Source organism: Polypterus senegalus, chromosome 12 (assembly GCF_016835505.1).
Source record: "Polypterus senegalus isolate Bchr_013 chromosome 12, ASM1683550v1, whole genome shotgun sequence".
Classification (NCBI taxonomy): domain Eukaryota; kingdom Metazoa; phylum Chordata; class Cladistia; order Polypteriformes; family Polypteridae; genus Polypterus; species Polypterus senegalus.
This window is the reverse complement of record NC_053165.1, coordinates 56675628-56819806: the sequence shown is the minus strand read 5'-3', so window position 1 is coordinate 56819806 and position 144179 is coordinate 56675628. Positions and strand designations below refer to the sequence as shown.

General features: G+C 36.8%; 1 protein-coding gene and 1 long non-coding RNA gene across 4 annotated transcripts; one reads left to right on the top strand and one right to left on the bottom strand.

Moving 5' to 3' along the window:
• The first annotated feature begins 50678 nt into the window (after positions 1-50678).
• Positions 50679-127874, top strand: tbx1 (T-box transcription factor 1). Of its 3 annotated transcripts, XM_039771522.1 has the most exons (9): positions 50679-50922; positions 108921-109046; positions 110702-111047; positions 115909-116010; positions 118072-118243; positions 120550-120705; positions 126225-126292; positions 126407-126507; positions 127268-127874. In XM_039771522.1, exons 2-9 carry the CDS (start codon positions 109013-109015, stop codon positions 127648-127650), a joined length of 1362 nt encoding a protein of 453 aa, XP_039627456.1. In that variant the 5' UTR covers positions 50679-50922; positions 108921-109012; the 3' UTR covers positions 127651-127874. The 3 variants fall into 3 exon arrangements, with proteins under 3 accessions (XP_039627456.1, XP_039627455.1, XP_039627454.1); XM_039771521.1 differs by lacking the exon at positions 50679-50922 and having other exon boundaries at positions 108489-109046; positions 127271-127874; XM_039771520.1 differs by lacking the exon at positions 50679-50922 and having other exon boundaries at positions 108491-109046.
• On the bottom strand, positions 83236-108852 carry LOC120540610. Its single transcript, XR_005635829.1, has 2 exons — positions 108772-108852; positions 83236-83611 (listed from the first exon to the last, which is right to left on the bottom strand). It is a non-coding gene; the product is annotated as an uncharacterized LOC120540610 (long non-coding RNA).
• Positions 127875-144179: the final 16305 nt, after the last annotated feature.

Sequence of the window (144179 nt, the reverse complement as noted above, 5' to 3'; positions counted from 1 at the left end):
TACACTGAAAAGAGTAAAATGGCAGATTGTTACATTTACAAAATGTATTTATATTACATGTACTGTTTATGTTCCAATTTTGAACATATCTCAATCATGTTTAATTTATTGAATCTTGTGGGATATACTATATACTCATTTCAGTCCTTTAGGTAGAAGTCAGAATAGTTCTATATAGTCCTCACCAGAAATGAATATGCACCAAGCGGATTTATTGTTAGTGGAGGTTGGATAACTTGGCGGTAAAGCTATTTGACTTTCAAAGTTACAAAAGGTGGTGGATTTGAATTATTGTCGCCGGTTAAGAGCAAAAGGTTAGTGAAATAAAAGTTAAAACACACACACACACACGAGAAATATTCAGATATTCATTTAAAATACTTAATCTCACAGACTAACATTACTCCGTTTGGCGTTTTTCCTTGTATTCTCTTTTGATGTTTTATCAAAGTATGCTTACTAACTACCATCACAAGTCAGTAAATGTACTATTAAGTTGTCTAGATTTACTCGCTTAGTAAAGGTATGTTTATGTACTTAAAAAAACCAAAAGTTCTGACTTTCATTACGGGTCAACAATTTCAGCATTGCTGTTCATTAGTATTATCATTACATTGCTTAACCAGATAAATACTATTAATACAGACAAATAAATTATATATGAATACAATACAATTCAGTTGCCGAATATGCTTGTTTGAAAATTTTAAAAAATATATTTTGTGAAAGAAGATGCCAAGCAGCAATTTTTGCACTTTATATTTTAAAAATATTTAACATTTATTCTATAATATATACAGTTGCATAAATATAAATAAATGAGTTTCATAATATAACACTCTATCCAAGATGCACTTTGTGTTTATATTTAGTTATACATTGGTCATGGCATTCTGGCACAGCCAAAGAAACAGTATTCTTATCCAAGGGTTGTACATTTCAGCTTTTGAATGGTAATATTTTGTGTTTTTCTTTGTTTTTACTGTTTTTACCAAATAAAACTAGTTTTGGTATAAGCAAACCTGTTTATTTCTTATTAACAACTTTGAACATCCATTCATCCATCCATTATCCAACCCGCTATATCCTAACAACAGGGTCAGGGGGGTCTGCTGTAGCCAATCCCAGCCAACATAGGGCGCATGGCGGGAAACAAACCCTGGGCAGGGCACCAGCCCACCCAGAACTTTGAACATGAACTATAAAATGATACTGGAACAAATATAATTGACAACCTAAAAAGGTTATAGCTAAGTAACTCGGTGAGGTGCATTTTTTAAAAAGTTTATGAAACAACTGTTAAAATATTATACTTTATTGACATGAGTCGTGTTCATTTAACATAACATAATTAATTTAACAGAGAACAAAAAAGGTTCATTCATTTTATATAAAAAATATGTTGTTGCAGGATATATTAATATAGTACATTAAGCATAATTAAATTATTTTTGATAAAAACAATTTTATTATGTGCAACCAATGTACATATATTTTTATTTTAATCTGACATGCCATTTTTTTCAGCATATTTTTTCCCCAATTACGTTTAAATGTTTTGACAGTAGACTGCCAGGTATTGTGGACCTAGTATGCCAACATAAAGTTTTTTAGTCGGCTCAGGCGATAGCTGATACTCTGTAGAAAGGTTTATGACAGGACTGCCATTTGCCCAATCACTTGTCTCACAGTCTTCTGTGGCTAGCACTATATAAAAACCTGCTGAGTAGAACTTAATTAAGCTGAATGCGCTACAATTTACAGTGAATGTATCTGACAGTCTTAGAATATTAAGACTTATCTGGATTCAGTATGGTGCCCAAGAGTGTTTGGTCAGGGTGTGTGGCAACAAAGCAAAGACTTTGTGAAGCTGCTACAAAGTGTCATCTTGCAGTCAAAGTAAACTTGATGTATATCTTTGGCTGCTTTTAAGCATCAGACCTTCTAATGCATCCAGTCTTCCTTTCAGCTGTCCCCTGCAGCAGCAAAGTGATTGATGCCAGGTTTCAATCTCTGCAATTTGTGTTTTACCTGCCAGGGAAATGGCATCTCATACACACCTGATACAATCAGCCTGCACTGTCAATCAGCTTGGTTAGATTTCCGTCAACTTTGACAGACACATGTTTAACAAGTACAGCTGTAGAACTCCCAGTTCTTTTTTATCATGCTAAAAGTGAAACAAATCTCCCTTTTCCTTATGCCAACTTACCTGCTCATAACAGTCAAGCAGTATTCTCACTTTCATCCACATTTATTCCTATTCCTAGTATTCAAGCATATTTTATTGCTACTAGCATTTGGCAGGCAGTTCAATTCCCTTAAATCACAAAAATGAATCAGCAGCTTAGATTTGCCCAACAACTGAGGTAAGGCTGCATCTATATGTGATTCTGGCAATTAAATATTTTCTTTGTTAACATTCAAAAAATTAATTTAGTGAATAGAAGTAGAAAACCTGAGTTTGAATACAGTGTAATTCTAAATATGAGCAAAAAGAAATTGGTAAAGTAGCATGTAGGGCTCCAGAATGTGACACTTCAGCAGGAATAATCCACTTTTATAAATATGGGTGTAAAGGACAGCTATCTATTGTGTAGGTAAGTTAAGTAGAGCTGTGGAAAGCAGAGACCTCCTTGGTGACTTCTACCACCAATAAATTCAACAGTTAGTTACACCAGACTCATGGTGATGTCTTTTATTATAGTCCTTGCATATTTTTGAATTTAGCCATTAAATAGACTTGTAGTTCATCATGTGTATAGTCTCCAAAGTACATGGGAATTACACACTATAAAAAGGGCAAACTGAATACTGTAGAAGTCTGCCTTGTTTCTCCCTTTCAACATTATACTGGTGATATTTAGTTGGTTTCTGTTTTGCCATGTTTGATGTTGCAAACCCCATGCATATTTGGTGCTAAATGCATTGCACATGATTACAACATGGTGTTTTCACAGAATTATAATGAACCATTTCACAACATTCAATGTTCAGCTTTCACCTTGTTAGGGCTGAAATGCTCACTTAAGTGGCTCTATACACTTAGCTTAGAAGTTTACATTTTTAGAGTGTTTCATTTTTAGAGTGTAATTTGCATACAGCAGAAGCTGCCGTGGCGGGTGTATGGGTGTTTAAGAAGTGTGCTAGAGGCTTAGTGGAGCAGTACAGTAAGGCCGAGTTAAGTTACATTTGTTATATCAGAATACAGTACAAGTCTCCAACAAAGGGTACTGCAAATTAACTGCCTGGTCTTCCCTCCTTTTGTGGCTGTACAAATTAGGCCCTCCCGAAACATCTCTGGGTTTTATTGATACCCTGTCACAAATGGAGCAAGCTAAGTTGGCGTCCTAAGTGAGTGAGTTTTCCTCCACCACACATTGCTTGTCTCAAAGTAATGATGATGCCATGTAACAAATGGAGCCTTTGGCTTTAATGTGCATAACTGTGTTGGAGTGCATTACTTTCTTAATGGCCACTATTTTGGAAACAATAAGTAACTAAAGCATACTGTATTTGCCCAATGAGCTGAGTAAAAATATCTGTTTTGATGCCTGTAACATATTTTTTGTAAAATGTCTGTGTATTTCTGAGTACTATAAACATAAAATATTTTTATTAGGTATATGCTGCCTAAACTACACTAATTAAAATGGCTTAAGATGATTTCGGGAAGATAACTATGGATCACCTTTCTAAGATTCAGTATTGGCAAAGAAAAGCTAGTATCCTATGACACGGCTCTGGGTCGAAAAGCACTTAACAGCTGCGTTTGCTGAATCATGTTGCTGTAGGATGTCATATTACATAACAGAGAATTACAGGGGATGACTGATTACACAACTCCCTCACAACAAACTTGGCAGAATTTAAACTTTTCTATTGCACCACACAGTCAGCACATTTTGGCAGCCAGTCAATGTGTACCATATCTTTTCTTTCTCTGCTCTATCATGGTATCACAGTGATGAGACACTGAATAGATAACTGTAGTAGGTCCAAAGACTCACACACGTCTGTTCTGTTAGTGCAGACCGGAAGACCCATCTCCCTTCATCTCGTGAGACCAGATCAAGTCACTTTCATTGAAAAATAATGTCCCACGTTTCTGTTTGTGTAAGCCATCCCACTACATCTCTATCCATTTTGCAAAAACCCATATTCCATTGTAGGTTGGCAAGGAGCTGGAGCATATCTCAGCAACACTGGGAATAAAGCTGGAAACAAGCCTGGTTGAGATGTTAGTTCATCACAAGGAACACTCAAGTCCATCCCATGCTCACACATACTACACTAATTTAAAACACCAATTAACCTAACAGCATGAAATCCAGGTACTTGAATGGAATCCACTTAGACACGGGTAAAAGTAGCAATCCTCCCATTGTGGAATCAAGAGAATGGCCATGTGTGGCAGCAGTTCTAATCATTGTACCACAGCCACATATGAATTAAACACTGATGGAATGTCATTCACTTGATGTCTCTTTGAGATGTGTAATCTATAAGTAAATTCATTCCAATAAAAACCTGAATATTTTGTGCAGCAAGCAACATGAACGTCAGTGGCGCTTGTAGAGTATTCAGTGAATGAATAAATTATAGTAATCAGAGTAGAAAATACTGTTGAAAGTAATGGAGACTATTTGCTAGAATGGATCACAGGCCACTTTTTCAGAAACTGTCCCAACTTCCCCATGTACTTAGAAATGTATAAATTTGCCATTCTTGCCCATCAATCCACACTCACCCCATAATGACAAAGACAGAAATCTTGTTTACAGATTTACATGCTTACAGGTGTACACACAGATTCCACATGGACACTGAGCCAGTCATTTTTTACTAAGTAAAATTCCTAAAAATATGCATAGATTTGAGAAAACGTATTTTATATGCCTGTTTTTACCTCAGGAATCACTCATTTTACACCAGGACAGTAACATCCAGATGCCTGGAGCTACCAATATTTGTTTTTCCTTCCCAAGTTCTTACTTATCTTGGTGAAAAAATCATCATTTTTACTTGACAAATAATGTCCTTAAAACCACTCCTCCATCCATCATCTCTGACAGGTTTGTTGGTGTCAATTTTTAAAAATTTTGCCATGATGCAGAAAAACAGTTCTGCTTTCCCAAGTTATTTCCCTCTATTTACTAAAGAGTCTTTGTTTGCTTTGCTGTTTATTTGCATATCCTTGCCATATTCACGTGGAGACTTCTGCTTCCTCCCACTTCCATAATGCATACTGCCAACACTGAATGGCAGTGCCTCATTTGAGGTGGACAGAAATTCATGTCTTGGGGCCCCCACCTTCAATAGGGAAGATGAGCAGTGTAAGAGGGCATAAAGGTTGTGGAGACAAAGTAACACCTACTTTCAGACTTGTCAGAAATATAAGAGAATGTTCAGAGTGTGCAGGAATGTGCTCTGTGGTGGACTGGAGCCCTTAGGTAGCTCTTGTCTGGCGCTGTATTCTGTCAGAATTGGCACTGGCTGTTTGCGAAAAGAACTGAACATAAGAAAATATCTTTAATTTTACACACAAGTAAAAAATGTTTAAATTGTTTAATTTATTAATCTACCTTTTCCTGGGATGCAACTTTAGTTGAATTTGACACCCAGGAGATAGTTATGTTTTGTGTAAACTCAGAATGCAGAGTATAAAGTCCTTGCCTTTCTACTCATCTTTATCAGGTTGTAGTATTGTAATCAGCACAATGGACTGCACAAACTAAACCTTGGTGTCTGTGCCTCTACTCCATATTTCAAAATTATGAATGGATATTTCCCATCAAACAGTTAAGGCCATGTGTGTTTACTTGCTAAAGACTTTTCCTATATAGACTTTTTCTATACTTTTGCTGAATGACTTTCATTTCAAAAGCAGCCAAACTGCAAAAAAGTCCCTTACATTCTTATTTGACAAAAACAGTCACCCCACAATTTGATTCAGTTAACTGGCTTAAAATCTTTTCACAAGGAATCATGTTACTAAAGTTTATCCTCCAGCTGTGTTGCTCTCATGTTCCATTGGTTAGCAAAGCTTTTTCCTTTCTATGGCACCCATGAATAAATTCCAAGGCACTGATTACCCAGGTCACTTCATCAAACAGGGAAATGTCTTGGCAGCACTTTGAGCCAGTCTTCCACATCTCCACATTATTAGGCATACTTTACATGAGATTATCTGTATTTCTAAATCCTGTCATACATTTTTGAAACAATTTCTTGGAAAAAATGTCATATTTAAACATGCTCCACTTTTTGAGAGTAAATTTAGGATGTTGATTACTACTGAATGAGATGCATCACTAATGTTTAAATTTCACTCTAAAGATAACATGAATATTCTCAGTGAAAAATGGGAAGATGTATCTGTAACATCAGAGCTATTCACCCAGTGACAGACTTACATTTAGGCTATTACAACTGTTAGGATGGAAAACAATTAAAAGTTTAATAATACACACAAGCCTGTGACATCACAGACAAGGGTTCAGAATACAGAGGTGAAAATTATTTAAAAACATAGTTGATTTGTAGCACAACTCTTAAAAAGATGCACCATTTTGAATGTACTCAAATGGTGCAACATGCAAAAAAAATAACTCGTTAATACAAGCAATCAAGATGAAAAAGCTCTGGAAAGCTGTGGCTCTCCTACAATCACAGATCTCTGTCATAAAATTAATATGATGAGAGGATTTGATATGACACAGATAAATATCAATACTTCAGCCAATCCTAAATCTAGACCCTTATACAAATTTCAGTCTCTCGATACAATGTTTGTCTAAAAGCAAAATGAAACCCACACTCCTTAGACACAAATTCCCATTCAATTAAAAAATCTACATTTTTTCGTTACTGCTGTCAATTTGTTGGAAGTAAAATGAAATGAGGCAGACTGCTTTTCCAGCCCAGCTGTGCCTCTTGCATACATGTAAAGGTTTAGATCACATATCATGACATCACCAGACACTTTCCCTGTGATGAGCTCCATGTGCTTAGTCGAGCAAGCGTATAATGTGGATATCAGATCATATATATTTTCTGTCACGCCTCAGAGACAGTAATTTAACCTAATCATAGGGACCAAAGTCCTAGGGAAAATGAGCATCAGCAAATTCAGAGCTACAGAAGTTTGATTACGGGGCTGGTGTTTGCTTTGCATAAATAAACACTTCTGATCTTCATTCTGTAGAAAGAGGCTTTCATCACTCCAGGTGGGGCCACCAAACCGTTTGGGAAGTTCTGAGCAATTGAATCTACTGCCAGTATTTCCCTGTTCAAAGCTAACATTCACCTGTTTCAGCAGGAAAAATTAAATTAAAACATAATTTTTGCTAAACTGCTCTTTTTTCCATACCATCTGATGATGTATGAAGGGGAGCATGGCAGGAGATGTATTCCACTATAATCTGTGTTTGTTCAGTTATTTTTGCTTCCTTATATTTTATACAACAGGAATTCAAGAAGGTTAATTAATATCCTCAGGGACATACAGTGCAATAAGGACAAGGATTAAACATATAGGTTTGTAGTCCAGTTTCTTACTTAGAGATGCATATGTAGCATCATAATACCCATGTCCACTAAAAGTTACCTAGCCATCTTTACAGGATAATACATACAGTATACTGTACCACGGTGCATACAACTGACAGACTTAAGAAACTAGGATGGGTCTGTAGCAAAACCCAGTCCCAGACTTCAAATACGCTTAATCAGTTTACAGAGCAGAGAGATTACATCTCTGTTGACATTCCTTCTGTCCTCTGACTGCCTTCTGTTGGCTTCCAGATCACTGTCACATTATGCTGGGTGTCTCTGCAGCTGGTCATTTGATGTTGCCACAACTTAATGGCAGCATGCTGTGATGGAAACACCTCCCATTACAATTATAATGACTCATCTAAGATCTAATTTTCAGAAAGGACTGAAGGACTATTTTTTTGAGTTTATTACACCACTGAATCCTGACATGATTAGAGTTCTACTGTGAACTACTGTGCCTCAAGTGACCAGGAATACTTTACCCAAAAATGATATATTTTTATATGTTACTTATCTAATGTAGTTTGTGACCTCATATTTTTGTGGTGACATTATATATTAAGGATTTAAAGTCAATGGTATCCTGTGGTGACCATTTCTGGACACCAGCAAACAATGTGAAAAACATCCATGTGGAGAAAAGAAAAAAAAAGTCACATAATTCACATATTCATTACTGATTCACATGTTCAAAATGTACAAAATCTATGCATTTTTGTTAAAATATTACTAACTGTTACTTTTTGAAAACTCTGTGCTGAAGACTAATGATGTCATTCCCACAATACTTAAATTGAAGATCCCCGTCTGTCACTTGTTTTTGCAGAAATTCAATAAACTGAGCAAAAATAATCACAAGGCCAGTAAATCAAAATGAAAATCAAAGTTTGCAAAACAACTTCGATAATGAATTCAATGCACCACTGCTGAGATCCTCTTACCTTGCTCAGTATATAACCACAGGGTGGTCTCAGCAGGCAGTGACAGCAGAGTAGCCCCACCTCCTGGGTTACCATCCACTGAACACAAGGAATGTATATAAATTTAAAGTGATAGCACAGCATTACTACAGCATGGATAAACATAACAGAAATCACAATAAAATAAGAAAAACAAAGTCACAATTGAAAATAATGCTGAAAAATATACATAAGCCAAGGAATAAACTCTGTCTGTAACAAGAAAATATCCACTCTCATCGCTTTCTTATCCCAGTGACACAGTTCTAACCCCCAATGAATAAAGCTACTGATGTTGATGAAGATAGCTCCTGTTATTTTCCCAAACCGGCAGCTTTCTTTTGTTTTTTCAAGAAATTCTCTGTGTGTGCACACGAGGGTGTGCTGTACACAAGTGTATATATATTTGTCAGATATACTTTGGGGCATCATAAATTTACAACTCATTTTAACGAGTAATGGTTTACCTTTTCTGGCAAAGGAAACCGGAAAATTAACACTTTGCCTGAAACACAATGCCCATGGCTTTGGCTTCTTGAGCAAGTACTGCTGGGCCTTCTCCTGCATGTTATGGCAGGACCTTAGGCATGTCTGCTTTGTGATGTATGAATAGGTCTTCCCCATTTCTTTGAAGTGCCACTTTTTTCTGCTGTTGGACGGCAGTTGAAGCAGCAATAAAAGTTTGACTATTTTACTTTTAATGTTAGTTGAAATATGGGTAAACTTTCTTTCCAAATATTTTATACACACCCACACACACATATAAATTTTCAGTATGTGTGTGTGTGCACGCATAACAGTCTACCTTCCTTTTTACCAATTTTTACATTTCATACCCATGAAGTAGTTGCTTGGCACTCTGTAAGCTTTTCATTATGAAAAGGCACAAGAAAGACTTAACTAACAAACATTAACTGAATATTATTAGCCTGATCTTATAAAAAAAGAGATGCTGAGGTCCAGTTACAGAGAATGCAGAGAGAACGAGGTACTGTGTGGGAACAATGCAAGACAAGAGTTACATGTTTATGTAAGGTTGAAAGAACCTTGCACCAGAGTTTTGCACCAGAGAAAAGCTACCTGAAAAAACCACAACCATGGCTTCGATTGTTAGCACATCCTTTAAGTACAGGTCAGGATTCAGGGAGTTCAGAGCTACAGTATCATGAAAAAGTCACTGTGAGCCCCACCAGTGCTCCCTGATAATAAAGACAAATAAATCCTTAGGATTTTAGTTCTTATGTGATAACTCAAGCTGTTCTTTATTTAAAGAAATGTGGTATATGTTCAGCTTTTTAACATGTCCTTCAAATACGCAGATGCCCATTGGCTTACATTTAAATCAAAACAGTCTGAAGGGGAGCAGTTATGTAATCTTTATGTCAGGACTCTTGTTCTTCAACCTCCCGATTGTCAATAAATCCAAAACAATTCCCTTCATTCAGCTTCCTGGCAATCTTATCTTTCGGTCTTCTTTTTTCTTTCCTTTTAACCTGGCGAGATGTTGCAATGCATTAAGGAGGCGCATAATTTGTCTTGATGGCATTGCTTTCATATAGCTCTAACAAAAGAGAGCCATGAGGTAAAACATTAATCCTTTGTCTGACAAGAACCTTGGTTGTGTGCCAAGGGCTGAATTTCTCACAATGTGTGAGCGCTTGCATTCCAGTGGATTGGGCTCACTGGGGATTGATTACTAACTGGCATTTATACGTGCCATTTTCTGCTTTACAAATTGAAAACTATGCGGCACATGTGGCCATACTGCAAGCAGATTGGTGTCCTGTACATCTTTTGTTTTACAGCTTTTGCCTGAAGGATGAAGAAAACCCTTGTATCTTCTAAAACGCCCCCCAATATTTCCCAAACCCAGTTACACCCTTGCAGGATGTTTTTCAATTATTCATGTTTTACAACAAATCCACTTCATGCCTAAAGCTAAAGAGTTGGGTGATGCTCTTCCTTTCTTACAGATTTGGTTGGAACACAGGATTCTTTAAATTTAGGCACCAATAATGCTGGGCAACTATATCTCCAGCTGAATAGTGTAGGTTAGTTGCAAGACCCCTGCATGTTTGCATTCTCAATTCTTTGTCTTTGAGTATTTTGAATGTACTGCATTTTAATTTATAAGGAGGCAGAAGAAAACAAGAGGGCATGGATTAACATAGCAAGTGTAAATGTACTGTATAGTATAGGTTTTTTTGTAGTCTAGTAGTTAAGGAGTTGTGCTAAAACTGTAAAGCTGAAAAGTTCAAACCTATGCCTACCTTTACTGTGTATGTCTGAGCTTTAACTGTATATGTATGAAAACCTATAAAATTAGTTGGAGTTTACAATTGTAAGGCAATATATGATTGAGACCTGGATCCAAAGTGAATATGAAGACCAAGAGTAGCAGATAAAGAACAGTGATTAGCTTATTCATAGCGAGGGCTGGTATAATGGAGTGTGGAGGCAGGATTATTGCCAAAAAATATATACATAAACTGATAAAGTGTTTTTATCCATAGTCTTATGCACTACATATATGTGTACTCCTCTCATCAGTTTAATTTTCTGTTAAGGATCCTTAACTAATGTGCACAAGACTTTTTGTGCACCATTAATACAGAAATGTTGATTCTTTGTTTAATTATAAATGCTAAAAGATAAAGAGAACAAGCAACATTCCACCATACTGTACAATGTAGAAAAAACTTTTTTATAAAGGTAATTTTGGGAGATGCAACTGTCCAGTTACACAGAACTATACTGAAATCTATTATGGACATTTAACTGTCTTACATTTTCCACTGTTGTAAAATATTTCCTTTAAAGTCTAAAAATTGTGAGAAAGCAAAATCATTTTCTCTTCCTTATGATCATGACTTAACCAATTTTATCTAATGAATATGATGCAATTGCAATAATCTCATGTTAGCAACTGCCCACTGTTCCACCACACCTTCAGAAATGTGTTTCTTCTTAATACAACCTTGCAACATCAGTTTCTATAGCATGTTAACCAAGTCCAGGGGGATGCAGAGAGCAAAGCCATGGCCTTTTAAGCATGGTAGCCATTATCAGTCATTGTAAGGATACAGAGTTGGACAAGCAGGAGGGAGATGAGCCATTAAAAGAAGATAAGGCAAAAAAAATGTGTATTTGAAGTCGGCAATCTAAAAGAGTCATCTAAAACAATCAATAGATCTAAACACAATACAGCCACAGAAACTGGTAAAAGCATTCAAACATTCTAGAGAAAGTCCAAAAAGATACTAAGAATTACTTTCAAGGGTAAATCTGACAATAAAGGTTTTTGCAAATACAACCATGTCCAGTGCTAGAGGAAAGAGACTTAGCCAGACCTGATCTCTTTCCCCTCTCCTATTCTGTCAATGTACAACAATTATTCTTGCTAAGTAACAGGTAAAGCATGGCGGAATCAGGGACCTCCAGATTTACACATTAAAATATTGTGCTATAAGACAGGAGGACATTGGGAGTTTTAATGCCAGATATAACTCTTATAGGTGCATACAAGTAATTACCCAGGGCTCCAATGTAAATAAAATTATAATTATTCTTAAAATTCATAATGGAGATTCGACACCAGAACTAGCAAAACTTTTCAAATTATTGTGGGCATTCCTGTGAAAAATGTTGCCAAAAAGCATGATTTGGACAAAAGTAAACGCTGTAATAAAATAATAAAATAAACTAAATATGATTTTTAAAAATCTTTATAATTTACATAAAATTACACAAACATTTTAAAACTAAAAAACATGTCAGCAAAGTAGTGAAACACAATTGTATAGTGGGTTGGTGCTGCTATTTAATGATTCAATGTCTTGCGTTTCAATCTCCTGTCAATTCTCTTGTCTGTGTGGAGTATGAACATTTTACCTATTCCTTTCAGTGTTTTCTTCTGGGTAGTCTAATTTTCATTCTACAAATCAAAGATTTACATTTTGAGTAACTGGGCATGAGTGTGAACATTGGTATGTGCGTGAGTACTTAACATAGCACACAGTGCTACTAAGATAGGCTCTGACTCAACAAATCTTAAAAAAGAATGTTACAGAATGCTATGTCATGTCTGCATTGTAAAAAAATTTAAATCACCATAATCAGAAAAATCATAACACATAGGATCTTTATAATATGCCCTTAACATTTAAAGGATAATGTATTTGTAATCCATGATGTCAGATGGAAACATTTGATGAATGTCTAACTATGTAGTAGATGCACATGCACGAAATTCTGTGCAGACCCAAAGACAAAGGTAAAAAAGTGTTGGGGTCCCAGGTGGGAAATCCCAACTCATTGATCTGTAAAAGTGGATAAAAGTAAACATACTGCTAGCAGCAAATATTGTACTTTAACAATGGTAGTGAGAAATAAATGTTGCTTCTCTCTCCATTTACTGACAACAGGACTGTAGGAATCTACAACCATTATAAAAGTGAGCAGAGTGAGGTTAGGGTTACAGGTCTTCCCCCATGTCCCCCACATTCCACGCTGTGGAGGTATATACAAATAAATGACACTTCTTATGTGTTCTTTAATGCTGTTACTGTAGGTAGAACACTCATATTAATAACTAGGGGGCTTTGCCCCCTGCTCGCTTCGCTTACCCACCCCTGGGTTTGGTTTACTGGATATACAATTTAAAGAGATTGTTATTTTCATGGGAATTGTTACATATGCATTATTTTTACTTTTACTTTAAAACTTTTGTAAAAACAATACTTGTCCTTTTTTTCCAGCCCCGGGAGTGTTTAAATCTCTTTCTCGCAGGATGTATAACGCTGCTCACATTATTAGGTGTTTTTGCAGAGCAAAGTGTGAAACTTAAAATATTATTTGAAGGGTAAAGTAAAGGGAAGTTACAAAATAAATCCACACCACTAAAAAATATTAATATTTAAATTATCATAATCCCTCAACCACATTAACTTTTTAAAAGAGACCGGCATCACACTTTACAAAACTAAGGCATTCGCTGTGTCTCTTTTTTATAGTCTACATCTTTACTGTTTGTCCTTACACTTGAGTCCTTTAGGGCATAACTCATATTTCAGAGGAAATGATTCTGTTGGCTGGACAGAAATCCATTTTAAGTCAAATAAGTGCACCCTCTACAATCCGCTTACTTCACACAACTCTCAGAAATATTTAGTTGTTAAACCTACTCCACTACACATCCATTTGGACATTCAGACCGTTTTTAGGACCAGAAGAAGATCAGAGAAAGGCAAACAGCTCTTTTTAATTCTGCTGAACCTATAGGCTTGTTTTTTGAGTTTTGAGTCAACACCTTCATGTGGTTATCTGTACACTCATATTAAACCTGAAAAGAAAGGCAACAAAAGGCTGTAGGGAAGAACAGGGAGGAACATGCACTTTAGGTTCAAAGAGGACCAGTGTTTCTCTTGAGGTTGGCTTGCTCACTATTCTGGCTGGGGGCCTTTTACACAGAACATCAGCCATTAGCATCGCAAATGCAATACATTTAAAAATGTGACCACACTTCTATAGGTCCCACCCCTTACTCTTCCATTCTGTAGAGGTAATGCCCTAGACAAAAATCATGTCCAATGCTTGAGTTATTCGTCTAAGTGCCTGTCAAAAACAGAAGGGTGAGTTGAGTTGACATAAAAAAATAAAAAGTGAAGCATGTGGGAATGAATGAATTTGGTTCTGTATTGTTTGCTTTTCATCCTAAAGATTTCAAATAAGTTCTTGTTCATCTTGTTCATCACATGGAGGGATAGTTCAGAGAGATGAAAGGTTTATTAACTTCCCTGTGAATTGTCCACATGTCTGCAGGCCAAAGGATCCTTCAGCAGCCTTCATTAATGGAATGGTCAGATGGTTCTTAGGTTCCAATAGGATGAGAATTGAGAAGATGTTGCCAGTTCATGGAATGAAGAGTCCTAAGAGAGAAGCTGAACTGCTTTTCTCTAAAATTGGTAATAATCAGTGAAAAACTAAATAGGTCAATGGATCTTTGTAAAGCCTTTCAGTCATACAGAGATAGAGTGAAGACAAAATTGTCTGGTTTGGAATAAATGCAAAAGCAGTCGATTTTTTATTTAAAACTGAAAGTGGAGGCAAAAGGTATACCAACAACAAACACAGACACATAAGTAAAAGAGTACCTTTAGTTGAATGAATAAAGATCTTAAATGCAGCAGCAAAGCACCTGGAAAGAGAAAAAAAACATTAAGTCTATCAGTGGATCTCAGGTGTCATGGTAGCCTGTTTATAGGTAAGCAGGGATGACAAGTAGCATGGGGTATTTAAAATTCAGAGATTTATAATAGCTCCTTGAAGATTTCACTTGCATATAGTCTAGTTAGTATGTGTATTATGTAGGGATAGCAGTTAGCATTGGTCAGGTTCCTTGCATAATCATTTTTTATCAGATGAAGTCACATGATGTGTTTACAATAAAGACCATTGAAAGAGTCAGTCCTGCAGTTGAGTCAAATGGGTGTGTGGTTCAAATGCAGAACCCACTGTTATGATTATGGTAGTTTGGTTCAGCTGTGGAACCCATTGTTATGATTATGTTAAGGACTGCCAAACTTATTGAGAGGTTAAAAAATCTAGGAGATTAGACAAAAGGCTAGGAACATGGCCGAAGACATGTCAAGGTTAAAACCAAAAGAGTAAAATAATGAAAATGTCAAAGCCAAAGGGGAAGGTCAAAGTCAAAAAACAAAACCAGTGTTGAGGGAAAGAGGTTGAAGAACCCAATGCTAGATCTACTTGAAACAGAAACTAACTAATGCAAGAAGATTTTTTTTTATTATCCACCAATGGATACCAACGAAATCACTCACCACCATACTTATACTGGAAGACCAAATGATGTTACAGATAGATGGAGCTATAAGAAGTGTTAAGAAATGATGAACATAATGGAGTATCATCAGAAAATAAACATTAACAAAAGAAAATGACACAAAATAAACAAGGAAAAAATGTTAAAATAAATTGTACACATGCACAAACTCCAAAAAGTAACATTAAAAGCATTCAAAAGACCTTACTAAGTAAAACAAAATAAAATAAGAAACTATACAATCACTACACTACTGAAATAAACTCTGAACACCACATTATCCTGAGCCAAGTGGCTCACTGTCAAACAATTTAAAATTACTTGGATTCTGATTCCGGTGAAAGTTCACTAATTTGCTATTTGACTTTCTTGAGCCTGTCACATGAGGTAAAGCAGCCCAGTGGGCAAAGATTTTGAAAGTATTAAATTTGCAGGGCCACTTGCAAAGGAAAGTCAGAGAGAAAAAAAAGAAAAGGAAGCACAACAGCTGTCAATGATAATGCGTGGCAGATTTCTATGCTCCGAATAGATGGCTGTGTGATTTAACTAAGTGCAAGTAATACGATCCTGCAATTAGCTGTAATCGATTTTGAAGTAAGACCAAAGTTTGAAGGTTCCTAGAACAATATTAAGGGAAAATCAGTTTATGTTCAGCAACTCACATCAAAATGATCACTTCATAGTATGAGTTTCATATGTACATATGGCAATATATTATACTGGTAGTAAATTGACAAAAAAAGGCTTTATCTAACAGTTGTTCCAATTGGATTAATTTAGTAACTTAAAAGACTTAATTAAATTTCAGGGTTACATGTAGTGGCACTAGGCATAAAAGCAGAAACTAAGCAAAGACTGGATGCTAACAGCTTATGCAGTTCATTTTTTCACTTTAAAATCCTCTTCTCCAAAGGTTAAATTGTTGCAGTATTTAATATATGGTATTGTGCTAAATTATGGTATTTTCATTTATTTAGGTCAAGCTTTTTTGTAAGCAATTCTCACAAAAATCACAGAAGTTAAAATGAAAAATTGTACAGATCCTTTCTAGAAAAAATACAGAAAAAGTTACTGAGGATTAGGATATTTCTCCACCACCTTTGTATTATGATAAGGCAATTTGTTTTATATTTTTGTTTTATAAATTGTCCTTTATAATCCTTATTCAGAACTTGTTTTAGAGTTTTTAGAGGACAAGGAATGGTCAACTGGAAGTGTGCAGCACATAACATTTCTGGGTTAAGAATATAAAGATCACATTGTGCACTTCCCGGGTGTCCCCGAGTTGGATTCAACTAAAAAGACCTTTTGTGTTCATTCTTTGTTTGCTTGGAATTAAATATATTTGACCTGATTTTTGAATATGATTTTATGATTTACAAATTTCTTCCTATTAAGTGTTCCTTTCATTTTTGATGACCAAACTTTCCTCACCATTCTCTGACTACAATTCTAGAAACACATCCTAAGCAGCATTTGCTGAACTATTGTTCTGACACTTGGCTTGACATCTTTGACTTGGAACATCTCTTGATGATTCCAGCTCCTCTCAAAGCTGCTGCCACCTTGTGCAGTTAGCACACTTGCTCATCTGGACAACACTGTTTTTGCCAGTTTGTCTTTACAGAATTGCTGAAGCTTTTTAAAGTCAGATGGTTGTCTCTCTGCTCAGTTTTGTGAAGCATTCAATTATTTGTTGTTTTATTCTTAGTTTCTCACACCTAAGTCAAAGAAGATTATAATTCCTCTAAACTGTCAAGGTCAAATTCAGTGACAAGTATTCTACTTACCTACATGCTTCATTTTGAAGGAGGCCCTATAGTACATAGATTTACACTTGTTCTGCATTCGCTGTATTTTTTAATGAAGGATTTGCATGCCAGGCCCATATACCTGTACAAGCCCAAACCTAGCCAATACAGAGACTCAACCAAATTAACAAACACAGTTTTGGGGACATTAAAGGAGAGCCAAAACTTCCGGGTAAAACCTCACATAGATGGAGAAAATATACAAACCTCACACAGACAATGACTGCCCTGGAATGCAAAACCAAGTCCTTTAGAGATGTGTCACAATAGACAGCAGTGCTGATGATTGTGACACTATGCTGCCCTAGACAAATGCACAAATGTATTAATTTCATATTAAAACTTTAATTAACTATCACTAGTATGAGTGACAAAGTTTCACAGTGGTTAATGCTGCCGTTTCATAGCTCCAATAAATACATTTCAAATTCCAGCACTGTGTGAAGATTGTGGGAAGATTGCACATTCTGTTCATATCTGTTTATGTTTTTTTCTAGCTACACTGAACTGCAGACAGGTGCATTTTGGCAATTCTAAACAGGCCTAATATCCTGTCAAGGGTTGGTCTGTGCCTTTCAAGTGATACTAATACAATAGTCTCTAGTTCTCCAGGACTGTAGAAAATAAAAACCAGAATCAAAAGGGGTGGATGTTCCTTCTGATTATTTGTTGCTTGCTTCTTAATATCTTAAAAACAGTATGCTGTTGTAACACATCTGTTACATTAAATTTTAATCCAGGAACTAGCAGAGAAAATAATAAATTTGTTACTAACATTATAACACATCTCATTAATATGACTGTTTCAGGGATTAAAATATGAAAACACAAGGTAGTAGCTAGTGATTAATATAGGATGGTAGGGGAGTGAATTTGGGCCAGTTTTTATATTTAGTAAATTCATTGGAAAATGTGACAGCACATTAGTTAATGTTTCTATAAAAGAACAGAGATGTTGTGTCTTCTTGCAGTGTACCAGGGGGCTATAAAAAAAGAAAATATTCCAGAATGGGCTATAGGACTACTCCCAGTCACTGAAATTAACTGAACCATTTCTGGACATCTCCTTGTTGATTAATGAACTGTTTTAATTATAAAATCCTGGCAGAAATATTAGGAAGTAGCAGAACCATTTTGTAAATGAACTAGAAATGATCTACTGCATGCTATAAATCAATGAGGTGGTATTTGAGCAGAGCTGCAAACGTTCCATTGATCTTAGGTTAATTACCAGCATAGCTGACAGAAAGGCAGTACTGCTCTGTTCTGACTTTTGCACAAGACTGAGAAAACGTGGGCTCATAAATCACACCACATACCATGAAGGATATTGTACACATTATTACAAAAACTTCCAACAATCCCAGTATGTTCAGAAAAACAGATCAGGAAACGTTTCAGCTCACTCACCTCCCAAGCCATATCATTGCAGAAAAGGTGCGGAAAATGACCAGTAAAATGATGGCTTTCTCTGACTTCTTGGTGTTTTTTTGTTTGATCCAATTAAGATCAGTGGCACAGATCTGCTTGGGGCACAGGCTCAGTGTGTTGAATTTGATTTATTTTCATATATTTGAATTCTAAAAATGTAGTTTAAAGCGGTATTTAAAAAAGTAATCAAAAAAGGTCAACAATATACAATAAAAAGAACCAATGTAAAATTAATCATCCAGTGCTTTTTTTTAGTAGAAACAAATAGTCCCAGAAATAGATGGATGGTGATGACTGGATCCAAAATAATCTATGTACCAATACTTGGTAACTCCTTGAAGATGGCCAAAGAAATACCATTTAGAAGAAATTTTAACATGCACTGCAGCTGGTGTAAAACATGGCAACAGTATCAAGGCATCAGAGGCAATTTTATTTGACACAGCCAACTATCAATACTCTTAAATAATTTTTAAATAATGTAGATCAGAGTACTTTCTTGATTTCACAAACAACCTGTTCTTTATCTGATAATATTACAGGCCAGTCTGGATGAGGAAGAAGCATGATCTGCAAAGAATTTCACCAGCAACACTGAAGTAATTTGTAGTAATTGAAGTAATTTGATAATTACACCTAAGGGCACCACAGATAACCAACAAACTCATGATGTATTTTTTTTCTTTCAATTACTAATTAAACAAAAAACAAAATTAAGTCAATATTGACATGGGTGCAGATGCAAGATGTCAACAAGACAGACAAGATATACACCAGACAAAGTGTCTCCATCTTCACAATTTTTACACCTCTGTTAAGAGTTGCTGCCTAGTACATGAAAATCATCTACAAATCTTACACATTTCTTTACTAGATATTCCACTTGGTACAAAAAAACTTCATACTCAGATACTGAGCAATTAAAATGAATGTTCAGGCAATTTAATGCATGGGCTCGTTATGAAAATTATTGTAGAATGTTTAGTATATGTTCCTTGAATTGCAACTAAGGTGTATTCTTCCTCCAGATCCCTCATTTATGAAGAAATCTGAGCAATTGACCATTTTTTAAATTTCTTTTGCCGCCTTTTCATACGGAAAGATTGCTTGTTGAAGCAATTAATTTTACTATTGTCACTGCCAGATAATTCACTCAGACATAAGGGCATTCATTAATATCTTGTTCCTTCCTAAATACTGTATATGCAGTACAACATTTGTACTACTGAAATACAGAGGAGCAGCTTCAGCGACAGACTGCTGTCACCGTCCTGCTCCACTGACAGACTGACGAGATTGTTCCTCCCCTACACTATGCGACTCTTCAATTCCACCTTTACGAGTAAACGCTAACATTATTCAAAACTTATTGTCTGTTTTTACCTGCATTTATTACTCTTTAATTTAATATTGTTTTTGTATCAGTATGATGCTGCAGGATTATGTGAATTTCCCCTTGGGATTAATAAAGTATCTATCTATCTATCTATCTATCTATCTATCTATCTATCTATCTATCTATCTATCTATCTATCTATCTATCTATCTATCAATTTGTGGCAACCCCTGATAGTTACAAGGTCTGTGGTAGTAAGGGGAAGGAGAACCATCCTCTTTAATAAAACCCCTGTGTGCGTCCAGGTGTCCGTGTGTGTGTCTTCTGGTGAAATGCGCTTGCACGAGGCCACACGGCACGTGTTCAGTCTCTTCCTGTGCATTCCCTATGCAGAGAGAGAGACACACACAGGTGCATGTGTGCGTGAGACAGACACACACACATACAAAGGCGCACGCGAGACAGACACACACACATACAAAGGCACGCGCGAGACAGACACACACACACACAGGCGCGCGCAAGACAGACACACACACACAGGTGCGAGAGAGAGACAGACACACACACACATGCAAGAGAGACACACAAACACAGAGACGCGCTTAAGAGAGAAACACACAGATGAGAGACAGACACACACATGCAGGCCCATGAGAGAGACACACACACAGGCGCGGTCCAGGTCCCTTGCTATTTAATATAGACTGTTCTTACTAATGTTTATGTACTACTGTTCTAGCGCCCGTTATTGTAATGGGCTTAATGTCTAGTTTGTTTATAAAGTACTGTACATAAGATGTATTTTGATAGCCAACATATTTCTCTAGAATGTGTAAAGATAATATAATTTAAATAAAAAGTTTTTGCATGAACAACAGATTTAACAGAGAAATAGATTTAAAAAAATTTAGTTTTAATACCAGTATGTGTTAATGATTCCCTGTAATGGAACTTAATTTTCTTTTTCAGCAAATTGTTATTTAAATGAACACCATTAGGGAACTCATTTGGCGTTTTGTGTTCCACTCTTGTCACATAAAAAGAGAAGTATAGCTGTAGTTAAGACTGTGCAGAAAGCAGCAATGGTATGTCCTACTCCTGGCAGAATCATTTTGTGTCTGGCACAGGCAGTAAATTTTATTTTGCCATTACAACTGTGCAGTCAGAGGGATTATGATCTTTTATGATAATCCAGAAAGCACAATCACATGCTTCACATTTTAAGAAGTGTTGAAATTGGACCTTTTGCTAAGGACTCACAAGTTTTTTCTTAGTGTGGAATCACCCTTTCATGGAAACGGATGAGGGCTAATAGCTGCTTTCTACTTTATGGAAGGTTAAACAATATTGTTACACTTGATACAAAACACTTACACTCGGCTGGAGAAGGTAAAGCTTTTGCCATGTTGATAATAAATCCAGACTCAGAGAAGCTTTGCAGTGGCCTGTTGTAACATTAAAATAATGTGCTGAAATTTTCACAGAGCTATCCAGCCCCAACTGTGGTTATGTATTTTTAGTCCAAATACACTTTCTTTGAGGTTGAGGTTGGAGGTGGCTACTGTGTGAGTTATACCAAGTTATGTGTTCCCTGTCGCTTCATTTTCTTCTTTTTTTCCATAATATTATGCCCAATGGTTCCTCTGAAAACATTCATTCATGGTGCTGATAAATGAGCACTGATGACCAGATACTATATGTAAACAAGAGATTCACCTTAACAAGCATGCGTAAGGAGTAAATCAGAAGAACCACAAAAACACAAAGACAGTGAACGGATTAAGAATCTAACTCACTCTCTCTCTCTCTCTCTCTCAGAAATTTAGAGTTACCAGTAAATATAATATTCTTAGCTTAGGTAATAAATCTGAGTACATATGGAAAACTAACATGCACTACACAAAGAGAATTTCTAAACTACACAGTAACAGTAGCTATATTAGTTTGTTTACATTTAACAACTTAGTAATCATAAAAGTATAAATATAAACTCAAGGAAATCATACAAGTTACAAGAACTGCTATGTTATTCTTTAAATAACATTGTGTAGAGTACAAGTAGTTTTTCTAGCTGTACAATTTATAAAACAGAGAATAAGTTTATCTTTGGGAAGCAAAAGAAAAAAAAGCCTCTAGCATGGCTAAAATAGTAATAATTTTTCTAAGTACAGTATGGTGTACTGGCTGGCTGAGCTTTTCCAAAAGTAATATTATATTAATAATATATTATAATGAAAATATCATGAAAATGATTTATAATGAAAATCTGTGGAAGATGCAGTGAATTTAGGTCCAAACTTTATTTACCAACACCTTGATAACCCTGGGGCATATGTGAGGATCTTGCTGTGGACTTTAGCTCTGCTTCAAATACAATCATCTGCCATTGGATCACAGTCTTTCTTATGGATAGGGAATAGTATGAGTGGTTGGGCACACACATGTCTGACCCATTAGCCCTTGGTACTGGTGCACCGTAGGAATGTGTCATTTCCCCACTACTATTCTAACTAAATACAATTGACTGAACCTTTGGGAATTTGTCTGTCAAACTTCTTAAATTTGCAGATGACATAACACTAATAGGCCTCATTTCAAACAATAGTAATAATTTGGTCCTTAGCATTCTCAAAAAAAAAAAACTCAAGTTCAAGAAAAAGTCACCTGCTCACCTATCACTTGCTATAAATGGCTCAGCAATTGAGATGACAGAATCATTTAAGTTTCTGGACACTACGCTGTCACAAAACCAAGACTGGGATGATAACATCACATGCATTATTAAGAAAGCCCACCAGAGAATGAATTTCCTCAACTGATACAAAAAGAACAATCTCCCTCAAGTCCATTCTGACGCCATGTATAACTTTCTGGTTTGGTTCTGGCCCTGTTCAAGCTAAGGCCAATATGCAATGCATCATAAGAGCCTGTGAAAAGATCATAGGCTGTAGCTTGCTGTACACTGAAGTCCTCTGAGTCCAGGGTAAGAAAGAGGGCCACAAAGATCACTGCTGATCCGACTCACCCAGCACATCACCTGTTCTAAAGGCTTTCATCCAGCATACTGTATGTCTTTCTTTGTTCAGTGAAAGCTAAACAACACATCACATAAACAGTTTTTTTTTTTTTCATAAGCAGTTATTCTTACTAATCAGTCCTAAGCTTCTACTCAGTATTTATGTATGTCTGCACACTACACTGTCTAGATGTTTTAACCCTATGATCTCTTCATTTTTTTGTATTGCATCACATTTTATCATTTTATATTTTATCTTCTTATATTTACCTTTTGTATTCTGTGTTGTCCTTGTATGCTGCACTAATACTAGCAAGGCAAATTCCTAGTACAAATTAGTGAACCTACCCAATAAAGTGAATTCTAATTCAGAATATATTATATCATATTATAATGAAAAAGCCCACACAGAGCTAAAAAAATTCATCTTTGCATAAAACCTGCTGAAAAGCTATGCATACAAAGCACAGGTGTGGAGAAAAAAAAAAGTGCTAGATAACAGAAGGCGCCCACAGGTACACTAGTGGAACCTACGTGTGCGCAGTTACGCATTTGCGCCTCCATTGAAAGAGCAGCCTTTGCTGTCCGTAACCTTGCAGCCACCTGCGCTCGTGCTCTTGTGTGAACAGCTGGCTTTTTGCCACACCTGTGCTTTGTTCCTCCCACATTGCCCCTGCTGCTCTGAAAACAGCAGCTCATTGATTCTAGTCCAGGGTGCCTTTCAATAAGGTCTCCATTGTCAAAATATTCCTGGCAGTGCGGGAGCCCTGAAGCACTCCATTCATTTCACGAGCACCCTGCTCTTCCTGTGCTTCAAAAATGCAGCGCAAAGAGGTTGGATTTATTAAATATGCTCATCAATCATCACTGCATTTCTTCTGCTAATAACTACCTGGCACTTTAGTAAATATCAGGAGGTGATGCGCAGGGGCTGTTCACTTACTGCCCTTTGAAGGACCAGCGACCCTTGAACCCAAACAAAATACATTGTCAGAAAATGAAGCAACAAAGATAAATCCAAAACATTATCTTTGTATCTATGGAATTACCTCATACTTGCAAAGAGTGGGCAGGCCCATCAAGTATAGTGACAGCCCTCTTTCATGACCAAGACATTTCTGCTTTCATGCTACAGGAAATTAGTTTGTCTTTGGTGGTTGGCTAAGTGTACTTAATTTATATAAGAATATTATAGTTAATATATTTTTAAGAATACCTTGTGTTAATACTGATCTTCAATGTGCTAGCCTGTCACATTGCATTAATTCACAGTCCTTGCACATAACTCTCCATGTTAAAGAAAGTTTCTCTCGAGTTTAGCTGGTCAGGATGAGTTAACATCCATGAGGTCTGTCACTGCCTCTATGGGGTTTAAATGTTCTTCTCATGTTTATATGGAATTTTCACAGGCCTTCCAATTAATTTCCCAAATATTGCAGGTTAGATTAAGTGATAACCTAATGCAGGAAACACAAATTAAAATAAATTCAAAAGTACACATTCACAACTTGTGCACAAATACATAAATATCCCTTTTAATAAAAATGCATACATTATGCATGTAAGCAATGTTTTTGCACATTTTTTTTGATTTTGATTGAAACTGGAACTTTATCTTCAAATAGTAAATTCATCAATACAGAAGATGAAAATAACACATGCTGTCAGTTGTAAGTGTTAATATCCTCTCTTAGACAGTCTTTTTTATTAACCTTTGACTGTTTTTATTCACTTGTCCCTAGTAATTTTTATTCCAGTTCTTTTCTGTGCTTTACCCTCAAACCTTAAAACCTTTGAGATTTAAAGTACATGTCTCGCCTCCCATTTTTCATGGTAATGGCTGCAGTGGCAGTAATCTAAGTAACTCTTTTTAGGGAATTCCCACGCATTCCCAACATGTCTTGGGTCTGCCACAGGGTCTCTGCTTAGTGGGATTTACCTCGAACAGCTCTATGGGCAGCCACCTTGGGGGCATCCTTACAACATACCCAAACCACATCAACTGGCTCCTCTAGATTTGCAGGTGCAGGTGTGTTGTTCATTGAGTAATGTGTCTTTTTTGGGGTGGATGGAGTGCAGCCTTTCCTTTTCTTTATCTCTTTTTTAAACAAGGCAAATGGTGAAAGAAGAAATACCTACTAACTTACTTATGCCTTCTACTCCCCTCCTTGGGCTTCAGCCACCAACAAATGTACTCCAGGCATCTATGTCCTGCACCTTTGTTTCCAGTTGGCTCCAAATGAGGCCCATCCTCACAATGTCTGCCTCCAGGTCCCAGAGCCATGTTTTTCTTGGGCTTCTACACATTTTGCCTTGGTGATTCCAGGTCAGAGATTTTTTGGAAGGCTTTCTGAGGGCTTGTCCAATCCATCCACATTTCTTATTTAAAATCTCAGATTCTGCATTATTGTCTGCAAAAGGTCATTGTGGCTGATGGTGTTAGGCCAATGCATCTAGAGGCTTCTTCATAGAAATGTGTTGATGCAGGTTTGAACTGGTTACATCTGTGATACTTGAGGTCTTAGCCCCAATTAAAAAATAACCTGACCTTGGTTTGAACAATAAGCTCCTTGAGGCTCCATATATATTTTAGCTGCAGAAACGCTGCCCTAGGCTTGTCAATTCTGTCCTTAACATTGACAGCTGTGCCTCCCTGCTTGTCGACGACATTTCACAGGAAGGTATAGGCTTCCACTTCTTTTAGTGGAGAGCCGCTTAGCTGAATAGATTCAGTATTAGATGACTTCCTTTATTAATGTAAAGGCCAATTTGGGAAGAGGTTGCTACCAAGTTATTGGTCTTATTTTACACCTTCCAGGTCATCACCAATGTTAAGGTCATCAAGTTATTTCCAAGGACTCCACTGGATATCAATCTGAGGTTGTGCTTTTGATGACTTCATAATAAAGTTGATCACGAGCAGACATAGAAGCACTGAGAGTAGACAGCAATGCTTTTACTATATCATAACATTCTCTCTAGGTTAGGCCTTCATATTTATCATAGCACTGCAAAGTAGTGATGTGTTGATGTGTAAATAAAAGTTTCACTCTTTTTACACCTTTATTACTATTATGTGTACTTTTATTCAAAGATTTTACTAATAAAGGACACAATCCTTGCATGTTATGCAACTATTTTGCTCATAAAAGTTTCTTTTGTGCAATGTCATGCAATACCTCAAGAGAGCTGAACTACGGGTCTAAACCCCTACAGGAATTCTGCTGGGACCAGAGAAATAAAAACCCATTCCATGCAAAATCATGACATATGCAATAGTTAAGAACTGTCATTCAGGGAACAGGCAATAGAAAACAGCATTGACATACTGTACATGTTTCATTTAATTCATGATCCCAGAGTGCTATAGGCAGTCTTGTCTACATCAGGCACAGTTTTGGGATGGGGCACTAGCCCATCACAAAACAAAGCTGACAAAACAGTAATTATTAAAAACAACCAATCAAAACATCAAACATGTGCATATCACATCTGCTCCACAAATTAGCATTTAATTTGGAATGGAGACACTTTCATAATGTGTACCAGTGAGTGAGAGTGTTCTCAGATACAGTAGCAGATTAAAGTGGCTAATCAGCAGGCTGATGTCCCATCTAAAGATCATCTCAGAGTTAACAAGTTTTTCTTAGTGGTAAACAAAAAGACACAAGATCTAAAGGTGGAGTTAAAAGCATCAAAAGGTTAGGTCTAACTACAGAAGAAAAATGCTTTTTTTCAGGTTAAACACTGTTACAGTGTTATACTGTGGGATTGCTCACTGAAACGATTGTTTAGGCTATGGAACAATTAATGTGTGTTTTATGCATCAATTATTAAGTCTTTGCTTTAAAAGACTTATGTAGTAACTTACACACATCTTATATATAAATGTCTAAGCGTGGAAGTGTGTCTGTCTGTCTGTCCAGCGCAGAAGTGCAAGGCTACAGCGTTAAGCTCAAAGAAAGCAACTCTGTCCCCAAAGTGAAACCGCTGAGAAAAGAAACTTGCTTAACCGCTAATACACAAGTGAGGCAAGCCAATTGGCAAAACAAAACCTCTAAGAATAGAGAAACTCGCTTAGCTGCTAATGCACAACCAATGCAATTGATTGACTGAAGTGACAGAATCCATGGTTTCTAGGAGCCCGGGCTTTTTATAGCACAGGCTTACACACAGCTAGTTTCAATATAATTGTAACTGTTATATAATAAACAGTATATAATATTGATTTTATTCATGAATGTGTTTATTTAACTGTTTTAATTGCAATGCACTTGATAACATTTGTACTGGTAAAATTAATTAGCTTGCAAATTAACATTGATTAATTTTATTTTCATATGGTTCTTAGCTTTTTCAAGTATAAAGTGCTGTAAATATTTACAAATTTAATACAGTTAAAACAGCCATACTATATTTATAGTAAAATATAAAAAGAAATTGGCCATTAATTTTTCAACTTATCTTAGGTTATTGACATTTTTTTCAGGATGAAAGGTGCCTGTTCAAAATTGCTTGATCCCTTCTAACTTATTTTCAATTATACATTTTTCTTTAGTGACACGTTGCTTTGAAGGTGCAATAAGAGAGTTTAGTTCTCTTAATAAGATGATGCCACTTGGCACCTAATGCATTTAACTACTGTATGTTAGGGCAAATTAACTGGGATTACAACACAAAGATGCTCTTAAACAATCTGAAATCTTCACAAAAAAGTATACAAGTTGATGAAGAAATTATTATTCTGTGTGGACACTGTCATGTTGATAAAGGTCAAAATGTTTACGGAAACGAGTGCATATTCAGCTTACACCACAAGCACACAATCTCTTTGTAAAAGACAACTCAAGATGAAATATTACAACTAGTGTGGCAACACGATGGGAGAGAGGTTAGCACCGCTGCCTCCCAAATTGACAATATCCTGGTTTCAAAACTTAGCACAATCCCTGATTGTGTTGACTTTCTTAACTCATCCCAGACATACAGTACATGTTACAGTATTTGCTCTAATATGGACTGGTGTAAGAGTGTTCTGTGGTAAACTGGTGGCCTGTCCAGGTATGATTTATGCCTGATGATTCATAATTCTGTGTTGGAATAAGTGGTTTCACAAAAACAAATTTATTATTACAGGGATACCTGTATGTAAGCAAAACGTGTTGTTTGAGACAGTGAGTTTTTTTTTGGCACCATTGGCTGCTTACATATGATATACAAATTGACCTCTCAGATTTCTCTGACGAACTGGACACACAGACCTTAGTGTTTTATTATATAGTAGATAAAATGCAATATGACTTATTACATTAAAATAAATTCCCCCATTATAAAGAATGCCCTTATTGTGAGATACTTTACAAAGAAAGTCACTGTATGATATTAATGTAGATGTGTGTAGTATCAAACATTATATATAATTTAAAACAATATTGATAATATTGGGCTCAATTATCATTTAAATGAGCAGAAACATAGCTGAGTTATTTTTTAATTTAAATCAACATTTTTAGAGTGAATGGTGCTTCACTAGGGTTAGTTCCCTACTTGCACCCTGAACTACATAAGTGGATTCAAAAATGGATGGACTATTAAAGTAATGTGATTGATTTGTACCCCACTTGTGGCTGATTTGTTCCCTGTGCCTGATGTTGCAGGGTATAAGATCCAACCCCCCACCAAATCCTGAAACTAATTAAACTGGCATTTTAATGAAAGTATTATTATCCATCCATTATACAACCCGCTATATCCAGCTACAGGGTCACGGAGGTCTGCTGGAGCCAGTCCCAGACAACACAGGGTGCAAGGCAGGAAACAAACCCCAGGCAGGGTGCCAGCCCACCGCAGAAGTATTATTATAATATTTATAATATTAGCGACTTTTCCAAGTGAGGATTCCAACCTAGCAATTCTTTTAAGATTACATGAAACAGATAATACAGGTGTAGAAAATGCACATGTTTTCAGAACGTTTAAGCAATGCATTATTTTATTCATTTGAACCCAGCCACAGGGGATGCACAAACCAGTGTGTTTCTTCGTGCCGGTCCCAAGCCTGGATAAATGGGGAGGGTTACGTCAGGAAGGGCATCCAGTGTAAAATTTTTCCAAATCAATATGCCGACAACAATTCTGGATGATCTGTTGTGGCAACCTCTAACGGGAGCAGCCGAAAGAAGAAGAAGAAGACTTTTCTTTGAATAAATCCCCAAATTATTTACAGGGACAACACAATCATTTTCAAACATAGTTCATGGCTGCAATGTGAGGTAGTGCTAGTGATTTAAACTGTGATTTTGCGGTTTACAATCATAACCTTAGCCATTATGGTGTCATCCTACCTCCATTTGTCCTGCTTTTTACCACTTCTGAGCCAGTCCTAGTGGCATCACAGTCCCTACATGGTTAAAATAGGAATATCATTAATTAAAAGGGACTTTTTTAAATTAAATGAGTATTAATTTCATTCTTGTAATTTTAGCCTCTTTTAAATAATTCATTATTTTTTTTTTACTTAGTCATTTTGCCTTAGCTGGAGTCATTTGGGAGATGAACTCTTTCTTGGCACAATGCAAGAAGAAATTAAGTGCAAAATTCATTTTAAAATGAACATTAGGTAGGATTTGACTTTTGATAAAAAGGTTTTCTATTAAATAAATGAATGCCATCGACAAGTTAAGAGCACTTTATTTCAATTCCTTCTTCTCCAATTCAGGATCAGAAGCTATCAATATCTCTATCCTAACAGCACAGAATGAAAAGCAGGAATTAACTCTGAATGGGACACAGATATATATCACTGATCAAATGTAGAATGTTTTTAAAGCAAAAATTAAACTTCATTTATAAAATTTCCAATTCTGTTTTGTCAACTCTAGATGCCACTCAAGGTTTATAACCATTTATTTAACAGTTCTGTTGCAAACAATCCACACCTGTTTCCTATTAAGGATGCTTAACAAAAAAGCAGCAAAGCCCAATGGTAGGGTGATGGCAACAATGTTAACTGCCAGAAAATATTCATTACAAAACTGTTTTTGCTGTCCCACTGCCAGAAATTGCTGCTCAGAGGGAGTGTGAAGTTTCCAAGCTACTCCATTTATATAATGAAAAAGACCATAAGAGTACAAACATATGCAATAGAGTTAAGCAAAAGCACAGTTTGCAGGAAATGTGTGCAAAAAATTAGAAAGAAATATTCACATTGTGCCAGAGATTTTCTTTTTTCTTTTTTCCATTAATCTGTACCCATTTAAACCTGATTAGAAGGCTTTTCTTTTTAATTTCAGATTGTGTGCACAAAATAAAGTTAAAGATTCTGTGTACCAGCTTGTACCAAGTTTATTTTCCTTTTAGAAATGTTAAGCCATGTAAGTGAATTGTCTGCTTATCCTAGGCAGATTCTCTGTGTGAAGTTGTGGAAAAATGCATCCTCAGTCTCACTCTTTCTCCATAGACCCTGTCAAGATCAGGCTCATGTTAGTGGCTGGAAGCCCCTTTTATTTATGGACATATGGGCGAAGCCAGGGCAGAGTTTAGTGCTTGGAGCCATATGCAGATTGGAGTTAGGTGCTAGAGAAAGAACACAGGAAGATACAGTGTCTTTGTGAGAGCCTTTAAAATGACACCCCTTAAGAATGGCATATTGATCATACTCCTGACTGCAGTATGACAATGCTTGAGGACTGAGGTCATGCCAATCATTTGGGAAAGCAAGTTTTATTTTATATTGCACCTTTCTAGAGTAAATACCATTAAAACTGCTTTGCCGCCACAGCACAAAACCGTTTTAATATTTCTGCAAAGGAAATAATTACAGTCAGTGGTCAAGACTGAACTTGTCCTCTGATTTACTCTGCAATACCTCAGTGAGCAGGGGACGGCAGTGTCTGCCACCAACAGATTATATTTCATAGCAATAATTACAGTTATAATTAATAACAGTATAAAGGTTATTGTTTTGGCTGTTATGTACATATACAAAATCATTCATATACCACAGTTAGCAGTACAAATACATTGTAGTTGACTGTTTTGTTTTACTTACTACTACAAGAACTTTAAAATTAAACTTACAGTGTGCAATTTTGTACAAAACAGTCCAATTTCTTTCACCCCTAACGTACTCTCAGATGGATTTATTCATGTATACTTTTTTGAAATCTTACTTGCTAAAAGCAGTTTCATAGAAAGATTGCTAAATATTAAAAAAAGAACTTAATTTACAATTGGGTAAAGTGCATAAATGGATATTTGTATTATATTAGGACTGTCAGGTTTAAGGTTCACTTTCTCAGTCATCTGTAAGTGCAGGAATCTTCTGCTTATAGAAATATTCCATTTATCTGGATGGCCCTTTCATGCCAGAGGAAAGGACTGTCAGGTCTTAAATTCTTAACTTTTTTTCTGCAGAGCTGGACCTTCTTTGATCAAATTGCTGATGTTCAGAAACTGAAAGAACCAATGTGAGAAAAGTAACGTTTCTAAACTATATACTTATCAGGGTCATGACACTAATATCATTTCCACCAGTCAACCTGCCTTTTCCACATTCAACCTCCTAAAGAACCTCCTGTCCTACAGACAAGTCGTCAGTTCTGACGAGGAGCTCAGAGAATACGGGTATCAGTGAGAATAAGCAGCCACTTATACATCACATGTGGTGGGAGAACTTCAACTCTTTTTTTTTTTTTACCCCAAAGTTTATTCAATCTGGAAATTAAACAAGAATAACTATCTGGTACCCCAGTTCTGTTTTCATTTTTAAGTAATTCATTTACGTTCTTTGTAATGGTCATTTTGTTTTTTTTTATTGTTTTAAAGCTAAACTTGTTCATTGTTTCAATTTTTTAAAGAATGCATCCTACTGCTAAGTCTGTACAGCAATACATATTGCATGAGAACTAACCACATCATAATGCCTTTTAAATATATCTATATATATGGGGGTGGATAGGGTGATAATGGGCAGCAAATCTGTAGCTTGCCTTAGGCAACATTATGTAACACGCCAGTCTTGCAAAAGACAACAACAACATTTATTTATATAGCACATTGTCATACAAACAGTAGCTCAAAGTGCTTTACATAATGAAGAATAGAAAAATAAAAGACATAATAAGAAAATAAAATTAGTCAGCATTAATTAACAATGGCCAGGGTGGACAGAAAAAACAAAAAAACTCCAGATGGCTGGAGAAAAAAAATAAAATCTGTAGGGATTCCAGACCATTAGACTGCCCACTCCCCTCTGGGCAAAGACTATACAGGTTGGCACTATTAGGCTTTTTTCATGTAGTGCATGACTATTAAATAAGTAGCACAACCTTACTGGTCAGTTTTGACATACTCACATTAAACATTTAGCCCAAACAATAGCATACAACTGTGAAGTGTTGTAATGTGAAGTTTTAAGCTTCATTGTTAAATGAGTATCATAATCTCAGTGGCCAGTTTTGGAATGCTGTGTTTTGAACTTTAATACAATACATAAATCTGAAGGGCAGAACATTGTTAAAAATGGGCTTTTAGGTTAGGATTAAAGAATATTTGCTTTAAGTTCATATAAATTGCAAAAAAAAAATCTGGATTGAGTTGTTGTAGAAAAGTAGAAAGTCAAAAATATAAACTAGGCTGCAAATGGTCTTGCTTTCAAGTCTGAAATTGTGTGCTGACTGAGATACAATAGTTTCTTACTGCAACCCCTCGGATAAATAAATACATAAACAAAGAGAAACTGTTTTGCCCTTCTGCACTCAACACTTTAACAGTGCACAACATTTTGGAGATCTTGATATATTTAAAGGATAAAAGATTATTTTTGAATGAAACAGTCAAATGCAATACCCAATGGAAATACTGGAAAAACTACCTAATGTGAACAAACATTTGGAAAACTAGGCTGAACTAGCATGTTCAAACACATTATTTATGGCTGGCAGTAATGAAGGAGGACTTGGGCAACTGGACTACAGTGAAATTTCTTTAGATATAAAGTCAATTAAGAATTCAATTTACAAGACAAGCAAGCTAAACTCCGCCAAGACATTTGCCTGGACATCTTTACAAGACCTTATAGTGAAAATAATTCTCCCATCTTTCAATACAGAACATCCTGTAGTGTTGTCCCTTTTCAAGTTCTCACAAATCACACTTTGTCAGCTTGGCTGTCTGTTACGCTGCTTGACAGAAAACTGAGTTATTCTATGGCTATCCTTGGAGAAATCCATTTTCTAGTCAATGCAAGTATTTTTTTCCTCAAGTGAACAGTTTATTTTTCTGCAGTTTGTTTTCTTTTACAAGCTAAGCTGTTTTCACTTTGACAAAGGCAGCCCTGGTGCAAAGGCTGCGGGTCAGTGCAAATGTACAGTGACTCAGTCAGCAGCCCCTCCTGGGATGCTCAGGGGAAGGCAAATTGAAAGTTTGCCGCCCCATACTGCAGTGTCACTGGCCACACTTTATGCTGGTATGTAGAAAGACAGAGGCATTCAGTCAGCACTCAGCTGCACGGTGTTCAGCTTGTGCTTGCTTCATGAAGCCTGTAACTTTCATGGCTCCCATTTCTGGGATCCTGTTGCCCTGGGAGGGCATTTAAGGGAGGCTATATTGAGGCCTCCTACTTTCCAGTTCTTTGCAAAACGAACATATGAAGACATACATATACTGACTTTAATGATATCTGATATGCTCGTGTCTGTGGCCCTATGTGACTTACTAAACATCAAGAACACCACACTGTGAAATGTTCTTTAAAAGAGGCACTGATTTCTTCTGCCAAAGAAGATTACATGAAATCCCTGGATGAATCAATATAATCTCTCATTTTTTTAAATAGCCTCAGAATAGGCGTGTTTTTTTTTAAAACCTCAGAACCTAAGTTAAGAAAAGGATTACAGTACCCCCACCCCTGTCCTGGGGGCCTTGTGTACCTATATGTCTACTTAGATGATTGGACTTCAAACAAATGTTTGATTTTTTGTTTGTGACCACAAACTTTTTTGACTTTATTAAAATCTTCATAAAAGTTATCTCACCAGACAAACAGTTTGCAAATGAGCAGATAATAGCTATAGTATTTCTAGATCACATGTATTCTTTAACATGAATAAAAGTCAGAGATAGGAGCCTGCAGGTATATTTTACCCAATATTTTGTTTAAGGAAAGTGATGAGATCCCCACAGTGTTTGATACATTAGTTTTAGAAAGATGCAATAATTATTTAGTAAGACCCACTAGAGACGTGCTAGAAACAAAATTTAAGAGGAGCTCAAGTCTGGAATGCCTAGGATTTCTAGGTGCCTGTCTCTTTGAGAAATGTATAAGAAAGACTTCTTTGGCCCATTAAAGATGCACCAGGACAAAGCTTAAACTGAAGACAGTTACTTCAGATAATAACGTGCTTAGGGTATAAGACATAAGAAATACAAGCAAAACTTGTTACAGATCACGAAGATGTTAGTGCAAAAAACAGATGAAAGTGTTTTACCAGATATTTTTGACCATTAGTTTTATTAAGGGGCGACATGGTGGTGCAGTGGTAGCGCTGCTGCCTCGCAGTTAGGAGACCCGGGTTCACTTCCCGGGTCCTCCCTGCGTGGAGTTTGCATGTTCTCCCCATGTCTGCGTGGGTTTCCTCCGGGCGCTCCGGTTTCCTCCCACAATCCAAAGACATGCAGGTTAGGTGGATTGGCGATTCTACATTGGCCCTAGTGTGTGCTTGGTGTGTGTTTGTGTGTGTCCTGCGGTTGGTTGGCACCCTGCCCAGGATTGGTTCCTGCCTTGTGCCCTGTGTTGGCTGGGATTGGCTCCAGCAGACCCCCGTGACCCTATTCGGATTCAGTGGGTTAGGAAATGGATGGATGGATGGATGGATAGTTTTATTAAGTAAAATGGATTCAAACTTCTATCATTCCGGAATGATTAGGATTTGAGGATCCCCACAGGCATGAAAATTTCCGGAAAGAAAGATCTATTCCAAAACTGTACCATGAACTTCTTACAAATCCTTCAGAAAGTTCCAACAGGCAAAAGCAAGGCTTGTACTTACCATTTTAAGGTGTTGTGTTTAGACATTTATCACTGCATCAGCAATAATGTTTAAAACCCTTTGAGGAATTTAAATGAGAATTGATGATGTCAGAAGTGGACCTAAATCTCATCAAATATCCACATAGACAGCAATAAGCTTGACTGTGAACTTTTTAAAACTTAAAATAAGAACACTATCACATTTCTTCAAAGAAGTTAGTTAAACACATAAAAACACATTATGTTTTACCAAGGTTTTGGTGTATAATTTTTTTCTGAATTTTAGTAGGGCAAAAACAAACATAAGTATAAACTGCCATATGGGAAAAAAGAAAATTGAACAACCTATATTTTTCACCTGATTATGATGTTGCACTGGGGTGTTTTGTTAGCTTACGTCAACACATACACCTTTATTAATATTTTCAACTTCCTTAGGAACAGCAATTATGAAACTGATTGCTCATTTTTGCTAAATGATTTAAGATCCAGGGGCCTCACGTATAATGCCGTGCATAGAATTCACACTAAAACATGGCGTACAGGCAAAAATAGAACTGTGTGTGCTCAAAAAAAAATTCAGATCAATAAAACTGATTTTAAGCAAAGTTCCATGAACACACAACCATCATGAATTTTAATACACATGCACATGCCTACTGCCCCACCCTGACTCCTCCCAGAATTTTGCATATTTGAACATGCAAATCAATATAAATACTCAGTGTTTAGTTAAAAGACAATGATGAAAGCACGTATAAAAAAGAACTGGTTAGATGTCAAAGTTGATGTGAAAAGGTTAGTGTCTGAGTTCCATTCAGATGCGTATTAGTGCAACAGAGAAGAGAAAAAAATGGACACAGTGAAGGAAATAAAGGTCTAAGTCCAGATTAAAATCAAAATGTTGACTTTAATCCTTTAGTGTATTTTGTCACTAAAGTAGAACGTTGTAAACTTCATCTTAAAATTGATGTTTAATTTACTAGAGTTTCTCAAATCCCATCGTAATTAAAGTAGCATGGCTAATGTTTCATATTCTAAGTGCTCCCCGACCCAGTCGTTAATCGCTCTGTGCTTCTTAAATGGGCATTCTCTTATGTCGACAGGAGCGTGCAGGCAGTGATTGCCACATAGAAAACATTACATTCATAACATTAAAGCTCTCTGAACATGGTAGAATACTAAGATGTATACATGATATCATTTTCATGATGAAATACATTAAAGCATGCATTAAACATGTAGGGGCATGGTGGTGCAGCCGTAGTGATGAGCTGGCGCCCCATCCAGTGATTGTCCTTGCCTCCCACAAGATACTTGTTGTGACGCGTGGGACCCTGGATGGAATCATTTATTGCAGTATTACTGTGCCTGTCAAGCATACCAATCCCAGTTCCTGTCCTTCCTGTTCCTTTCTCCATGTAACCAATCATCACACTATAAGCGTCTGTAATAAATATGTAAAATCAGCTGTAAGCTTAAAACACTAATTCTTCAAAAAATTTAAGGAAAATTGAAGAATCTACATTATATACATTTAATTATTCCATCCATCCATCCAAAGTTGCAACAGTCCCAGCAAGCATAGGCACGCAAGGCAGGATCAATCCTTGGACAGAGCGCCAGCTCATCGCTACCGCTGTGCCACTGTACCCCGACATATTTAATTATGAACAGTATACATTATTTAAATTAAGTTAACAATTTATCTATAGAATGTAATATACAAACTTGAATGTATTTCATCAGAAAAATTATATCAAGTATACACCCTAGTACTCTAACAGCACACAGCTCTAACAGGATAGCTCTTGGAAATCTAAATTAACTTAGAAGCCAGTCATCATCATCTATAAATACACACTCTCTTCTATTGAATTGAATTGAATTCCTTTATTGTCATTGTATGGTACAAGGATATTCAATATGCAACTTTTTCTCTAAAATTAAAAAAAAATAATAATCAGTTGTATCCACTTTTAAATATATGCTGTATCAAAAATATGTTACATTAATCAACAAGCTCAACAAACTATCATTTTAATAAATGAAATAAGCAGCCCTTGTGTAATCATACTGACTTTCATAATATTTTGGGCTGGAAAACAGGATTGTTGAGGAAGAAATTCATCCACTCATTCAAAACTACATAATACAATTTATCTTTGTAAAAATAACCAGTATATGAGGAAAAAAACTAAGAAATCCAAACCAGCCAAATCACAGAGAAAAGAATTATATATGTGTAAGAGGGTGTGTGTGTCTGTGTGTGTGTGTGTTTTGTTGTATAGTAGAAAAGTTTCTTTTGAAATTTTACATATTTGTCCAGCAGAAAACTGGATAAGGAAAAGAACTCAAAACCAGGAGGCTGATGGTTCAATTCCTGCTCTACAGCAGCTATGTGGCCTTGAGCAAAGAATTAACCTTCATGATTTCCAACTGAGGGCGGCACGGTGGCGTGGTGGTAGCGCTGCTGCCTCGCAGTTAGGAGACCCGGGTTCGCTTCCCGGGTCCTCCCTGCGTGGAGCTTGTATGTTCTCCCCGTGTCTGCGTGGGTTTCCTCTGGGCGCTCCGGTTAGGTTAGGTGGATTGACGATTCTAAATTGGCCCTAGTGTGTGTTTGTGTGTGTCCTGCGGTGGGTTGGCACCTTGCCCAGGATTGGTTCCTGCCTTGTGCCCTGTGTTGGCTGGGATTGGCTCCAGCAGACCCCCATGGATGGATGGATGGATGGATGGATGGATTTCCAACTGTAACAAATCTAAGTAAATATTGTCACTTTGGTGACAAAGACATGCAGGTTAGGTGGCCCTAGTGTGGGTATGTTTGTGTGTGTCCTGCGGTGGGTTGGCACCCTGCCCTGGATTGGTTCCTGTGTTGGCTCGGATTGGCTCCAGCAGACCCCCGTGACCCTGTATTTGGATTCAGCGGGTTAGAAAATGGATGGATGGATGGATGGATGCAATTATACTTGCAAAATGGGATGGTAGTTACTACAGAAATTTGCTATAATGTATAAAATAAAAGTTAGTTGTTTTGCTGCCTTATAGTCTCAAGGAGCTACGTTTACCTCCCAGCCCCAACACTGTCTGTGTGGATCTGGTATGTTCTCCTTAAGTCTGAACATTTAATTTTCCAAATTTATACTTTAAATACTGAGACTGTATATTTTAGGTCTGATATATGCCCAATCTTGCTTAGGTAGGCTTCTGCTCCCCACAACCCTGCAAAGAAAAATGCATTCAGCAAATGAATGGCTGAATGGATGGAAGGAGCAAACCATATGTCTCTACATGACTTGTAAACTTTAGGTTTCATGTCTTGTCTGTCTTTGAAAGATTGCTAATGGAAATACAGTATGCAATCAATTTGTGTTTTTTTCCCTATTTATGAGAGTGTTAGCCTTTTAAGACAGACCTGTAATAAACTTCAACCATCAGAAATAAATAAGTTTCAAAGCATGCATATATTACTAAAGCCTATAGATGGCAGCAGCAGGTAGGCAAAGAGCTTTTGCATCATGCTGGTAGAAACATATTTGGAAGGAAAAAGAGCCACGGAGTAGGTAGAAATTTAAAGAAGCAAGTCAACATCAACCATTTCTGGGCACAACAAGCTGCCTGTGCAGACAGTCATCACTACACACAGTCTTCGGTATGTGGAAAGAAAGTCATCACATTCTCATCTTAGTAGCAATCTTATAAATGGAACCTTGCCTGTTCACCAAATTTCAAAGCAATTATTATTCTTCTGTAAAGCATAAAATCTGTGGTTAAAACAGAAGCAAAAATTTATGAGTGTCACATTCAACAACAGCGGGCACCTCTCAATTAGCACTCTTCAAAACTGTTAGAGCTGAAACTAACTCACCACACTTATTATCTACAACCCATATTTGCCTATGTACTGTATGTGCATAAAATGTTGTATGCAAAAAGCAGTATTTTACAGGGTTTTGCAACCTGAATGAAAGTATGTGATACATTTTTAAAAAGTATTCATCCATTTACTATTGAACTCACATAACTCAGTTCAGGCTCAATGAAGATGGTGTCTATATTCCAAAAACTCCATTCAAATATTATCAAACATATTTAATCCATGTCAATGCTGTATGGGCCTGGCAACATCACAGTCAAGGCATTAATCCAACCTGAATGAGACACAAATACATCACAGTCTACACACATCCACACAACCACTCTCACTTACATGGAAACCAATTTATGATCTTCCATCAGTATAAAGTAGGGAAACCTGAATACTCAGGGGTAAATACAGTAAATGTAGACATAGGAAGAATGTGCAGACTACCCAAACAGTGTCCAGTCTGGGGTTTGAGCCCATACCCCTGAGACTGTTAAGCAGCTCACTTACCACTGTGCCACCTGGTGACTTAATTACAAAAGAGAAGGAATGTAAAAACCAGGTCTGATAATCAGAAAGCTCAATGGCTAATTTAAAAGTCCTTACCCTATTTTAGCAATTATTAAGCTATTCAGAAAGTGATCCAGACATCCTGAAACCAATTGAATTACTAGAAAATGATCAGGTTCCAATGACCTCCACTCAAGATTCCTCAAAAGATATAATTTATTTCAGACTATCATAAAGTGGCTAGAATAAAAAAAAGGTTTAGAATATCAAATATAAAAGCTAAAAACTTCATAAACACAAACAAATTGCAGTACAGTTCAAATTGTTCAATAAACAGTTGATGTAAGATACACTGTATTTGCTTCCAGTACAGAAATTCAGAAAGCTATAGCACATGGATAAAGGTTTAATGGCAAACTTATATTGTTGGTTTTTTTGGACAACCATCACACTCTCCAAACACTCAAATCCTGTTCCAAACTATCGAAAGTTTACTAAGTGTTTTCCCGTTTGTTTAGTGCCAGGTGGTACTTTGCTTTTTTGTATCACCTTACAAATATGCAGGTTAGATTGGCTGTCCCAATGTAAGTAAATGAGAAATACTTTACAATCAACTTAAAATTTGGACTGAAGTCTTGAAAAACTGATTGTCATTATGGATCAGGGTAATCAGAATTAGTCAAATGTGTGCTTTGGGCTCATGGAAAGGAAACAACATTGTTGATTATTGAATTTAGTTGGATGTTTATCGAGCCTACCAATTTAGTAAAAAATCACAAAATCTCCAATAAAGAATAGTCTAGTTTTTTACACAACTACATTTCTCTGCTTAATTTAAGCACACATAAATAGTGCAACAAAATTTACTTCTGAATAAAAAAAAAAGCAAAACCCATTTTTGCTGCCCTGCTGGGCTTCTTTTGTTTGTTTTGTTTGTTTAGGTTGGGTTTGTCTGTTTAATTGTTGACATCCCCTCTTGACCATCTGAAATCCGCATTGGACCAACTACTAAGTATGTTTGCCATTCACCTTCTATCTCTCTACTTCTCTACCTCTCTACCTCTTTCTCATTCACTGGTTTCTTAAGCTAATTGTAAATTTAATGAGTTTTTGGGAGGGAAAATACATGGATTACTTCTAGAGAAATGCTACAGTCCGTTCCAGAGCATATGACATCTCCAAAAATTATTGAGGCTGTTCCACATGAGTTGCTTTGGGCAACCCCGAGTCACATGGTTAGGAAGACACAATCTTCGCTAGTCTGGGAGGCCCCATTCAGAGAACTTTTAAGTCAACTAAAGTACAGATATTCACCTCTTAGATGTAATATAGCTCAGTGCATAATGGAGTAGGCAGGAGTACATAAAAGAAGTCATTTTTTAATATACGTTCATCATTCCATATTATAAACCTATCTCTTTCAATAAAGGGTGGTGAGATTGCACAGTGTCTGGCAGTGTTAGACACATAGCAAGAGCTAACCTGTGGATGGAATGCCAGGTTTTGCAATGCATGTGAAATTTAATTATTAACATATACCTTATAGGTAACTAACTAATTAATAAAATTGTAAACTAATAGACTTTTAGGAGATAATGTCAGTATGAAGCACCTATTACAGTAAGCACTTTGTTGCAAACTTTCGGCTCTCATGTTCAAAACAAAACAAACCTTGGAGACACAGAAAACAGATAAAAAAACAAAACAGGCAAAAACTTGTGTGCCATATTTAGCTTTGGCTATATAACCATCTTAGACTATGCAAAATATATTGACACTCAAGATTAAGAAGGGCAATGTTCCATACTTTCAAAGAACTACCATCTTGAGTTACTTTGTGAAAGTAAAATGTAGATATAATCTCAAGCACTAGGGTAATCCAGAGTTGTAGAGGGTGGCAGCAAGGTGACTTCACCGAGACAGGCAACTGTCATCTGTAACTAGGTTGCTACAGCAACAAAGTGAACTCATAAAAAAGTACAGTGCAGAAAAAATAGCTCTGGGCTTCACCCCCACCACCTCTGACTTCACCCCACTCCCATTACTTAAACAACATGGACTATAATTACACCCTTTTTTGTCTGAAGTAGACATGGGATCCATTTTCAGTGCTTGGTGACCTTAGAAGATAGTAAGATAAAAAAACAACATATTGCTCTACTTTTTGGCAATTCTGTCTGCACCTCAGTCACTATCTAAGCTCATCTGCCTATGCTTCACACCTTAGGTGCCAGCAACAAGTGGTGCAAAGTGATGCAAAGCCTAAAGAACCAGCTTACTGTTAACATGTGCCTGGCCAGAAATAATGCCCCCACTGTCAGAAGGGACTAAAATGAGGACACCCAGGTGTTACTTGGTCCAGAAACCAGCCATGAGACTACAAGAAACAAGATTTTGACATAAAGTTAATGTGCTGTGCAAAACAATGATCAAGAACTAATTTATCATGTTCCACTGTGCAAACATAAAATGACATACTCCTTCCAGTTCCGCATCTTTCAATTTGATATCTTGCTTTCATTTAGAAGCCAAATTGCATTATGCCTAACTTTATCAGGTCCCTAGTGGTTAAGCAATGTTCCCTAGGCTTTATTCCAAAGTACAGCAGAAACATTACAAATTAGTGTGAAACTATTTTCTCTTGATTATTGACTGACAGCTGAACTCAGCAGTGTTTCCTATTTCCCCCTTGAGGCTTGAGATCATCCCAAATACCAGCATGAACTTTGGTGTCGGTATTGTCACAGAAAGGGATCTATTTACATTTTTCTGAAGAGCACATTGAGGGCCTGATGTTATCAAGGCAGGCCGAACAAGGCAAAACTTAGTGTCAGCCTTACTGTTGTTGAAGGAGGTGTGTGTGCGCACACACTAGAGGTGTTTTTGGAAATCAAAATTTCAGGTGAGACTTGTTTGAACAGTCTGGGAGGCATGTACAGCTTTATGCTTGTTTTTATTCAGCAAGCCCTTTGTGTGCAGGCATGAGACAATGTTAGACTACCATTTATGTAGCATCATCTTGAAGTAAAAAACAATCTTCAGAATGAAAAACAAATATTCCAAAGATTCGTTTGCCCAAATGTTGACCAATTAAACCAGGGCTAGATCCAGGTCGTTTTCTGTATGAAAAGTGGATAGCTCCATGAGATATGCAATTGAGAGCACTACATACATTTTTTTTTGTGTGTGTATTTCACATAAGATGACACATGGAGGCACTGCTTAAGTATTCTTTGTACAACCAATTACATGAAGAGAAAAGATAAGTGAGGGAAGAAGCAAGTTGAAATGAGACAAGGTAACTAATATTACACATGAGAGTGAACAGTTCATGCAATTAAGTTTATTTTTATGTTTAAGCTTATTAAGCTATATTTCACCCAGATAGTTTTAAGAAGTGGACGGGTTTTTCTATGTAAAATTCATGACTCTGGAGTTTGTTCCAGATTGTACTTTAGCTTTGAACCCACCATGCATCTTTAAGCACATAATTCACTGCTTAACAGAAACAATTCTGTTTGGTAAGGATGCTGTTGAGGATTTTGAAAAGATAATTAGGTTTGTATGTATTCTTTTCTGTTTGAGACTGAAAATGCAATTTCTCTTAGTGAATATGGTATTTAAATCAGTGGTGTTTTTAGCTGGTAACATTTGCAGAGATTTTAGTTCTGCAAAGTCCGTGTTCATTGTCAAATGACCAATTACACATACAGTATAGTCTGCCTGCCAAATTACAAAGTTAACCCTGCTCAGACTACTCAGCCTCCAACCTGATATTAATTCACAATGAAACTGCAATGATTGCTACTAGAATCAACAGCTGTGATTGAATAATTCATTTTCTTATCTTACAGTATTGGCTACCAGTTAAGTTTGGGGCAAATTTCAAAGTTCCCCTTTGAGAAATATGAAATATGATTAAAAGGTTTTGAGTCTGAACCTTACAGGTATGTTCTATGGCTTTGCTTACTTAAGTGTGCAAAGATTAGCTGCCATATACTAAAAGAGGTGAATTACAAGCGTTAAGAGTTCATTGTTTCTATTCAGAACCAAGTGAATATGGATGCACAGCAACACACTTTCAAATACATTAAATTGGCAGTATATTTTTACAGTAAAAAAAAAAAGTACCACAATCATTGGTTATAAAAAGTTAAAAAACTACATATTTGTATTTATGTAATTTCTTAGCTGCTTATTATTCTTTGTGCAAGAATGTTTGCGTAGAATTGTTATATTGCCATAGACTCAAAATGATGCTGTATTATAACATCTGTATAAATACTGTATGCAGAATGAAAATATTTTAGCATTCATGTTTTCTCTAAAAATTTGTATATTAATTTTCACTTTTGAAGATGTCAGTTTCATGTATAAAGATGGAAAATTACTATTTGATTTCATATGAATCATCTTTAAGCCTAACATTCATTTTGAAGAGATAAGTTATGAAGGGCCACCAAATAACTTTATTAGGATCTGCAGCCTCATTTATAAAACTTTAAGTTAAATATGTGAACACTAAAAAAAAAAACAGTGAAATGTGTACACAAAAAAAAAATCACATTTATAAAACCTGCAGTACGCACATTTCTATGCAATCTACCCTTTGTAAATGACAGTCACTTTGTAAATATGCGTACATGAACATGTTTCAAATGCCACCCTGAAACATCCATAAATGGGGCATGCCAATCAACCTCAAACATTTGTAAAGACAATGCAGCAGAACTTCATTGACTGATAGAGTCGTCTTTTAGCTGGATTAGCTGCATTTCCCTGCTTGATCAAGTGTGTTGTCATTTCCAAGTTTCCCTGAAAAAGGTCAAATCTGCCATAAATAATACATGATTCTCCGTAAAGTTTTCTTTTATAAATTCATATGTTTGTGTGGGAAGTTGCGTACACACTTTCCAAGCCTATTTTCATGTGTACACAAGCTCTCCAAATGAGGTCCCTGGTGTGGGAGTTTTTTCTTTTTTCTTTTTTTGGATTACTAATTACAGTATTAAGAAAGGGGTCAAGGTGTTTTAACTGTAATTCAAAAAAATAACACTGTGGTGTTTTATTCTACCATGTGCAACAAGGGTAGAATTGCATACAACTCATATATTACCTTAAATCTAATGCTACCAGAGTGACAAACTGTAATGCCATATTAACTTAGAAGATGCATGTGAACACACTGATTCTGCACACCAAAGTTTTCTGGTTTCACGTAATTGCAGGCCTTAAATAATTTGTTGGATCCCCTATTTAAATGTCACATCACAAAAATTAATTTCCAAATTTTGTGGTTCATCCTCTTCAGATCATATACCAAATCAGAGAGAACATTTTAACCATTTGAACCTTGCAATATACGCTGTTCATTAGTCAATATCATGATAATATTGGGGTAGCGCAATCTTTAAGGACAGCCTATCTGAGCAATTTGATTTCAAAGAAGACACTTTTCTCATACACAAAGCACTTTCTTCAATCTAGACTGCAGTATGAAAAGTGCAAGCAAGCTTCTGTCTAAATTTGTGACCACAGATATTCCCAAAGTCAGGATATAATCTTAAAATGACCAACAATCTGAGTCTGTGACGTATATTTTCTCTTACAGACTCAGTTTAATGTCCTACCTGCTGTCTTAACTCTGTGACCACAATGCTCTGTACAAGCCAAATCTAAATGAGCACAGCTCATCTGGCTGTCTGAATCCATTACCACAGAACGACCCACAAGTTCACAGAAAGTGCAACACCAGATAGTATAGACCACAAGCATCTATTACTATGCCACTGCCTGCAATATGTGTGGCTCTGGTGCAGCTGACAGCATACTGTACCTCCAGTCTCATAATCACCAATAAGGATTTTTTGTACCTTCTACAATCAAAGAAGGATAGGAAATGATAATATCCAGCTGCATTTTGCTCTATGCAGTTTAGGTGAGAACAGTGCATGAAGCACCTGGTTGCTAGAAGGTCTTGTATTTTTTAAGTGCTCACACATTTTACAGGGTCCCTTTCCTGACATCCTTGGGTCAAGCTTGTGACATTTACTGACATTCACCAGGGAAAGGGCTGGGATTGAACAACTTCAAGCATACTGAGAGAAGAGCCCTATAACTGGAAGAACATTGGCTCTAGCCAAGTGGGATATGCAAAGTAAAACTAAACTAAGGAAACGACAAATACATTGTTGTGCCATCAGCAAGTGGGAACTGTTCTGCTTATGATTCTCATGAGTTAATTATATTTATTTTTTCTGAAAGTCACCAAAGGAAGGAAGCAAGGTAACCATAAAACAAAGTGCTGATGATTTAATAACAAGGTGAATGAATTGAGAGATTACCCTGGATCCTTCACAAGCAAATTTGATTGTTACATTGCTTATAATAAAACAACAGGCAACAATAATTGTGTACACGTTTGAATCTGTGTTATGACCATGTTATTGTACCAGGTTTGGCTTCAGAGCAACGCGGGTGTCTGCAGATCCTGCCTCTCTCTGCTCCATAATTTGCATCAGTAAATAGTACAGCTGTGTTTTTCAAAGGCTTGTCACAAAAAGGCGTAACAAAGGAATGTGACTCTCCATAGGTGTGTCAACACCACTCTTAAGAAATATATATGATCTGCCAACTGCCACCCAGGTTGACAGTATATTATAGTCCTTTGCACTCAAATGGTGACTGGCTAGTAGAAAACTTCACCTGTTATGCAGTGTTGCACCGACTCCCCACATTCCCTCGTCTTTGCTAATGATCCCATAATGGTAAGATACTTGATACTGCTTCAGAATGCAGCTTTCTTGAATGTCACATCCAAGATGGGATAAACAGAACACTAAAGCAAAGAGTTCTGAGCCAAAAGCTGAAAGTGTGCCGCTGTGTGAGTGCACATTGGAATATGCTATGTAAGCAGAACGGCCAATTAAGTAGGGACTGTGGCTCCCATTAAACATAAACAGAGCCTCATCAGCCCCTTAGGGGAAATTACAGATATAGCCTCTTCAGTCAACCCTGTGACATTGTACAGTCTGCTACATTAACTAGTATATGAGTTTTCTTTTATAGCTAAAAATAGTTATAAAAAACATGAATCTGCAAAACTAAAATGTTTGAAACAATTAAAAATTACAGGAACATTGAAGTGCATCATGGTTGAGCAATAGTTAACACTGTTGCCTCAAAGGTGTAGGTGTTCACATTAATGACAGGTTGGACTGGAACTATGTAAGAAAGGGCAGAATGGGCTCCTTTGTCCTGGGAGATTGTGTTCCTTTAATAAGGGAAGTGGCATCCTTCACATCTTCTATAACTCTGTGATACCCAGTGTGATTTTCTGTGCTGAGGTGTGTTGGTAACATCACTTCAAAAGAGGCACACCGAATCAACAGGCAAATTAAAAGGGCAGCCTCAGTTATAGGATGCACTCTGGACCATAGACATAGAATTACTAGATGCCGCATAAAAAGCAGCATCGCACATCAATGTCGCTGCCATATTGCAAGTGGCACTGCTATGGAGTGAAGTAATGTGAATTTCCCCTTGGGATTAATAAAGTATCTATCTATCTATCTATCTATCTATCTATCTATCTATCTATCTATCTATCTATCTATCTATCTATCTATCTATCTAATCGATAAAGATGCCTCATGCATGTGCTTCTTGGGATTGTACAAACTGTTGTTTGCTCCCGGGGATTACATTTCATAGGTAAGGCTGAACAGTTGTTTTGGTTATATTTGGCCATTTTATAATCTTAACTTTAGCGACGCCAGGCTAAGATAGCAAAGCTATGCATTTATGTGCTCAAGTGAGCCTCCAAACAACGTTTTGGCTAAACGTATTTAGTCACTATGTACTTTGTTCTTAGCTGTTAACATTTCTCAAACTTTGAAGGTTTTCCAAAGAAATCCACCTCAGGAAGCAGTGGGAGGTAGCCCTTAGATGGGATTTTGAGAAAGCTGTCCTGTGATGTGTGCTGTGCTAGTTTGGTAACAGATGCTCTACCGGCATCATATGATCAAAGTTACCACTTGCTCACATTATCAAACAAAGGAGGTTTGATGATTCCTTCTGAGGGTCCAATCAAGGTGGTCAAAGTAGCTGAGCATGTTATTTGACAGTCGACATTAGGGAAAACTGTCAGTGTATCTTTGAAAAATCAGTTTGTTCGGGCTAAGATTGGTTCAGATGATATGTTTTTTTCTCAAGGAGCACATTGAGGAAACACAGTTTGAAATTGACAACCATCATTTTATGCTCATGTCTTTAGTTGTGTCTGTCTTCCAAAAACTAAGGCTGCACCATATTGCCAAACTGAATACTCTCAAATTACAGAGTGGCAACACATGGAAAAGCTATGTAAGACAGTTCTGTTTCAAGGATTTTACATCCTATCCTGTACATATTTAAGTAACACATTGTGTGTGTGTGTGCGTGTGTGTGTGAGAGGGAGTGATTGAGAGAGGAATGAGTGAAATGTTTTCAGAAATTATTAAGCCAATTTGTATACAATAAAATTGTTTATTTTTGTCATTGATTGAATAATTTCACTGTTAGAAGAAAGACCAGACTGCCAGTTGCAGTCTTACTATTTTGACTTTCAGACATTGGTCAAGTTTTCGTCTCAATAATAATAATAATAATAATAATAATAATAATAATAATAATAATAATAATAATAATAATAATAATATATGTTATTTAATAGGTGTCTTTCTTAGCACTTAATGTCACCTTACAATAAAATTAAACAACATTAGTAAAATTAAAACAAGAGAATGGTAAATCAAAAAGCAATAATTAGCAAACAAACAAAGATAACTGGCTGTAACAGTGCAAAATTCACAATTGGTATGCCAGTTTGAAGAGATAAGTTTTGAAGTCAGTTTTAAAATGTGTTATTGAATTGAGCTGACATAGAGTATATGAGAGGGAAGAGAGTTCCAGAGTTGAGGAGCACTATGAGAGACGCTCGAGCTCCCATAGCACTGAGTCTGATGTGCGGTACAGAAAGTAGAGCTACATATGAGGATCTGAGTGAGTGAGCGGGAGTGTAAGTCTGTAGGAGATCAGTGAGGTTGTGGAGAGCTTTAAATGTTAAGAGCAGTATTTTCTATTGTATTCGGTAATGAACAGGGAGCCAGTGAAGTTGAGAGAGAGTAGGTGTAATATGTTCAGTAGATTTAGAACAGCAGGTTATTATCCTGGAAGCAGAATTTTGAAGAAGTTGTAAGCGATGGATACGTTTTTGTGGGATGCCAGATAGAATAGCGTTAAAGTAATCTATACGTGAAGTGATTAGGGCATTAACCAATACTTCAGTACTGTGATGTGTAAGAACAGGACGAAGTCTAGAAATGTTTCAGGGATGGAAGAAGGCAGGCTGAGAAATATTATTTATATGGGAGGAATTATTTAATAATAATTATTATTATTTAATAATTGCCATTATTAGTGTATAAATGGATATAAATAATTGCATTTAATCAATTCAAAAAAATCTGTTGTATGTAAACGATACTGTTTTAAACGTTATTGTTTTTTCATCAGAAAACCTGGTTTCCACGTCTACCTGTATTAGTTTAAATGGCACTTTTGCCACTCGCAATATGGCGGATGCGCTGACATATCATTCCGACTGGGCAACACAGTGAATGCGGCGTCTACCTATATATGTCTATGCTCTGGACCTCCTGGATGTAGTAGAGAAGGATAGAACTAAAACAAAATTAAGTGCCTTTATTAACAATGCTGCACATTTTCTCTCTGACACACTAACACTGAGGACTTTCAGACAATGAAGTATTCGGTAGTGGTGTGTCAAGAAACGCTACTGGGCCTCGTTTATACCAACAGCAATATGTCTGCATAATAACTCACTGGGGCTGGGGCAGCCAAGTCAGAACTCTTTTTTCTTGCTTTATAGTAACTGCAGTGTGTGTTCAGACCAAAGTGTGTGTGTGTATATTTATTTATTTACTTATTTATCTACCTATTGATATATTTATGTATTTAAAGAACTTCTGTAAAAGCCAAATTTCCCCCCCGAGGACAAATAAAGTTCAATCTATCTACTGTATCTATCTATGGAGGGCTGAGCTTAAATTATGACTCAGTCACAGTCTGTTTGCAATGTGCTTTTTCTTTCTGATCCTGTCCAAGTTTTTACAAATTTCTTTTCCCATCTGAAAGGCATGTTAGTTAAATTGGCAAGTCTATATTGTCCCAACGCAATGCATAATGTACCTTGTAATGAACTGGTGTCCCTTATGGAAGAGGACTTAACATACAAATAATACTGGGATTTATCCAGGTCTACACTGCTGAGAGCCTATTTCAGGCACAACAAGGTCACCTAGCTGGGAGACCAGCACTTTAAAGCATTAGAAAGATCATAATGGTACTTTTTTAAGGACAGTTTGCAGACCCAAAAAAGTTTTTTAGACCTGCTGGGGAGGACTTAAATTCCTCCAAGAGCAACCTATAGGGTGCACATGGAAACTCCATGTATAAGTCAGACAATGCAACAAATTGATGACCCTCTTATGTGTGCTAACACACATTTAAAACTACTGATTTGTGTGCAATGTTTAATTTATCCATCAATTTTTGAACCCTAAATTAATTCTCTGGGTCACAATCACAGTTGCATTGGGTGTTATAATGTTACTTTTGCATAAATATCTCGATATATATATATATATATATATATATATATATATATATATATATATATATATATAGAGGCTATAAAATGCAATGTAACATTTTTAAATTAAATCCGAAACAGGTATGGTTGTATGTTATTGAAAGTTCATATACATTGGATGATTTTTCCTCCAGCCTCTTCCGGACTGAAGCAAAGTTTCGTCCATTTTGCCTTCGCGAACCTCCTGACTTTTCACACTATCAAGGTATCCACACGACACGAGGACAGCATAAGCTTCATTCTGTTCTTTGACGTTACTCTTTCACTGATACAAAAAACACTAATTTTGACCTGATAGGACCACCTGGTTGCAGTGTCCTTCACGTGCAGTCGAGAATAGCATGCTACTGTTTTCAACAACGGCTCTTGTTTTTCTTAACGCTTCACAGATTTAAGTTTTGGGAAGCACCTCCGCAATTGTTATGTCAAGAAAGATCTGACGCTAGGCACACGGTGGCTTCCTCCTTCAACTAAAAACCATGCCAACTTGACAACGTCCCAGCCCGCTCGAATGACGTTGCAACCGCTGATTGGTTACAGCCGGAGGACACGCTTAAGGTCCGGCGCTTCGTTTTCTACGCGCCATTTTTAAACACCTGTCGTAGGTGGTTGGGTTTCTGAGAGCGCGTCGTGAATTAACAAGTGGGCAAGAGCGTGGACTATGTGTGGACATTCACTTTTTGGGCGTAACGTAACTTTGAAACACTTGAGCAGAATGTTCGGTCGAGTGTCAAAGAAACTGGAAGAAGTGTTTTGCGCAGCGTTAAGCGCTGGAGAGGAAACTGAAAAATGAAGAGGAGTATACAAGGTAGCAAAACGATAAGCAGCACACCCATATCTAACAGGTGGGTAAGTACAGGAATATTTACTGTACTGCTACTTGAAATAAGAAGGCATTTGGTTAGTTTGGTATGTTCACACTCTGCGTTTTGGAGGATATTCAAAATTGTATTTTGCTCTGCTAATACTTTGCATTACCGCAGCTACTACTGTACATATGTGCATGCTTTTGTTTTTTTCGCAGTTTGTATATAATGGATGTAAACTTGACTTTAGGAATATTTCAAATGCACCAGAGGTCTAATTTCTGCCATGCATTCTCTTTTAAACTGCCTTATCTAGAATTGAATGTCTTTGTTAAATCTTATTGTTTCCCGTTATATTGATGTGAATTTGGGTCGGGGATGGGGGGGAGTTGGAGAGGGAGAATGTGTGGACGGTAAAGGCAGGTGCAGTTACAGCAGTGGCTCTGGTATTTCTGCTAAAGCCAATCGTATGACCCTTTCTGAAACAAGAGTTTCATTAATGTAGGATTATTGTCCTTCAAAATAGTATTACCTTCATATATACTGTAAGTTTTGAAGAAATCTGGTATTTTAAGTGAATTCTTAACTTATTTGTATATTGACATTCATCATTTAAGATGGATTATAGGTATATAATTTCTGTTTATCTATGTATTTATGTATGGGCTTCCGTAAAGAGCCACATTTCCCCTTGACAGACAGACAGACGGTCAATGATTTCCACAATTCTTGGTAAACAATGCCAAAGAAAGACGGCAGATTACCAGTTTAAAAAATTAATAATGATGATGACAATAAGTTTAATTAAAGGGCTTTACAATTACAAAAATGCAAATCATTGAAAGAGAAAACTGCCTTATCTTTACAAGCTTAGAAACTTTTTTTATGCCAAATGTGTATATATGTGTGTATAAATATGTAAATAAGATGTACAAGTATATTTACAGTACAGTGTATATCTATTATAAAATGCCATGGTCTATGCATGCATGCATGCATGCGTGTGTGTATGTGTCCGTGCCCAGTCCCTTTGAGCAGTCTGATTGATCGTTTTGGCTTTGGTCTGATTGGTCAGTTTCACTTCTTTGCTTAGTCAAATGCAATCAAGACAGGAAGTACTGGGCAACTGAGACTGAGGCAAAAAAAGGATATTGAGGACAGGGCATTTGAGGAGCACTAAAACTGGTCTTCAAATATGAGAAGTAATCGCAAGAATATGAATGATGTTTTTGGAATGTGTAATGGGGCCCATCTGTCTTTGGTGATAGTCAAAAAATGGACAGGAGTGAGTAAGGCACCTTGAGATAGCAGAGTCTTAAGAATGCGGCTTTAGGGGAACGCGATCAATAGACTACGCACCGGCCAAAACAGATTGAGACACACAGGGATACTGAAGCAATTCACAGGAGGAATGCCGATGGTACACAAAAAGCAAGAAATAGCAAGTATTTTTCATTTATTCTATTTTCTGTCTTTGACAGGTATGTAGCTAATACTGTATGCATAAAAACCACAGAAATGGGTGCTACATTGTATGAAATAGTTTTTCTATATTTTTCACTAATTTTACAACATATTCACATTAACAGTAATATAAATATAGCAATATCAACAGGTATCCAATTCAAGAAATGCCAAGGTTGTAAAGTGTGTGCTGACTAGTTTAGTGCTTATTAGGTTCATAACAGGGATATAAACAATCCGTCTAAAATCACTCATCATCTGTGATTCATAACATGAACATTCTGCTTCTAAACTCCTTTGTAATCTGTTCTTGCCAAATAAAGGAGGAAACTGAAAAATAAATCTATGCATTCAAATTCGCATTAACCCAATGTTGAAATCAGGATGGAAAACAAAATAAAGAACACACTTAAAGAAAGGGAAATGGAATGTAAATAAAAGTAAAATTATGAGCTATAGCACCTGAAGACAATAAACAAAGATTTTTAGAGCAAAGAGAGCCTGAATACTGTGGATCTTATCTGTTTGTGGTGTTACACAACAAGAAAAAACATCAATACTACGTGAAAACAACATAAAACAACCTATTACATTAAATGGTTAATTTTCATTCTAACTGAGTCCTCAATCAGATGTTATTTTCTGTATTATGCATTATGTCTATCATTAAACTGGACATTATTTTGTGTGTAAATGTATTTTTTTTCCTGCCATGGTAATCTCTTAGTATGGAATTTTCAACATTTTCTGTGCAACATGCAAACTGATTTTCCTCCCAGTTCCTAAAGATGTGTGTCTTAGAAAAATTGTTAACTTTAAAATGAGTCAGTAGTCCTATGCCGGAGTCGTGTCCAGGGCTAGGTTTTGCCTTATTCCAAATGATACCACAACAGGATTTAATCCTCTACTACCATGTGGTGGATAAACTGGAATTACAAAATGCATGATAGGCACATTTGCTGTACATAGTCAGAAATTTGTAATGGTGTTTCTCAAATGTTATTGATGTCACATGAAGGCACAGGTGCTAGAGCTGTTGCATTTTGCTTCCAGTGTTTGGATTTATTGGCAAATCTAAGATGAAGTAAATCTGTGTGTGTGTTTGTCTTTGTGAAAAATATGCAATGGAGTGATAATCTGTGCAGAATTGACACCTAAATTGCATTTAGCTTTGCCTAGCCTCCTGCATGTCTCAGGTGGATGTAGTGGGTTTGAGAAACTATAATATTGAAGTCACTGCTATCACAACTTTTAATGCCCAGGAATTCACGTTTTCCGATTTTAATTTTATTTCATGTCAGTTGTGGGTTATTTTTGAAGTGAAAATTGAAATAATTGAGCCAATCCTGAGCAGTTTATTCTTCTAATTCTGATTATTCTCAAAATTACTCAGTAGGAAATAGAGGAGCAACATCTTTACAGTCAGGTGCAGATGAATAAATCCACTCTTGTGTTTTTAATATGCACATTGTGAAATTTCTATCATCATAAACATTTTTGAATTAGAAAACCAAAAAGAAGTCATGGATCAAAAAATATAATTATTTAAGGATTTTTAAAATGGCAGAACTGATGTCTAATTAAGAAAGAAGAAAATGGATGTACTAAAAAATCAGTAGACTTGTAAAAAAAAAAAAAAACAAAAAAAACTGAAACAACAATTTGAAACCCTAGATACCCAAAATAAGTATATGTAATGTGGTTTAGAAACCTGAAAATTATGAATGAGATGTTGTAAATTACCCTTGGTTCTCCAGTAATGTTTTTACCTGATTGTACTGTGAAAATGTTGAGGAGAGAGAAGTTATGCAAGGACAGTGTTGGTTTATTAATTTCCAAACTAAAATTTTGTGAAAAATACCACAGTATTTTTTGTAGGAATACTACAGAGAAGGGGTGTCAAGCTCCAGTCATGGATAGCTCCAGGAGCAACAGGATTATATTCCAGCCTCTTTATTAATTAGTAAACAATTAAAGCTGCTAATGGAACCTACTTTTACCTTAATTATAATTGACTCGTTTCATAAGATTAATAACACTTGACGAAAAAAAAAAAAATTAATTAGCCGCCAAAACATAATGAGAGGCAAGCAGGCCAATAGATGATCAGTTCCTGCAAGACTACCATTTTAATTCAAAGCTAATACTTGGTGGTTAATAAAGAATGTTTTTATTCAATGACTTGTGTGGCAAAAGGAAGAATTAATTATACATTTACAAAAATTGTCTTGTTTTTTTATAATTGTATCATCCAAAAGTTGCGTGGATTAGAGCAATTCAACTTTTCTAAAACCTTCAGTTTTTTAATCATAAAATTTTATTGAAACAGGTTTTGTTAGCAAACTTTGTGTCTTATTGTTTGGCTGCTGGTCAGTAGTTCTAGGTTTTCAAAAGCAAGTAACTTAAAATTAAGATAAAGAAATATGTTCTATGATTAGTAACAATAATACTTTACTAATTAAGGTCATTATTGAAGACCTATGTTTGACACACTGTCTTACAGGGTGAAACATTTAAGCACTTAAGGCCTGCTATATAGCAGCTATGTTAAATACGGTATACATTTTTCCTCGCACATAGAAAACATTGAGCAAGTTATGGACCTCCATTTTCACGATTTGAGGCAATGATTCAGCAGTGCTGAATCTTCAGTCCCAAAAGTACAATTTTGTAAAGCCTGGGAATGCAAATCCAAGCAGCATAGTAACACAATGTGTGTAACATTTGATGTATCAGCTGAAGCAGCCTTACCACAACAAGAATGGGTGCAAGATGGGTGTGGAGGGCATGCCCATCCATTGCAGGACATACTCACAAACTCAAAACACTTTCTCATGTTAGGTGATTTTTCATTAACCAGATAATTCAAACAATACTTTTTTGGGATGTGTTTGAAAGAAATTTTGTTAAACCTCAATTTCAAATAAAGGACATTGTTATTTTATATGTTAAATACCAGTAGTAGAAACACAAGAATCTTTAGAAAATAAAGTAAAGCAAAATGTTGGGGGCGGCAGAGATGGATGTGCATAAGGGAAAATGTGGATTTTGCTGCGGCACCGCTTTTAAGTACGTCAGGGTTCAGGGGGCTATCGGACCACGGGAGAAAGTTTGGAGCATCACCACTAGAACAAAAACAGGGGCCTGTTAGATTACAATGCAGTTTTTTGTCATAAGGTGGACATATTATATATGGAACCATTATACAGGTACTTGCATTTTCTGAACTTGCTTATTTATATTCAGTGTAGTTGGAACTGAACACCTTTCTGGTATCATCAGTAGCATGACAACAAATAATACAAGATCAACAGGCCCCTGGACTCTACGATGTCCTGTTTAAATTATGCATCAAGGTAGTAGCATTCATGAAACCACTGCCTGTATGAAACAAATCCTATAATACACACGTGTGGGTGCGTTTGGTATTTAATAAATGGTTCCATTTTCATTTTTAAATTTTTTATTAATTGTTTGGGCATAATTCAGCGTTGATAACTCAGGTGTGGATTCTGCAGAGGGAGACAAGTGGGTTTACAGGCGCAAGGAAATTACTTCTTAATGTCATCCCACTGAGTGGTACTATAGCCTGTCATTTTGCTTTCTTTTATTATTTCATTAAATTTTGTTATCATCTTAAATTTGGCTTATTCAATCAGTGGTTCATTTCCCTTGCAGCCATTTGGACATTTTCAGCATTAGTTTAATAGGATAGGGACAAAGGTAAAATTCAGGTTACGATATTCCTGCAAATAAGAAGTTCATTCCTGTCTGAAACTCTCTAAGAAACGACTCCTGGTTACATAGAAAGCAGAGTGGAACTGGATCAAGTGATTCTGTAAGATACTCCTGTAGTTTGGATCAGAGATTGAATTTGGGTTTGGTCAGAATCTGTATCGAGTTTGCATGGTTTATATCTGCAGGGATTGATCTCCTGGTACTTGGCTTTTGCTCCAACATCATGAGAAATTTCGGTTAAGATACACATATTGGATTAATGGTTTCAGTGAATATGCCTGGGGCACCAGCAACAGCAGTATTTGTTCAGACATATTCAGCTTGTTCTGTAACTCTACAATAAAACATTTGGAAACATACTACTGCAGAGCTCTGCGTGTTAAGCACATATACATACATACATACATACATACACACACACTTTTTGTCTTAGACACTGAGACTCATAAGGACAGAACGGTAATGCTACAGACTGGAATAGACGAGATAGGTGAGCTTGACTGACAGTTACCCAGCCCTTAGACTTGCCTACAACCCCTCACTCTACAGGAATGTATATTTGGAAGTCATGCACAAGACATCTGTACAACAACTGCAAGCAAAAACATTGGTTTTTATGGTGTTACAATTCATAGATGTGGAAGATTTAAACCATTGAGCTGTTTACGATAAAGTTTAATACTAGCAACCTATTCAGGTATTCTTAAACCAAACATTGCGTCAATCAAAATTGTCAAACATGGCTGTTTACGTGCATCCTTTTTTAGACAGGACACTTTGAAATAGGGTTTTCAGAATGGCATAAAACATTAATTAATCAGGTAGCTGTAAAGCTAGACTGGTGCTGCTTAATGCATTTTTAGTTTATTTGAACAGTTTGCGATTTACTGCTGATGATAATTTCATAAACGAATAGGCTGTTGTTAGGCATAATATTGTAAAGCATTACTCTGACAAGTTATAACATAGGCTTTAAAATATAGTGGGCGGTATAACCAATATATTGAAATCGGCATGTTTAAGGGGCTACCATTATGCCAAATATGTGAACATTTTGCATATTTTTAATGATTAAACTACTTTGTATTCTTTCTTGAAATATAATGGTGATGAGTAAATGTAAATAAAAATAGTACAGTATTCATCATTTGGTCAACTCTAATGGGTTTAATAGTGTTTTTCTAGCAATAATGACAACTTTTTTCTTTTTTTTTTTTTAATATTTTCTTGCTTACTTTCACATTATTTGAATTGCAGTGTATGGGGAAGAGAGAACCTTGCTTTTTGCAAACAAATAGTTTTGAAGGCAGATGTGTAATCAGATAGAGCCTGAATATCTTAACGTTTCTTTTCCTAAACACCAGTCTTAAACTTAAGCATAAAGCTAACATGTCAAGATCTGTAAGAATATAACTGAAAAATGCAAATGTGAGAATGTTTTTTGTAAACACTACAGTTTTATAGTGATTAATTTACATGCGTTTGTAAAATGATAACCATTTCTATATACTGTAGATCAAGAAAATGATCAAAACTTTGATTTTTCATTTTTATTTCTGTTTTTTAATAATTCTTTTACTGTGTCTAGCTTGTTTACTGTGATTTACTTAATTTATGTACAAATTAATAATTTCAAAATATCAGTATCATTAAAAAATATTATTGTCAAAAGAAAAATATTCTGTCAAAAATTATGATGCATAAAATATTTGTATTATAATTGATTTTAAAAATAGTATTACTGCCTGTCCCTAACATCCTAGGTAGAGTCTGAGCCTTTGGTTCATGGTTGCAGCAAAGCTTCTTGCTCGTGTCACTGATGTTTAACCTTGTCTGATAAAGTAAACATAATTATTAATAAGTATAATGCAAAAATTTGAAGGTAATTTGCTTTCCATAGTTAATCACTCATGAATTTTTTTTTAAGATTTTATTAAAATCACACAACATTCCATACAGAAAATACATTTTTACAAACATACGAGTAAAACTTACAGTTAGTAAAAATAAGTAAGTAGATGAATTAATAAGTGAATAATGATAAATGGAGAAAAAAAGGGGGAAAGGGAAGAGAATCTGCTTCCTCAGTACTTTAAAAGCTTATTCTAAAATGTTATTGATTAGATCCTGCCAGGTTTTGAAAAAGTTCTGTACAGATCCTTTAAGTGAGAATTTTATTTTTTCCAGTTTCAAATAGTTTATAACATCAGTTACCCACTGACTTAGAATAGGTGAGTTAGGATTCTTCCACTTATGCAAGATGAGTCTACGTGCCAATAGTGTTGTAAAGGCAATTACAGTTTTTGTCTTTCTCCTCTTTAAGCCCATCTGGTAGTACACCAAACACAGCTGTTAATGGGTTAGGAGGGATTGTGACACCATGGCTGTCTGATAGGCATTTAAAGATTTTTGGTCCAGAATGATGTTAATTTGGTGCAGGTCCAGAACATGTGGCCCAGTGAGGCTGGAACTTGATTGCAACGTTCACAGGTTGGATTTTGCATTGGAAACATTTTGGACAATTTTAAGTGAGACAGATATGCTCGATATAAATTTGAGTTGAATAATTGTATGCTTTGTGCATATGGAGCTCGAGTGGATTCTCTGCATTGCTACTTTCCACTCTTTTTCTGAAATATTGAATGAGAGATCCTTTTTCCACTATCATCTTGGATCTTTGAAACGGAGGGTTTTATATATTACAGAAATGCTGTCTGAGTCCTCAAGACAGATCAATATTTTTTCTGGCATACAGGTAGGTGGGAGGTGAGGAAAATTGGGCAGGTTCTGTTTAACAATGTTTCTGATTTGAAGGTAGTAAAGTAAGTTTTCCAGACATTAAAAACTGCATGTGTCTGAGAGGGTGGAAAAAGGTGGTTCTTGTGCAGAGGTGCCACAGATAAAAGCTTCTTTATCTTAAAATGTTTTCTACATTGGTTCCATATTCTGGGTGAGTGAAGCACAATTGGGTTGTTAGTATATTGGAGATAACTTGCATTTATTGGGGTACAAAGCAAAGAATATAAAGATGTACTGCAGGATTTTATTTCTATTGCCGACCAAGCCTGTGCATGTTCATCTATTTGTGTCCATGTCCAGGTTTTTATAGCTTGTATATTTGCTGCCCAGTAATAAAATTGAAAGTTAGGTAGTGCCATGCCACCTTCTGCCTTTAGGACTTTGTAGGGTCACTCTTTCGATACGTGTATGTTTTGAATTCCAAATAAATGAGGTTATGGTTGAATCTAATTTCTTAAAAAAATATTTATTGGTGTATATTGGAATGTTTTGAAATAAAAAGAGAAGCTTAGGAATGATATTCATCTTAACAATGTTAATTGTTCCAGCTAAAGTGAGATGAAGGGTTGACCATCAATGCAAGTCTTGCTTAATTTTTTCCATACAGCCAGCGAAAATTTGTTGATAGAGACCTTTGTCTACTTGTAATATTTACCCCATGGTATTTAAACAGCTCTGCGATAATAAAAGGGAAGATGTCCAATCTAACATCGTGTGTTTGAGATTTCAATGGAAAGTGCACACTTTTAGTCAAATGAATTCTGAGACCAGAAATCTTTTGAAATTCTTTAAGTGCTGTTAGGACTGCAGGGACAGTATCATCTGTGTATAGAGAAATTTTCTGTTCAGGTCCTTCTCTGATAATCCCCTTTATCTCTTAAGCATTCCAACAGTGAACTGCTAGTGGCTCAATGGCAATTGTAAAAAGCAGTGGTGACAAGGGGCATCCTTGTCTGATACCATGTTCTAGTTTAAAGCAGTCTGAATTAATGTTGTTAATACAAACTGAAGCTTCTGAAGTGGTATATAGTAGTTTGATCCAGGCACAAATGTTCGGGCCAAATCCAAATTTCTCCAATGTAGTGAAAAGGTAGTTCCATTCAATTATATCAAATGCATCCAACGATAATATCTTTGGGGTGTTTGACTTTGCGGGTGAATATATTATATTAAACAGGCGCCACAGAATAGAAGCCAAGTGTCGGCCTTTAATAAATTCTGTTTGATCTTGAGATATTATTGAAGGCAGCACTTTCTCCATCCTTCTAGCTAGGACTTTGGAGAGTATCTTAACATCATTATTCAGAAATGAAATTGGTATGTATGATGCACATTGCAATAAGTTCTTATTTTATTTAGGAAAGACCGTGATTAATGTTTGGCGAAAAGTTTGAGGTAGAATTTTATTGTCTCTAGCTTCTGTAAATGTTGCTAATAAGATGGGAGCCAGCTGAGTGGATAATTTCTTATAAAATTCAGCAGGGTAGCCATCAGGGCCTGCTGCTTTCCTACTCTGAAGTGACTTTATAGCATCTAGTAGTTCTGATAGCGCCAGTGGTTTATCCAGTACCTCTGCACTGAGAGTATCTATTTGTGGTATCTGTAATGCATCCAGAAGTGCATTACATTGTGTCTTGTCTTCTTTAAACTCGGTAGAATATAAGGATTTATAGTAGTTTCTAAATGTGTGCATTATATTTTTATGGTTAATGATTTTGTCTCAGTTTGTGTTGGTGATTGCTGGGACTGCAGTGTGTACTTCTTTCTTGTGGATTTGTTGAGCAAAGATCTTATTAGCTTTATCTCCATGTTCATAGTAATGATGTCTTGATTTAAAAATGAGTTGCTCCGTTTCTTTAGTTGTCAAGAAGTTGAGTTCTGAATGTAGAGCCTGCCTTTTGCTATGAAGAGCCTCACTTGGACACATGGAATGTTATTGGTCTATTCTAGTAATTTCGTTGATTAGCTCTTATACCTTCTTGGTTTCCAATTTATTTCTGTGCGAAGCTCCCTAGTATATCTATATATCTATATCAATGAGGAGACCTTCAGGGTTTCCCTGAGTATTCCTGCAGATACCTCTGAGGATGTATTTGTCTCTAGAAAAAAGCTGATTTGTTTGGATATAAATTCTGTACAGTTTTCGTCTGCTAATAAACGTGGGTTAAGATTCATCACTCATGAATACAGGAACTCCAGGGCTATCTTCCTGTAGTGACAGCTCAATTCCTGTAAATTTCAAACTGTGGAGAAAACTGAACTGAAAACAAACCTGCAATGGGAAATTTGTGAAGAATGAATGTAAACATGTCAAAATATGATGGTTCAAAGTGACATGTAAGTTATACTATGAATAATATACATTACATTACTAAAAATTGAGAAAGATTGTTATATAATATGTATTTGAAAAAAGCAGAATTTCTCAACTTCAAATATCAGAAAGAATATATATAATTAAAACATTTATCCTGTGCAAAATTTTGAGCATACTGTCCGTTGCATAATAACGTACACAGGTTACGCATGAGCACGCACACGTGTTATTTTTTGTGCTCGATATGCCGGAACATTACTTTCTGGAGTCTGCACATTGCTGCATTTAATCAGTTATTTGTTAGCTTTGTTTGTGTTTGCTTTGATAAACCATACACACACCTGCAAATAAATATTTAGCATTTTAGTCTATTGCAATGTATCCTTCTTTGAAAATGTTTGGCAGTTAATTGAGTCATTCTACTCTGGTCTGCTTCATCTGCCTTACTTGGGATTAGGATTTGATGCCACATACACACTGTTTAACACATCCATCTGTCCATGATTCCACTTAATCCAAAGGAAAAGAAAGAAAGCTGTAAGCAATTAAGTTATGCACTGTAAATGCTTTAATTGGTTTTAAGATGGACTGCATTATCACTCATGTAAAACACTACATAAAATGTGTTAAAGTTCAGATTATCCAATGACATTTAAATTACATTTGCTCTTTCAGTTTAAATGCCATTTGATTAAAAATACATGACCTTGGAAATGTATTTTTTTTTATTGCAATGTTTTCTTTTTATGGGTCTTTTTGATGGCACTGTAACCATAGAAAGGTAGAAGAAATAAGTTTGCAATGTGGTCTAAGTGGCTCTGAAATTTTATTATCTGTTCAGTTCTCCTTTTCGCACTCAGTGTGACCCTGAGGAAAATCATTTCATTTGACTGTTTTCTGGTTTACTGTTTTTAACACACATTGTGTGGCACATTGTGTAACATTGTATATTATTTTATAAGTCACAGTGTATAACTAAATATGCTTATAATCAAAATACCTTTAAATTACAATGGAATTACCAAAAAATAAAAATCTGAAAATTCCAAGCAGGTGCAAGAAGTTAAAGCTGAAATTCTTCATAGTAATGTTTAGCATATTTTGTTAAATATTCTGTAGAATGATTTATGTATTTATAGTTGGTGAGCAAAGCGAGCAGGGGGCGAACCCCCTTGTGTATATATGTATATGTCTCTATTATTAAAAAAAAAAAAATCCTGGAAAGCAAAAGCAAGGTGACGATACGTGATCTTCTCGGAAGTTCTGTCACAGGGACGTCTTGCGGGGACATGGAACATGAGATTCTTGCAAGACGCCCTACTTACAAAAGATATCATATAAAAGCACAGCCTTCAAAAAACACTCAGTCGTGTAAGAGCACGTAGCACACACACATCCTGTGGTATCAGCACATATAAAGCGTATAAGGACAATACGGAGAATAGAGACCCAAAAGCATTGGAGAGGAAAAAAGGCAAATAACCGTTTATGAAAGCAGTGGAATTCAAAAGGCTCAAACAAACGATGGAGCGATACGCATGCAGAGAAAGGTACAGAATATGAAAGCAGTATTGTAGCATCCCAGCCAGGTTGAGACCTTTTTGGTTTTAAGTGACTGTTCAGTCCGATTGAGGGAGGGTGGAGTACAGCAGGGAAGACTGATAGCGGGGTATTGATTGATGCGGTAAGGGGAGACAAGACCCTGGGGAAGAGGGGTTGGAGAGGGAGCTAGAAAGTTGTGTTTCGGGTTAGGAAGTTGGTGATTGTTCAAGTAAAACTTTTGTGACACTTTATCATGTTCGTCGCTACAGTATCAAAGAAAAGATAGAAAAGATCGCATTACCACAAACAAAAGGTGATTAATCATCAGAACCAGGTGTAATTGAAATAATAGCAGGATAATAGAGGTCAGAAATAAGACAGAGTAGACAACAAAGTCTTCTCGCATTCGCATCATTCAATGCACAAAACGTGGATTTACATAATAATGGACCATACGCTGTGGTCCCGGAACAGTTAAAGCAACGACAACTTGAATTTCAAAGAATACACAATTCGATCAGGTGTATATTGATGATCATGGAGAAACGATGCAAATTTTAACTGGCAAAAAGAAAGGTCATGTTTATATTCCGAGAATAACATTACACACCAAAGGAGATTGTGATATGTCATTCGTATTAAAATGTTTACAGTTTACCGTGAGAATAGCTTTTGCTATGACAATTAATAAATCACAGGGACACACATTTGAAAAAGTCGGATTATTTATTAGAGAAACAGAAACAATAGTCACTCACGGGCAATTGTATCTTGCGTTTTCGCAATGCGTCTCCAAAAAATACTGTTTTTAATGAAACTTTAAAGTAAAAATGCAAATAATGATATTGAAACAATTCCAAAGAAAAAAAAAAAATTTAAATTGTATATCCGATTAACCAAACACCGGGGTTGGCGAGCGAAGCGAGCAGGGGGAAAAGCCCCCTAGTATATCCATATCTGTATTGATGAGGGACCTTCAAAGTTTTCTCACTTTTTTAAACTCTATTAAGAAATTCAAAAATAAATTGCATCACTTTTTTACATAGTCACCTTCATTTGCGATGCAGCTTAGCCACCCAAGTAATGCACAGTGTCAGTTTTTAAGCAAGGCAGCTGCTATGGAAAAAGAGCAGTGCTTTCCAATCTTTTTCCTGTGGTTGCAAAAGTTTTTTAGCTCAAAAAATCCCAAGGCACACCACAATTCTACCAACTACAAAAAAAATTAAATGTCATACACGCGCTAAAGTGTCCTGAGTGTCGGGACTACCAGAGATGCAGTCAAAGAATTAGCTTGGAAATTGGCATTTGCAGACACAGCACTTTTGGTTGCATTTCCCAGCTGCTTTGTCCCTTTACGCACTCATACAGACTGTCTTCTCTCTGCCTCACTCCACTGACCTGGGGTCGGAGGAAACTCGAATGCCCACTGTCTCTCAGCTCTGCAGGAGTCCCTGGCAAACACACACCCAGGCAGATGGACCCCCGACACATCCCCTGGTTGTTAAAGTACTCTCTAAGTGCTGTGTATGCTTTTATGCCGGCTTCTCCAGTAGTCCCATCCTCTTCGGACAGGTTTCAATCACATTGTTTTGATAATTTCGTTTTACTTTGACACATCTGTGTTTTATGAACTATGCCATTTTTAGTTTTTTTTTTTTTATATATTTTTGTACTTTCTTGTAATATATTGGCCTCATTTTCTTATTGCCGCCTTTTCATCTTGCTTTTTTAGGAAGGCATTCAAGTTCCATCTTGTGATTTGTCATTTTTAGTAGCCATTGAGAACTGATTAGCAAGTTCTGGCTCGTCATTCCGTGAATATCTGCAAAGTAAATTTTAGGCTGTTACCTTTGAATAAGTGATAGTGCATAGCAATATCCAGGAATTGAGTATGTCCTATTATAATCTGTATTTTAAAATGCAGTGCATAAATAAATTAAGTCATTTTTATGGGATTTAGCTTGTATTAAAAAAAAAAATGCCTTTTTCACATATAATCAGAACCAGTGTTGATCACTCATCCATCCAATCCACTGGCTTTATTATGCAGCGGCATTAGTTTTAGTGTATTGTAACGTATAATATATCTATTTTTTGACATTAATATTGTACATTACATTGCATTTTTCCTAACAAGTGAAGTTGATATTTTCAAAAAACAACAAACTACTTAATTGATTCAGAGATTAAGAGTCACTGATTTGAAAGTTCTTATTTTGTCTTGTAAACCTTTCAGCTTTGAAAAATATGTTGCAGTGTTCATTTTGTTTTTAAAGTTGGGTTGATGCTTTCCAAAATGTCAATTACATCTTATGTTATTAAAAGGACAATTTGATTTACTAAATTAAGTGTGTTACTTGTTACTGACCTGTAATTGGCAATTATATAAATATGATTACGTTGCTGATGTTAGTTGGAGCTTTTCCTTGTCTAACTCATAAAATTCTTGATTTTTGAGGAAATTTTATATCTGTCTTCTACTTGCAGGCGCATGTTAGGTGACAAATTGCAGTGTCTGTGAGCCAAATCTGAGACAGCATCATGGAATTAATAAGATTTTTTTATTTAATATTTCTTTCTCTGCTTTACTTTCCTAACATTAAACAAATATTTAATAACTGAGCCACCCAGGAGCAGCAGGTGGCATCAGTGCTTATTTGAGTTTTACGTTTCATTTTTGCAGCTTCATTGCTGTTCAGGCTGAAAATGAAATTGCAAATGCTGCTATTTCATTTTATTTAAATTTTTTACAGCATTCTTCTGTGTAGACATTGAAAATGAAATTGCAAAAGAGAGATTGCATTTTTATTTTATAATTTTAATTTTCATTTCATTTTTTGCATAAAATACATCCAATACTTTCACTGGTGCTTTTGCGTAATGACTGCTGGACTACACAACCTTGCCAGCTGGCTTTGAATTTCAATTGTAGTTCTGCTCTTGACACAAATAAAGCATATCGCACAATGCACATCTCTGTTTTGATCACATTTTGGGATGTTCTGCCATCTTCGTTGTAATATACCAATAAGTAATTTATACTCCCTTTTGATGACCCAAAACATGGGTTCTCAACGTTTTTCAAGCTAAGGCCCCCAAAATGTTGTACCATCTGGTCAGGGCACCCCACATATAATAATAGTAAATCTATTAATCAACCTAAATACTTAACTACAGTAGACTATTGATGCATGTCATCAAATTTTATGTGATATTTCTAGGAATGGGTTGCACAACCCTTTTTTTCCTTGAAGTACTCTCTACAGAAACTAAATATTTTTGAATCAACACAATTGTTTTTGGTCTTAAATTGTTATGTACTGAATTCTTGCTTGGCACAACTTACTTCCCCCTACTCCTCACCTACCTAGTACATTTAGAGATTTTAACAAAGAATTGCATTTTTTTTTGTTCTTTTCTGTCATGTCTTTTAATTCTTTCATATGCCAAATGCTTTTAATACATTATTTTATTATTTCAAATGTAAAACTGGTGTAGCCTGATAGGAATTTTAAAAATAGAAAGCCTAAATGTCCATACTTTACAAAATGATTCAATTACACAGAAATTCAAATCAGAGATGTAGAAAAATGACTCACAAGTTACTTAAGGTCAAAAAAAAGAGGGAAATAACTCAAAGTGAAAGCTGACTTTGCTTCGTGACAGTTCAGTTCTTGCTTGTATATTCACCCTGTTCCAGTATTTGCTTTAAGGAATGATGAAGATTACTATTGTTAATGAACACTAAAATTAACATTAATCAATAACAAAATAAACATATCTTTAACTGTATCAATTGCAGCTGTGAAGTCGAGGAGGATGGCTCCTGGTAGCTCTGCTCGATATACAGATAGAGAATTAGTTTTATGCAAAAATTGAAGAAGAACAATTTGAGTTATGTTCATTTAATAAATGAGCCAATTTAAGCACTGTTTACAATTGGAGTTACTGTTTTTAAGGATGTCCACCTCACCATGACTGTAGCAGCCCCCAATTTTATAAACCATTGGCCTAAAACATATCGCCAGATAATGTTTTAAAAGTATGCCTATTCCTATAAATTACAGAAACCCAGTGTTTAAAGTTGGTGGACTTGTAAACTTAAATTTTGAAATATCTAAAAAGTAGTTAAAAGTCTTCCTTCAAAGCTCCAGGAAATTAAGTTTGAATTCTGACTCTACTGCAAGCTCTCCCTTTGTCTGCATAGATTTGCTTGCCACATCCCATAATTGTGTTTATTAGATTAAATGGTGACTCTGATCTAGTATGAGTGTTCTCTGCGATGGACAAAAAGTTCCAGGCCTGGATTAATTTACACATAAAAAATACATGTTTTGTCTGGGTTTGAACATTGACTCGCTGTTTGTTTCTCTTGGTATTCTGGTTTATTTCTAAAATCTTAGATACTTTATATGTGTTAGGTTTACTGATGAGTCTTAATTTACATGGAATGAATGGGTGTAGGCATGTGGCTAATTGTACTTTGCAAAGGAAGCTCCTCAGAATGGGATTTTACCCTTTGCCATTTTGATTTGGATTATGTGGGTTTAAAAACAAGTCAAGCAAAATGACACCTTTTAGTTGTAAATATACATTGCAGCACAATAAAATATTTTTAGTCCCCCTGGTATAGAAACAAACATTTTCATATTATCATAAGACAGATATTTCATTACTGAGCTAGAAAGTGCACAGATTTTCATTGTTGTATTTACTAGACAGTTTGGTGTGACCTGAACTGACCTGTGCAGACTGTGTTAACCTGTCAGTTATTGGCTTTTTTTTTCTCATCTGCAAGTAGCAACGCAGACTTTTTATGCATGTTATAGCAACGATTGCTCAGTGGGCATAGAAACCATGAAAGGATTCATGACGCACTTTTCCATTGACGTGACCCACTCTTTTGCTCCACTACCCCTTGACTGCTTCACCTTGTGGACAACCAGGGCCTTTCAAGTGACAGCCAATATGAAATACGATCAGTGACCTAAATCAAAGCATAAGAAAGTGCAATCGACAGATCTGCTTGCTAAAAGATAAAGATCTGGTCATGCTTCTTGGTAGAGTGTCTACAGGTTTGTTCATAGAACCTTTTAAACGTAAGGAATCTTTGACAAACCCACCAACTCCTGTTTTGCTCTGTAGCATGTCCATCAACATCTGGACCTTGGCCAAATTCACAAGGGAAAATAAAATTCTTCTGCTTTGCATTGGTCCCATTCTCTGCATTGTTTTAAACCCACATGACTTCCTGATCGACAAGTAGATGGCAGGCGGGAGTGGGGGTTGGGGTTGGGGGTGTGGTGTGTGTGTGGAATATTTTCCTTCCTTTTATAATTTCTTGACTCGCAAAAGAAAAATCGATCCTTATTAATATTAAATGCCCTGCCTTTTAATAGTGGCTATTACAACATGAGAAGAAAGTACTTTGAATTGCATATTGACCTTCTCATGACATTACCATCGGACCAACATTTTCAAAAAAATTGATTAATAATAATTAGTGCAAATTATCAGTTTTTTGCTATGTGAAGCAGGGCTCATCAACCATCTGGTGTCCCAAATCAAATTTTCCGAGGCTTCTGTGTGTTCTGTTTTTCATTTGGATTTACTAGTGGCATCCATTACACATCACCTAACAGTTGTTACCCTCTGGATCTGGAAAGTTATTTCTTTTATACGCGGGTATTCATTTTTTTTATGTTTATAGTTCCTGGCTTATGTAAAGCACATTTGTGATTGGTCCTCCCTTAGCTGGATAAGTTGGTTATAACATTGATGAGTAGATGCACATAAATTTTCAGGTTTTTTCACACTATGGATGACTTTCAGTAACTGCATTACTGAAGTCTGAAGCACTGTGTAATCCATAATTTGAAATCACTGGAATGTAGCTAAATTCAGCCATTGTTTATATCGTCTTTCATGGTGAGGACAATTACAAGTTTTTGAGTAAGCAGTATTAAGCAAGATTTATGGAAAACAATTGAAAACCTCATCATCAACCAACTATTGTTTACTACTGTAAACGGCTTATTCTCTATCTCAAAGTATAATTATTTTTTGATATTTTTGTTTTATTTTTATTTTATTGTTTTGCTATTTTATATGGTGGTTTTTGAAGTGTCCCCACAAATTACTTCAGGGGACATCTATTCCAGAATGTGCTTAATCAAATTTAGTGTTCTTGGGCCCAAGGTTTAACCTGGCAGCATTGGGTGTAAGGTTGCATTTAACACTTTTCAGTCACATCATTGTATATATAATGGTCTCAGCCCCCTCCCCCCCCCCAATTCAGGGCACCATAATATTTGAGACAAGTGGCGGCACAGGTGTTGATGATTACCCAGGTGTGTTTCATTGCATCATTTGTGCAGGTACACGATACATAGGCTTGCTTCTACGCAAAAAATAACTTTGGAGTCTGTAGTTGCCATTGTTCAACACGAGGAAAAAGCTGTGCCAATTGAAAGTCAAAGAATCCATTATTAGGCTGAAAAACAAGAATAAAATTATTACAGGCATCGGTAAAACCTTAGGATTACCTAAATCAACTGTCTGGGATATCATTAAGAAGAAAGAAAACACGGGTGACTCAGTAATTGCTAAAGGACTGGTAGGCCAAGGTAGATCTCCACTGCTAATGACAGAGGTATCCTTCGTATGGTAAAGAAAGTCCTAAATGCCTGTCCAATAGATTAGAAACTGTGTACAGGATGCAGATGTGGATATGTTACAGACTTTTATCTACAGACAACTTCATGCACAGTAATACAGAGGCCATACTGCAAGATGCAAACCACAAGTTGGCCACAGAAACAGGATGACTGGTTTTCAATTTATGAAAATGTACTTAAAAGAGCCTGCAGAATTTTGGAAAAAGATTAACCTGTATCAGAGTCATGGCAACTGCCCAAGATCCAAGGCATAACACCTCATTTGGTAAAAATGGTGGTGTGGATGCTGGGGGTTGGACATGGATGGCTGCCACTGGTACTGGAATACTTATTTTCATTGATGATGCAACTGCTAACAGCAGTGACACACAATGGATTCTGAGGTCTATAAAAACATCATAACTGCTCAAGCGCCAGTAAATACCTCCAAACTCATTGGACAGTGTGTCATCCTATAGCAAGATGACTCCAAAAGACTGCTAACACAGGAGTTTTTCAAAGTCAAAAAATGGAAAATTCTTAAATGGCCTATACAGTCACCCAATGAAAATGCAATTGAGCATGCTTTCCATATGCTAAAGACAAAACTTAAGGGGACAAGTCCCAGAACAAGCAGGAGCTGAAGATGGCTGCATTTGAGGCTTGGCAGAGCGTCCCCAGAGAAGATATTCAGCACCTGGTGTTGTCTAAGAATCACCGACTTCAAGCAATCCTTGCATAAAAGTAATTTGCAACAAAGTATGATTGTTTTAATATACCTTCCATTGCTATGTCCCCGCAAGGGGCCCTGAAATGGGTGGGGGACCATGTATTAACATTGTGAGACAGAAATGTATGCAAATACCTTTGAATTAAAGTCTGCAATGTCCATGTATGCATTGTTTGATTTGTAACTTTAAGCTGTGGAGCAGATGGATAAATTAAAAATGTGCCTTTGCTCCAAATATTAGATCTTTTTAATATCACAAAAAACTTTGTAATGTAGTATATTTACAATGGGTTTTGGGATAAAGTCAGTCTTTATTTAAAATACTGCCACTCAAGCTCTATCAAAATTGCTTTATAAAATAGAATTTCTTACAAAGAGAGAGGTTGGGCGCATGTGCTGAAACAACATATTGCCTCACCCACCACATGATTAACCACCCAGATTGGGACCCGAGTGCAGCTGTGCAACGGGTGACGCTTCAGGACCACACTGGAACAGTGTGAGGTTTTTTACGATGGCTGGAGTGCTAATCCTGCCACCAAGCCCCAAATCTGCCAGATGCAGATTAATGTCATACCCATGAAGAAGGAATTGCAGGTTAAGGGCCTTGCTCAAGGACCCAATGGAGCAGAGTCACTTCTGGAGTTTTTACATGATTCAAAACGGCAACCTTTTGATTGCTGGTACAGATTCCCAGCCTCAGAGCCGCCACTTATTATAACACCTACCTTCGAGCAATTTAAAAGCCAACTTGTAGATTGTTTTCCTACATTCATTATGATAAAACAGTGTTTATATCAAATGTCAGATGTGTCATGTTTCAGCCAGCATTTTTCCCCCTGGCTGGAATTCAAATTTATATTTTGGGTCTATTTTGCCTAAATTTATGTCAGTTATTTGTATTTGTTTATTTTATTTATTATGTACTATTTTCTTATTGTATGTTGGAAAAGGGGAAGGGCTTTAGTTATGTCCCTTGTGATTTGTGGGTGGTCCCACAAGGGGCAGGGCCACCCGCCCATCATCTCCAGGAATGGTCCTCCACCCTATTTAAGGGAGGGCCCCCATAGTTCCTGGCGGTTCATTGAATGTGCTAGGCTTGAAGAGTTTTGTTATGTACTATTGCTTTGCTTTGTGTTGTCATGAAATTCGACCCTGTGCTTTGCTTTGGACTATGCCACTTTTTGTTTTTGATCCTGTTCTTTTTGATATTTTTGAACCTCTACACTGTTCAACATGATTTTTTGGATTCTGTATTGGGACTTTGTTTACTGTGTATCAATCTTTCCGTTTTCAGGCATCTCCTTGTGCTCTTTGGAGCTTTTTGGTAAAAAAACTTTTATTTTAATCAAGATTCGTCTTAGCCCATTGGCTTTCTAGTCAAGGTATTTTCATGGTGTTTTCCCCCTCTAGTGGGCAACTTTAGAATTGTTTTTGGAGCTGTGTACTTTTATAAACTTTGGCCAATTAAAGACAGTATGACAAGTTGGACTGGTCTCAAAATAAACCGGAACTATATAAGAAAGGGAAAATCAGGCTCTTTTTCCTTAGGAGACTGCATCCCTTTAACATGGGAAGTGACATCTGTCTCATCTTGGATAACTCTGTGATGATCCGCATGATTTGTTTTCTATGCTGTGGTGTGGTGAGCTGGTAACAATTTCAAAAGAGGACCCCCGAATGAACAGGCTGATTAAAAGGGCAATATCAGTTATAAGATGCACTCTGGACCCACTGGAGGTAGTAGTGAAGGAGAAAATGAAAACAAAAATTTTTCTTCCTTTATAGTAATTTCAGTGTGTATTCAGACCAAAGTATGTGTGTATTTATTTATTTGTTTTTTTAAAGAGCATCTGTACAAAGACAAATTTCCCCCTGGGGACAAATAAAGATCTATAAATCTAAAGCAAACACAAATATATAAGATAAAGTTTTGGAGTACCACAAGGGAAATATCCCCTTTTTAACTGTCGTACTTAAGTATACTGTAAATTCAACATTTTAAGAGCATTGTCCACACTCACTATGGCATATTAGCATAATAACTGATATGATTTTGTCCGCCTTTGCCAATATCAGTATCAATATGTGGGAGATAAAATACTTCTCTTAATATCCTTCCTTTATATTGCTTGGATCTTTCCTGAATTTACCATCTATGGGTTACTTTTGGGGTCAGAGATATTCTTTGAACATTCTTGTACAGTCCTATCGTATCTGGATGTCTCTGTTTTGAGGTAACGATGCCTTTTCCCCTAGGACACAGCAGAGTTTTCCTGTTCCAAGCGTGAGCTCTTTGTTGCCAGTCATTGATTTTGAGGTACATTCCTAGCCTTCTGCCCATCTCCCTTAATATTTCTCTTGTGTAAATGCTCAAACAGTAATTATTTACAGGGAACTGTTAAACAGTACTTTACACACATTCTTATTTGGTGGGAATTTCCAATTGCTGTTGTAGCCCCTCTTTTAAAGTACAGATTCTGTTGAAGACATTGTTACATTAAAAAAGCACCAAAAGTAATTATTTTGGGCACTCAGAAGTACAACAGTGGCAATCGAGGTTCAGTATATCAATCCATCCATTCATTTACCTTTTACATTTACTAGTTTCCTATGAATTATGAATATATATATGTGTGTGTGTGTATATGTAATATATATATATAGTACAGGCCAAAAGTTTGGACACACCTCATTCAATGTGTTTTCTTTATTTTCATGACCATTTACATTGGTAGATTCTCACTGAAGGCATCAAAACTATGAATGAACACATGTGGAGTTATGTACTTAAAAAAAGGTGAAATAACTGAAAACATGTTTTATATTCTAGTTTCTTCAAAATAGCCACCCTTTGCTCTGATTACTGCTTTGCACACTCTTGGCATTCTCTCGATGAGCTTCAACAGGTAGTCACCTGAAATAAAACCAGTCTTTTGTCTAGTTATGTCTTTTAGGATTATGCACCTATCCCTGCTTTTAAGAACATTTCAGAATTAGCCCTATGCTTAGATTGTGTTTGCTTTTGTTTGTTGTGTTTATTCTGTTTTGTGTTCTTACAATAATTCCACACCTTTTGACTGTTTAATTTAAATTGCCTTAACCTTTGTAAAGGAGTTGCTCTTTATCTGTGCCTCAGTTCCTGATGTTTCCTGACCAAGTCTAAGAGTTGTTTATCTCCCATATCAAATACATCTTACTTTGGCCCTAACTTAACATTAACCTTTCATCACATGCTGCTACATATGTACCAGTGATCATCCAATGCGCAAGACTTGACTAGTGTTATTTGTGGAATATTCTGTTAAAAAAGTGCACACCTAGAAACAGATTTCAGAATTCCAGATTCTTGGTAACACAAACAAATGGTAATTTCATACTTTGTATGCTAAACAGAGATAAGGTCCTTAAATGGAAAACTATATGCATAATCTGTACACCGTCTGGAAGATGATTACAAGAAGACTGCATGTTTAATCATGCTGTTAATAATTATTTATAATTTAATGGAAATTTTATACATGCCATTATGCACTAAATCATGCTACTACTGCAGTCAAGCACAGACTCTGCAAGTAGTGTATATGGCTGCTTAGGAACAATTACATGGTTTACGATGATCGAATTGATTCTTTAAAACATTTTTAAAACATGCAGCTCACACAAATGTTACAAATCTAAAACCCTTATGCCCCAACACAGAAAGCCATTCTAATTGCTAAAGAAGAAAAAGCAAAGCTCTGATGCAAAAAAAAAAATCCATTTTACTTTTAGGCTGGATATACACAATTGGGACCTTTTGAAATTTCACCTTAGGAGAAACACTAATATTACACAAAAAAGAAATCTTAAGAATCCTTAATGGCCATACACAATGTTGATAATGATAATGTTATAAAATGTTTTCTAGTTGCACTATTCACTATTATAAATGAAGGTGCCAAAGTAGTCCTTTGGAACAATGCAATAGGGGAACCATTCACATGAAGGTTCCAGAAGGATCCTTTACTTAAATATGCAACAAGTTCCATAAATAACCATAAAGAGATGATCTGAAATACCAATGTGTTCATGATTTAAAAAGGACTCTTGCTGCGTAGTGGAGGCTCTGAGACTAGGGATCTGCACCAGCAATCAGATGGTTGCTGGTTCGAATCCCATAAATGAAGAAGTGACTCTGTTCCATTTGGCCTTTGAGCAAGGTCCTTAACCTGCAATTGGGTTTTCCTGGGTATGATGTTAATCTGCAAGCATGTCATCCAACTTACAGTATGCAGTTTTGTATGCAAATTGTCCTCCCCAAAGAGAAATGGTTCTTTGTTAAACAATAGTTTTATGAGGAACCACACAAATTAGTAAAATGCCATTAAAGAAAGGTTTTTTTTTTTTAGTGTAGAAAGTGGCTATAATGCGTTGAATTTACATTCCCAGTTTGCCAAGAAAGACTTTAGTCTCCAGAAATAAACAAGTACTTTACTTTAAATAAAATTTGCAATTCTTTCTTTCTCTTTTTCCATGTCAGTGCTCCTTTCTGCTGTACATACGAATTATCAGAATGTTAACAACCACCCTAAGTAAATGCATATTCCTATTACAATTTTGTTATTTAATTCGGAACATTCTGTGAAAATTCGTTTTTTAGGAAATCACAAAAAATGCATAACGGTTTATAACTTACTTTACAGAAAAATCATTAACAAAATGGCAGAAAAGTAATATTACTGTACTTTTATCACAAAACACAACAACTTTAAATGGAAACACTCTTATTTACAGTATGTATACCTTAAGCTAAAACATTCTACAGTTTTTTATATTGATTCATTATGTTATTTAATGTCATCTTCATTTGAAATAGGCATTAATGTTTGCATTGAAATTCTAAACTTACAGACAAGTATGAGATACGTGTTGGCTCTACTGATGAAACGCTCAGAGTATCAGTTTCCCCACCCAGCGGCTACACTCATGTAACCAACGTTTAGGATGTTGAGAATTACAAGCAGCTGGGTCTGTAGATCTAGCTGCTTACTTGTGAATGGGCTTATTGCGCTTGCCTCCTGTTACTTTCGGTGACACAGTACGTGCCCGTAAGCACAAAATGATTGAAAATGGTGACACAGTATGTAGTACTGTGCATTGCCATTGGTGATAGTTACTACATATCTTTCCACATCAAACCTAGATTTTTCACATGTAAAGCAGATGAAAATGAACTGAAATTCAATTGATAAGAAAAAATGTAGGAGTTTTATGTAGTCATTCCTACTTGTGGAATTTCCATAATCTATTTTAAGTTTTTTATTTATTCAAAAGTATTTTAAAATCGAATATGTTTTTAAAGATAATGGAATGAAAATGTATAAAATAAAAGAATACTATAAATGGAAGTAAATCCGATCAATATTTGGTAACCACTCCTAGCATTTAAAACTGCATCAGTATTCTTTTCACTGTCATTCAGTTTTGTAATAAAATCGACTGGTAGTTTTTTTTCTGAGGGAGTACAGTTCTTCTGCCGACATTTACAGAAATGCAGCCCCCAGATCTGCAAGAAGTCTCCATTATGTTTCACTTTTGGCTGTAGACACTTATCTGTGTAGGTAAATCTTGCTCTTATATGGACAAACTGTCTTCTGCTACAGCAACACATTTCCAACATGCTGCCATTCTTCAGTAACCCAGTCTTTGCTTCTTGTGGATTGATGAATCTCTTTCTATTATTTATACTTTTGAGGAATGGGTTTGAGACACATTTCTTCTATGAAGAATGCTTCTGATAAGACTTCTCTGGACTGTAAAGGGATGTACTTGGGTTCCAGTGATTTTTTTTTATGTGCTTATAGCTGATCTCAGTAGCATCTAATTTCAAAGAGACATTAGTTTGGTACTGTATCTACATCTCTTGCCTGTTGTACTCAGCTTCTGTAGTTGAATAGAGCATTTCTGCTTCTTGTGCATTTCCTTGTGTCTCTTCAGAAGAGTTTGTATACCACATCTTGAAAATTCCCATGTACTGCAGAATGTCTGCTTGGGAGAGACCTTGCTGATACAGGGTGGCCACCTTGTACTATGTTGCTATGTTCACTCTTGCCGTGGTGTAAGAATGGATGATTTGAAGGTAAATTGTGACATCTGATACACTTCACCTTTTGTTGTCCCCACCTCAGTTTGATTCCTTTTACACCCATTTCACTTAATCAACTCATAATGTTATTGGTTATTAGCACCTGCTATGTTTCGCTGGGATATATACCTACAAAGTAATAGTTTTATTTAGAAGGTGGTTTATTATTTAATGTTATTTGCTAACAAGATATCAATATTTTTCTGGAACGTAATTTTTTTTTAAACGAATGCTTGCAAATCTGAAAATTGTTCTTTGACACAAATGCATAAATACATAACAAAACATATGACAAAATATAAAAAACAACTAGGGTACCTAATACTTCTGCAGAGAACTATACAGTAATAAACTGTAAAATTAATTAGACTCAGCAGGCCTCTATTAACAAGTGTTGGAGTGCATCCTGAACTGGAAGCTAATCTTAACCTGTTACAGAAAGGATGCCAGATGGAGATACAGACAAGAGAGTTATTTGAATCATTTAAGAGACGCAAGTGTAACTGAAGGACAGTGGGGAATGTACAATAAAAGATTACACATTCTCCATAACTATAAATGCTGACAGCAAGAGGCAGGCAGTGAGGCTTTTGCAGTGTTTTCTGGCCATTTGTTTAAAAATGTAAATAAGTGGTGCAGGAAACACTTATAGTATGGACCAGTATATTCTGGTATGGGCACCTAGGTAACAACCAATAAACTTAAAATATTGGATTCTTGAGTTCATAAATAAAAAATAGAATTGTAACCTTTGCATCCTTGTTTCTGATTTAATTTATTTTACATTCACACACATTTATATTTGAAGTTCATTGGGTATGGGAGAGGTGTTGGTAGCTTTCCCATCACATTCAGTTCAAGTTCATTTAGCCTTTCCGGGTTAAATGTCACAAAGTGCTCATCTACAGAGACCCGTAGGACTAGTAGGGTGCTGGAAGTTAATAGACAACAGTAGCCGAATAAGCAGGAAAGGTGATCCTCCTTTCTCTATGGACTGCCTGTCTAGGTGGCTGAAAGCCAGAAATAACATGCAGTCTTACATTTTTTTTTTCTTTTCTTGAAAATAAATAGTGGAATGTTACACATGAAGGGGTGATGATGAATAAAAGCAGCAGTGAAAGATTTATGCAAGAGCGAGAAAGGAACTAAAGCCTTCCCACAACGACGCACTGAAAACAAAGGGGATTTGGGCCTTATTCACCTGAATGTGTTAAAAAAATGCTCCATACGCAAATCTTCAGCTCTTTGTGGATAAGCTATACTCATTTAGGCTGGAGCCACAGGATAACTGGCGTATGCATTGAGAAGGAAAAAAATAAAGGCTTCATTGCAACATTTGTTTTTCTTGCCAAGAAAACGGAACATTCATTAAGAGAAAAGACCATTTATGGTTTTGATTTAGGATGACAGTGGCACTTTTGAAGCCATTGTTGTCTTTTACTCAAGCAGGTGGGAGAGCTACTGTATGTTTCATTTGCTTAGCAATCATTATCCTATTTTCCCTTCTTTTGGTTCACCAACCCATGGAGGGCACAACTACCTTTTTTAAGTGTTCCTAGGATGAGCTATGGGTCCTCAAAACCCTGTGTTGGAGTAAGCTAGCTTAGAAAAATAAACGATAAACGGAACATACCTGTAAAGAACTATTAGATGGTGTCAAAAGAAGAAACAAGTTGTAGACAATATATAGTAGGTGGCTGTTGGCCTGATGGCTAAGCCATCACTAATGTTGTAAATTGCCAGACTCCCTGAGTAACTCCTAGTGAATCGCATGATTTTCTAGTGTTTCAAAGCATAAAAATGGGATAAATTATGCTGCATTTTAAGGACATTGAAATTGTGCTTAATTTAAGAATGAACATTAGTGAATAAACAAGATTGTGAAGCTTTAAGATAAGTCGGTTAAAACCAATCTTCAGCCCAGCATGGTGCCCCAGATGTTTAGACTGATCTGCCTTACTCTGTTGGCCAAGTAATGCGGAGCTCTCACCATGCATTTTCTCTCACGTTATGTGATGCCTGCACTCTTTTTAAAACAAATAAATAAATAAAGACTGCCTGAAATATGGAGGGGATTTTAGAAAACTATTTGGATTCATCCCAGAAGCAATGGAGTTTCTAACCACGTAACTATTTTCAGTGCTGTCTGGAATTTGTAGCTAGCAAGCTGGCACTTGTAAACATCATGAGCAATAGAAAATGGGTGGAGGGGGAGCACTAAAAGACATTTTGTGTTTTTTTTTTTTAAAGAAAAAAAACTTTATTGGATAATGTATTCTTGTTGTTAAAGGCACTGTTTTCATCAGTAAACACCAAAATATAGAATGCTATTTAACGAATGTCTGTGCTGATTCTGCAGATTTTTTCTATTTTTGTAATTTTGCTTGTTTTTTTTTTTTTTTTTAATTTTTCCCTATCGCACATATACATGAGTAAGTTAGGAAGAACAAATATACGTACATACTGTATATATTTTCGTATAAGTTTGTAAAATAAGGTGGTACAGTGAAAAGAGCTGCCACTTTATGGATTTTAAATCCTGCTTCCAGTTGTCATTTGGAGATTGCATATGTTCTCTGTAAGGGTTATTCTCCCTATAATCTTGTGCTTATCTGACATTTCCAAAGATATGCAGGTTAGTTTAACTGGCAATTACAAACTGCCCCTGTGTATTTGTACTGTAGATATGCTTTGTGATGTACTGGCAACTTATCCCGGGGTGTTTCCCATCTTGCACCCATTACTGTCAGGATAGGTCTGTGGACTCCCGCAAGACTGAAATAGATTAATTATTTGTGAGAATGTAATTTATATGATAAATATGGTTTGACTTATATTTGCTGTATATAATAAATAAAATGCAAATATGAATTGTGTTAAATTAGCAGAGGATTTTAGCAATGCACTGACAGACACTTTCTGGATTTATTGGATGCATGGTATGGAAATCTTTGCTGTCAATGATGTTTGTTTGTCCTCCTGTGAGTTGTGAATGATTGCAAAACTATGATGAGGAGGTGGAGTAGAGTGGTATCTTTTTCCTAAATAATACCATGCAAATAAACCTTGGCTGCATGGACACAGCAAGGGTCTTCCTCCAGAGAACAGATAGGATATGCGCCTGCTGAGAGTAAATCACCTCTGTGGATGTCAATCAATGAGGTATTTTAGACAGAAAAAAATATGCAGAGGAACAGAAAAGAGCAAAAGAGAGCAAAGGCTAATATCATACACAAGAGGCCACAGAGTGAATAAGTAGCTAAATGATTTTCCAAGAAGGTTAAATTCTAGTCGAACTAAAGAACACTTCCTGATCTGTGTTTCACTTACAAGAGGTCTCAAACTCTGGCTCTGACTGAATTTCCAATTCCCTTTTCACATGACCTAGTGGAACCTGACTCCCACAATTATGGCCTTTTGCATGGTCTTCCCTCACCTCTGCAGGTCATAAGTTTAGTCAACCCAGACCCCAAAATCAAGTCCTGCTTAAATGTCAACTGACAAATCTTCTAATCCTCTTTCTTTACTTGCAGTTTTCAGTAGACCAAGAATTCATATGACCTCAAGTAATGTGATTTACTTAGATTTATATTCAATCTGAAATCATTTCTTGGATCTGAGAGAAGGACATGACCAAAACCTAGTCCTTATTGCCCACCTTGTCTGATAGTTTTTGTTAGTCATCACATTTAAGTCATCAAAAGAGTGGGTAATTTGAAATGTAATATACTGTAGCCATTTTATTACATACAATACAGTACAATACAATACAATACAATTTATTTTTGTATAGCCCAAAATCACACAAGGAGTGCCGCAAAGGGCTTTAACAGGCCCAGCCTCTTGACAGCCCCCCAGCCCAGAAAAAAAATCCCAAAAAAACCCCAGAAGGGAAAAAATGGAAGAAATCTTGGGAAAGGCAGTTCAAAGAAAGACGCCTTTCCAGGTAAGTTGGGCATGCAGTGGGTGTCAAAAAGAAGGGGGTCAATACAATACAATACAATACACAGGACAAATCTTCAATACAGTATACAAATAAAAAATTTAGAAGTATGCAGCAGAATTTAACAGTAGATGATATCAGATAATATGATTTTACATGCAATTAAACATAGGTGCAAGAACCTACACAAGATTGCTGCTGGTCATCTATGCGTTTTTCTTGGGTTTTATTCAAAAATCAAATTGAAATAGAAACAACTGTATCCATATTTGCATAAATATTTACTTCCTCTGGTGATAGCTTTTTTTTTTTCTCCACAGCATTGGGATAGAAATTGTGCAGGACCTTTAGCAATCTAATACTCTATTTAAATTATTCTGCAAATGAAAGTAAACCACTTTGATATACTACAAAGAATGCAGGGCCAGTACTTCAAACATTATATTAAACATAATATAATTTTTTTTTTTTTTTTAAATAATAAGGCAATTGACTGTGTAACACCTTAGAAGTTGGTGTACATCCAATTGGATACACCTAATTCACAAATATGTTGATTTATTTTGGTTTAACATTTCTTTTGCAAATTAATAAGAACTCCACCATAATGAAGCAAGATATTGATCAATGTTACCATCATAAAATACTGTGAAAAGTACAAATAAAGACAATTGTTTGTTAAAGCGTGATTTATTAGTGGGATTTTGTCCATATGAAGTTTGCACATTCAGTGTCCAGTGTGAATATGTGTCATTATGTCATACAGTGTCATTATGACCTGTAATGGATTGGTGACATGGATTGAATCATGTCTTGCGCTGATGCTGCTGAGATAAGGACATTGTAACCTTGAAATATTGTTTAAAAACAAGTTTAGAAAATAGATGCATGAATAAGTGCTAAATCCCCCTAATGTGAACTGCACGCATCACGGAATTAAATGACTATCCAGAAGGTTAATAGTAAGAAACTGAAAGAGACTGTCCGTGATCATGACTTTTAGTGCCCCTGTAACCAGTGGACATTTGTCAGACCTATGAGAACTACATTCCAGGTTAGGTTTTCATGGAACTGGCAGTTTTCAAATGCCCAGAAACACAAGCAGGAAGGCTTTTGGTCTTATATTTTAGTCAAAATGTTTAAAAAATATATTTTTTTCAGAATGAGCGAGTGCTGTAGAATCTGCTGTCCCTGAGGAAGGCTTGGTAGGGCAGTATAATATAAGGGTCAATGAATACACTGTAAACCCATTCAGTTAAAACATTAGACAGCAAGACGATATTACTGAAACACTGAAATTCACATTTTGCACCTTTCCAAAAAATATGTTCTGTATCTACCTAGAATTTCTTTTCATTCAAACAGGCTTTGTAAGTCTGGATGTTTTAGCATACTACACTGCCAGCAGACAAACACATACAGTATTTTAGTCTGCCCAAGGCTTTTTGTGTAGCTGCTTGCATTGAAGCATGCCTCCTTTTCACAGGTTAAGGAAATGTGGTATTTCATTTTAATAAGCCACTTTAGAGAGGGCAGATATTATTTTTTTTTTCTGGTTTTGTTTTTTTAAATGGACTAGCAGTAAGAGGTATAAGAACTTCAACAGCTTCCTGCCAAACGTCGCCTTTTCTTTTGAGGAAATTTTGTATTTTACATATAGCCTTCACATGTACTGTATAAACGTACAATTAATAATGAAACAAATTGCTATTATCTATAATAAAGGTCAATAAAACTGACAGTAAAACTACATTTGCCCTTTTAACAGTTGCATTTTAAGCATGTGTGCATATATATGTGTATATGTGTGTAAATGTATATGTCTGCCCTTATCATTTTTAGGTGTGTTCGCATCTCTGTGAGGCATCTACTGCAATAGCCTCTGTCTGTCTATCTCTCTGTCCTCATGAAATAACTCTTCCCCCAGTAGATCAATTTTGTTGAAATGTGGCTCGCTTATTTTTCATGGAAAGTTGTTGAAATAGTTTAATTTTTCTTGTTATAAATCTCCCTTTGAAAAGCATTGGCAATTCTGCAAACTTGTCTGTCATGAAATAGAGAAATGTTTTAGGTGAGCTTAATTAAAATTAATTTAGTTTTTCAATTTTACTTTGACAGCGGTCACATCAATTAATATTTTGCATGTTTTCCTTTTTTCCACTTCTGATAGCTGCTACTGACTGAAAATACAGTAAATCCCGAATACTGTACAAGTTAATGAAATACTAGCAGACTGCTTGCACAGGTGGAAAGGTACTCGCTTTCACAAGCAGTTTTTGATGGAGACCGGGATGGAGGGCACTCTGCTGTCTGCAGTTTGTTCCTGCTTTATGAAATCTTTATAGTTATCAGCTGTGTAAGCACACATGAAAGACAATTGGTACATCAGTATCTCACTCCTCCATATGCTTAAAGTCATAACAGGTAAATTTATATGATTTTCCTAATCTTAGGAGAAAGTATAAAATGCAAGCAAGGAAAACAAAAGGTTATCTAGATATGAATGAAGTACCCTGCGGCATGTAAGCTTTTATGCACAAAGTAAATGAATGCTTGCTAAGTATTTAGACACTAAACCAACTTCACAGCTGCATTATCTTCACATTATAATGATTCACTATTTGATTGACACCAATTTACTAGGGTAACCAGATGTCCCAATGCCAAGGACAGTCTCGATTTCAGGCTATAAATCTAGATATATAACTGAAGAATATCAAAATGTCATGGTTTTACCAGGCTGCCTTTTTAATAAAGTTTTTCAGTGCCACAAACTTTGCTTCACAATGAAACAAATATCACAGTATGTTTACAATAACTTGCATAAAACTCCAAGGGGGAACCTCACTTTATTAACAACTTATGTTGTATTTCAACAGCATCACAAGGACAAAAAGATGCATGGAAATACAGACAGCACCAGCTTTTGTTTATTTCTTCTTCAACCACTGTGTTTAATCCTTTGTTTCTATTTGTGATTTTTTTTTCTTGTGCCCTGATTCCTCTGATGATGATGATAATGAATTAACACAAGCATTAAACAAATAACAATAGACTTTATTTATGGGCATACATGCTACACATGTGTCCTGGTTTGGGACTTAGACAGTAAATTATAAGGTGACTAGATTTTCAGAGTGCTATATTCACCTGATCTCCATAATAGTAAGTTTCCCTTTAACTTATTTTATTCTCTAACATTTGACATAACTGAATACCTTTGAAAAAACCATTTGATGTAAATTACTCCAGGTAGACATCTTCAATCAAATAATGAATTAATTGCCCTTTTTATTTGGTTATGTTTATTGGCAATTGTCGTGTGTGAGTAACTTTGATGTACCAGAGTCTTTCCCATGCCTGTTTTCAGCTTTTTGCACAATCCAGTGGATAGCTTCTGGCCCCAACAAACCTGAAATGGTTAGAGAAGGTTTTAGAACCTACCTACTAAACTTTGTTCCTTGAGGGCCACAGTGCCTGCACTGCCCTCAAACACACCTGAATTGTATGCCATGCATGCATTTTCTAACTTGCTTGCTTTGAGTTACCCACTCTGCATTAAGTAATATCCTTTACAGTGATTTAGCAAAACCCACTTTATTATAGAGAAAGAGAATGTGCCACACTCTTAGAAATAATGGTTCATAAATGAATCTTTACTGACTTGAGTGGTTCTTCATAGAATTTTTGCTTGACAAAGGACCATTTCATTCTGTGAAGGGTTCTTTGCATATAAAATTTGTTCTTTGGGATTAGAAAATGTTTTTAATATTAAACAACAACAATGTAGTTTTGCAGAACAGCAAACAGAAGCTTAATAGATAAATATAGGATATATTACTGATTACTGAGAGTGTAGGTACAATATGGACAGTGTATAATATGAATAGCAGTCATAGTACAGTCAAATATAAAACAATTTAAACTATAGAAACAGTAACAAGCAGACAGTTGTAAAGTCACAGTTACAACAGAAGCCTGATGGTCCCTAGATAGTAATAGTTCAATATTAAAGTACAAACATGATAGACCTGAGGTGGGAAAGGTGGTGATGCTGGCCTAACTCTTGAATAGTGAGTTTAGCAGGGTAACAGCTACAGGGTAGAAGCTTTTTCTTAGCCTGCTGATGCTGGCACATAAAATCCTGTACCACCTCCTAAAAGGTAAAAGGATAAGCAAACCATGAATGGGATGAAAGGGGTCCCAGATGATGTGAAGTGTCCTTTGCATGCACTGTTAACACTGAAGATCCTCAGTACTAGGTAGTGATGCACCAATGATGTGCTATGTAGTTTCCACCATCCGCTGCAAAGACGTTTGATCTGAGAGCATGCAGTTACCATACCATACAATTGGTTAGAATGCTGTTGATGGTGCAATAGTAGAAGTTCACTAAAATCTGGCGAGACAGTTGTATTTTCTTAAGCCTTCCCAGAAAGTAAAGCCACTTCTGTGCCTTTTTAATGGTACTAAGAGACCATGAAACATCCTTGTAAATGTAAACTTCTAGAAACTTAAAACTAGAAAAACAACAACTCCATCTCTGTCCCATTGATGAAGATGGTGGTATGACAACAGGCTTTGGACTTCACATATTCCACAATGAGCTTCTTGACTTACAATATACAAGGTCAGGTTATTGTTGGTGAACTTTGTCATTAGGTGCTGGACCTCTTCTATGTAGGCTGACTTATCATTGTTACTGATGAGGCCTAAAGTCATGGTGTCATCAGCAAACTTAATGATTGTGTTTTATCCATGTATAGGGACACAGTCATAACAACATTTATTTATATAGTACATATACAGCAATGTAGCTAAAAGTCTTTTGCAAAATAATAAAGAGAAAGTTACAGGAAAGGATAAATTAAGAATATGCAATAATATTAAAGAATAAGTAACAACAAAACAAGGTAAGGTCACATGGCCTTACCTTTAAAGAATAAAAACAAAAAAAAAATTGCAAAAAAAAAAAAATGTAAGTGAATAGGAAGTAAAGTAGGAGACTCAGCACAGAGTTCTGTGGAACAGCAGAGTTTAGGGTTAAGGTGGAGGAAGTGTGCTTGTCTAATGGAAACATTGCCATGTTCTGTGTTTTTTTTTTTTTTTCCATTTTCCTTTTATTTCACCTTTTTCTCTACAGTTTTCTCCTTTAATGTTTTCCTAATAATGACATTCGTGGAGTGGAGTATACACTTGGGCAAATGATTCAAGGTGATGAATGACTGAATACCAGAATTTTCAACACTGGGTTTCCAAAATTATTTTGGGATTACATATGGTAAATGTAGTGTTTTTTTTATCCTGGTTTTTAAATTGTCATCATTATTACAACACTTGTCCTGCTTTTCCCAAGTGTTTTTTTTAATGATTCAAGCTTGTATTTCCTAATGAGCAAGGCTCTAATAATGACATAACTGAAGCCTATCAGCATTCAGACTTCTTTGACCCTATGTTGTTCTTTGCTAATTGTCAGTAACAGATTACTCAGGAAAAAAATGAATATGAAAGTGACAAAATAGAATTAAAATTTTAACCTAATACAAATATACACAATATATCTTGTGTGTGTGTGTATGTATGTACAGTTTGTATAACAATTTAAATTTGCTGTCCCCTCAAAATAACTCAACACACAGCCATTAATGTCTAAACTGCTGGCAACAAAAGTGAGTACACCCCTAAGTGTTTTCCAGCACTGCCTTAACTCTCTTTGGCATGGAGTTCACTAGAGCGTCACAGGTTGCTGTACACTGACTACTTTACATTTTATCAGCTGCGTGAAGTGTACTCTTTGCATTATTTGACAGTAAACAATGTCACATGCTATGATCTGCTTCTGGAAAAAGTAAGTGAACCCTAAGCTATTGACTTTTTAAAAAGCTTGTTGCAGTCAGAATTTAGCACACCTGGAGTCCATTTAATGAAATGAGTTCAGAGGTGTGGCCTAGAATTACTTTGATTGATAAAAAAACACTCTATAAAGTTTGAGCTTTTGACAAGCATATTCAGATGGGAATCATGCCTTGCACAAAAGAGCTGTCTGAAGAGCTACGATTTGAGAATTGTTAATCCACAAGAGGCTGGAAGGGGTTACAAAGTCATCTAAAAGATTTTAGATATTCATCAGTCTACTGTTAGGCAATTTGTCTATAAATGGAGACAATTTGGTATTGTGGCTAATCTGCGTAAAAGTGGACGCCCTGCCAAGATGAGAAGCTCAGAAGAGGCTGGGTGATGCAACAAGACAATGACTCCAAATATCACAGCAAATCCACAGCACAATGGCTTCAGAAAAACAAACTGCGCCCTTTGGAGTGGCCCAGTCAGAGCCCAGATCTCAGTCCTATTGAGATGCTGTGGATTGACCTGAAGAGAGCCATACACAGAAGACAGCCAAAGAATATGGAAGAGTTAAGGCAGTTCTGCAGGGAAGAATGGACTAAAATTCCCCCCACATGATGTGCAAGTCTGATCTGCAGTTACAGGAAGCGCCTGGTTGAGGTCATTGCTGCCAAAGCAGGGTCAACCAGTTATTAAATCCCAAGGTTAACTTACTTTTTCCACTACCACTGTGAACGTTGAATGCGTTTGTAAAATAAAGACATGAAAAAGTGGAATTTTTTTTTTTTTTGCTTAAGCTCATTGTGTATATCAGTACCTGTGACTTAGATGAAGATCAGATCACTTTTTATGACCAATTCATGCAGTAAACCAGATAATTCCAATTCCATATATATAATGTATGTATGTATGTATGTACATACACATATAAATATATATGGCAGGAATAAAAACTTTATGATACGTGATTCATTTTCTTCCTTTGTGGGTCTCCAGCTGCAAACCGTATCACAGACCTTCTCTTTCATTCATGTGTGTATGTGTATGTGTGTGTGTGTATATGTATGTATGTATGTATGTGTGTATATATATATATATATAGAGAGAGAGAGAGAGAGAGAGAGAGAGAGAGAGAGAGAGAGAGAGAGAGAGAGAGAGAGAGAGAGAGAGAGAGAGAGAGAGAGAGAGAGAGAGAGAGAGAGAGAGAGAGAGAGAGAGAGAGAGAGAGAGAGAGAGAGAGAGATCAAAAAAATTAAAGGAACACTTTGAAAACACATCAGATCTCAATGGGAAAAGAAATCCTCCTGGATATCTATACTGATATAGACTGGGTAATGTGTTAGGAACGAAAGGATGCCACATCGTTTGATGGAAATGAAAATGATCAACCTACAGAGCCCTGAATTCAAAGACGCCCCAAGAATCGGAGTGAAAAAATTATGTGGCAGGCTAGTCCATTTTGCCAAAATTTAATTGCAGCAACTCAAAATTATACGCAGCACTTTGTATGGCCCTGTGTTCTTGTATACATGTCTGACAACATCGGTGCATGCTTCTAATGAGATGACAGATGGTGTTGTGGGGGATCTCCTCCCAGATCTGGAAAAGGGCATCACTGAGCTCCTGGACAGTCTGAGGTGCAACCTGGTGGCATTGGATGGACCAAAACATAATGTCCCAGAGGTGTTCTATTGGATTTAGGTCAGGAAAGTGTGGTGGCCAGTCAATGGTATCAATTCCTTCATCCTCCAGGAACTGCCTGCATACTCTCACCACATGAGGCCAGGAATTGTCGTGTACCAGGAGCCACTGTACCAGACAATGGGTCCAAGGATTTCATCCTGATACCTAATGGCAGCCAAGGTGCCTTCGTCAAGCCTGTAGCGGTCTGTGTGACCCTCCATGGATATGCCTCCCCAGACAATCATTAACCCACCACCAAACTGCTCATGCTGAATGATGTTACAGGGAGCATAATGTTCTCCATGGCTTCTCCAGACCCTTTCACTTCTGTCACGTGCTCAGGGTGAACCTGCTCTCATCTGTAAAAAGCACAGGGCACCCTCATGAAGTCTTTCTGGTTGTTTGGTCAGAGACATTCACACCAGTGGCCTGCTGGAGCTCATTTTGTAGGGCTCTGGCAGTGCTCATTCTGTTCCTCCTTGCCCAAAGGAGCAGATACTGGTCCTGCTGATGGGTTATGGACCTTCTATGGCCCTCTCCAGCTCTCCTAGAGTAACTGCTTGTCTCCTAGAATCTCCTCCATGCCCTTGAGACTGTGCAGGGAGACACAGCAAACCTTCTGGCAATGACACGTATTGCTGTGCCATCCTGGAGAAGTTGAACTACCTGTGCAACCTCTGTAGGGTCCAGGTATCGCCTCATGCTACCAGTAGTGACACTGACTGTAGCCAAATGCAAAACTAGTAAAGAAACAGTCAGAAAAGATGAGGAGGGAAAAATGTCAGTGGCCTCTTCCTGTTAAACCATTCCTGTTTTGGGGGTCATCTCATTGTTGCCCCTCTAGTGCATCTGTTGTTAATTTCATTAACACCACAGTAGCTGAAACTGATTAACAACCCCCTCTGCTACTTAACTGACCAGATTAATATCCCATAAGTTTCATTGACCTTATGCTATACTCTGATTAAAAAGTGTTCCTTTAATTCTTTTGAGCAGTATATATATACAAAGTATTTGTGTGTAAATATATGTGTGTGTGTGTATGTATATGTATGTATATGTGTGTGTGTGTGTGTGTGTGTGTGTATGTGTGTGTATGTGTGTATATATATATATATATATATATATATATATATATATATATATATATATATATAAATAATATGTAAAGTTAGATAAATTCTTTGTTCCTATCTTTCAGCTATTTCTCTGTCTTCCAAATAAGACCTTCATGCACTTCATACTTTTTTGCTAATTTTTTTATGATTCTATATTTGTTTATCACTTTCTTTCAAAATCCAGGTTTGCAACACTCGCCATTCATGTAAAAAAGTTTTTCTTCCTTTGCTGCTTTTCCTCGTTGATCAAATGCACAAGTAACATCTCCAAGCTTGCAAACTGTGTTTGTAATGAATAAACCAGCCACGTCTAATACGTTTCAGCTAGTTTTAATCCAACCTTGAATATTTCTTTCTCAACCAAAGCATTATCCTTTATATACGCCTTACGGATGACAATAATGATTACATAAATCTGAAGCCCGCGCGTGTATTTACAAACAGTGTAGAATACAGCGATGCAGTACACATCATAAAGAAATGATCTCAGTGCATATGTGATAAGCACACATCACATTTGGACAACCAAGAATTTTAATCTTTATCTTACTACGGTTCTCTCGCTCACAGCAGGCCAAGCTGAATTCATTTAACCAACGTACATGCTGCCAAAGCGCACACTTAGAAGGAGGAGGATCAGTTGACCATTAAGAAACCGGCTTAAAGGTCGTTGACATAACGCCTAAATAAACTTTTTCTAAAGATTTAATGAAAAGATTTATTTATTCAAAATTTTAAACATTTATTCAGGTGATGCGAAATAATCTCCTCTTAAGTGACTCCTGTGACATGACACCTGCTTGACGTATACTGTGAATCTTTACTAAACAGGCTGTTTGAGTTACAGTCTTGCCGGAAGCAGGAGTTGACTTCCACAGCAAAGTGCATTTGAAGTTAATTCTTTGCCATTGACAGCCATTAAAACATCGTTTTTCAGATCTATTTATATTCACGTGGCCTTTGAAAATTTATCTGTAGATCAATCAAAATACAAAATGTTTCTACCTAGTGTAATGTTAGTAAATCATGCACGTAAAATGCTTTGCCTCGAGGTTGTGTATTAATATTATGCTGCTCTAATTTAGTTGGAGTGACGATACATTGTTTCAGGGAGGGTGGTATTCTAGTGTCCATCTGTATTTTCCCTAAATCAATTGGGCGCCAGTTTTGTGTGCTCATTAGGATTTTTACTAATTGAAGGAATACTAAATGGTGATTGTTTGTCTTCCTCTGGTAAATCGTCTCTTGTTTTATTTAGACAGCACTTAATGTAAACCAACTAAGTAAAACAGGATATTTTTGTAGCGAAAGGCATCAGTTCCGCTCAAAAGGTCAGGTTGTGCTGCCATTCAAGTAGCAGTAATTATTACGATTTCCGAAATTCAACTAGTCATTAAGAGCATTTCGCATTTGACTTTGCCAAAGATACTTTAATCCTAAGCTTTGCCTGGAAATGGAAAAATAATTACCGCTGTAAACTAAAACCTGGACATACAATAACTAGAGGACAGTTGTGTAATGTGAGCGTTGAAAAATAAGCGGATCAGCTGAACGTTGGAGACTGCGAGCCAAAATTTTTTATGTCAAGGATTTCTAAGCATCACTGTAACTAAGATTGTAGAACTGAAACCCTCAAGAATTGCTACGTAATTACATCTTTATCTGCAACATCAGAAAAATAAAATTATTTCGCACAGTTTCAGACTAGTAAGACACATTTCCCATGATGATGTATATATTTAAATATCGATAATTAATGAAGATCAACTAAAAATTCTCCTAATAAGATCCTTAATACAAGATAACGAAATGTGTAAGGAAATCAGTATTGGTAGCTGTCCTTTCACGTGATGATAGGGAAGCAGTAAATGAAGGGCAATACTTGAATACCCTTCCACCTTTTGTTACGTATAGTAAACACTATTTTGTTGTATTGCTGATGAAAATATGTCAGTTCCTGTTATCATTTTTGTTTGGGGTTTAGCTCCGTCAGTTACACTAATTGGAAACGCCGTATGGAAATTGTTCATTTATGGATTATTCTCCCAAAGACCGAAGTGTATATTTCTGCACAACAGCTGCATGCTGTGTTGAATTACAAAATTGAAATTGGCGTAGAGCCGCCTTATTCACGTTATGTTTAATCGCTAATGGGGTAAGATCATATCTTAAACTCGAATCGTTATCCTCAAAATATAAACATCACATCTGTGAAATACTTAATGCTAATAGCGTGACTGTACAATTTTACATTGTATTGTATATAATTTACATAATTTACATAATATTGTATATGTTAAAGGACTTTTTAGGCTAATGATGAAATGCAAAACAAAAGACAAAAACGTTTGTTTGCTATTTTGAGGTGTTTGCAGGTAACACGTTTCACGGAGATGTATGTTTAAAACCGAAAATAATTTGAAATCATCTGCTCGACAACTTGGTTAACCATTTTAATTATTTTAGATACGTTCTGATTCTTTCGAATTTCGCTATTTAGATTTTGAGTGCTATGGATAAAAGGTATGTTTTATAAATAAACGCAAATTAAAAACCTTATGAATACTGTATTTTAATTAAGATGTTAATATTGCAAAATGTCCGGATACGTTTTCCCAAGATTTTAATCATTTACTGTCTTTTAAGATTCGTGTAAATAATTACAGTACTAGAAGCAAAATCGACTGAGCGATATTAAATCAGGTTTTGATTAATAAGATTGGTATCAATTAGATTGGTTATATCGCTTATAATCCTGAAAATTTATTCATAGAAAGAAACCAATGAAAAGGGTGTATCACAGTCTTGAATAGGTTAACTTCTTCCTATATACATTTTCTTTTTTTGCCAAGGGCTGCTCAGCTATACTAATCAATAAAAAAAATAATTGGGGGGGAAATCAACTGCCTGTGCTCATTTTGTGTATGCGGGAATACAGCGTTAATACAGTATTTATAATCGGTTGTCTATCCGAACGTTCTTATTCTATTTTAAACAGTATAATCTAAACTTAGCTGAAATTCTGCACAATTTATATTTTCATAGTTACCTTTATTATGTGAAGAATCGAGTTTGTGAGTGTAGCACAACCTATTTGTGTTTTGGTTATACATTAGATTGTGAAATTTAATGTACATCCTGTATTGACAACACCTGTAACCCTCCCACTTGTTTTTGTTACTTATTGATGTACCCACTTTTATCATTTTAAGTGGTTAAAATATCCATTTTTCATTGATAGTTCGTAATTTTGAAGGCCAAAATCGGTTCAGTTTTGTCAATAATGCTTGGGTGTGGCATTTCCATTATAGAGAACTGTTCTAAATTTATAATCCTGACTCTGTTTTAAAGCTGGCAAGATGGAGATTGGTTGTCTCTGTGAAGGAGGAATGTTGTACAGAACTGAAGTGTATTGTGGTTAAAGTAACATTTGTAATCCAGATATCTAATTATTGTCTGTAGAAATGTGTTCTCTTTATCTGCCAAGGGAGACAATCATTCAAATTAATGTTAATATTTCTGTCTCTGCAAATGGGGATTCAACAGCAGAAATTATGCACTCTGTTCCCAACACTCTAATGATGAATTTATGCAGTTCTAATATGTGGTGACTTAAACCATGCGACTTTGAAAGGAAAAATGACAAATTTCCAATAAGTATGTGTCACGTTCTACTTATGCGCACAAGGTGGACCTGCTCTATTTAAGTGTTAAAGATACATATTTATTGCTCTGTTATCATTAGCCAAGTTTTTGTTTGTGTTTTGGGGAGTAGGATGTTGTTAATGGTTATTATATTATATTTTTCTTGAATATCTGTAAAGTCTTAATTTACCATTGGAAATAAATACTCATCTGTTTGTCTGCCTGCTGTGTCTATCAAGTTTTCAGTAAGCATTCAGAATCCTTCACTTTTTGCATATTGTTACATTGTATAAATTCATTTTTTTTTTCATCATTAAGCAACACTCCCTACACCCAAAATGACAATTTACAGGATTAAAAAAAAAAGTTGCAAATTTTTTAAACATAAAAAACTGAAATATCACACTGATGTAAGTATTCAGACCTTTTATTCAGGACTTGCAGGTTGAAGCACCTTTGGCAGCACAGGCAGGAGTCTTCTTGGGTTTGGCATAACAAGCTTTGCATACCTGGATTTGGAGGTTTTCTGTGTGCTATTCTTCTGTGCAGATCCTCAAGCTCTGTTAGATTGGCTGGAGACCATCAGTTGATAACTATTTTCAGGTGTCTCAGTGTTTTGTTGTTTTCAAGTCTGGATACTGGCTAGACCACTTAAGAACATTCAAACAGTTGATTTTAACCCACTCCTTTATTTTATTTGCCTTCCTACTTAGATTCATTGTACTGTTAAAAAGTGAATCTTGAGCCCATTGAGGTTCAGGTGCACTCTGGTGTAGGCTCTCATTAATGGACTTTCTATACCTTTGCTCAATTCAGCTCTCGCTCAACCCTAAGTCTCTCGGTCCCTGCTCTTAAAAATGACACACAACATAATGCTACCACCACCATGTTTCACTGTTGGAATGGTATTTCACAAATGATGAACAGTGCCTGGTTTCCACCAGGTGTTAAACTTAGAATCAAGACCATTTATTTCAATCTTGGTTTCATCAGTCCAGAGAATGTTGTTTCTCATATTTTTAGAGTGCTTTAATGGCCTTTTTGCAAAGTCCATATGGGCTTTCTTGTGTCATCTGACTAATCTGACACAGATTGGTGGAGTGCTGCCTTGATGGTTGCTTTTCAGGAAGTTTTTCAAACTCAGAGTGACGATCAGATATTTCTTCAGATGATAAAAAAAATAACTGTTGATGTATCATGTATTATTTTATTTTGTTTTCTTATTGTGTCTTTTATTTTTCTATTCTTTACTATGTAAAGCACTTTGAGCTACTGTTTGTATGAAAAGGTGCTATATAAATAAATGTTGTTGTTGTTATCAAAAACAAAGTACAATTTGTTGCAGAGTTTATTGGTGACCTTACCAACCTTTAAAATGTGCACAAATCCTACAATGCACTCTATTCAAAAGCACTTATGTCAGTCACCCATGACACACCTCAGATTAAATTAGAAAGACTACTTTTTTAATTTAGTATAGATACAGCAGCTCCAGATATATCCTATATAACACAAGTGATCCCTACGAACACATCCATCGATTGCTACCTTGTACTGGATTCAGGCAATGCAGGTTTCGATGCCCAGCGACCATGAACAGGATCAGAATACAGTTTGGACTGATTGACAGTCAACAATGTGTACCATGTAGCACACGTGTAATAATAAACGTTCTAGATTGGTTCTTCAAAGCTATGTCATAAAGGAACCATTTTTGTTTACCCCAAAAAATCCATATGAAGATTCCAGAAAGATTTTTTTAAATGTAAATCTGTAAAAGGACTCTTTCTACATACAATAACGCAGACTAAGTCCAGGTTTTCTTATGTCCTATTATGCTAGGTGACCGACTGTACATTGAAGATTTATTTGTGGCCACAGGTTAGGAACACTTTAAAAGCCCAAATAATAAATTATAAATGCAAAGAACCCTTCCCAGAATTAAACGTTTCTTTGTCAAACAAAGGTTCTATAAGGAATCGCACAATTAAAGTGCAATTACGGAACCAGATAGAGCTGTTAGCGCTGTTTTCTCAGAGCTGTAAACGGGGTTTTAACTTATGCACAGGTATCCCAAATGCTTGCGTGTTAGTTTAATGGCTGGCTGTAATTTTAATGAGTGGATGTGTACGTTAGTGTGCAATGTGATGGATGGCTCACGGCGCCAAGCGCTGCCAGAGGCACTGACAGTGAATACGTATTCTACATTATTCACGGCATTTTCTTAAGTATTAAACAAAAATTTGTATTCTTGGAAAAGCAAATAATACTAATGTTGTTGGTAGATTTATTAACTAGAAAGAGGCAAACATTAAATATTACGGTAAAAATGTACAGATTTCATTTACTCTTCTTTGCTAACTGAAATTATATTTAGCATTTTAACTATCCTGTTAAATTGTTAAGAAACAATGAGCAATGTATTCCAAGAAACAAGAATGTAAATAAAAAGTAAATACTACTCGATTGTCTTAGGAACAAATTCCCTTTTGGTTTCCCTGCTGTTCTTTTGGTAACGCCTGTCCTGGAACCGCTCAGGTTACCTTTAGACTCATTACTCCCGAATTTAGACAAATATTTATGTAGCCCAGGGTTTAAGGAGTGGAATAGGTAGCAGGTCTACCAGCACGGTTTAAGTCACGCGATAGGAAATGCTAATTATTGTTTTATGGTCCTCCTACGCTTTTTGATTTATTGTGTGCTAAGTGATTTCGAATGTAATATGTGATACTTTTTTTTTTTTTTAAATCTATAGCTTAAGAAACATTTTATGTGTATAACAAAACCGCATTACCAAATGAATTCTGAGACACTTTTGATCATGTTCAAAACAGTTTGACAGTCAATTCGTTTATAGAAAAATCAGTAAACCAGTTAGAGCACCGTCTAAGCCCCAATGCATATTACAGCGTCAAATGTGTATCTACATCGTCAGATATAATTATGCTGTTGAAATTTTTTTTTGTTTATCTTAAATCGTAAATGACAGACGATTACTTTTTTAGGACCACACACTACAAGGTGCTAGCTGATAAAGCGCTGAGTTTTAGAAGTAATTTGGAAACGGATTATTTGTAGGAAGGTGTTTACTCAGTCTTACACAGACAACTCAAATGTCGACTGCTGTGGCTGTAGACAGTTGATAATAGGTATTCAGATTTTTGTGAGGCAAGGTATAGGATTTTACCATTTTTGTCAAAAACAGATCGACCACCCTGCAATGAACTACAAAGGAAAGATAACCCGTCTTTGTATCTTTAAATACAAATATTTGGTTTTAAGCCCCATTATCTATTTCTAAATTGATAATATAGTTCAGAAAAAATACTATGAAAATTACTATTAGTCAGTGTAGTATTTTGATATATCACATAACATTTACAATTTTGCAAAATATTTTATTATCGTGGAAGCAGAATTTCATAACCTTACATACGTGTAACCGCGTATGTAAAATAATTTTAAAAACATACTGTTAAATGCATACCCAATGTATGTTTTGAGCTGTAACTGTAGTTGGTCTATACCAGTTCATTAATTTACTGAACTCGCCTAATTTTTAAAGTTAGCAATCAGTGAGGAGCAGAACTCTAGTGCTACGATTTTGTGTAGAAGGCAAGAAAGACATGCACAAACCTTAAAAAAGACAATTTTCACTTTAGAATAACCAGAGTTGAGTGTATAATTCTTTACATTTGCTAAATTTTATTTTTTATGTAACGAGTACTTAGAAAGAATACGTGTAACTATTTTATTATAATTTTCTTTAAAAATAAATAATACAATTTCGTCATATTGTGCACATATTTCATATACTGTAATCTTTAATTTTAGATTCTGATCAATTTTATGCTCTATTTTTAGAATAAAATTAGCAGTTTTATTCTTGGTGTATAATAACGCAGAACCACAGCGTGCTATTACACCTTTTAAACTGTAACAAGAAAGACATGACCAAATGAGTAATGAACAAGTATACTGTAAGCCAGTAACTTTGAATTCATCTAAAAATATATCAAAATGAACGGACTGAAGCTGCAGTATACATTTTGTACACTACTATAAGTTTGTTGCATAGTATTTGCTCGTTCTTATTAATCTGCCTAGCATCAGTATATTCATATGGCTTTTAAATGGTGGTTAAATGATTAAATTTCTTATAATGCACTCGTCTGTCATCGACGTTTGAAAACAAGGGAAAATCATCAGTGGAAAATATACTATCATAAACAAAAATCATAAATGATTTAAGCGAATTTGGGGGATTAGCATAAAATAACAGTGCTATTCAAAACGGCTTTCATCAAAAACTTTTACTGTCTTTCCCGTAGCTTATGACTAATCGTCATTTGTCCAAAGGGAATTTTAATGTTAAAATTATCCATTTGCGTGCAGCCATTTTATATAGGTGTGTTAGAATTATTTCATAATAGAAGTTATTTAAAATGTCCTTTCTAAATATGCAGTTTCACTACTGCGTGCTGCAGTTATTGGCAGTATATCTGCATACACTTATACCAACTTCCAAGACCAAAATAAGAATAAGAAAAAGACCTAGCATAGGTTTGCAACGCTGATTGATGCATGTTTCTGTCCTGCCTCGGGCTCATCACCATGACTGTAAAAGGGAATGTGTTGTCACTGGGGAATACGTATATATTTAGCAGAGAAAATTCACAAGGACTGCCTGGAAGGGATAACTAGAGATCGTTTTTATTGGATATCTCAGAGACGTGCAATAAAGATAACAGACCAGACAGAAGTATCAGTGTCTGACAGGCAGGAAATTGACAAATTTTAATATGGTTATACATATATATATATATAGGTGGTATGTTTTATTTATTGTTCTAATTGACTGTGAAACATATTCTTCACAATTTTACTACATCAACCAATGAATATGTTATATTTCCTCCCCTTCTGCAAATGTACACAATTACATTAATGTGTAGCTTTTCCAGACCACTTACATATTTTTATTCTTAAAAAGGTCTCCCAGAAAAGAAATAATTAACATTTTAGAACTGACCTGAATATCTAACCGAAGTTAAATATCTCCTATCGTACGGAAATCACTTTTAATACTGGCATCACTTAACAGGTGAATAATTATAGTTCATTGTATTAAAAAAAAAAAAAATAGCTCTGGGTTTTCTCCACATCTACAGTATATCGAGGGCACATTACTATTATGAACAATTATCAAGACTTCTTTACACTGATTGGATCAACTAAAGTAATAACAAGAATTGCTTTCAAACTCCACATATAAGGTACATCAAGTACTTTTCACCTATTAGTTCTGAGCTGAATCTGTAATTCTGTAGTTCTAAACTAGCGCATTAATGCAGGTAAAAATCAGGCAGACGGAATTAGAATGAACAATTGCGTGGATTTGCTATCATTCACAAAGCAAGACCATGATTTGTAGTATATGTTTGCCAATACAAAATAAATACAGGGATCATCTAAAAAACAAAACAAACAAAAAAAAAACTCGCAAATTAAATTGTGAAATGAGAATGATTTCGACTTTAATACCAGCTACCGGCAAACGCAAATTAAAGTTTTAGATACAGTATTTGCAACTCAAATTGTTTTTATGATCATTAAAAAGTATTTCAGCGCTTCCTTCAAATGCTGGCGTACTTCTGAAGCCCGAAATGCATACAAATAAAGTACTCCGAAAACAAATTAGTGTTGCAAACTAACAATGGGAGTGACATTTAAAGTGATGTAACTGTACAGTGTTTTTTTAATTTATTTGTTTATTTATTTATATATATATATATATATATATATATATATATATATATATATATATATATATATATATATATATATATATATATATATATATATGGCTTTCCCATAATTTGAGAAAACTCATTTATTTTCAGCTGATTTCAAATACATGTAAATAAACTCTGGACTACATATTTTAGGTTTAGGAGAAATTGGAATATACTTTAATTTCAGTTTTAACTCGTAAAACCTATAAAACCCCGAAAGTAATCAATTTTACACTCTTAAAATCAATGGTTCTTTAATGGCGCTTTACCGGGCAGTGTGGTTACTCATAGAAGCATTACTTGACAGTAAAGCATTTAATTCTGGGAAAGGATCTTTATACATGAAATTGTTTATATGGGCTTTAGAAAGGTTCCTAATATGTGGACACGACAGAAAACTTTAATAGTTGGCTATTTAGAAAAATACTGACAGATCAATAAAACCTGCGTTATCGCAACAAGTCTTTTTTTTTTTTTTTAAATAAGGAGCCCATTGGTATTTTACAAATTTGTTATCATGTATTCATGGCCATTTATGAAACCTGATACGGGTCCAAGTAAAGGTCCTTTATTGGTTAGTTCTTTTGGGAACTAAAAATGATTCCCCTATGGCATCGCTCTGAAGACGCACTTGGGCACCTTTTAGAGTGATTTGTCATTATTAGGGGACCGTCTAGTTAAATCACTGTTACTAGTTACTTAAAATAAACCAGTGCTACTATCTTGCGGTTCAACAAAAAGAAAAACTTACGTAATATGTTATCTGGCCCGCTAGAGAAATCTGTCTTTAAAGTGAGCATCTTTTCTAACCAGCTTTGTTCAATTTAAGTGCAATAAATCCAATATTAAATTATAAAATAATTACTTCCAGGTGTAAACATAAGTTTAAATGAAACTTTACAATTCAAATAGTAACTCGCATGCATGTAACGTACAATATACTGTGTTGAAATAAGATATTAGGCAAGGAGGGGGTGTTGTGGAATAAACAGTTTCCTGAAAGCCCACCGAGTACCTATTTTAGTCTAAGATGCTGAAAGATGGATAGAATTGTCACAGGCGGTCCTCCGACTATTCAGAATGATACCCCTTTCTAAATGTTCCACTCAGCTTTTGTTTTTAAATAAACCCTCAGTTCAACTTCGGAACAGAGGTGTGGGCGATAACGGGTGAGGAAAGATTTACTTTTGAAAATCCGGTCACTATTTTTCTTGACTGTTGACTCATTAGTTAACGGCCTTATTGTAGCGGTCTCGTTCATCCTCTTTAATTTCCAAAGGGAACTGAAATAAAGTATTTTAGTGCATTTTTTTAACTGACAGGATGCGCTAAAAGCTGAATTCTTGTGACACAGAATAAATACTTTGCCCTTTGTTTTTGAAGAGTGTTAAAAATACTTTTTTTTGGGACAACACTTAGTATTGTGAAAGAATAAAATCAACAGCACAAATAAAGGAAACCTATAACCTATCATATGCTTAAAATATAACTTGAGTTCCAAAAGGTGACATTACAGGAGTATATTATTTCGATTTTTCCCTAACACTGACATGTTTTAAACATTACGTTTTGAATAAATCTTCAAGTATACACCAGTAACAAGTTTAGGAAAATATCACTGGAACTAAAAATGTTTTCTGAATTAATTAAATACTTGAGGAATCTTATTCACCGTTTACCTCAACTTAGTCAACGTTCATGTTTACGACATAAATGAATACAATAACAAAGCAAGGGGTTTTGGTTCATATAAAACGCCTAAAATATTTACGTTAATGTATCAGATAATTGAATTCATTGTATTACATTTTTGACTACAGGGAAAGACACTCCTCAGAACAAGTGATAACCTCTGTGCTGTTCCTTGTTTACTTGTGATTTATAGGGTACATACAAGTCGGGCAGCGGATTATTAGTTGATACTGGTACTTACGTGTGAAGTATAGCAACAGTTTGACTAAGATAATACATCTAAAAAACACTCTTTTACACTTTTTTCTAGAGCATCTGACTAAAATAAAAACAGTTTAATAAAACAATCCCCGAAACATCGGCGGTATTTTGGGTTTGGTGCAAATTAAAAAAAAAAAAACGCAATAATGCAAGGTGTACCTATAGATTCAGCTTTTGAAAAGTTTTTAAAAACATAAAGAGAATCGAGTATACAATATTTTTAAATCGTTTATGCAGTCCTATTGCGGGAGTTCACATTGATAAAAAAAAGTAAATGTGTGGTGAACCTGCTAATTCATTATTAATTCCTTTGCGTATCATTCGGTCATTTACTCAGAATCGATAGAATTACAAACGCTGTAAATGCAAGTTACGTCTGACTTTAGAAAGGGGGCAACCGTTAATTTACTAAGGTTTAAAAAGAAAACAATGCTACAACGACACGAGTAATCATTTTCAAATGTTTTTGTATTTCAAACCATAACGCACAAGATTAGGTTGACAGGTTTATATGTTAAATTATGCTCAATAAATCCAGTTTTAGTAATACAAATGCTTGTAAATTGAATAAAAACGGGATTAATTAGCATAACAATCAACGTTAAATATAACAAAGCTCCGAATGTAGTAGCAGAAGTGGCACTGTCATGTGTACAGAGCACAATGTGATTCTTTCTTGAATGTCTAAACCATCATACAAAGTTGCCTTAAACTTCAAGGCCGCAGGCTCAGTCCCGCCTGTGACCCAGTGCAGTAAGGTCATACTTAGTTTGGCGTCACCTTTTTCTAAATGTAAATAATTGCACTGTACACTTGTGTGTGACAATCGCTTTGGACTAAATCAAAGATGCATATTTTCATTTTCCGCAGAAATTATCTATACTCGAATAGGGAGAATTAATAAAAGACGTCTTATAATGTCTTTGTCGTAAGTTCAGTAGTCTTTATTGGTACTTGTATGTTTTGTTTTGTCTATTTCTCCTCCTTTTTGGATTTGTTTCATCATGTACCATGAATTGCAAACCAAAACACGGCCACCTTAATATTATATGATAAAATTGATTCCAATTATATTAATTTATGTTAATATCTTATTTTACAACGTTTTATTATGAGAATTATAAGTTGCGACCCATGCGTCATTGGATCACTAAAGATTTTTTACGTCTTTTTTTATTTCCTGAATTCGGTCCAGTTTGGTTTCTCAATTTGGTTGTTCTCTGAATGAACCTTAATGTCAAAACGAATTTGTGGTAATGCTTATTATTTCAATAATGGGTCTTCCTCTCAGCGACAGTGCTAAATTAACATTGACTGTTTATACACGAATAGGTGGTTAGTGAAGTTTTGTACTTCGAGCATCTTCATTTTCAATATTCAGATTCCTATACTTTAAGAGTATAACTTTAAGCCAAAAAAGGGCGCTTCTTATTGAATGCTCAAATAAAATTAGCATTTGAGAATATATACCCTGGGGAATGCTAAATAATACCAGCAGCACCACTCCCTATACTTTTTTTGTCGACAAATGCATATAGGTAAATTGGAGAAGATCACTACCACAGGCAGGCGGGTATGTTTAGGCATCCAACTTCAATGTTTTTTATTTTTCAAACTGGGGAAATCAATTACGGATGACAAGCCGGACTGACTTTATCAAGGACAAATCTGTGAACACGCAGGAAACACACGGTTTCATAAATCATAGTATGACGTGGAAACTGAGTTGACCTAAATTGGTCTGATCCATTAAAAAATCCCTAGAACCATAAAAGGATGTTGGAATTTTTTTATTTTTTTTTTTAGTCTAACATTGGAAATCGCGTGCGTCCTCCACACCTGTTGCACAGGAAGTGGTGCTGTCAGCATAAAGACAAAGGGGTGTCACTTAATGATCTCTTTGTCTTTCTTTTTTATGGTTCCCAGCATATATATCCTTATGTAGTTTAATGTTCAGCAGCATTACAATACACGTACATAATTTAGACGCATAGCTGTATATGCAGCTCCACCGGTTCACACCTTTCAGGCCAGTCTGTTGGCTAGTCACATGGTGGTTGTTTTTTTGTAGACCGACGGAATCTACAGTTGTACAGGGGTTGATTAAGGGTTTTTTTTCCCCAACCCCGTTCATCTGAGAGATAATGTTTTCCTGGCAAGTTTTGTTGAGTTTATACAGCGGTAGTAGTTATCGACTGTCTGCAGTTAAGTCACATATCCGTATGCCACATTATTAATAAAAGCAAAGGTATAAAATGTAACCGCTGTTATTCATAAAATTAATACATCTCGAATGGACCCAAACATTTTTAATATACGACAGTGTTCCTTGTATATTTTTTTTAAAAAAAAAAAAAAGGTAACTGTGTGTGTGTGCATGGCGAAGGGGCTTTATATTGATCTTTATCAAACAACTTCACATTCAAATAGAGCATTTAAATGATTGCGAAACCGTTAATTCAGAGACCTAAAATATCGCATTTTATAATATATGGGGCCAATTCTAATCGGAGATCGTGTTTGCTATTACCGATGTCGGGGCCAGTTACTCTCACATCCGAAAGTGTTAATTCAGACATCGAGCTACTCACAAATGCATGTGCAGATGTAAATTGTATTTATCAGGGGAATGTAATCGTGTAACTGTCGGCAAACGTCTTGTCCGTCTTGTTTGTGGAGGTTATCACAATGCTCATTTATGCCGCACGGGTTAGTGCTGCTGCCTCACAGTATGAGTCGCCTATAGGTTCTATTTCTTGTTCACAAACTGTATGATGTTTCCGTGTCCTTGGTGTGTATCAATAGGTTTCTTGAGTCCCGTACCTAAAAAGTCGGGCATATTTAAATATTGAATAATAAAAATGTACATGTTATTTAAGGTAATTATTTATATTAATGTAAAAAGTAGAACTCTCCCCTAGATAAATCTTTTTATTTAATTTAAGAGATATGACATGGGATATGTACATCCTATACATTATTCAATTTTCTGTTTATAAAACACGACGGTAATACCCTCACAAAATGTATTCAATAGTGATTTTCTAAAAAAAAAAAAAAACACTTTTTCAAAAGATTTTTTTCCCCAAAACAAGTTTATTCACATTATACATAATGGTTTGTTTTCGAAACCACTGAATCTCACCCTTTTTTTCTTCGTTAACAGCAAAACCCGTTTAATTTATTTTAACTGTCTGTTATCTGTCTATGTACAATTGGAGGTTCAAATAGTATCTTTTCAGAAAGATCCGTGTGTATAGTGTGATAGATAGGAGAAACATGTTGAAAGGTAGTTATCAGGAAAGCAAGAGAACAATAAATATAAAATGCAGACAAACAATACCCGCAACCACAGAGCGTGTGGCCTTTGTAACCTCGGCTGACACATATGAGTTCAAAAGTAAAATAAAAAGTCTTGTCCCAACACACCCCTTACCATCGAATGAACGTTAACTGTTGTATTCCCATCGGGTGTCCTATTGCATATTAAGACGTACTTATATATATGTCCCATATCACATACAGTATTAAGGCAGACCTTGCATGTACGTTGTAAAATGCTCCATAACGATTTCTTCACTATGGAGTTTGGAATTCGAAATAAACAAATACATACAGACAGACATACATACTTACATACTCTAAGCTACAAAAAGAAACACATACGTGATGCAAAGTAATTTTCTGTGAAACATAAATTGTTCTTGAACAGTTACACATTTGTAAGTTTATCACAGATATTGTGTCAAATATTTAACTGCAAGGATATGAAGGTGGTAAGGAAATTGACACGTAACGCGCAATTCACTTTTTGAATTGTAACAGGCAAAGCAAAGATAAATGTATGTGAAATTGTTTTTTACTCACAGTGGTATGCAGGAAATATATATGCACAGGCAAGTAATGTAAATAACTGTTCAGTTAGTCACAAAATGAGGATGAACAAGGATTATATTTTGTGCATGAGTATTTGTTAGACAAACGTTTCTACTTGCAGTGCCGTTTGGGTTCGGTGTTGAAAGCTTGAACACTTGCAAAGCACGCAAACCAAGTGTATTTTAAGAAAAATCAAATATGCGCATGTTTATAAAAAAAAAAAAAAAAATCTAAAGACTTTTACGGATTTATGGTAATTAAGCTTAGTAGCCTTGTAACATAATAGCATTTTTAGGAAGCTTCCATTTTCTTGTTTCCGTGGCTCCAAAACTTTAGAAGCGTACAATAAAGAAAATAATGTAAAGGCTTAATAGCAATGTAAAGTATACAAAACTGAATAATTAAACACAGGAAGGTCAAACAATTAAGTTAAACTGTAAGTTTTTAATAATACTTAAACTGTGATTATATGAAGATTTGGTTGGCTGAAATGTAAATACATAAAGGCTAACGCCCTATTTGTCTTTTTCTTGTACTATTTAAGTTAAAAAAATATAAAAGTAAAGTGCAAAAGCTTAACACCTTTTGTGATCAGTACAAAACGGGTTTAATTGCATCTTAAAGAGGATAAAACGAAAACGAATGTATTCACATTCAGTGCATCATTACTTTAAATGTGTTCGATTCAAATGCCTGATTACAATCCTTAAATGTATCATAATCGTTAGACTTCTTGTATATGTTTATTTTTTTTTTAATATCTTGAAATTGTCTAATAATTGTGGGGAGAGTAACTGAAATGCATGCAACTATTGCGAAAACGTTTGCAAGAGCGTCCCTCTAAATGCTAATCGTTAGACCACTTTGTAAAATGCATTATTTGTTAGTAATAAAGACCAAAAACGCATATGTTCCTGCTATTTATTTATAAATTTCCATGATAGTCGCATACACATCTAAGCCAATTATTATTGCAAGATTCTGCTTACATCTTTATATTGAAAGTGTTCCAGTCCCTTCTCAGGCCCCTTTTCTCCCCAAATCAGACAGACACACACACACACACACACACCCTCTGTCTTTCAATAGAGTAAAACACACACACACGCCTCCTTTCTCTCACACGTGTGCCCCTTTACACTTCACTTCCGGGTTTGTTTTCAAAGTTACCTGTGTGAGGTGTTTTTATTTTCAGTACAAGGCCTAGTAAATGATTAGCACACTGAGGAATAATAACGTAATAACGTTGTACGACGACTTCCAAGTATTTCAAGATGCATATTCTTTCAGTAAACGCGTTTTTTCCTCCTCAAAGAAAATGTACTTTTCTCAGAGAGACACTTTCTCCAAGTGCAATTGGAATATGTTGAACCTTGTGGGTTTTCGGTCGTCTTCTAATATTCTCCAGTTACATTCTAGTATTTATGTCCGTTTACAATCTCCCAGATTTATGTTATTAACACGCACTTTCGGTATTACTTTGAAGTAAAATGGGTTACCCATTCAAGCCAATACTAATACTAGTAAATTTAAATGTAAAATATTAAAAATGCTTTACACTGTATTCGTGTAAACTTTTGTGTTGACATAGAGAATGTTTGAAGTTTATTTTCTAACTTTTTATTTTTTGTAATAATAATAAAAAAAAAAAACTTTTTTGGCGGAAAAAGATCTTTCGTCATCTAGTCCAGGTGCCCCTCAAGTTTACTCTTCTGCTGGCTAGCTCTCGAAAATTAAACTATCATCATCAGAGATGCGGAAGTAGGATTGTATTTAATGTTTCCTTGGTTTATACGCAGCAAACAGATAATTAGTTACGGTCAACAAATAGATGATCCAATTAACAAAGGCTCTCTGATAGCGCTGAAGAAAAGTGTCTTTGTGTTTAAGTGTAGCATCCAATAGAGTAAAACGCACAGAAAGGTGCGCTTTTTTTAAACCGAGGGGTAAGATACTAGATACTGGATTAGTGTTATTTCAAGGAAACGGTTTCAAGAGCTTATGTCAAGTCTTAAATAAGAGAAAAAAGTGTAAAATTCAGCGTCAACAGATTTCTTTTCTTTTTGCATTTCGATTAAAATGTTTAAATATTTTCAAAAATATAGTCGTTTGTATTTTCATTGCTAATGGTACACGAATACGTTCTGTAATTTGAATTTAATATATTATGTAATAAGGACATTACAATCGTTATCTCTTTAAGAAAGCATATTATAGGTCAGGTAACAATACTTTTATTATTAGCTATGACTGGTTTTAATGACTGATTAATATTTCTCACAAAATATGACCTCGTTATCCGCATAGGTTTGGTATATAAGGGACAGATCATAAAGGCGAAGACTGCTAGAGGCCTCTTAAAGCTTGAGATGGGTAGATAGCCATCCATTTGTTTAGGTAACCATAAATATCTATAAGAAGAGCGAGGCAAACCGCATCAAACTAAACAAATGGTCATAACAATCCGATTCTTTTTCTAAACAAGTAAACTTTGTAAAAAAAATAAGCAGTAGGTAGTTACACCAGCGGCCAAGGACTGTGTGGTTAGCAGCCGGCCGTTTGTGTTGTTCTAGCCAAAGTGCAAATTAGATTATAACCAGATGACATTCCAGACGATCTACCACCGAAAACGTTTGTTACTGTTAATTAATTAATTATGAATCTTGATAAGTGGGCCATGTTTAAACAAAGAAAATTTAGATAAGGGTCAAAATATTAGTAACACTTATTTTAGTGGAGAACTCCTACTGTTACCGGGGAGCGTTAAAAAGTCTTCAAGGACCAAGGAAGACTGCATCTTTAGTGCTGTAAATGAAGAATATCATAATACAGACCATCTGATTTATTAAAATTTTTAATGTGAATAAAGACAATTTACTTATGGAGGTCTTTACAATATGTACTGTAAATAATGGTACATCGCTTAAATTATTTGGAGCCAAATAAATTCATACTCTTTTCTTTTTGATTTGTGTTTGACTATTTCTTCCATAGCTATTTTCATTTTTATATGAGGTTTGTTTTTTAATACTAAACTTCTTTTGGAGAAATCTAGTACAAAAAAAGGCAGACCCATATAAAAATAGGATTAGCAATGGAAGAAGTACAGTATAGTCAAACACAAATCAAAAAGAAAAGAGGCCTGATATACAAAAGTAATATTTGGAACGTCGAACTCCTTCCGAGAATTAATATGGTGACTATTTAACACAACCATTCAATTGTCCAAATCCTTTTGTCGAAATGTTAATAACTTTATACATCGATTGATAAATACATTGCTTTATACCCATTAACGTATACAAGCATCTGCAAATAGGGAAGAATATGCGTTGTGTAGATTAATGTATCTGATTTGTTTCGGACAAGCTCGGCATTCAGAATAATTTTCATTTAATGACAAGTTCAAAAACTGATCCAAAACATTACTGCCTTTTTCAAAAATATGGAAGCAAACTAGCCAAGTACTGTACAACCATTTTCTTGTTATCTATAGCAATAGTTCATAGGAAGAACATTTCATTTTACGAGGAGCATACAGGAGGGAAGAGCAACTACTTTATTCTACATTAAAACCTTTTCTCTAAAAATACATTTTGTGAAATTTTAACAAGTGCTTTATTATTAAGACGTTTTGTTGGCAATTTTATTACTCGTTCTTTTCCACTATTATGTATATTCTGATAATAGATGGATAGACGCCCATGTAGTATGAATACAATAAATATACGAAGAACAGTTAACATTAGTGGGTTACTAATGTAACAAATATAATTTTACATTAGAAGGCAGCTGTGATCCTTTTTTTTTCTTTTCATTTTTACCGTTTATGTTGTTACATTTTGGGAACTTTAGAAAATACGTTACATCAAATTATTGTCTTCTGAATGTGGGCCAAGATTACTATATCTCAAAAATATTCTTTAAAAAGAAAACACTTTAAAACTTGGTGATACATAGTAAATGAAGTCAGTTTCTTGCTTTAATAAAAACAAAATAAATATTTTATTAAATATTTAGGTTAACCTTCTAGGGAAAAACCCGTTTAAATATTTTTTCTGTTTGCCATTCACGTTGTATAAATACATTGACTAATACTTACCAGTATACAAATAATTCCTAAATTTAAGTTCTTAATTACTGAATATTAATAAAATTGCTCTTTATAAGCCGGACATCCGCGATGGATTTTTTTAATGTGGATCTTTGACTGACAAGTCCTATTCAAATAAAACATCCCGGGAAAGCTTGCACGCTCTTTTTTTGTAACATTGCGCAGGAGGCGTGGACCTCTCCACTTTTGACATTTTCTCCGCAGTAGCTTCATTCCTTAAGGCAGACTTGCAAACTTCTATGACATCACCCAGCCACTGGATGGGGGAGTTCGCATTTAAAGGAACAACTTTCCTGTGGAAAAACATTATTAAAATACAGGAAGAAGCTGTAAAAAGTCAATATTTTCTTTGGGAATGCCGCTTTGTTCTCACAGCTGCATCATAATGTGCTAATAGATCAAGCCTTTTTGTATCTTGTCACTGGGAATTGTGTGTAGTTTCGAAATTATTGGAGTATCGTCAGAATCTAAAAAGACTACCCTTTCCGAGCAGAAAGAGTTCTAAACATTTTATAGTGTGATTGCTTCTGTGCTTCTTACATACCTGCTTGTTGCTGTTTATCGGAGTCCAAAGCCTTCATGGCACCTTAGTATAAGGGAAGGCTTTCAGAGGGCTGGTTTTCTTCTCTATGGGCGACAACAGTCCTCTGTCTCCTAAGGCAAACGCTTTCAGTGTCGCCTCTCTGATTTCAGCGGCAGAACAAGCAGGAAACGTAACATTGGACGAGCAAAGCACCGGCCTGAACAAGCATTGCCAACACGAGCGCGCTCTCGGGGATCCTAAAATGCATTACAGTAGTGTCACCAGGGAAATGGAAGGTATGCTTCATGGTTTTCTTTATAATCTACATTTTGATTTTTTTTTGTACTAAGTTTTACTAATTTTAATGTACTCATAAGATGATGAGTTTGATTCTTACTGTAGTCTTTTTAACATTAAGCTCCCTAAAGTGGATACATACTGGTAATGGCACCATATAAAATAATGAATGATTGACGTTTTTCTTAAATGCACGTAAACTTACGTGCTTGTATAAATGGGTTCAAGATGTCTGTGCTTTTTGGTACTGCCCGTGCTCTTTTTATGGTAGTCAGTCTGAGTAATTGAGTCTTACTGTAGAGAAAAGTGTTACTCAAGGTGGTTAAGATATGGGTGCCGTAGTGGGTTCGTTGTCAATGAATCTGCTAGTTTTTATAAAGCTTTTTTAATTGCCATACATTTTGCAACGGTGCACAGAATATTGTTATGCACGTGCACTTGCTACCGTTACATGCACTGAGATTAGTATTTCTAAAGGTAGTGTCTGTCAAATAAATACTCTGGACCTGTAAACCTAAGAGAAAGATTTTGCACATGCCGTAATTTCCTGAAGTACAGTTCTAAATGTTGTTCTGACCCATAATAAAATGAAAATACTGAAATATTTGTAATTATGTGGAATTATCCTAAACAAGACTGCTCCATAATTAAAATGCATGATTTATACACTGAACGGTTAACATTGGTCAGGAAAAGGTGACGCAAAGCTAGTTACTAGCATGTGCCACAGTACACGGTTATTAAAAAATCTGAAAGCAATGACTTGACAGTTCTACTAAAGAACTATAATCGATATCCTACTTGACACTACGCGAAATCCCACTAAGCACTCGCGCCTGCGCATGTCAACGTGTGTGCGTGTACGCGCTCGCTCTTGTGCGCGTGCACATGTGTGTACATAAGTGTTTTTTTTTGTTGTTTAGCTGTTTACCTCAAATGCCAGGCTGCATTCTCACTGTTGTTGACGCTTCCCCTTTTCCAAAGTAAACGGATCTCGGAAACCGATTATAAAGGAGCACTTGTCTGTCAATCACATTAGTCCCAGGGCGAGGAAAGCCATATTACCTGCAGCTCCTTATCTAAATAGAAATAAGAACCGGTTTTATCGTGAAGGGGAGGCACTCTGTGAAAGATAAGAGTGTGTGGTTGGTTGCGCAGTGCAGAACACTATAACGCAGCACAGCCTGCGTACCGCTGGGGGGACGCTCCACAAATGCAAACACACTACAGCGACGCAAGAAAGGCTACTTTTTCACTACGAGAGCTCGTACTAGGGACAAGCAGAGCAGCTTTTACAGAAAAGATATCATTTAAGATCTACGTACATTTTTGTTTTCTTGTTGCTTTTATGTACGTTGTGTGACGTCTTATAAGGCGTACTATACGGAAGGAGATACAGAAAACTGGAGATTAATGTAAAAGTTTGTTCAGAACGCAGTGATTAAACGAGTTGCCGTGCTACGTTGGTACTGAACTTTTTTCTTTTTTTTTTTTTTTTTTTTTTTTTTTTAACTATTCAAGTGATTATTTAAGCCACGCACGTATAGAAATATACGATCTGTGTATATCTATGTGCATAAATAATTTTTTGGAATGATTTCGGCAATTTCCAGTCCGTGGCTGACCCAGCTGTCCCATTTTTGCGATGTTGCAGCCTTCACAACTAACAGCCTGAGCAGTCTGAATGCACCCGGGAGTTACCACCTCTCGCCATCTCCAGGAGATCCCTACAGCCAGCATGAGACACACTACGAGCCCTGCTCGGCAGCACAGCACGGCTACAGCTACCCGGGAAGCACAAGTGGAGCTCCAGGACCCCAGTCGGACAGTGGGTCCTCTAGCTGCTCGTCAGTTTCGTCTGCGAACTCGACACCAAACAGTAAGCCACCAGTAAAGAAGAACCCCAAAGTGGCCAATGTTAACGTGCAGCTGGAGATGAAGGCTCTTTGGGACGAATTCAATCAACTGGGGACTGAAATGATTGTTACCAAAGCGGGAAGGTGAGTTTTGATGATCTTTTAGTGTTTGTCATCTGTGGTGCGCTTTGTCTTCTGGTAAAACGTTTATTGACATATAGTTATGGACCCTTAAAAATGTCAGCCTGTAAAGGGAAGATAGTTTCTAATAAATAAATTATATATTATATATATATATATATATATATATATATATATACGAAGCATGCAAAATTTATATTGCAAATTATAAAATGAACGCTGTATGTACTCAGTACTTTAACACAGTAAAAGATAAGGATTAATTTTTAAACAAAATGCTGCAAAATAACTGTCTGTTAGTGGAGCTTGAGTGCACGTCAGTCTGGGACCCTCCGCAGCCAACATTTCTCCGTGGGGAACGCCATCCTTTTACAACAGAAAGAAATCCCACCGGAGCCCGTCATTTTAATTAATTTAAGTTAATTAATATAAGAACACTGCTAAACCGTGAAACGGGTGCAGTATGTATATAATATTTTGTGTGATATATATAATATATATTTTTTTTTTTATGAAAAGTAAAATGAGTTGGAGTTGCAGGCCATAACGCGGTCACTCTCGTATTATTGGAACGTAACATGTACAAGTTAACTGGTTTGAAAAATGTTTTGGATCACAAATATTTAGGAATGTGTCTTTTTATAGCACTATTTTTATGTCATTCCTCTCTCACATGTGTACGTGATTGTGCAAGTATAATATAAAATTGTTTATAGACAAGTTAATTTGTTGTTTTTTTAACATTGCTATTGAATAACATTACGTAAGGTCCATATAGTTATAAAACCCCGAGAGCTGTCAGCTTTTAAAAATATTCACCGTAAATGTAAACGGTGCCCTTTGAGTTTATAGGGAAACAAAATAAGTGTTTCATTTACGAGTGTCTCAATTCATAGCATAACTTAAAGCTTATCGCATTTTTCATTCAAAAAACTATTGTTATCTTAAAGTCTAATGCCTTACATACCATATTTGTATAATTGTGACTGATCTGATGCATGTAATGTTGAATACGTGCATAAAACTCCGCATTAGCATTTGCCTAATCATCACCCCCCCTATATTTTAACCCTGTCGTACAATATAGAAAATTTAATCAATTATATCGTGCTTACTTGATACAATACCAACATGACTGTTATAAAAGTTTGTCTAGAAACAACTTATATTAATTATTATATAATGATCTAATTACATCACAACGTAAGGAAGACTATTTCCATTCGGAGTGCAGATTTATTATGCAGCTGCTTAAACTATTGTCCTATATTGTGAGGCCTTCTTCGTGCAAATACAAGCTGTATTTAAAAGGCTTCCTGGTGTTAGCAAGTGTATATAGGGTTATTTGAAGATGTACTAGGCTGGTGGTGGTTTTTAAATTTTTTTTGTATCGACTGTAGTGAAAAGTACTAAATTAATTCCATCAGTGAGTTATTGTTTTTATAAATATCGTCATCTTTCAGAAACATAGATGTGTACAAGATGCAACTTTAGGTTACTTTTGTTATTTCCATTGACATCTAGTGGTCACTCATTGCTGCACGAATTTTATCAGATTTTTTTTTTTTCTTTAATTAAAAACAAGAAATCACACAAATGGAATCGTACTAAACAACAGTGTGTCAATTTAGATAGACATTTTACAATCTGATGCAGAGTTACATTAATTAATACAAGGGTAAATGTAATCAAATGGTAGGTATTACTATGGTTGCTTCATTATTGCTCTCAGGCTTGTTTTTACTGTTTTGTAAACTGCATCTCTACGCCATCCCTCAAATCAGCGACCAGTAATGTCACAGCACCGTTGATATACCTGTATAAAATAGATTTTTCTCCTAGCTGAAATATACAATAAAAAGAGAGGAAAAAAAACTTGGCTATACAAATCCAATACTTTTTATTATACTTAAGATGACTGCTTTGCTTAACATTCAATTAATCAAACAGAAAACGTGTGTAAATGCTCACTTTTACTGTGTAAATATATATGATCAATGAAGCAAAAAGTATTGACTAGTGTGAAGGGGATATTAATAATCTCTCTTGTGTTTTTCAGATTTTCTTGTCACAAAACACTACTCATTTAACTCTTCTGATTAATAATAGCAGGAGTAATATTAGTTTTAGTGTTTAGTGATGGAAAAGGAAAATTTTAATTAGGTGGTTGGTTACAGTATTTGATTTGAGTTTATACATTTATTGTAAATAAAATTTAATACGGTAGTAGGCCTTTTTATCATCTTTTCCGAGACTTCAATGCAAAAAGTGAATTAATCGTGGTAAATATCTTGAACAAGAAATTAGTTTTCTGCCGCATTTTTCAACCCGTTTTTGTTGTATCAGCAGTGTAAACACAGCCACAGTAACAATAATATAGTTTTTGAAATAATGTAACAAAAATTCACGGATCAGCAATAAATATACAGAATCAGTAAAAACTAAACATTTTTAACACAAGATATTTAGGGAAATTAATTCTTTTTCATATTTGATTATATAAAATGGTGTATTTTGCCTTCAAGATCTACGTTTTCAAAGACATCCGTGTTCTTTCTATTTATTTTTCTTTTTGCCAGCTCTGAGTTTAATAACGAGTTTATATAATTGGATGACAAATGGGAAAACTGCGAATATTTAATAACCGATAATAAATTTATTAAATTACTGCACATGTTCAGCCGTTAATTCCATTTATAGGCTTTGGAATATTATTCGGCAGTATATTATGTAATTCAAGGACCAGCCTTGGAAGGTTAAATGTTTGCTGCTACAAATATAAATCGTACAGGTGGGTATTCTATTGATTTTATTATTATTATTAATTAATAATAATGATTATTATTCTTTTAATAAGACTGAGGTACGAGATACCGACAGTGAACACAAAATTGACATAACTGGTTCGTATGAATTTTCATTTTAAAACAACCTAACGTTAATAATCATTTAATCACTTTATTGTGCTGAAATCTGCTAAATATGGTATGCGTATTCCGTCCATATTTTGTGCATATTTTAGCTTACTTGTCTCAAAAATGTAATTAAACATATTTGAATAATATTGGACAAGTAGTTTTGATGCATTTATTAAGTTTAAATAAACTAAAATCAATTAATGGTCTTAACTATCTATATATAACTAAGATTAATACGTGACTGTTTGTTTGATACAGTGTGCATTGCTTCTTCTCAAGTTCCCAAAGTCGGCTCAAACGAAACATGAAAAGCGGAAGTTGTAGCATCATTTTGTTACCTTTGGACGTTTTGCTCTAAGAGGCGAATTGTATCTGTTACTCTATATGTAAAATATAGACCAGTTAAGTTTGCGGTAAAGCATTTTCTAAAGTTATACAGATATATTTCTTTCAAACCAGCAGTAATATGAAGCTGCCTGTGACCGCAAGTGTGTGTTACTGAGTCCTTGGCCCGTTTATCTCTGAATGAAGACTGTTTTCCTATTGCTAGTGTGACAAACAGGCCACCATTTATCATTTTCAAAGATCCGGCAATAAGCTCCTCACGCTAGGAGCACTTTAACTCAACTTAAGCAAAACGCAACACGAGTTGAAGGCAGATGGTCAGCTAAAGTTCAAGATGCGCAAAAATATTCTGAAGTGGACATTTTCCAGAATTTCGTGTAGGCTAGAGAGTGAGCACAACTGAATTCGCACGCTTTTCTGTTTGAAAAAGACCACAAGATGTGTTTGACAGCTGCACATTTTTGAATACATAATGCAAATAAATATTGTAACGGCTTTTATGTGAATTTGCATATCATCATGGAGCTCACGTGCAAGATGAACCCTTTTAAAGTACCCTTTCATGTGTTAAAATTTAATTTAGTGCACATTCAAAATTAGCGCATAACTTCCGTAACTAGACGGAGGTCTTGCTCACTCATTCGAGTGAAACCAAAACATGACACACTCGCTATCTTCCAGTGCCTTCAAGCTGGAAAATACTTATTGAGGTACCGCTTCACTTTGGCAACGATATGACGGATTGACATTTCAGCAATAGGCACATACGTGTGTGGAGGTAAATGCTCAGAAGGACGCGCACTGGCATATCTGCTACACGGTCAAGTCTAAATTTCAAACAAGGTTAACATCAAGTTCATCTACTCCTGTCTCTCCATTACTTATGCATAAAGTAAAAACAAAAAAAACTCGCATCTAACTGGGGCATGTGGATGGGTGGATCGAAATCCCCGTTTTCTGGTTATGTGCTTAAGCAAAATACAATCAAACTTTTTTGTTAGTTCGCAGCATGTGTGATTATTCGTATTCTTTCTCTGATGAGTGTAGCAATTTATTTCTATCAACTGACACCAGTCATGAGATAATAGGAACGTGTTCCTATCTTTGTCAGAGATTTTTAAAGCTATGTTATCAATTATTTTGAAATTATACTTTAGTGAATTATTTAAAAATAATATAAAGACGTATGCACGGATTTTTTTTTAAGTTATACAAGTTTAATATGGTTGAAAATGTTTACGAATAGTTTTTGAACGTTTCTCGGAGTATAGTTTGTAAGCCCTGTGTTTAAACTCAACACCCAGCCATCTGGATTTTATACAGTATAGTGTACACGAAGAGTGGTGTATGCGTGCCTGCCAGAGTGTATTTGTTACATTGATCAACTGGTACTGGACCTGTTTTCCGTGATTTTTTTTTTTTTTCTTTTTCTCTTAATCTCTTTCCTTTTTCTTTCTCAGCTTGACAGGAATATTAATTAGAACCCTATTTCATTGCTCAAAGATGCTGTTGTTTGAGAATGATTTATACCAGCAGCGCTCTAGCAGTTCACTTTTCAAAGTGACATGCAGCCTAACTGTGTTTGTTTGATTAATCTCCAGGAGAATGTTCCCTACATTTCAAGTAAAAATTTTCGGAATGGACCCTATGGCCGATTACATGCTTTTAATGGATTTCTTACCTGTAGATGACAAACGATATCGGTAAGTTATGAACAGAAACTGTCCATGACAGCAAAATGGCATATAAACATTTACTGTAAACATGAACACACTTAAATTAAATATATTTCCTATAAAAATTAAAATTGTTATCTTTTCCTATATTTTAATTTTAAAAGCGTTTTACTTGCATCCTCAGTATGTAATGATGAAAGACAGGACTTGGTGATAATTGTTGCTATCATATTTTAGAAACCTGACGAAGAGACCAGTTATTCGCTCATTTTGGCAATGGCTGTTGTTAGAACAATTTTAAAAATGTGTAGGCTTAAATATTTTGTTCTAGTAATTTTCATTAGCTACTGGAGAGTGTGCACACCAATGCATTAGGGACTGAGCTTCAAGCCACAAGGAACATCGCATTAAATTGAAAACCTGTCATTAACCCAGATTTAATCAAAAGTACAATCAAAAGGTGCATGTACCTTCATGTTAGGTTACAGTGCCCAGTTTGTTTTGCTGGCCAGTATGAAAGTATTTCTTTAGAAAGATTAAATTGCATTACCCTGTTTGTATCATTTGTTACACCCAAATCAAAGTAATCGCTTTTTAATATATCTCGGCAAGCCTTCCGTAAGAATCAACTGTTGAAGTTGATCTCGCAGTTGGTGACTGTGGGCGTTGCGTTGTCATTTTTAAAGACAAGTTTGAGACTGAGGGTTAGCATAAATAGATACCACACACAGTAATACTTTACTTCCCTCTTGTCAGGAGCCATTTTCCTGAGTACTCTTAGTATCCTTTAACCAAAATTTTATATGAGTCAATAGGGTGATTTTTTTTCAGTGTTCAAACTTTCTCTTCGGTACTTGACTTCACCAAGCTTATGTGTATTTTACACATATAGATATAGATATAGATATATAGATAGATAGATAGCTACCTTATTAGGATAGTATTGTTTTATTGGGCCTTTAAAATCATGTGCCTCTAATAACCTAAGACTAATGAGACTGTTTTAGTTTTTAAAGCTCTATGATCGTTTGTGTCCTATTCACTTCCAGTTTCGGTCTGGTTCCTGCCTTGCATTTGATATAACCGGGGTGGCTCCAGTCTCTGCCACCAAAGCCAATTAATAAGCGTGCGATGAATGCGCCCTCAGTGTGACTTGCGATACAGCTTTTCACAACTTGCGACTATACATTGACTGAAATTGCCCGTTAGAATCTGCCTCTCCAGTATTGAAAAAAGTCGCGTTCATGGTATTGTCGACTGGCTAAAACGTGGCACACGAGTTGGTGGCAGTGTCATGTGGCGGCATTTTCGCTATGTAAACTGTACTTTCTTAAAGCGACGATTGCACCATTGCGCAAACTACGTACAGGTCCGATATAGGCATAGAATTGTTTGTTCATCCATTAACCCATTACATGTTTCCTCACAGTAACTTTAACCATACTAGAAAAGAGTAATTGAGGTATTTTGATGGTGGATATAAAGGCGGCGGCGTGTTTTGCGATGTTCCTTATTAATATATCAGTTTTACCGTGTAAAGTTCGCAGGTCTCCCAGTGTTCATTGGGTATTTTATTCTGGTTTTAACTCATCAGCGACTTTAAATTGAAACGCCGTAATTGAATATATCGTGTGGGGGAATGAAGAGATTAAGAATTCAAAAAAAGATGGAAGTGATGAAGGTATTAGATTTTACAATTTAAATACTTGTTTCAAGATTTTGAATAGCTGATAATTGCATTACTTAAAGAGCAAATATATAGAAGAATACATGTATATTATCGACTTTAAGAAATAAGACATGTTATAGGGTACAAATATTTGTGTGCAGTACATAACAGAATCGTAAATAAATGTTGGATAAAAATTAAAATTACAGAGACCCGCAGATTATCACATTGAAAGATATTGATATAAAATATTAAGCAAAAGTCATCTTAGAATGCCAGCATGATTGAAATAAGGGAATGTATTTTATAATTTAAAGCTTGCAATTGTAAGATTTGTGAAAATAATTTAATATATTGGTGATATGAAATTGGAATGTGACTGTAACTGATTTTTATTTTATGTCCTTCCCCCTCTATAGCTATGCTTTCCATAGTTCATCGTGGTTGGTGGCAGGGAAAGCTGACCCAGCCACCCCGGGACGTGTGCATTACCACCCAGATTCTCCAGCAAAAGGAGCCCAGTGGATGAAACAAATTGTATCATTTGACAAGCTGAAACTGACTAACAATTTACTGGATGACAATGGGCATGTAAGTCAAAAGATTTGCTATCATTCCACTTATTTCAACTAAAGAAAATACTTCTGAATACCTTGATGTGCTGTCTATTCGTTGTTAAAATGCGAGTGAAAAACACTGTATAAAAAAAGTTTAATTTGCATAATTTTTCAAAATTAATGTGCAGTGATTTAAATTCCTGATCCTAGACTATGTTAAATAGGTGAAAACTAAACTTCAGAATGAACTCTTGACATTCCCAAAAAAACACTACCGTTTAGCATGTGTGCAACTCTAGAAATCTTGACTGTAAAAGCAAACCAAGAGTAGTTGTACCAAATTTACGTGAGTGAAGTAAAAAAAGAAATTGTCAATAATAGCAATAAAAATGAACTGTAATCATCTATATTTAACAGGAGTCAAAATAATGGAGCTCAACTGAAGTAAGGGAAGGAACTATTTTGAAATGAAAATAAACTTTGTAAAACGCATTGTGATAGTAGGATTCATTAAAAAGGCACTATACAAAACACAATTGAACAATTAACTGAAATATATTTATTTGGCATAAAAGAATAAATTAATATATAAAGTAATTTAGTTAAGTCAGTCAAATTGTTGCTTTTCAAATGGACTGCAATAATTCCTGATATTAAACAAAAATAATAATATACATTAGTCTAGAATTCCTGAAATAAATCACCTTAAGGTTAATATTAAATTTGGTAAAATCATTTCATAACAAAAGTGGAAGACACAAATATGATGAAAGAAAAAATATTTTACAATTCTTGAGTAAATCTGAAGTTTAACTTTTTCCTGTTTAAGTCGGTCTGAACTGTAACTTAATTTGGAATAAGTGACCTGAATTTAAAATCAATTTTGCTTAAATTCAGAATTTAATATAAATGTATCATATAAACACACGAATTTAAGTAATGTAAAAAAATGAAATTCAGTGGTGTTTAATATAAGCACGTTTTAATTATAAGTATTTATTTTTTTAAGGCCGAGTTACTAAAGTACTGTTACATGGAGCGATAGATTTGTGCTGCTGCTTTATAGCTCTATAGCTAGACTCTTGAGTTCAGATCAGCAACGTTACTGTCAAAATAGAGTTTGAAATTTCTCTATACCCAGTTACCTAAGTTTCCACCCTAACCCTAAGTATGTACATGTTGGGCTAATTGCTGAATTTAAATTGGCTCAGCAGGATGTGCGTGTGTGTGAGAATATCTGTTGATGAGCGATTAATCCATTCTGCATGGATGGTCTTGCATCTCTAATGCTGCCTAGACAAACTCTCCAAGCCTGCTAACAAAGGTTGCGGATCAGTAATGTGATGGATTCTAAGTGTTTTCTTTGGTTATATAAATCTCCCCGAATGGTTCAGAAATAAGAAATCAAAAGTAAATGGTACAACCACACCACAGATTACTCGCATTACTCAACAAATATTACATTTTTAAGTATGAAATTAAAAATGTCACAAAGGTACAACTTTTTAAAGTTATTTTTCTAGTATCCAAACAGGTTTCATATTTTGAAAAAAAAATCAATATATGATTTAACATCTCATCTTCCGACACCGTTTTTCCATTTACTCACTTATCTTCAGCGGGCGTTCTAAGACACTTGCTTTCTACAGTTCCTCATAGATTTTTCCTATTCTTTTGCCAGATGAACTTAAATTAATTTCCTTTACATGAAAATTCTTATTGTGGTAAAAAGTACATGGTCAAGTGGATTTGGGAATGTTCATATCATAAATAAATGTCTTCACTCCTCTTCGCTTCTATACATACGAGAGTTTGACGAATGTGCTTACATGTTTACTTGGTGCGACACGCTGGCTCAGTGTAGTTAGTGATGATTCATTAGGGATCGGGCGTTCGAGTCCAACGTCAGGTGTTGGCCTGGGTGGACTCCCTGTGTTCCGCAATTAAGAGGTGTGCTTTGGTAAATAGACCCGAATGAGGGCACCTCGTTTTTTTCTTTTAATGTCTTATTGGGTGAAAAGTAGGGACTACCCCTACCGCCTGTACTTGTGGATGGATAGTTTTGAGAATAATATAGTGTTGTGTTCTATTTTCAGATTTTTTTCAGTAGGACGAGTGCCGCGCTATATACAAAATACTCGTTTTTTTTCTTTTGAGAAATAGTTCGCTACTTTTGTTACAGTGTTAAAGGCAATGCATTTTGTTCATGGGAGCATCAAGTGCAAGGCGAAAGCCAACCCTGGACTGACAAGATTTGCTTGTGAAAATAGGAGAACTAAATCATCTTTATACTTCACGTACCGACGTACTCCATACAGGTTTTTTGTGCTTCACTTGCAGATCATTCTAAACTCCATGCATAGATACCAGCCGCGATTCCACGTGGTCTACGTCGACCCCCGGAAGGACAGTGAAAAGTACGCTGAAGAGAATTACAAGACTTTTGTGTTTGAGGAGACCCGCTTCACCGCAGTCACTGCCTATCAGAACCACAGAGTGAGTATCTGGAGTTTATTACTGCCACGTTCGCTGCACCTCATTTATCAAAGCCCTTCGCCTTGATCGATGAACCCCTAGGAAGACGGGAGAGCTATTAGCTCCACACCATTGCAGTCTGAGTGGAGAGTGCGGGCCGGCGTATGTCCTTAACCTTATCAGTTTAAGTTTAGCGTACTGTCCATACCCAATGAAATGTAAGTGATCATTCGAATGGCTCCTAACTATACAAGCAGCAAATTATTAAAAAAGACACCACTTAGAAAAATGTAAAGTCATGGGGAGATATTTCATACTGACCCCTTTTGTTTCTCTTTTAAAGGATGTGTTGCGAGAGTTAATAACCAGTTTGTAGTGCAGCAGCTGACACGGTCAAACTTGTAATTCTTGCAATACTGGGTAAGAAAAGAGGCACGTTCACTTTTAGGAAACGCCGTGCACAGGTGTGCCTGAGAGGTTGTGATAAAAGCGCACAGTTATCAAGATATAAATTTGTCTAATGAGCGAGTCATATACTTGTAGTAATCACGGCCTGTCTCTCTTAAGGCAGTAATCTGCAGCTGCGCTTGTTTCTTTTATAATGTAACGCATCATTACCTTGTATTGTGCTACAAATGACAATCAAGGCTGGCTTGGTAATTAGTGCTGCCGCATTATGGAGCAGAACAGCATGTTGGTCCTGACCTAGCCATGCTTTTTTTCTTTTTTTGGATAAGAGTTTCTCGGGGATTTCCTTGCACATCTCAAACACTGGTTCAATAATTTTCGTCGTAAATGTTTCCCATTAGTTAGTTTCAACTTATGCAACTTCAAAAATATGCGATGTGCAGTCATGAACCGAGAACATTGCGCATCGTTTTCTGCGCTAGTTGGTTTATTAAGATACAGACTGCTGCTGCTTTACCCAGCAATGTCACAGGGACTGAGAAACATTTTAGACAGAAACCAATGACCGTGACCCCTTTGCGTTATTTTTTGGAAATGTCATTTCATCATGTGTCGAAAATATTACGAAACCTGCTGTGAAAAACAAAGTCCCAAATATCCAATTGCAGACCACATTACATAAAGACACATAAAAATAAATGTTGTATGTCGCTTTTTATAAAGACATGAGCCAAATAAGTAAATAATAATAATGCTATCACTGTTGCGGACATTCTGTAAAATATCAAGTTCCAATCCGATTGAGGTAGAATTTATATTTAGTCAGTCTTCTACGGTTCTGTTGCTTCGAAAATAAATACACCCAGTCACGAGACATTTTATTGAGAAAAAAGGCAACCATTTCGTAAAGGGCGTTTAAGCAGGGGATGCTACTTTGTGCTAACCGTGAAAACCTTCAGTCCATCAAAAAAATAAAATTGTTTACGGAAAGTCAAGGGGAGCTCTCAAAGCAAAGTTGAATAAGCGAGGAAGGGCATTGCTTCGCCTGAATGAACCACACTGTTTAAAGAGTATGAACATTCACAAATCTGTTTAATCAAACTCAGGGTCGCATGTGGACTGTGCCGATATTTGAAGCTGTGGGGGAAAAATCCCTGAATAGTGTGTGCCAGTTTATCTGATGACGCACTCGCTCACATACACCAAGACCCAGGTTGGACCATGTTAAGAGTCAACAGATAAACTGCGCCTCTTTGGAATAATGAAGGAAAACAGACACCGGGAAAGCAAGCAAGCTAGCTGCCTATTCACGGACGCGAGACTCGAAGTCAAGATGCTCTATGCGATTCAAATTTTAATGCTAACCACCTCGATATGAATATTAATTACTAATTATCGATTAAAAATATGGAGTGCCCAATGAGGGGTGAGACGCTATATGCAAACGGCTGTTCTGCATATGCGCATTCAGTTACACATACACAAAGGGCATTGGTTACTGAAGAAAAAACTAATCCTTTTTTTTAACTAATAGCATCTAGAATGTTTATTTTTGGTAAAACTTGCTAATTATGCCTTTACATTTACTTATTTGTCTGACGCCTTTATCCAAGGTGACTTGCAACATTTATGATACAATTGGTTACATTTCGTTTGGTTTTCCAATTATGCAGCACATGCAGGTCAGGTGATTTGTTCAGGGTCACACAGTGTCAGTAGAGGGATTTGAACCTCAGGGTCTGAGGTCCAAAGCCTTAACTATACTACACCAAACTGCCTTACAATATTTAACGCAACCAAGTTCCACTTGCCTATGTCAACTTTAACTCATTTGTATTACTGAGTTCTTAAGAAAAGACAATGTTGAGACTGACCAGACTTGTGGGTTCATAATGACAGTCCAGTGTATCCTCAATCGAGTTTAAAAGTGCAGTTTTAGCCTTGTGGTGAATATACATACACCCCATATAACAAAATAACTCACACTAAGTACATATGATTTATTTAGAAATTATTAATTCGGTGTATTTAAGTTGAATTTCTTATTTACTATACGGTCGCTAACCTTCAGTTCTTGAATTAAAGTTGTGTTGCATTGCAATGCTGCAGTTTTCATTTTGGGAGACGCAAACAGGTTGTTACGAGGAACGGTTTATTGTTTGTATGCCGGTCCAGTTTCTTGTGTTTTGTTATACTATTTTTTTTTAAATTGTAATTTAAAAACGAGAAGCACAGTTTTGCAGCAGTGGACGATAGGCATTTCCACATTTATCGACATATTTTTTGAATCTATCAAGTTTTTCTGTGCATACACCAGCACCATTCGAACACTCCATGCATGTTTTTATTAGAAGGTTTTTCTATACGTTATGGTTTGCATTATTGCCATATTTTCTTGCTTAATGTACATACGGCAACAATTCAACTATGGGAAGGTTTATGCCAGTTACAGCAAGTTTAAATATGCAAAACAGTCTATATTAAACCATTACAGTTTTAAACTTAGGTAGACTTAACATGTTCGGATTATTATAAAAGTACATTTGTAATAATGTGAGAAATAGATTAATAAAAGGAATACAAGTAATAGACTTGTATTACTCATTTTAAGTAAGTACAAATCCACCCATCCATTGTCCAACCCGCTATATCCGAACTACAGGGTCACGGGGATCTGTTGGAGCCAATCCCAGCCAACACAGGGCGCAAGACAAGCAAGTACAAATGAAATTCAAAATTTCATGTTAGAGTCGATGTTATCGAGGGGGTTTTCTTCCTGCAATTCATTCCAAAAATCGGAGGCCAAACAGTAAGATTTTTTTCCGGTTTATTTTGTAAACGACGACGTTTTGAACACGATAGCTCACATTGTAAAGGGTGATGGTAAAGGAGTTCTGTACAGAAGACTCGATGGCAGCGCAATCGCTGCTCAAAGGCACCTAAAAAACTTAAGCTCAGACTGGAGGCCCATCACTCACGTTAAGCATTCTCATAATTGCGTATTATAACAGTGATAATAACACAAAAAAGAAAATTCGTTTCAACCTGTTGCTTGAAGTGTAAAGGTGCGTTTGCGCTGCTGGCGACTCGACTATTTACAGTTGTTCTCTGTCTACTCCCGATGTAACTTCAATCTCTCCAGCATATAAAGCGTGACTGCGGCATGTGTGTTTGAAAAGCAAGCTAAATTTGTATTTGCAATATTCATTTTTCTGTTGTTATTTAAAGAAGCAAATGAATGGGAAAATGAACACAGCCTAAATTCATACGTTTGGCATTTTAATAAAATTTACTTTAAAATTTAAATGTAATTAGTTTCTTGTTGCAGATAATTAATATTATTAAATTTGGTCTGCCACACAATTCCAGAGACTCTTTCACTCCTGGGGTTCCTGTGAGCTTTTTTCTGGTGGTTTGTGGTTTTTTGTTCCCCCTCTTTACTACTGGGTGCAGGTTCTATAATGGACTGATACCCCATATGGAACTGACCATTGCCTCTGGTTCTATGTGGCCCAGTACTCTAAAATGCAAATTCAAGCAATGAATGAATGAATGTACCTCCCAGAAGTTGAGCTATATGTCATAACTGAGCTTTTAGTTCACACAATCTAAATGTTGGTACTCATAGACTTAGAAAGTAAAAAAAAAAAAAAAAAAAAAAAAAAACATAGTATTGTATATGTACTGGTTTTTACACATAATCAAATAACCATGTTACATTTTGTGGTTTGAGTCTGTCTGTGTTAGAAGTCAAAGCAGATAATCATATTTAGCTCAAAAAGTGATTAAAGGAACATGCAGATATGTTCAATTGAAATATCTATTTACTAGTATGGCCATCTCATAAAGACTACTGCAGACAAGTCTGCAAATAGCTAAGTGAGATGCTGGTTTACATCATAAGGAATGCAGAAATGTGTATCGCCTCATTTTTGAAATATGTACTATGTGAACAGTCTTTAAATTTAATCAGAATGTTTGAACCATGAACAAAAAATGTTTTAAATAAGATCATAAATTGTATTTACTTGGAGAGTAATCTTAATAGAAATGAGATGCATGAGAACTCTAAACCTCTTTCTAACATTAAACAACACAATACATAAAACTTAAATTTCATGCTACTCAATAGTCCTTAGAGATAAATAAATAAGAAAGAAACTGATTGTTATAACTTACATACCCACGATATTATAGCATTTTTTTCTTCTCATTCATTCTTTATTGACCCCATTCAATCTACTTCAGAGACTAAAAACTATTTTGACAGCACTAAGCTCAGGACAGAAGAACCTCTGAATGTGACGCCAGTCCACACACACACACAAACTTCACACCGTCTCTCCCTCTCTCTCTTAAAAAGGTAAATTCAGAACAAAACTTCCAGCTTTGTGTTCCAGTCACCCATTCCCTTTACCCATCTTTTTAATTACCAAGTCATTGGCACCTGTATCAGCAGCATCCATTAATTGTCTAAACGTTAAAGGAACATGCTCACACAGTTTAGTCATCTGCAAATAAACTTGGCAACCTGCCTGCCTCAATTAAATCAATACTGATACCAGGAGAAGGCCAGCACTTTATACCAGTATTGACCAAGTTGGAAAATAATCCCATGTTCGTGGGGGTGTAAGTCTCCAGAACCTAATACTATATTACCATGACCGTTCATATTCTGTTCTTTTCTATTCTATTCTATTTTGTTATGCAGGAGCCAGCATGCTGTATGAGATACAAGACCACCATACCACATTGCACAGCACACACGCACAAACTTACTCACTCACAATGAACCAATTTAGTCTTACTAATGACAATAACGTGGCCATCTTTGAAATATGGGAGTAAACTCTGGTGCTTGGAGAAAACCCTGGTTCACTGTGTAAACATCATAGCATTTTAATAACAGGGTGGGATTTAGACTGTAGTTTGCCTTCACTAAAGGTGCTATGAAAAAGACTTGCGGTTAAAATATTTACATTGGTCAGCAGGTATAACTAGCCACTGTTTAGCGTGATCATGGTATCCCTTGAGTATAACAGGAGATTGATCTTGGTCTCACACTGCTTTGCCTTGACCTAATCCTGGAAGTTTGGCTAATTATGTTTGCATTTTTCCCTTTGGTCCTTTAGATAACCCAGCTGAAAATTGCAAGCAATCCCTTTGCAAAAGGCTTCAGAGACTGTGACCCAGAAGATTGGTAAGTGGCCCAATCAAAAACTATTAGCTGAAAACGGATTCCTTTTTTTTTTTTTTTTTAAACACAATTGTGGTTTTGAAATAAATTACATTTTGTTTTTGTTTCCCTTTCTAGGCCCCGAAATCACAGACCAGGATCTCTGCCAATCATGAGTGCATTTGCCAGAACACGAAATCCCATCTCATCTCCGCCACAGCAGAATGGCACAGAAAAAGGTACTTCAGGTGTCCTATTAAATCCATGATATGACCTGGTGTGGTGACACATCTTGTGAGGTTTTTGTGTTTCATAGGCATCTACTGCTGCTTTTCTACTGTAATTCTGTTAGATTTGTAAGTGTGTAGAGTATATTAAAGTTGTTTATGGGAAGTATGCTAAATATAAATAAATTACAGAAAGTTTAAAATATTTTGATGAAGCAGGGAAGGATTGGGATGCTTGGGTATATTCTTTAAAATATGCAATTGATTATAATAATTTGGTACTTTTGACTAGTTTTGAAATACAGTAGTGCCTTTTCATAGCACATTTAGTTAGTTCACAGGATGCAACAGCAAAGAAAGACCTTTTTACAATATGGCCCTTCCTCTCCACATCCCTCTTTGACACATCCACTGTGCTTTTTTTTTTTTTTTTTCTTTTTCCATTTAAAATTCAGAACAGCATGTTATATCACAGGGAAGAAACAGAAAGCATACCCACTCTGTGAACAGGTCATTAAACACCTTTGGAAGAAGAATTGTACCAGGCTATCCTTCTTTTAATATATAGTACGCTTGGCTTCACCTGTATTTATTTTATTTTATATCTTATTAAAACACAGCACAAAATAACAAGATGATGTTGCTTGTTAGGTTTTTCTATTTGAGGTGCTCCTCATCAATGTGCTGTATAAAGATGAAATTTAGTTGGCCCACAGTTGAACTCCACAAGTTTATACTTTTATCTAATTTATTTTTTACATCTTTGCTCTAGAAGGAGACAACAGACGGGATTTTGATAGGGACCCCAGTGGAACTCCAATACATGCTGACCCGGCCCACCAGCTCATGTCCCGGGTGCTCAGTCCAGGTCTTCCTGTGCCAGGTGGACTACATGCGGTACCCCTTACAACAGGCAGGCCAAGCCCACCCCACGAACTGAGGTTGGAAGCACATCCCCAGCCGCCGGATACATTACATCACCATCCGTACAAGTATCCCTCTACCTATGAACACTACCTGGGGGCCAAAACACGGCCATCCCCCTACCCACTCCCAAGTATCCGGGGGCATGGCTATCACCCTCACATGAACCCAGCTACGGCAAACATGTACTCTGCCAGTGCACCTGCAAACTATGACTATGGGCCGAGATAAAGAGCTACACCATGCTCTCTGTAAGGCCAGCAGTGCGGCTTGGACAAAAACAAGATTGCTTATGGGGTAATGCCTAGTCAGAAGGTTTTTTTTTCCAGGAAAAGTAGTTGACCTGTGGTGAAAAGATAATTTGGGGCTGTGGGTTGAGCCTTTTAAAAGACAAAACTGGCCATGTGTGGATCTTATCCAAAGAGGGGATGATTTAAAAAAAGAAAAAAAAAAAAGGGATGAAACACCTCTCCATGAGTGCTGGAGTACCTTTGAAGACTGACACCAGGAAAATGTCCAGTGAGAGAGACTGTCAAAGGCAAGAGGAAGCAGAGTCTCAAGATCAATACCAGCCTCTGATAACAGGGTGATTGATAACCACAGGCTGGAATTTCTTCCATCGTGTTGGATGCACTTTTTTTTTTTTTCTTTCATTTTTTTTGACTGCTTGAAAGAAGCCATATGTTGCTTTTTCAGACTTGCTAGGCTTCAGGACCCTCCTAGTTTATGTTGGTGGTTACCAAAACATCCCCAGACCAGGAGGAAGAAGAGGCTACACTGAGTCAGACTAACAACTGCCACAAGGAGTATCTGGACTCAATCTTTACTAAATATTTAATGTAAATTATGCAACCGTTTCCACTGTAACAAGATGCAACATTTTACAAGAGCTTGTACAGCTTTGATTGCTGTGACTGATGGAAACTCATTGAGCACAAAGATGGGACTGTGTTGTCATTTGGAATCTGTATTATTTCACACGAGTCTGCCTACCGCTGACGCTGATTTGCTAGGCCTGTCTTCTCCACATCTCCAGTACTCAAGTTGAACCTCTTTTGTAGAGTCCATGTGGCACAAAGTGGTATATCTTCTTTCTTTCTTTCTTTCTTTCTTTCTTTCTTTCTTTCTTTCTTTCTTTCTTTCTTTCTTTCTTTCTTTCTTTCTTTCTTTCTTTCTTTCTTTCTTTCTTTCTTTCTTGCGCTCGCTCCCTCACATTACAGAAATAGACATCCCTGCATACAAGGCATAGATTAACTAGTGCCAATGCTTTGAGTGCACTGCTGTTTTCACGGGCCTCGTATTTATTATTTTGAGATTCTCAATGACATAACAATTCAAAAAGAAATGGCAGGCACCCAGAAACCTGTAGATACTTGTAGATAAACGTGTAGATATATGTGTAGATAGTGCTGCTTACTCTTTAATAAGAGGAAATTGATGGAAAATATGAATTTTATAAAAGTTTTGAAAAGAATGTCTTATTTGTTCTTTTTCACATATCTTTGGTAAATTGTTACCAGGAGATTGATTTTCATAAGGAGAAAAATATTAGGGGAAAAGTACTGTTGTGGAAATGGCTGTCATAAGTAACGTATAACAGTGTTTAATTGTAAACATGCATACAGTTTGTGAAAAAACTTGTGCCACTAAAGAGTTGTATGGTGATGGACCCTAATTCTAGGAGCTTTAAACTGAGCAAGAAGCAACAGTGGGCATGTGGCCAGCCCATTATGTGCTAAGAACACTCCTAGGTGCTTGTCTTGGTTGTGGAGCCATGTCCATACTGGTTTTCCTACTTTATCCCAAAAGTTTGGTGGTGTGGTGGGGGACCACAGCATCTACAACTAAAAGTACCTATTTATATTGCAGTTACTTCTGTTTTATTTTAATTTTTCTTGGTAACGGTGGCTTATCATAAAAGATTGACGTTTGTTTGATCACATATCGCTAATGTGTATAGTAGAGATCAGCATCTAGTGACACCTGCCTCCCTGTTGTACAGGTAAGTGGAGTGGTCACTGTCATTTACAGTCAAGCAGGATGGCATTAGTTTGATTGCACTGCCTACTATATTTGACACTCCCTCATATAGTGAGCGCAAGTCAGTCACACATTGCACTAAATAAGGTGTATAGGTTGAACTGCAATCTTGTCATTAACAGTCTGGATTTTAGCTTTTAGGTTCATAAATTAGTGTCGTGTGAGGATGGCTTTATTATACTGATTTGCACAAATGCCACAGACTGAACCACTGGTGGCACACTGCTTAAATATCTCTGGGAACAGTGCAGGGCTGTCTCCTACCTGGTGCGTTCTGGGATTGGCTCTTGCATTCCCTGACCCTGAACTGGATTACACCAGTTTGAGAATTTGTTGTTATTCTGGTACTAAACAGAGAATTGCAAACTTATTTTTAGGATTGTTGTATATGATGCACTCTGAAAGGTGAAGTGACTTGCTCAGGATCACACAATGAGGCAGAGGTGATAACTCAACATAAGGGCAGTTTTAGCTTCTAGGCCAAGTTGTATGTAATTTGTAATCATTGTTGTACTCATATGATTGTATTTTTCATTTAACAAAAGGGGCATGTATAAAAGAAAACAGTTATTTAGAATATGTTCTTAAGAATTTTACAGTTGTAAAAGCTATAAACCTTGAAACTCTTCATTAACTCAACAGTTGGTAGTTTCTGACATGTCAATCCTTAGCCATATTAATGGTTTTGAATAAGCCATTGCTACTTTCTCCATGGTTAGCTTGCACTTTGTTCCTAGTGCTACTGGTAGATATTCTGCCTACCCAACTCTGTACTGGAATGGGCAGATATCAACACTTAGGCCCTAGGCTCATGGCCAGCCTCTTGTGACTGAGGAATAGACCCCCAAGTCAACCGTTTCACATGAAGCTGCTGTGTGAGGATGTAAAACGGAGAGTGTCACAAACCTGAGTGGTCCCATGGTGGTGCCTGCACAAAAAAAAGCCTTGATGGCAACAAAGTAAATGCTAATCAAGAATTGTAATGTCCACTGTAGCAAAATCAAATGAATGAATTGGTGCCACTCAGATGTGTGCAGGGCCTCCGTTCACACTCGAACACACACTCACAGGTCTTGCCTGCAGGCTTGGGTAGTAATTTATGATTCCACTAAACAGCTGCTGCCTGTCCGCGAATGGTGTTGGAAAGTAATTCAGTAAGAAGCAGATTATTATGGGACAAAAGAGGAAGATGTGGTTGTGTATGAGTAAAAAAATAAATAAAAACAATTCACTGTCTGCATTAACACAGTACAGTACAATGCAGACTTCATCTTTCACTTGCAGGATTTCCAGCCCACTTAAATGCAAAGCACAAGAATTTGAAGATGGTATTTATAGTATATCTGTGCTTTATATGTTTAAATATGTTCTGAATTATTTTTTGTGCAAGTCATCTCATTTAATGTAGAAAACTTTAATGTAGCATCAGGCACAGGACAGGGACCAAATTTGGATGGGTGCCACTCGGTCCACCAGAAGCCACTCTGACATTGTGCCCATTTAGAGAGGTGGAAGGATCTGCCATTAAACCCATCCATGCTGGTGCTGCTGAAGAAAGTCCCCCCCACTAACCCTGGGGGCACAGGTGTGTGAGTCTAAGTTTGTGTTGGCTAAGTCACAGCCATGGGCTCCACTGGGGTACAGCAGTTTGTTCCAGACCCTGCACAGGTGCTAGGTAAGTTTACCTGTTGCTTCATTTGGTGTTTTTTTTTTTTTTTCCCCTCTTAATCTGTATTTGGAGAAAAAAAGCAGTAGTGTGAGGTTTAAATTTACAACAAATTTAAAAATAGTTGTATTATTAGCCATATTTGTATGTTATCTCGGGTGTTACTCATACTTTACCTTGATGGGTCGAGTCCCCCTAACCTCTTACTTACATCATGGAAGGCTGCCCCTGGTACTGGTGGAGGACATAAGGGCTTCACTTAGCAGAATTTGTGCAAAAGAAGCCAGAATGTCATAATGGGGAAGAAGATCCAAACAATGAGACAAAAGCACCCAAAAAAAGTTCACACTATGGCCCAAAATATTACCCTTTCTTAAGAATGTAAACCTTGTACTATAGAGAAATAGTTTTATTTCAGTTTATTTTTCAGCTCTTATTCTCACAGGTAACAATGAGGAGTGAAGTGGTCAAGCTTGGATTTGAGCTTGGGTCCTTTCCGTTGCAGGGCTGTCTTCATACCTCCCTGAGGTTATTCTTGACTTCTACCTGCGCCGGTCGGCCAGTTCTGTAAAATACTGGGGAGGTAGTCTTCTCTTGCGGCCCTCTCCTTCCCCCCTGGAGGGGGATTTGAGCTCAGGACCTTTGGATCGCAGGGCCGACTTCTCTACCCCTGTACCACAGAGGGGGTCCTCTTAATACCTTGCCGAGGTTATACTTGACTTCCACCTGCGCCGGTCGGCCAGTTCTGTAAAATACTGGGGCGGTGGTCTTCTCTTGCGGCCCTCTCCTTCCCCCCTGGAGGGGGATTCGAGCTCAGGACCTTTGGATCGCAGGGCCGACTTCTCTACCCCTGTACCACAGAGGGGGTCCTCTTAATACCTTGCCGAGGTTATACTTGACTTCCACCTGCGCCGGTCGGCCAGTTCTGTAAAATACTGGGGCGGTAGTCTTCTCTTGCGGCCCTCTCCTTCCCCCCTGGAGGGGGATTCGAGCTCAGGACCTTTGGATCGCAGGGCCGACTTCTCTACCCCTGTACCACAGAGGGGGTCCTCTTTATACCTTGCCAAGGTTATTCTTGACTTCTACCTGCATACCTTGCCGAGGTTATACTTGACTTCTACCTGTGCCGGTCGGCCAGTTCTGTAAAATACTGGGGAGGTAGCCTTCTCTTGCGGGGTATTCGAGCTTGGGTCGTTTGGGCTGTTTTCTCTGCCCCTATGCCCCGGGTGGGGGAGGGGGGCTGGGGTCCCATTTAACCCCATTCGTTTATACCTTTTGTTTCACAATCCTGAGAATTACCACATTGAATATAACGCCAGCTTTTTTTTCCTTTCACGGATTCGAACCTGCGACCTTAGCGTTAGAGAGTCGCCTTCCGTGTACCGGCGCCACCAGCGATTTCCTTTGTTTTACTTATGCGGATGTGCGTGTTAACACCGAGACCGTCGGTTCCACTGCAAAACTGTAACTTATACTGCAACCAGAGTCAGTTTCTCTTCTCGTATCTGGGGAGCGGCACCAATAGTCTCAGCTCACTGAGCAGCTAGACTCGAACCTGGGACAGCTGCTTTACAAGGCAGCTTCCCACACCCCAGAATTCTGCTAAGGTGCCACCGAGCAGAGATAAGTTCGAAGAGCTGCGCTCACCTTTCAATCTCAAAGTTATGATTATTACCACATTGAAAATGACCCCAACACGTCCATTACACTTTTCTCTTCAGGTGTGTTTCGACATCAGAACCGGGACATTGCAGGGTCGTTGTCTCTATCCCTGCGCCACCGGAGGTCTGTAGGGGGTAGATTTCGCCGAAAAGAGTGTTAAAGTCTTTGACGACCGTCCAGTTGTATAATTATCAATCTGACTCCATTTTAGATGACACACCGGGACCTCCCAGCCAAGATTATCACTGTAGTTAATGGATGGACGATTAATTTTTAATTGTCAATTATGCGGGGATCTCACAGGCTGCCGGACTCGAACATAGGTAATGGGCGCTTCCATAGCGCCACAGCGAACAGACAACCGGTTGCCACTGCACTTGCCTATCAGCTGATATGCAGACGTGAACGGCCCAACGCGGCCCTGATCACGGCGGCCAAGAAGTCGCACTTCGCAAATGAGGACGCAGAGGCCAACAGATCCGGTAACGCGCCCACCAAGGTCAGCAGGCACCCAGCGCTATGTTAAATACAGGCCGATTAGGCGAAGTGTCAGGGCCAGGCATTCCAAACAGTCCACCTCTCCACCAGCTCCTGGGCTGCGAGTTAATATCCAGACATCACCGATCTCCCAAGCCACCGACCCCGGATCTGCCAATATTGAAGAATCTAACATGTCGCCATTTCCCATCAGCAGTTCAGAGATGGTGCGTACGGAATCCTGCAAAGCCGAAAAGAAAAAACGCCGTGCCTGATGGTCTTACGTTGTATTGACACCCATCTTTACTGATGTGACTCACGGTTTTCTGGACAAAATGATGAAGTTAAGTTGAAAGTTATGGAGGCGCACGTCTCCCCCATCTCATGCTTCGAACACATCGTAGCTTGTCAAAGAAAGAGAGAATATCAAAATCTGAGCCTTGTGGTCTAGGAAGCCAAACGGCTTCCCTCGCCATTCAATTGTTTTCGTCACAGTTCCTCGAAGAGTAAAGCCTGTGATTGATGGACACGGTGACCTGCCATCCTCATTAACTTTCTAAACATGGCAAAGGTTATACAATTCTTAAGACAGTTTTAGTGGCGACCTAATTGACCCAATAATTTATGACACTGCATGTCAAGCGGGGCGCAAGAAACCGAGGACTCCTTAGGTCCTGAGACAGAGGGAGGGGCTCCCCTGAGGACACGCCTGTCACCTACCTGCCATTAGGTGAAGGGAGCTTTTTTTTTTGTCGCGAGGGTCAAACCGATTCACTAGGCGAGCACAGCGGCACTTGGGTATAGGAAACTGGGCTTGAATATAAGGGGACAGCTCCGCCATTGGCATCGTCAACTGACACCAACAGTGTTGTTTAAGTTCAAAGTTCAGCTCACACAGATGTAAATGAATAAATTCACGTTGATAGTTCACCATTTCAGTTTTGAACTAATACATGTTAAGTTCATTTTGTATTTTTTAGGGAGTGGGAATAAATGACCTGCGAGTTTTACGTTTTTCAAGAGAACCAGCAGCACATCAATACCATTTACCATGTAGTACCGGCCTAACTGTTGTGGATGTTGGTACAAAGTTATGTATTGTACAAGTGGAAGTAAAAGAATACAGTAAAGAGTTATGTAAAGTCATTTTCTTAGTTCAAATGGGGAATATGTATGTTCTTCACTTCAAATACGTCACTAACTACTCACATATACTAAGAAGGATGGATAATGACCTTCAAACAACTAATGACATATATAGGACTTGCAATGGCATTAATTATACTCTAGCAATTGAGACACATGAAAGGAGAATATTAAATAAAATCGTTTGCTCCATATATGGAAATTATATGTAGACGGAAGGCACAGAAGAGGAACAATGTGGAGTTGTTTTATTTGTCTGATACGTCAATACTGCTTCTCTCGAAAATTATTTTATTCTAGAAACTTATCATAAAACCATATGCAATACTTTTAATGTAACAGGTGGCCATGCGCTCTATTTCTAACCGTAGGAGACAAATGGTGACTGTGAACCCGCGTTTAGGTGGACTAACTTATACACTCCTAAAAGCGAAAGCAGGACTTCACCGCGAGCTTAAACAGGCAGACACAAACGGTGTCTATTTGATTTGACGTTATTTTTTCCGAATACAAATAAATGGCATAAAATTCGCACTAAATAAATATTCGTAAAAATACACTATTTGTGCTTATCTGAATACCAAATTCGGGTCGACTCCTTCCAGGGTAAGGCCATACCAGATCCAGAATGTCACCTAAAACTGAACTCACTCACGGTCAAGTCTTCACCTGCAAACACGTTACGTTAACCTCACCGTTCTTGATCAATAAACGCGCTCTTTTGGACAGGCGTAGGGGAACATGGAGGAAGATGTTATCATATTCAAAATGGAAATGCTTAATGCGTTGTCGTGAGCATCAGCCTTGGAAGGCCAAGCAACGAATCAGTTCCATGGACATTTCCCTTATGGAAATGATGATATCATTGTGGAAGTAGAGGTTTAGTACATATTACATTATAACAAATAGACGACTGACGGGTGGTCAAAGCAACTAAAGCCCTCAGGTGTTAAATTGCTTCCCTGAGAAGGGCAAAACTTCTTATTGCCCCCGAATAAAACTATTCTAACATCTACCGGACTTGCCACTCCTGTCCTACTCATTGTGCCCAAAGCCCCGCTTGTTTTATTTCCACCCTACTGTGGCAACTGAACCGCTGAATACCCAATGCAAAGGCAGACACAAGGGGTCCAAAAGAATCGCACACGGAAACGCGCACACGCACAGGTGGAAGACAGACAGACAACAAGCAACCGCATTGCCAGGTTTAGTGACATTTTTTCCCCAATTAAAGATGCGCCTCAAGTAGAAATAATTACAATGTAATTGTGCAGCCTCAAAACGACACTTTAACGGTAATTCATTTTTTTCCGGGTTTAATGTAACTGTAAAATGAGTTTGCTTTCTTTCTTCACTCCATTTGCACAAAAATTGACATCAAAGAAAGGTAACAGAATTTCAGTTGTCATGCCTTCGTAAATAAATTAGGCAGCTGCAGACAGAAACAATAAGAGTGGAAAATGTCAATCACACTAAGATCGAGCGCCCATTGGTTTGTGACCAACTCCTAAAATGACATCACGTTTTATCTCCCAGTCGATTCTAATAGAATTTTACAAAGCATTAATTGAAAGTGTAATCACATTCTCCATTGTTGTCTGGTTTGATTCAGCGACGGCACACTCCAAAAATAAATGACAGCGTGCTGTGGGGTCTGCTGAGCCAACGATTGGCTGTGGCCTTCCATCTGTGACAGACCCCCTTGTATCTTGTGCCACTGACCGTGTCATAAGGATCACCACGGACTCCGCTCACCCCCTTCGTCACTTGTCCCAAAAACTCCCCTCTGGTGAACGCGTCAGGTGAATTCAAACTCAAAGATGCCCGACACCTCCAGCGTTTCTTTCCCAGAGCCACATCCCCCCTCAGCCCGGTACACCTGCACATTTCTTTTATAATTGTACTTTCTGCAATTTTGCATTTTTATTTTAAGTCATGCTATTTGTGTTATTTTTATTTGACCATCGACCAAGTCAAATTCCTGCACATTAAGTAATGGCGAATAAATAAAGGTGATTGTGATTTAAAGCCTAGCAATGCTGGTCCACAAGACCCCCTCTAGTTGTTTCACTCCAAAAGCCAGGCTTTAAAACGAAGACCCGGACACCCCTAAACCTGGGCAGGCAAAGCATCCAGCGGCTGATGAGGTTTTCGGAAGCCCCTCAAAGCACATAAAGACGAGGAAACGAGCGCAGGGCACCGACTCGTAAAGGCGCTGATCAAATTCACGCTGGCGGATTGACATCATTAGTTTCACGTTGAACTCCTTCATATTGCATATCGCTATTCGCCATCTACAGCTGGTCCCTCCGCCTTGCAACCCATGTCACCGCGACAGGCTCCATCTCCCTTAACTCTCAAGCAGAAATGAGGACACGAAGAGCAAAACTAAGTCTGGTGTGAACATCAACATCGGTGGGCATTTAGGCGCAGGTTTCAAGCTGCCTGTCGCAAAACATGCAAGGAACTGGACACGACGAGCGGAGACACGCGATACTAGCAAGTCGTCTGTCATCGGGGGCTCCAGTTCGTTTTAATTTATTTTCACCTTCCCTGAGCTACCATTTCTGTGTCAGAGGTGTATTGCCAGGGTGCTGTGGAAGGCGCTATATCAAATAATGACTGACATTCGCCGCGGCCTCCCCAGTGGCTCTGCCTGCTGCAACCGCCCCTTCCCCTCCCCTCCCCACCACCACCGGCGGCCGTCAGCGCTGCCCTCTCGGCCTCTCTACAGGCTTGAGTTGGTCGGCGTTTGTCTCCATAGCAGTTTCTCCTCTTGGGAGTCGTAATCATTTTTTTGGTCCAATAAACAAAAATGAGGAAATAAGCCAACCGTCTATCTATTTCATCTGCACGCCAAATAAAGACAATAAACATCTTTTATGATCAATCAAAGGCGCTTCTCCACTTTCCTCATCAAAACATTTCCCCTCAGCCCGCAACGCGGCGGCACCGGCAGCTCTCACAGTTCCTGTGCGGGGAGGCAGGAAAAGCCCGAGAGCCCCTTTGCGTGATCCGCGACCGAAGCCGCGTCCTGAGACCCCGAATGCCAGGAAAGCGGAGACATTGAGCCACCGAGCTCCCCTTCCGACATGTTGAGCAGCTGTGTTTACTCTGCCGCCTCCTCCCCTTGATGTGAGGCCAGCAGCGGCGGGGCTGCGCTCGAGGCCACCAGGTGAAGACACAGGGACACTCGTGGTGGCCGGCCTCAGACAACAGGGGGCCGATAGGTGAATAGCGGCCAGTTGTGGACCCGCCATTCAAAGCGTGCCCACTTCACGAATGCAAAGTCCACAAATATAACAAGAGTGAACGAATGCGCGCCCCCCGGGGGGTTGGACATAAGTGGAGCGTGAGGTCGCCGTTTAGGTAGCGCGGTTTTGCGTTTCAAAGAAGCCCAGTAAATATGCGAGTGGATAAATAAATGACAACAACAACAACATACAGCAAACACCATACAACCGACCTCCGGCCGCGTTCCCGTATGAGCTCTTTAGCATTTCACCAATCTATTCTCGTGTATTTAAGGAGCCCTTCAGATATCTAAATACATAAAGGGTCTGTCTGGGTCCTAATATGGCTCCCCTGTGCCAAGGCTCTGAAGAGTGTACGGGTGCAGATGTGCTCTGCTTTACACGACAGCCGTTTGTGCAGTCGGGAAATGTGGGATGAGGCTGAGAGTCTGACCTAAAGCTGCAATGTCTTTTACAAATGCAGTCACCTGTATGCCATTCTCTGTACCATCTGAGACCAACGCCAGATCGCACGGATCAGCCAGATTTAATTAGGACAACTGTGGGTGTCCACATCCAGAAGGGTCGTCAGTTGACCTACCCGCATGACCTTGGGCTGAAAAGATGTGCAGACCACAAGTACGGGGTGAGCTTCATCCCGACAATAAGCTACAGGGGCGCGAGGCAGACGCGCTAATCACTGCGCCACCATATAGTCCTACATACAACGCTTTCCTAGTCGCAATCTTTTAATTAGTATTACTAAGCGAAATTTAAAAACAAAGCTACAATTAACGATACCAGGAAAGCGTTTGATTTAACACAGCGTCTCAACAATACCAATAATAATCGCCTCAATAGAAATCGTAGAGTCAATTGACCTCAACAGGGTGACAGCTCTTGTCACCTAAAGACGGCATAAAGTGACAGATGGAGTCCCCGGATTAATTGTAGCATCTAACCGAAAAAAACGCCGCTTAAAAGTGCAACACTTGTGTCGCAAGCATGCACTCCAACTGACGTGTCTTCTTTCAAAGGAATGCTTGTGTGAAGCTGTAACGGAACAAGTGAGCGGTACATAAATAAGACGGAGTCTCCTTTCTTTGAATGTCGCCCGCCGGCTGGCTCCTGACGCGCACGCTTGCCGTTGCTTCCCTCGCGTTTCCGATTTTCGTCAGTAGTTATGCTCTTGGCCGCCGCTGCTCGTCAGATGGTAACGCGGCCTCTCGCAGTTACTGATGCCAACAAGTCGTGCCCGTCTACCGGTGCTGTTTAAACACCAGTCTCGATTTATGGCCGTTGTATTCGTGCTCGCAGTGGAGGGCTACAAGTTTCAACGCATAAAGACGCGCCTGTTTTATTTGTTTTGATAGATCGCTCCATGATGGAGCAGTTTAAACCTGTAAAACCACTTCTTTATAGAAAACTGGAGAGAAGAAGTCTGGTTAGTCACCGCCTTTCGTTTTCTGTATTTATTGTGTCACGAAGATGACAAACGGAGGGAATCCTGAATGGGGCGAATGCGTCAGGACCTTCAGAGAGGAGCCTCGGGTTCCACTTGGCTAGTGCCGTTTGTGACCTCTTGTCACCCCTCGATACAAGTTTTCTGTCTATTTATCTTTATTTTATATCTGTACGTTTTACTAAATGACGCGCCAGCGTGGACGGAGCAACTTTAAGGTAGTGGAAGGAGACCCCCAACGTATCCTCGGCATTAGTGCGATTCTGCTCAAGTCCTGGGGCCCACTGTAGGGTTTATGTTCCAGTCAGTCTCACAATCTCTCACTCTCATTCATGAGAATTACCTCTGAATTATCTGAATCACTTCAGCGTTTACTGTCTGGCGCCTCGTGACTCATCAGTACGAGACCCCCTAACCCTCCAGTGATACACCGTTCGGCTCATTTTGGGGTCTCATCATACAAAACCTCAGCTTTATTTGGCTCCATAGTTGTGACCATGTACACATGAAAACCCTTCATTTTAGGACCATATTATGTGATGGAAATAGCACCCTTAAGATGAAGTGTAAACCAAAAATGCCCCCATCCAAAATGAACAAAAGGACTTGAAGTTGTGCATGCCACATCAACCGACCCCGGGGCTTCACCCCCAATGGGCTACGAGGGGTCAAAGTGACTCCATTTCACAAACTTCTACAGACAGACCCGTGCTGTACCATGAGGATCGCAACTATGTTTACCATTTGATGCTTTAGGGATTAGGATGGCTTTCTGAATTCGCAGCTCTTCTTCACTCTTCTCTTACACTGCATTCAGTGACAGTTGCACTTTTATTATTATTTCTTTAAGTTTTACCATCACTTTAGAAGTTTAACTTCCTGCTGCCGTTAACTCAGGGATTGTTTTGTTTTCCTTAATTTAATTCTAACGTGACAATAAACGACTAAAATTAAATAACTGGAAAAGCAACATGAAGACCACCAGAACGGAACTGAAAATCGTAAAGAAGACTTCGTACATACATGGACAAAAACAAGTAACAAATACAGAGGACACTCTTTAATTACAATACCGTGGAAAAAAGGCGAAAACAAAACAGTCTGCTTAACGAAGGCGAGAGTCTAATGTAAAATATAAAAACGTGCAGGCAGTGATCCTCACCAATGAGGTCGAAACAGTTCATCGCGATAGTGAAAATGGGACATAATGAGTGGGACCAACGGCATGGGGGCTCATCTCCTAAGTCGGACTTTGTGGGTGTTTAACACCAACAGACTACAGGGGCATGAGCCTGGGGAAATAAAACATTCAGCTTAACAATTTGAGAAATTAGTTCTGTCTGAATTTAACCAGAAAACAAACCTACAGAGCAGCTCAGACAAGTCCCGTTGGTAAACTCGTAGAGATATAGTGCCATCCATAATGTCTGGGACACAGACGTATTTTTTCCTTGATTTCTCCCCTCAATTCCACAGTTTAATATTACAAATCAAACAATTCAGGCATCGTGATTAAAGTGAACATTGCAGACATTTCGGTCACACCATGTAGAAATGGCGAAACTTTTAAAACCGATGACTTTCAATCTCCTTATGTATTTTATTATTATTCAGTTGTTCGATTTGACAGTTATAGCGAGACATGTCTCTTTATTTGGCTTTCCTGGTGTTTAGCAGCCCCTCATTCTTGGGACTGGTGCAGTGCGAAGGCTAATCCGCTTTGAGATTCGCGGTGCACACTCGCTCCGGCCCCCGTCCGTTTTTAACACAACTCTCCCCGAGCGCTGCCCTCTGACATCAAAGTTGAGCACATGTATCTCGCGCTTGTGGGACGAGCCACACCCATCCTTTAGAGTATATAGTGCCTTCACGCCGCTAGGGTATATTCATAGTGACCAATCTTTAATCACCATCAAAAAGCTCGATGTATTTTTTGATTTGTAGCAATTTGGATTGTTACATATGGGCTTTTTGCGTACATTCACGCCATTTGTGAAAAGTGCATAGACATCCCTAATGAAAGCACTTTAAACAAACAGTACGACACCGTGACCCTGTCCGTGCCGATGACGTATCTCACCAGGCCGTCATTCTTTGTCCCGAGCGCCGCGCCGGTGTTTCTCATTAGCTGTGCCACAAATAAGGCGCCTCTAGGAAAGCAAACCAAACCAAATGACACCGAATTGCCCAACGTTTTAAACTCAAGTCTTGTGGCCGACTGTTTTGCCCCAACTGACGGCAGCACAATCGCGATGGGTGTCATTTGCTCGGCATGTACCAAATGTTACCTCGAGTGCTTGTGATACGGCCGCTCCAATATGATGGTGCGTGAGCATTAGATAGCCGTGAAAGGATTTTTAATATACTGAATCCATCAAATTATGTCATTTATGGTGGTCCTCCCTTTCAACTGGCTTCCTAAATTATCTCAGATGATTTATGAGGTATCTGATCCCCGTGCAGCTGCAGCTGAGGCCGCGAATCCGATTTATCAGAGAATTGGCGGAAGAGACCCTTCGAGGGGCTACTTTTTTGTTCAAAGCCCTTCGGCAGACGTAGGAAGCTATTACGGATTTCCAAGGCCGTGCCATGTTGTGCAGACAGAGGGAGAGAGAAGCTCGTGAAATTAGCGTTTTCACTCCCAGAAAGCGCGCATTCCTCCAATTTCATAAAAGTATAAAACAAGCCTTTGATTCAATTCCCCTTCCTGCTGAATGTTGTCAGATACTTGAAACCAGATGGACCCAAGAGACAAAGGCTTTATTGTGGACAATGTCTCTATTCCGTTTGAAGTCAAGTTTGCAATGTAAGCTCTTTTTTCAAGTTACAATAGACGATATTGAGAATGACTGCACAATATAAGCAGCGAAATGAATATACAAAGCGGCTGACTGAAAATCAGCCCGGGCCAGTTTACTGTTCACCACACATGGGGCTAGATGTATTATACAGAATGGACAGATGGACGAGACGGGCACCGATAAGACCATTACGAAATTAACTATCCATCCACTCCATCGGGCGTGTCCCGTCCAAGTGCGCCAGTGCAGGTGGACTACAAGTGTAAATTTTACAAGCGGGGGACATTCAGGGGTGAAATTCTTCCGTGCTTGTGTTCAACAACACACCACGCCGCCATGATTAGAGAGTATGACCGCCTTACCTGATGAGAGGAGAGGGGTTGGGAGCATGCGCACTGCCGCACCCACCCTTGTTTGGATTAATACTTAATGCCAATTCGGCCTGGAGTGATGCTGCAGTTCATGCCTATGACCTATATCTTTAAGGTCAGATGCGGCTGACAACCTTTAAAGCAACAAGGAGGGCGTCTTTGACGTCTTACCAGGGATGCAAAGAAGGGCTGGACGGCAGCACCAACAGGGGTGTGATTAATCACAAGGGGACCCCATTACTATCCCAAAACCCCGTTTTGCTTTTATTCTCTTAAACAATCCATGATTCTGTGGTAGTTACCCTGGAATGCGTTTGATACTGGCACACTTAAGCTCTGAAACAAAAAAGTCACAATGGTAGCAGCAGCCCAGCTGGTATTTGCCAACGTACTGCTCTAAAGTTGCTCTACAGTGCCCCAGTTTTTACTCTTCTCCTGGATTAGATTAGATTAGACATTACACATGTATAAATACAGGGCAACGAGATTCAGTTTAGCATCTAATTAGAAGTGCAAAGAGCAGAAGTACAATAAATATAATATGTGCATATTATTTACAGTTAAATACGATATGTACAGTTAAGAGCACAGTGAAGATGGGAATAGATATATAGATATATAAATAGATATACAAATGTTCTAAATGCAGATGGCAAATATACATATTTTACAATATACATTTATGTACCTATACATGTATTTGTATGTACTATAATACTATAAGTACTATATATATATATATATATGCACATACAGATGTACAATATACAGACCTCCTCCATGTTACTATAGCAGAAACAGGCTGACTAGAGCTATGCCAGTTTCATCCAAATATCCAATTATCTCCACGTTTAACAGATTGAATTAAGTAGTTTCAGAAAATGGATGTATTTGACTAATGGAGCAGGTAAAATGATCCTTTATGTGAGACTTTACTTTTCTTAAATGCCTTCTTCCTGGTGTGGGTCACAGTGGCAGCAGGTTAAGCAGATCAACCCAGACATCCTTATCTCAGATAGATACTAACTCTCTTTGGGCAATTCCCTGGCATGCCAGATATATTCCTTTGTGTATGATGTGCTTTGTAAATCAGGCCTATATGATGGAGGTGGAATCAGACTCGCCTAACTCAGTAATTAAGCCATCACATCTACTGGGTTCACCACTGGCCAGCAAACTGCAATTTTCCAACTGGATGTTAACAATCAAGGCAATGATGTTACTAATCGAAGATCAAAGTGCTACCTCTAACTTTAAATTCTCTGTGACCATTGAGATGGCACTGTACTCACAACTTGTTTTGTTGTAGCTGTTCAGTATTAATACCTATATATTTCAAGTTAAGCTCATTTAGACTCATTATTTATTTAAAAAACGTGGCACAGCAAAACAAAGCCACTTCCACATCAGTGGTGTAGGGAGGGGGTGAGCCTACCCTGACTGGTCATAGGCCCAGCCACTCAGTTCACGGAGTATGAACTTTTCTGTTAAATTTTGTAATTGACTGGGTCAGATTTATTTAATCTTTCCTTTGGTTTCAAAGTGGTATATCAAATTGCATGAAAAAATAAATGGGGTGGTGTTACGGTGTATTGGTAGTATCATTAGATAGTTCACTGAACCTTAAGTTACTTGAGTTTTTTTGGTGAACACCAAGAGTTAGTTTCTTATTTTATTATTTCTGACATGGCAAAACAAATGGAAATATTAAGTTTTTTTCAAAAGCTCATTTACAAGAAGAGGAATGTCCAGGCACAAGTGAGACACGTAAAATGCAACAGTGTGCAGCCGAGAAAATGACTAAAGCAAACATTTCAATTGCGTAATGCTCACACTTGATGAACAACATGCAGTGCCGGTAAAAGTTTTTCCATCTGTAAATCTGATAAAGATGGGTTTGCT

Bases quoted from the DNA above. Each gene is read 5' to 3' on its own strand.
- tbx1 (XM_039771520.1), top strand. From the start codon at position 108,857: ATGGGCGACAACAGTCCTCTGTCTCCTAAGGCAAACGCTTTCAGTGTC. The intron at 120,706-126,224 runs GTGAGTATCTGG...TTGGTCCTTTAG, and splicing joins CTGCCTATCAGAACCACAGA to ATAACCCAGCTGAAAATTGC. The intron at 126,508-127,267 runs GTACTTCAGGTG...TCTTTGCTCTAG, and splicing joins GCAGAATGGCACAGAAAAAG to AAGGAGACAACAGACGGGAT.